At 41.5% G+C, this 144,179-nt stretch overlaps 1 protein-coding gene across 2 annotated transcripts; it reads right to left on the reverse strand.

Annotated features, from left to right (window-relative positions):
• Positions 1-8,321: 8,321 nt before the first annotated feature.
• Positions 8,322-64,061, reverse strand: LOC147431556 (cytochrome P450 724B1-like). Of its 2 annotated transcripts, none has more exons than XM_086494114.1 (9): positions 63,713-64,061; positions 63,314-63,638; positions 63,049-63,201; positions 25,853-26,104; positions 24,401-24,487; positions 24,226-24,304; positions 14,336-14,442; positions 14,015-14,139; positions 8,322-8,552 (listed from the first exon to the last, which is right to left on the reverse strand). In XM_086494114.1, exons 1-9 carry the CDS (start codon positions 64,000-64,002, stop codon positions 8,417-8,419), a joined length of 1,554 nt encoding a protein of 517 aa, XP_086350240.1. In that variant the 5' UTR covers positions 64,003-64,061; the 3' UTR covers positions 8,322-8,416. The 2 variants fall into 2 exon arrangements, with proteins under 2 accessions (XP_086350240.1, XP_086350239.1); XM_086494113.1 differs by having other exon boundaries at positions 14,015-14,145; positions 63,713-64,058.
• Between the last annotated feature and the right edge of the window lie 80,118 nt (positions 64,062-144,179).

Here is a 144,179-nt window from a genome sequence, read left to right on the forward strand (position 1 = left end):
CTTAGGTCCTTGTGTCCCCGGCAGCGGCGCCAATGTTGGATGGGAGCGACTCACACACCCATGAAGTGCATGCAAACACTACCTAGATCAACATAATGTCAATCGAGGATACATATGACACGATAGGCACACGGAGGAAATCTCTTTAGCTTGTCAGGCTGAGACCATCCTACACATACAACACTCTGGAAGGCCATCTAAACCACAATCAAGAACCTCACTGTCCTCAACTACACCACCTAGCCACATACACACATACGGAAGGTAACTCACCTAATCATGCCATATTCATACGAAACTTAAGGAACACCATCCCCTCACTAGGATACACCTGTCCTTAAGCTTCTACACTCAAAACCCTCACTCTAAACCCATCTGCAAAAAACGCGTAGGATGACAGAGCAGAATTTTGAAAGTGCCTGAAACTGAAATTTATGAGTACCTATGCGTAGCTTATGTCGCCACGATTCTATAGACTACTAGCACGCAGAAAACAGACATCGTTTGATACACTTACGGCCACAAATAGCTCGTAGATGCGTCGGCGTGTGCGCGTCGTCTCGCGTGGAATGCTTGGCGTTGTCGCGTAGCTCTCCTCGAGCCTACAGCAATGGTGCAGTCGGATATCCAATGTGTTAAGCGAGCCGGGCGTAGCGAGAGGATAAAGCTCACACTCACTCTCTTTCTCTCTCAAACACAGTAGACGGCAGCGCTAAAGTTTTGATTATGATTAAAATCTTCTTTTACAAAATGACCTAGGTACCTTATATACTAAGGCTACCTTAGGTTTAACAAAAAATGGGGTTGAAAGGGTCAAATGGCTTTGTATTTACAATCTGGAAGTGCCATTGCACCCCGGCTTCTGAAACTAGAATAACTACTCATTACAAATGACGTTTATAGCCATAATCCGCAGCATTTCATAACTCGCAAAAGATAAGACTTTGGTACGAAACTTGAGTTATGTTGTGTTGTTGACCCAGCGGTCAACACATAGGCGATTGCCTCAATCATTGAGATGGCATGGCTAGTAGCCATTGCCTCAACTAGCTTCTTCATCCTGCCTTTACCAAAGGCTGTCCCCCGTAGCTTACATGTTTCACTTAAGTGAATCTTTTCATCTTTAAAGAAAACAAGCTCCCTCATCAAATAATTTTTGAAACTTTCACAATCCCTCTTTGCATGGTCAATACTATCACTTCATACGAATGTGTTTACAAATCCTTCTCTATTTTGAGGTCTTTGCCATATAGATTGGGCTGATGGTTGCCCCTTTTCTTCTAGCCTTGCATGCTTTAACTTCAATTCTTGCATTCCCTTAATAGTATCATCTAAGATGGTGGCCCACCTGACCGCTTTGGATCATGCCCTCTTTACCTTTTGTGACTATAACGCTATTTAGTGCTTGCCTCCAAGCATAAACACATCTTGGGGGTATACCTCTAAAAAAGTAAGTAAATTAATTGGATTAGATTTTTAAAAAGATGTTTTTAATTGAAAATTGAGAAAAAATGTTAATTTTGTTAAGAAAATGAATCTATTTTATTACCCACAATACCATGTAAGTAAAGGGTTTTTTCTAATATCTCCTGTAAATGTATGTGATATAGATGATCTCATATAAGTGAGCCCCTAAAACACACATAGAGAATAAACATAGAAAACATTTTTCTCAAGTTGCAAAAATCATTTGATTTCGGTTGTGAAAATCAAATGTATAGTTTCAACTTTCATCACCGGGGATACTTCAAGTACTTTGTATGTTGTCATCACAAGGGATATGTTTTTTTTGGTTCAATGGATTTTTCTTGATGCTTTGTTTTATTTACATTTTGATGTTTATCAACACCATCAATAAGATATGAGCATCATGTCCTTTTTGGGTACTAGGATCACATTGGGCGTAATAAGCTATTCAATAATTGCCTCAAAGTAGACCCCTAACATAGAAGACATTTTTCTCAATGTGCAAAAATCATAGAATTTGTTGTTATGACTCACAATTTCTAAAGTGGGAATTGGGATTTTCCATTTTATCTATATGGTGTTTTCATGATCCCATTCATATCATTCGTGTCTCCAATTCTGAAATTGGAAAAATGCAATTAGAAAGAGATTCTAGAACCCATCAAGTGTTTCTTGTGGAAGAACAACTTAAAAGACATGACCCTTTGGAAATGAGGAATTGGGAATGGGTGGCAAAACCCAAGAACTAGGGAAACATAGGAATTCTAGACCCTAAAATACATGCAAAAGCCATGTGTGCAAAATTGGTTGTCTTGGTAACTAATCAAAGGCAAGAATGGGTGGTCATGGCATGGGACATGATCCACAAATCAAACCCTACCTTGCAAGGATGCACATGGTTGGAGGCTAAATACATGATAAAATCATGGAACCTATCTGACCTTTCCTTAATCTTGGAGGTTCCACATGAAAACAATAGCACGCAAGCAGAACAAAACTGCATCCTCTCTTCAATGGAGAGAGACTTTCAAATACTTCAAGTGATCCATTCTTCATTGGTCTCTGTGGCTTTCCAAACCAAAGATCATTGAGCCCTTTTTGGAGGGAAGTTGCATGATAGGTGAGTAGCAAAGGGATCTTCAAACGTTCACATCTTTGGGATGCCATAAATCTCTATAGAGTATTGGAATTTAGTAATTCTTAGCAGCTTTGTGTTAGTCTATTGATATATTTTTACTCAAGACCCCCTATGAAATCAATGCCCCTCCAAGGCCCATGTAGTGCTTGAAGTTGGATGGTATATTTTAATGTAACATTTCCACGCACAATTGTGAATATGATACCAAAAACAAATGTATCACCATAGTCCTTTTTTTCCCAAACTCACAATTGTGAGTGGATGTAATGTATTCTCCATAACTAGATGTACAAAGTGGACTCAAGATCATGTCAATCCTTGAGGGGTTTCCTAATACATCGATAAGCAATCAAGTCTCATCAAGAGGCAAGAACCTACCCGTATGTTAGCTAACCCTAATCCATCACGATGGTGTTAATGACCCTATAGCACTCGTTCGAGTTCTTCCTTTTACCATTGGATACAACCATTTTCTTGCTTTCTTGCACAATCTCTTTGAAACTTGCAGAAGAAAGATCATTCTCAAAGATTTGACGATAGCTCCTGGCCTTCTATATTTGATTAAAGTAGCAGAATCTAACAAGTTGCATGAAAACAAGTAGCACTTGTTTTCCATCCCAAGGATAGGTTCTTCTTGAATAACCCTATTTTCCAGGTCTTTTGTACCCATCTGTAAGTCTTTCTTGCTAGGCCACTTATAGTCGAGAACTCCTTGAATAGGTGTGGGACCTTTACATCTCTCTAGCAAGAACCTTTACTCCTATTGGTAGAATCCCCCATAGCACCTTCCAAAGAAAAATCATCATCATCAGTGGCCATTGCGGGTTCCAGATGTTATTTGCTACTGCCATCCATCTTGTCTCTAGACATGGCTTGCCCCAGAGCTTGTGGAGGGGGGTAAACCAATCAGTTGATATCATTAGCATGTGGTAAATACCCTTGGTCTTTGGTTTATAAAAGTGGTTGCTCATGGGCCATTGCCAAGCTTTCCACTCAAACGTAGGCTTGCACACCAACAAACAGTAGTCATCAAGCCTTTCAAAAAAAATTCTGATCAATAGTCTTTAAGTTTGCTGCTATCCCAAGAAAGGCCTAGATGACTAAGTCCTTTATTGCTTATCTTTCTAGAAATTTATCTCCAGAAAGTGTTCAAAGGGATGCTTCTTGTTTTAGAGAGCCAATGGGGAAACTTATCACCATAATCCTTGTATTGTGTTCACTTTTACATGAACAAAATTCGAATGTTTTTGTGAAAAAATGAGGTGCCTTCTTCAAAGTGCTTGAAATGAATTGCAGTAGGCATTACCCCCACCCCCTCTTTTCTCTCTCTCTCTCTCTCTCTCTCTCTCTCTCTCTCTCTCTCTCTCTCTATTCTTGCTCAAAATTACTCGCTTGCCTCATAGTAATACTCCATACTTGAGATACAAACTAAAGTATGTAGCATAGCTAGGAGAAGAAACTAACAGATCTTTTTTTTTTTTGCCAAAATCACAATTGTGAGTGGGGGAATGTATTAAAAACATGACAAAATGTACAAAGCATCCTCAAGCTCATAGCAAGCCTTGAGGTATCTATTGACCATACCAAATTACAAGGGCTGTCTTAAGCAATCTGGAATCCAATATCACCTATCTACCAAGGCAGAGGGCAAGGCCTGATTCCACTCTTTCAAAATCTTTCTTTTTCTAATGGAAAAATTCATTTCCATGATCTCCTAGAAATGTCTGTCAAGCTCGCATCGGAGCAGTCAGTTTCAAATATTCATCGACTCCTAGCCTTCTAGACATGCTAAAAGAAGCAAAACTTGATTGTTTGTGTGTGGATAAAAAACGCTTGACTTTTCATCACCATCCCTCCATAGAACAAATTATTCTTGTAGAACCCTATCTTCCACCTTCTTTGGACCCATTTGCATAACTTTCCTGCTAGGCCACAAATTATTGGGCATCGCATGAATAAGTGAGAGAGGTCCTCAATTGCCTTTTTAAAACCCGAACACCTATTAGACCCAATTCCTCTGGAAATGACCTTCACTCATGTCGGCAATGCCCCCCATAACACCTTCCATAAGAATGTCTTCATTGAATAAGGGCAATGTGGGTTCTAGATGTTATTCATAACCGTCACTCATTTTGCTTCCAACCATTGCAAGCCCAATGGTTTCTTGAACATGACAGTGTAGCATAGACTCTTGGTATGTGGGATACCAAACTACCAACATTTGGGCCATCTCCAGACTTCCCACTCAAGGTTTGACTCACAAATAGGTAGCCCTTCGACAATTTGCAATTTCTACTTCAATATTCTATCTGGACTATTGTATGACTATGCTTCAAAGGAAGAGTCCCTCAATCAAAGGCCATATATGCTTCAATTCTCGACTCAAAAGTTGGGCCAACCTTACCATCAATGGGCATTGGATTAGTCTGGATGAAATAGCCAAAAACTTTAATAGTCGTTTGGTAATGTAACAAGACATGAAAGTGTCCTTTCAAGGTTTTGAAAAAAAATAAATACTCCTCGTCTATGTGTGAAGTTTCAAGCGTCCTTAAATGAGCTTGATGCTAAGAACCCATTCTACATGGGAAAAATAAGTATCGTGCATATTTCTTGATTCCTAGATTATATCAAGCTTCCAAAGACAATGTAGTGTTGCATTTGACTAAAAATGGCATATTTTCAAGGTTGACCCCATGCTACACCACATGAAGAATTTTCACACAACCAATCTATTTTTCTAGCTAACTTCAATGGGTGGTTCCCAATGTAATTATAAGGTTGCCATAGCCCCACATTTGTTTTATATTGTGCATACAATTAAGTACTAAAAAATAGTAGTTTTTGTATTCTACATACCTATCATCATCAATGTTTGCATGACTACACCCATATTTACTCATATATATGTTTTATATCAATACACCTTGGTAATTTACCCTCATACTAACACCCACAACGCATCCAAAACATCCAAACATGCTTTCTTATCACAATTCTAGATATAAATACAAAGCCCAAAAACTGCATGAATAAAAAAGCTGGCTTCCACATCATGGCCATCTCAATATCTTTGAAAAGTATGTACTTATAGCCAAGTTGGTATTTTATGCTTAGGTTTGGATCTAAGCTACACATTGACCATGTTCATTGAAGGGCTTGAGCAATATTTGACATGATACATTCCTAACTCAAAATGAATTTGATTTTTGTAAACTGGAAAAAAAAATTCTCGACTTTATGTTGTTAGCTATTGGGATATTAGGTGCCCCAAATCTCAAGAAAGATGCAATATGTAGTGATGAGTCTATATATAAAATCAAACTTGTCTTTCTATTGCATATACATTGCCAAAAATTTGATAAAGTGTAAAGTTCGTTAATAAATCTGCATGGCAAGATTTTTATAAATATTCCATGACTTCAAATACATAGAGTATCAATGCATTGAAAGCATTTGAAAAACTATATAATGACAAAGTCTACTTATGTAAAATAGTAGAACTCACTAAGAGGCATTTTAGGGTGTTCTATGGACATTTTTACAAAAAAATGTGCAAAAATAACACACGATTTTTTTTGGCATAGTTTAGGTCAGAGAGTGCTTATGAAAAACAATTCTAGACCTAGAGAGTGCTTATGAAAAACAATTCTAGACCTGGAATCCATAGCCCCAAAAGAAATTCCAAGTTTTTTTAAACTCAAAAGCTATCTTTGTGGTTATCATACACTCTAAGACCTTATTGGTATCTCTTGTAATAATTATAGGAACTTGCTTTGTTAAGAGGACATAAAAGTATCATGTTACCAATCTAGTGTTAAATTAACATATATGCTGGCTACTTGTAGGAATTGAAAGAAAGATTGTGGTTCATGCAAGACAAGCTTGGACAAGCCTCCATGGCTCACAATCAAAAGATTACTTTATTCACTATTGCTAAGGCATTCTAGCTTTCTTTCTCCCATATAAGACCATTCAAGGAGGAGATAAAAAACAAGCTCAACCTTAGGTGGAAACTTCAGTGGAGCTGCAGACAATGAATATATAGATCTAAATGTATTGGGAGTTTTCCAATCCTTGTAAAAAATAGCTTTTTGATGTGGTTGATATTGCATCAAGGTGTATAGACTCCCGACAAAGCTGCCAAGGCAAAAATACAGGATGGGCTCTCTGTCAGATGTAGAGATTCTAAAGATATTTCTCATATTTTTTTTGAGATGTCCTTCTATCAGACCAAAGCTGAATATACTTCAAAAATGTATCTGTTCATGTCATCCTCAAGATTTGACATTCAAGGAATTGCTGCTTGGTGAATGAGGCATATGGATATCCCTTTGTGGAGTACTTGGAGGGCTAGTTTCCTGTTTCATTGTTGGATGCTAAGGAATGGGGCTATTTTCATAGGAAAAGAGGACAAACAAGGTGTCCATGTTGTTTGACCTGAAGAGAGCTACTACATGCTTTGTATGAGATTCAAAGAGAGAACAGATGGCATAAATGGAGGTCTCTAATGCTGAAATTCTACTCTAGAGAAAGACTAGCCATGTCTTTTGACTAGTTAGCCCTTCAGCTTTGTTTTTTATGGGATGCCTCTTTCCCCACATTTAGGGCCTTGTCACCTTCCTTTTTTTCCCTAAATTTTTGTTTTCTCCAAAAGAAAAAGGAAACAGTGATGTGATCTTTGTTTAGTTTAAACAAAACACTTTCAAATGTAAAGCCAATTTTCGTTATGTCCTCTTTGTAAAATTGTATCTAAGCAACAATGTGGACCCTACTCCTCCCCAACCATTGTAGTTTTGATATTCACTATATCTCAATATACAACATGTAAGTTATGGTTCTCCAGTTCATTCTCTCTCTCTATGTGTGTGTGTGTGTGCACGCACATGCACGTGTGCTTACACATATACACATGTGAGCACACATATATTGGTCGGTGTCTATACTAAAGTGTTTTTGTGAAGATACTCGGAACTCTCTACGTATATTCATATGTCCAATATATTTCATGTAGATTCTAACAAGGAAGGAGTACGGATGGCTTTTCAACCCCTCATTAAATAGCCTGCTCGAGTTTCGAACTCTTCCCTGCAAAATCTAACTCTTCTTAAATTGCTCTAGACACTTGGATGAGTGCAAATGCTTGATGCAACTAGCGCCCATACAAAATCACCCATCTTCCCTGCATTCGTGGTCTTGCGCCTAATCTAACTCTTCTTAAATTGCTCTAGACACTTGGATGAGTGCAGATGCTTGATGCAACTAGCGCCATACAAAATCACCCATCTTCCATGCATGCGTGGTCTTGTGCCAGCACCTTCGCCTCCCTCCTCACCTCCTCAATTTTCGTTCATGTTTGCTTGGCTGCTAATTCCAAGCTTGACTTTCTATGAACCAACGAGGCTGCTTTCCCTCGCCCTCTTTCCCTCCACTCATCCTCGAGGAGGCATCTTCAAAAGGTTCGATCTTATAAAACAATAAAAGCAGGTGGTTACCCCTACACAAAGTTTGATAAAAGCAAATCATTGCGTATGCATTTGTGTGAAAATGGAGAGATAAAGAGGCATATTTTGTATAGTAGTCAATATTGTGGACCTAAATTTATATACCTTTTCGATGTTTTATTTTGTGGGTCATGTGCGCACGTGCGTGCACACACACGCAATTTGTGTATATGGAGTGTTGTGTGGTAGGAGAGTGATATTTTGTATAGTAGGACTAAAATTAACATTCTCTTAATGTTTCATTCTATCAAAACGAGGCTTAGTGTGTGGATCAAAATGTAGTAAGTACATTGAATAAGCCAAGGGACTTTCAAGACGCTTGCTCTTTTTGCCACTTGTTAGAATCCAAGGGTTCGAGTCTGAGAAATAAGCCATTCCGCATGATGGGGAGACTCAAACAATCGACGTTATCATACTGCTTGCCCCCTTCATGTACTCGTTTCCACCTGAAACAACATAGCCAAGAGACACAGCCAAGATGGCTATTTTCAGGTTCCACTTTTGACGTACATTTCTCACTGCTAACTAACATGAGAAAGGTTTGCAACTAACATGCATTTTATTTGTTTATAAAACAAAATCCCTGCATTTAAATAGGTGAGAATGAGAGCGACCCTTCAAAAATAGACTATATTACCTTATAAAACTTAAAGTATATGAAATTTTAGCTCAACAAGAGCATCACTTAGACCTTGTAATATTTTGGGCTGTTCAATATAATTCACTCACAATTGTGAGTTTTGCAAATATATATATATATATATGAAATTTTGCAAAAAAAAGGGTTCTAGAACGAACACAAAGCCTTGGCCTAGCTAGAAGCAACATGCATCACAATTTTGGCTTCCCTACATTATTGCTTGATGCTATGAGAGTAGGGGGTACCTACTGAAATCAATTTTTTTTAAATGAGGAATAAATGGGAGATGCCCTCATGAGCATGCAAGGTTCAACAGCCAACAAGGCGAGGGAAGGTGGGGATGCAACGGACATGGAGGCCGCGCATTCTATTCTTAGTTTGGCATCTCTCTCTCTCTCTCTCTCTCTCTCTCTCTCCAAATCTGTGACTCGCTATATCACTCCGAGCAGCTCTCGATCTCTCTCATGCACCTAACAAATGATTGTAGGAGACACCCTGAGAAGAGCAAGTATGAGGGGAACAAAGCTAGTGTGAGATTGTGAGGGCAAGATTTCTACTTGGGTGAGATTGATGGTGGGCATTGCTATTGGCGAGCGTTGCAAGCCCTTGCAACCCGAGGCCCAAGGAGAGAGGAAAGCAAGGACAAAGACACGCATATTAGAAAGGGGAGAAGGCATAGTCTAAAGTTATATGACATTTAATTTTGTAGTGCTACAAGGAGTAGGGAGTCCTTGTAATAGTAACACAAACTCACATCCATCTTTCTTTTTTTTTTTCTTTTTTTTTTTTTTGCAATAGCACGAGCATTCCCACTTGGATGATACAATGAGCATCCATAACTCAAACTCACATCTATCTTATTATATTACTAGTAAAACGACACCGCTTTCGGCGGCGGCATGGTCCCTTTTACCCTCAAGCCCCTTCCTCTTGAAAAATTTCATAAAAGGAGATCAAATCTCTCTCTCTCTCTCTCTCTCTCTCTCTCTCTCTCTCTCTCTCTCTCTCGCCAGTGGAATCTCTCTATGTCTCGCCTAGATTTTGGATTGGTTAGAATTCGCTTTAGTTTTTACAATTTTCTCCTGGGAAATCGATAAAAAGGAAATGATTGCCAAAATATTTTTTCTTGAACACTGTAATGCTCTCTCTCTCTCTCTCTCTCTCTCTCTCTCTCTCTCTCTCTCTCTCTCTCTCTCTCTCTCTCTCAACAGATTAGAGGTAGACTCCCGCGGGCAGCTAGCAGTAGGCACCACGCAAGAGAGGCTTAGATCTGGATTGTAGTATAGACGAGGGACGGAGAGGGACCTCTCCATTGCTTAGTGGATCAAGTAGCTCCTCAAAATGGTGAGCGTCAAAAGGCAGTTGTAGAGGCCCCCTGTATTCCGTGTATCCAAACTCTTGGGTGGACATCTCCAACAACTGCACCGACAAAGGATATGCCAGTAGGGTGCCTGAATGATGTAGTAGGTGCAATAATCGGGCCCTAGCAGCACTGGCACCATCCCTTTCGGGATCTTCATGCACTCTTCACCTTCATGACTTGTGACCTTGGCCTCTTCTTCTAAGGTGTAGTGGCTGATGCTAGAGAGAGAACGTTGCCCAACTTGTAGATGCTCATCATGCTTCATGTATTTATGGATGTTGAGACACTCATAAAGGGGGTGGGTGTTTGGAGAGCTGCTCACTGTGAGACTTAGCAGAGAGTACATAGCACAACAGACTACTATCCATCGTCTCAACCACCAGGCGTTTTATTTTATGCTACTCTCTCTCTCTCTCTCTCTCTCTCTCTCTCTCTCTCTCTCTCTCCTTCCTTCAACCTATGATTCATGATGGGGAAGGTGAAGGACATGGCAAATTTTGCAAGTGACGTTTTGAAGTTGGCATATCGAGGGATACCCTCGCTTTGCATCTTTAGAAACAATTGATAGCTTCTTCACCCTACTCCTCTTGGGTGATGCTCCGGATAGGGAGTTCTCAAGCGTAGGTAATTGCATCTAGAGGGATGCCCTCTCTTCGTATACGTTGAAGATAGCCCGAAGCTTCCTCGCCCTGTCCCTCTTGTGCTTATGACAAAGTCAATGCTTATGACAACATTATGGACTTAAGGCTCCTAAGTACAACACTTTTTGCATACATGTCGACCAAGACATTCCCAAGCACCTTTTTTTTCAAGAGCCCCTGACTGACAATATCATTGGGAAGTTTCTTATGAGTATTAGCATCTTGTGTATTTCCACATGCCTACAGAGCACAGGTGACTGCATCAGCAGAGAGAGACCCTTGCTCCGGATAGCTTCCTCACCGCACCCCCTCTTCGGCGATGCTCCGTACAGGGAGTTCTCAAGCGTAGGTGATGATTGCATCTGGAGGGATGCCCTCACATTGTATATGTTGAAGACAACCCAGAGCTTCCTCGCCCCTCTCCTCTTGTGCTTATGACACAATCAATGCAATTTAGAAGACGACTTTTGGTACTTAAGACTCCTAAGTACATTTTTGCATACATGTGGACTAAGACATTCTCAAGCACGTCTTTTTTCACTAGCCCCTAACTAACAATGTCATTGGGTTTTTTTTGTGAATATCAAGGTAAGGGGGTGTAATTCCATACGCCTGCAAGTGTAGGCAGTGTTCGGGAAAAGTGTGTCTCAACTTAATATAGTGTCATTTTTTATTTCAAAAATGTCGGTTGAGGGCAAGCACACAAGGAGAAATTTCGCCCCAAAGTAGAGAAAAATACTATCAAAGAACAAAAAATAACCTTGTTTTTTAAATTTCCTCTTGGAAAATTCAAATAAAGAATTCCATAGTCTGGGGAAATGGTTTTTCCCGAACACTAAGTGTAGGTGACTACATCAGAGCACTTGGAGAGACCCTTGCTCCGGATAAACTAAAAACAGCCCACAACTTTTCTCGTTGTCTTGTCGAGCGACCAAAGGTCACAGGTTGGGTATTCTTTCCTTATCCTTGCCTACATCGGGTATGACTCAGCCCTTATTTTGAGCTTTGGGACTCACATTAGTGCACTCTCTCTCTCTCCCCCCTCCTGTCCTCCACACTCCTACAATTAAATCCTCTTTCTCTATATGTGCACGCAAAGCCAATGATTTAGCACTTACAACATTGCTCCCCCTCTTCCCCCCTACCCCCCCCCCCCCCCCCCCCCCCCCCAAACGGCCGATTCGTTGCAGAGCGCTCACGACTATTCTAGCACGACATAAGAGATGTCCAATATGACTATTTACAGAGGCGAACATTGACGATGTTCTTCAGTGATGACTGATGCAATACTTTCTTGGACAATGCACAATGCCGAGCATCCTTAAACATTGATGTCGATGACGATAATGATTTTAGTTTTTCACTTTATGTCATATATTTTTTTGTACGACACATTGCATTAGATCCACCAAGGTTGTATCAATTTGGTCTCATAAGCCATTTTGGACTTTTGAAGACGTTTAATATACACGTGAGCCCCCCCTCCCCCTCTCTCTCTCGAACTTGGGGTGGAATTTCTCCTTTTCCCCTCGCCGTCAACCGGCATTTTTGAAACTGAAAACGATAGGATATTACAATCGGTACGTATCCTCTCTCTCTCTCACACACGCGCTCGTCCTGTAGCCCTAATAGTCCGCTTAGCCTGACTTCGATGCCCTGCCCAAGGTGCAACGATGCTTTGATTTGACCTACGGTGCCCCCCTCCTCCCCTTCTCTCTCTCTCTCTCTCTCTCTCTCTCTCTCTCTCTCTCTCTCTCTCTCTCGTGTGTTGTTCCTTGGCCGAGCTTGCAGGGAACACCCTCTTTCTCTCTCTCGTTGTCTCGCTGTTCACGCAGGGCACACTTGCTTGAAGGGGCTGGACTAAGCACATTCCGCCATGTGGCCGGAGGGAGGGGCCGGAATCTCTTCCCCCATTATAAGAATATAGATATAGATAGTACTGGAGTTGCCTCCGAGTGGTTCATTAGCTCGAATCTAAGGAGATGCTCTTTAGGAAACTAAAGGAAAAGGAACCTGCATACAAAAGTAAAAGGTCGACTTGTTTTTTCTTCTGTTTGTCTGCTTTTGTTTCCAAGAAGAATGGAGCAGTGGTGGCAGAGAAATTAACGCGTTTGATTGCAAAGAATCTTGGGCGATGATGGATGAGTGTCGGAGAGGAAAAGGAAGGGTGCAAAGAAGATTGGAGATATTTTTGTTTGGACGTGTGCAGATTTCTCATGAGGAGGTCCATTTGCTTATGTCGGTTATTGCACTAAAACTTGTGTAATCCCGGTTTTCTTGAAGGAAAGTTCAAGATGTAACCGGCAATTCAGAATTTCAAAAATTCCCAAAATACCCTTGTATCTATTTTGGTTGGATTGTTCAAGATTTTCTAATTAACCAACTCAAATTCTGGATTTATCATCTTGTATTTATTCATAGACAATCAGTTTTCTTATGAAACCCTCAATTTGGAAGGACACGTAGAGAGAGAGAGAGAGAGAGAGAGAGAGAGAGAGAGAGAGAGAGAGAGAGATTTTTTTTGGGTCGACGGGATTTGTGCTGCCAGCAGGCAGAGAGAGAGAGAGAGAGAGAGAGAGAGAGAGAGAGAGAGAGATTCCTCTGGCCATTGTGGCGCAAGGTAGGATATATGTATGGCGGCAAGACAGAATCCTGCCATTCTCTGCGCGATCAAGGGGAGAGAGAGTCTTGCCATGCAAGAGAGGGAGCAAGCTTCCATGGGTGGCACACGACCGAGATGAGCCTGCTGCCATGGCGAGGGAACGAAGAGGACGGAAACATAAAGCAAAGGCAAGGGCGTCTTGCTGTGCAAAATAAATGATGGGGATGGGGATTGAGACAGCAAAGGCGGAGGAGATACAGCTACGTCTGTGTGTCACTATACTAGGAGAGAGAGAGAGAGAGAGAGAGAGAGAGAGAGAGAGAGAGAGAGAGAGAATCTATGTTTGGGGGGGAGGGGGAAGGGGCTGGCGTGCACGGGACATGCACAGAGCGAAAGCAGTAGAAGGAGTTGCACTCGTGCATGGAAACTCACGCGAATAGGGGCACGGGAACTGGGGCGAAAGTCTGTCCCTTAATTTGGGAAGACTGGTAGAAGGAATCTGCCGGTCTAATTAATTAATGAAAAGTGAAACTAGACCCAAATAGATACTAGTAGGAGGTGTTGAAACTCCCTTGCTTTTGGTCTACTATAATCAGCAAAATTTTGGCATGCTCAACAAGTATAAAATAATTATTTTCTTTCCATACTTTAACAACACTCACTTGTATAGAGTAACAAGATGATGGATGAAAATCGATGCTTCGTACATCACTAACATTGAACCTGGGCACATTCGTGGACCCCCCCCAAATGCCACCAAGAAGTCGATATTATTCCTTGTGGAGTCCTGGCACTTAAACAAATTAAACACACAGCTTATTTAGATCTTACTATTAAACAAATCTATTTTTTTTCTAAAGATGAAATAATAGAGAAGACTAAAAAAAATATGGAGGTACTGTAATGAAAAATGTATTTGCTAAGTATGATATTATGGATAAAAATAGCAAATAATTGGAAATATATATTGGAGATGTAAATACCATCCAACGCCACGGATCAAATTGAAGAGGGTTTGTGTAATAATCAGAACTAAAGTGCACCATCGAGAAATTCAAGAGAACCATCCAACCCTTGGGAATCAGTATGCCTGCACAAATTATGGTAAAAATTTAGCGAAGAATGTAGTCCTCACAGGACGCTTAGTCACAAATGAAAGAATTTGAATGTCTCTAACTACCAATTATCAAAATTACAGATGCAAATTTAATCAAAATCTTTTCGTGGCAAAAATAAGTTGTGGGCGTTGTTCTTACAATGAATTCGAGGATAAAAAATGTACTAAACACCTTACCATCCAAAACTAGTAGTATTTATATGGACAAACAAGTATGCACTTGTGCGTACGTGCACACATACATGTTTTTCAACATGTATTATAGGCTTATAGCTATGTGTGCAAGTAATTCTTAGGGAAAATTACCAGAATACCCCTCTAATTTGAGGAAATTCCCAAAATACCCCTCAAATTTCAAGAATTCCCAAAATACCCTTGTATCTATTTTGGTTGGAATATTCAAGATTTTCTAATCTTCATTCGTTTTTGACAATTGAGATCCGTTTTTGAGTGCTCAGCATGTAATTTGTCACCAGTTACCATCGTAAAAAAGGCAATTATGTCTAAAAATAATGAAGCAATTCATCTCCAAAACGTACGTAACCAACTCAAATTGTAGTTTTAGCATCTTGTACGAAAGACAATCACTCTTCTTGTGAAGACTTACAGAAAAATTTATTTTTCGAGAAATTTAGTCTCACAACCCGGGGTATTTTGGAAATTTTGGAAAATTTGAAGGGCATTTTGGGAGTTTATGACAAAATATTGGGTGCATTTTGAGAATTTTTGAAATTTGAGGAGTATTTTGGAAATTTCTTCAAATTAGAGGGGTATTTTGGTAATTTCCCCTAATTCTTATTAGTATGGCCGGCCGCCTCCGACGGCCTCTCTCGGAGGCGGCCTCTCTCTCTCTCTCTCTCTCTCCGCACATGCATTCATACCCTCTCTCTAATTATACACACACAAACACACGTTATTGCCAGTCCCTTGCATCATACTCTCGCTCTACAGTGTACTCACCATAACACTCACCGAGACGCAAGATTCTTTTTTACCCAACAGTTTTACACACATGCGCACACACATTCTCTCTCTATATCTTTCATCACTCTCCTTCTTAAATCTGCTTCCCTCCTTGTCTCTCTCTTTCTCTTGCTGTCCCGCTCTTTCTCTCTCTTATCAATTTCGTGTTGCTAGACAATAAGCGAGAGTAGCTGGTTTGTTGAACCACATGTTTCTGTATACATGCTCTCTCTCTCTCTCTCTCTCTCTCTCTCTCTCTCTCTCTCAGGGAAGCTTGCAATGCCTCTATGCAAGCACAGAGATTGCAGTACCTCTATCTTTGAGGCCTGGTTGTAGTACGTCTATGCATCAGCAACAACCTGTTTGCAATATTTTGCACCGGGGGCAAGAGTGAGCAGTCTTCTTGCATTACCGCGCCCCATCAACAACAACCGCAACCCACTGCACTCGCAGCGCCACCAAATCATAAAGGAAAGGACAGAACTCGGCTACGCAGGAGCTGGACTCGCACAATGATCACCTCAGTCCATGCCTCTTCACCTTCTTCATCTTGGCCATATGCACCCCTTCCCGTCTATCCTCCTCCCACTTGTAGTACTGCACCGCAAGGAGTAGTCGCCACCTCTCCCGGCCCTCTTCACTCACAGCCTACGGTCTTGTACAAACTATACTCTCTCTCTCCTCTCTCTCTCTCTCTCTCTCTACTTGAAGCACTGTGCATGCAAAGTAAATCTCAATGCATAAGACCTGCATACGGTGGTGAAGAGTGCCTGCAAGAGTAGTCCTAAGTTGGTATGAGTGGCATTGAGTTCTCTACCCGACTTCGTGTAGACAGACTTTCAAAATGGACGCGGGAGCAACGGTCGGCAGGTGGTTGAAACAGTGTGCAGGGCCCAAGGATGAGAAGGAAACACTTCCTGGAGTCAACTGGACATAAGAGCTATTGACATGTGTCCGAGGGGGGGCCTGAATCACTCCCCCCGTTTTCTCTCTCTCTCCGTTGCCCTCTTCCTCCCCTACCTTGCGTCCTGCTGCCGCCTCTTGCATTTCGACTACGCAGCTCCCGTCCCCTGCCTTGTTGGAGGAGCTGCAACAGGATTTGCCATTCTTTGACAGCATATTGTTGTTCTCCTTTTCCAGCTTCTGTGTAATGCCACTCCTGCAGTGGGGCGGCATGGGAAGTCGAAGGGGCAGAGAGGGGCAAACATGCGAGCAGGAGAAATGGGAGGAGAGGTGTGGGATTTTGCACCTACCACTGCATGAAGAAAAGCTGCGATAGAAGGAAACGCTGCAGAGGGGGCTCGAGGGATTTGTTGAGACAGGAGCAAGAAGTGAGAAGTGAGTCAGAGGGTTTGAATCTCTCGAGAATTACTAAGTGGAGATTAAAGCGCCCCTTCCCGCTTTTCAATGCCACCACACTGCAAGGCCCGCACCATAGCCTGCAAGTCTATGGTACCGTCGATAGCCCGCAAGCCAAGAAGGGAGCATTTGGCAGACACGCTGGCAAGCTGGGAGGCCATGTTGGTGATCCAAGGGCGGTGATCCAAGGGCGGGCTGAAAGGCAAAGGATCGCCATTCGCTATGGAAGGGTCGTGGTGGCTGCTCGGATTTGTAGCCACGTGGAGGCGAACCCTCTCGTCTTAATATAGATATAAGATTTATTTGTTCATGTATTAAAAGGTAGATATTGTGATGTAGCAGCTACCTTCATAGGTGGCATCCTTGAGCGGATCCCCTGAGCTGTTGTCCCTAAAACTAGAGTTTGATGAATTCTTCGCCCCAAATGTCCTATAACTAGGATCATCTTATCTATATCCCCTTGATTGCCAGCACCCCTTGGGGCAAGAGGCTTGTCCTAACATTACTCCCCCTTAAAAAGGATTTTTCATCTATACTACATATAAAGGGAGGGGATTCAGGCTCCCCCCTACACGTGGCGGAAGCAGGATGACCCGGCAAAGTGTTCCCTGGCTCGCGGCAGCGGACAGACACTGCACGAAGAGAGAGAGAGAGAGAGAGAGAGAGAGAAGTTCCTGGCAATGTTTAATTACTGCCCCGCACCTCTGTGTGACTAGAGAGAAGTGGCGGAATCCGCGAGCCCTGCACACTGTGAACGCTTGCACAGACGTTCTCTCTCTCTCTCTCTCTCTCTCTCTCAACCTGGGCCTGCACACTTCAAATCAGTGCTCGGAAAAAATCGTTATTCCAAACATACTAAATTCCTTTTCTTGATTTTGTCTAGAGGAAATTTTAAGGTCTATGGGTGTGGGATGTCCGGTGTCACAGTTCCGGACTCCAATGTCAGGTTTGGCTTGAAGCTTCAAAGTTTAATTTTGGCATACAAAAGAAACACACAAGCCAAGTTCATAATAATGCTAAGCTACTCTAAGACATCCGAATCTTACTCTAGGTCATTTTTTTTTGGGTTTTTACACTATTTTTCTCTATATTGGGGCGGAATTTCTCCCTTTCCCCTTGCCCTCAACCGGTATTTTTGATATTGAAAACGGCACGATATTAAGCTGAGACATATTTTTCTCGAACACTGCTTCAAATGCACGATTGCAATATGGAATTATCAAGAGTCCACAAGAGATTATGATCTCTACACGGCGGCTCGCAACACTACAATAGAGTTGAAACTTGAGCGAGCTGGGATCACCAACTCGAGCGCAGCAATATCATCGTCCTCAAAGTTTTGAGTTGAAACTTGAATCGGTTGGGAGTGCAACTTCGACGTCCTCAAAGTCTATAATGAATAAAGAGCACAGAGGCGCGCGGGCAGTGTGAACCAAATTGAGGAGTACAGAGACGCGCGTGCAGTTGTCAAAAAAAATCATTTTTCCAAACATACAAAATTTCTTTCCTAGAATTTGCCAAGAGGAAATTTTAGCAAATTAGGATATTTTTTCGAATTTTTTCATTATTTTCCAATATTTTGGGGTAGAATTTCTCCTTTTCCTCTTGCTCTTAAATGACATTTTTGAAATTGAAAATGACACGATATTAAGTTGAGACACATTTTTCCAGAACATTGCTCGCGGGTGATTAGAGAGAGAGAGAGAGAGAGAGAGAGAGAGAGAGATTTGTTATACATTAGATAGTTGAAATGGCACAATAGTTTTGAAATTGAAAACCACGTGATATTAAGTTTATACACAATTTACCCGAACACTGCGCGCGGCACTTCAACGATCCCCAACCATCCAAGTCCCGAGGGTAGACTCGGCCACAGCTTGGTGGTTGCTGTCTCTAAATCAATACGGGCTGGGATCCAAGCAAAGCATTGCGAGTGGCCATCTCCTCTTCCGATCAGAGATCAAATCAATACGACATGGCGTTTGTCTCATATTTGCAAAATAGAGCCCTCGAAGCTTCCAACTGAGAGCAGTGCATGCACACTATAGGGAAGAGGCCGGGTGGATCTCAGTGAGCCGGTGTCTTTGTGCCAGCACTCTAGCGGTCCCCAACTCTCCAAGTCCCGAGGGCGGACTCGCCCAGAGCTAGGCGATTGCTATCTCTAAATCAATACGGACATGGATCGAAGCAAAGCATTGAGAATGGTCATCTCCTCTTTCAATCAGAGATCAAATCAGTACGACATAGCGTTTGTCTCATATTTGCAAAATAGAGACTTCGAAGCTTCCAACTGAGAGCAATGCGTGCACGCTCTAGGAAAGAGGTCGGGTAGGTCGGTGTCTTTGTGCCAGTACGGGCCTGCTCCATTTCTCCCTCTTGCTTCCCACTCTTACCGCAAATGAAATGGTCTCGTAGTTACCTTAGTATACATAAGACTAAACTACAATTAAAGAATACGACACCCTTTTCATTTTTTCTCTCTCATCATTTGACTTGGGAGCATCTTTCTTGTTTAGTTTCAACTATGATAGTAATGGTGTACTGATCACTACCATCTCCCCTTGTATGTTTAAGTGATGCAAGACTTTATAGTTATAAGAGTCTTTAGAGAACTCAAGAATGCCCTTTTTCTTGTCTCTCTTGATACACATACCAAGAAACAGACTTGCTTTTCCAAATCTTTAATAGAAAAGTTTTTGCTCAACGTTTACATCAATTTGGCTCCTCAGTGCATTTTTCTGTAATGAGCATGTCATCCGCATATAAAATAAGAATGACCAAAGAATAATCCCTGAGATTTTTTTATAGAAATAGTGATCCTTTTGACTCCTTCTAAATCCCTGGGACCACATAAAAGCATATACCACAAACCCTACTTCAAGCCATAAAGTGTTTTCTTGAGTTTTCATGCAAGATCCTCCTTGCTAGACTATTCAAAACATGTAGGTTGCTTCATGTGAACATCCTCTTCAAGATCCCCATGAAGACAAGTTGTTTTCACATCCATTTGGACAAGCTTCATGTCCTCAATGGCTAATTGTTCATACAAGTGACAAGGTGGTAGCAGGTCATGCAATCAGAGAATAACTCAACTGTCAACAATGAGACATGGGACTGGCAAAGTCTTCTATCCTTATGGCAGTCAAGGGCACCTTGATTTACTAGTTGAGGTTGCTTCGCTCAACCCTAATAGCCTGGAAGGTGCTTTCATGATTTAGTGGTTGATCTGTGGTGTTTGTTGGTTACATGCTTCAACAAAAACCTTGCTTTTTTGTGCCTTGTCCTTGTGAGGCATGGTGGTTGTGGCTGGTGGTAGCAACACCTCTATGGTGGCACCTTGGGAGTTCCTTGCAAGTGATGCGGACTATGGGCCCTATCCCTTCTTTGTCTTTGTTATTCTACAATATATGTCGAGGGCGGAACCCTTTTAGCCAGTGTATGGTCAGGTGGATTTGTCTCCTTGTAACTTTTGTATTGGAGGTCTCTGTGGGATGCCATGGCTCAATCCATAGCAAGAATGTAGGGCGAGAAGCTAGGTGATGAAGAGTGTGTGTGCAAGATGAGCTTAGGACTGCAGGTTGGGGTGGTTTCCGTCCTATTGTAAGATGTGGTGGTGTGCTAGGGTTTCGAGCACTCAATGTCTTTAGGAGAAGCCAAGGACAATTTCTTATGGTTGCCACTCTGATAGTGTCTTCAACCACCTTCCAAGGGCTACCCCTTCCTACCTCTGGTTTTTTGTGCTGCTTTAATCAATGCAGTAAAGATCCTACGGCATATGACTTTAGCCTAAGGTTATTCAGCGCAATGTAGATATTGGTAACCCCTCCGGCCTATGATTTTTGGTGTTGCTATATTCAGTGTGATAAAGATCTAGCCTAAGGATATTCAACGCGATATTGGTATGGCATCCTTGGTTGAGTACCTTAGCCTATGCCTATTCAATGTTTTTTGTCACATATGTTGTGGATTTCTATATACAAAATGCCACCTCATGAGCGCGAGTATTTCCCCCTCGAGGTGTCTTCCTCGCTGACATGGAACCGGATGCAACATTGTCAAGGGATCTGGGCAACATGGGGTCACCAATTCCCAGTGGATAGACCGAAAATTTTGTATCCACTGCAGAGTGGAGAAAAAGGGCAACTGGATTGAACTCATCAAATCGGAATAAGATTTTGAAGCCCTCTGCATTTGGTACTCGCTCACTTTCAGAAGAAATCCTGCTCGAGGCGATGATGCAAAGCTAGAACAAGGTGGATGATGGCTATGTGATGCATGCTGAGTTTTAAAAAAGCTGCAATTCGGAGCATAGAGTTGTGTTGTGCCCAGTCAATAGTTTTATATTTTATGGGTCGCCAAATGTGTACATATGGCTTGTGGGAGTTGGCAACAACGGCGACTAACAATAGAAATCCAACCTTCACAATGAATCGTGCTCCGTGAGTCGGAGTCCGTGAGCCTTCACAATGGATCGCAATCAACGGCATCACAGAGAAGCCCTAGGTGTTGTAGAGCAAACCGGCACGTAACCTCCCACCAAATTGAGCAGAGCCTAAGCTAGTCGACTCACCGACCTACTGTGATTAGTGAGATTTTCTCAGTCGTCGTCGTGCACCCTTAGCTCAAGACCTTACTGCTCTCAGCCCACCGCTACTCCCAGAACTCTGCTACACCGTACTCATTCGACATAAAACTTTGCTAAGCCATCGCCCACACTACTCCTCACGAGATCTCTTGCTCAGAACCTGTTTGTTCATTTCCTCCAAAGATGCAGTCATCGCATACATGAGAGTCGTGAAGCTAGGGTCGTGCCGCCACCATGCTCTGTTACTAGTTAAAGGGCATGACATGTGCCCATGCATGCGTATGGAAAAGGGGAAGAAGAAGAGGAAGAATTTGGGGGGGGGGGGGGGGGGGGGGGACAATACACTAGGACAATAGTGTGTGTTGCTTTCATTAGGTATATCAAGAGTAATTGGTTGATGAGTTGGTTGTAGGGTGTTAGTCAAGCCTCAAGACTAAATAACACATAGCATTAAAGAGGGGTAAGGGGATCGAGGGCACAGAAGTGCGCGCACAAAAATCGGGGAGATCGCAGTCATAGATGGACACTTGAAAACTAAACCTGGTCACAGACTAAACCCGGGCAGTGCTTATGTTTTAATAATAAAACCCAATAAAAACAGGTCATGGTAATTGCATGTGCGCACGGGTGCGATGGTTACCCCATGCGTCTCAATCTGGACGACGAGGCCTTGGGTTCAAATCGCCGACTCATTTTTTCGGCTGGTGTTAAGTATCGGCTAGCTACGTTACGTGTAGGTGGAGCACACCGATAGAGCCGATCACGACGCTTTTGGGGGGACAGAATTTTTTTTTTGACTTATGAAAGGCAGGCTGCCCTACCCCTTCAACCACGCATGCGTAGCATGGAGGTATAGCAATGGGCTGTGGTGGAGGCGACCAAGGTTCAAGACGTCTGCACCGCAAACGCGTTGACCTTTTGGTCAACTACTCTCAACCGGTTTTAATTCACCGGCAACCGGCTCGGCTTACCATGCCACACAGGCAAGCTAGCCGATATATAACCAAATCCCATTTTTTCACGTTGACTTGTCTTGAATTCTCGCACGTTGGGGTTTAATCCACCTCGGGCTTCTCACATCGACTTCCGGGTTGTCGATCCTATCACCCCCCTCCTAGCATGTCCCTAAAAAACCTTTACCACGTCTAGACTTAGCCTTGGCATTTAGTTTCCTTGTGTAGGATACAGATCTAGATTTTCCCTACTCAATGGTTGATGCAATCCACCAAAACATAACGGAAAAGATGTGCATGTCAAACAAAACTTGGTTTTTTTTTAGAAAATATAGTTGGTAGTTTTTTGAAATTTTTCGAAGGCCTACCTTTTTTCTTCTTCTCAAGTCAAGCCTTAGGATTGGCGGGCAAGCTTGTTAGGAAATGCAAAGGAGTGGCAAATACTTTGGGGTGTGGAGAACTTACAAGGTATTTTCACAACTCCGCTTCTCATTGGTTCGCATGGCTGTCTAAGGTGGGGAGCATCTCTCTGAACCCATTTTGGAGGGAAGCTCCTAGAAAGACCAATAATAAAGGCATTCAACGTCTGAACCAACTGTAGGATTGGGACTGAAAGGCTACTAATCAGCAGAGCCCTGGAACGGATGGACAACTGGTGCCTACCTTAGTGATGGCCTAAGGAAAGACACTTCTCTAAGCCCCAAACCAAAGAAGTATACCACGCACTTATGGCCGCTTCAATGGATTGGTTCTCTCCATTGAAAAAAAGGGGAGAATGAAGTGGCCAGAGTCAAGATGGGAGGAATTCACCAAGAACATCCGGTGTCCACAATGGCCACTCAATATGGAGGTATTTCTCTGGAAGGTACTGTGGAGAGCCTTGCCAACTGGGGTAAAGGCTCTTGCTATGGGAATTGGCGAAAATAGATGCCCTCAATGCAGAATGGTTGGCAAAGACCTTTTCCACCTTTTCAAGGAATGCCCTGCGATCAACCTTGCGGGTAAGATATGCAAATGGATGCAAAGGACCTTGAAGATAGGCTACTATAAGAACAATGTGTTCTTGGGAGGGAAGGTTTATAAAAGCCAGGAGTTGCTTATATGCAACACAAATTGTTAGATTTTGCTACTTCAAACAAGTCTGAAAGCTAGGAACGATCGTCTATTCGACAAAACTATGGAAATAGCCAGGTTCACAAAGAAAATAGAAGAAAGGAGGGGAACGATCCTCGCCTTTGGAAAATGTGATAACTATGATGAATGAAACAAGGTAATTGGTACAGCTTTAATTGACTCTCATAAATAAGGACCATGCGTTGTTCACGGGGTGGCTCCTCGTTTACCAATGTATCAGGGACCTTCAAGAGTTTTCATGGCTCGACACGAGCATGGCAAGAATATGTGTTTTTTTGTGGTTGTCAATATAATTTACTCACCATTGTGAGTTTTGCTTTATACTTTGCCTTCCCTGATACTAAAGGGGACGGTACTATTGTTGCTATGATAGGAAACTTTATACTTGAGCTGAGTCATTTTTTGGCTTAGCAATACCATTATCTGAGAGTTTGTGGATGCAATCAATGATGCTTGAAGTGAAAAATATGCAGGACAATAAAAACAAGATTTGATTTGGTTAAATTTTGAGATTAGGAAGTAAAAGAGGTATCTAGATTTGCTTTTTTTTTTTTGTTAACAACAATCAATAAATTCAACATCCAGATCCAAAAGGAACTAGCTTGGTTGGTTGAGAACTCGACCTCCATGATCTAGATCATGGGTTCAAGTGCGGCCAAGCAACCATGTATGCTTCATAAGGACGTTTGTCTCGACTCGCACGAGATTTGTACGATTGGAATTCACAAGAAAAAATGGAACATGCAGAGGTAAAGTTTTTACCTTTAAAATAAATGTCTTCAAGTGACTCTCTAAACAAAAATTGTGTAATGCTAGCCATTCTCAATGTCTCTTTCACCACCTTACAACAAACAAAAGTAAAAAGCTTTGTTATGAAAAGTCCACTGAGCTCAAAAAGAGCCAAAAAAAAAAAAAAACTTAAATGAGGAAAATTTACATGTTTAGTAAAATACATGGTTCGATAGTCATCCCATGTCAGCTTCGCCTTGTTAGGATTGGTCTTTTGAATGGCAAAATGCTCCCTCTGAAAAAAATAGAGATTCTCACAAACGCACATGAATGTAGTACCAGTGTTAGAAAAAAACAGGGGTGTAGTGTATTTTTAACCGGCTGAAATTATAAAATACCGGTTAGTTTTTGAGCTTGCCTTTAAGAAAACCGACAAACTTACACAAGTTTTAGTGTAATTATTGGCAAAAGCTTCAAATTTTGACCTAAAAACCGGGAGAATTTCAAGTTTTTCCTTATTTTGTTCGGTTAAGAAAAATGTATTTTTCTAGCCCTGGAATGTACATGTCTTATATGCATATGAATGTATTTTAGTATATATGCTTATACATGATGATGATTATGTTTTAATTTTGTCTTTTTGTATGTTTATAAGTATATGCATGCGTGCAAGTGTGTGTGCATGTGCACACACACATAAAGAGAGAAAAAGAGTCGGTCGAGGGGCGCACCTCAAAAGATGTTAATGTACCAAGTAGAGGTGTTTTAACTCAAAGTTTATTGTACTTTAAAAACCTCTAACTCACAAAATGGGTTTTTTAATGAAGAATAAATAAACCATATGAATTTAACAAGAAAAGAGGTATTTATTTTCAAATTAAAAACCCATTAGTTTAACAAGAAAAAAGGGTGACTTTATTGCCTCACATATTTCATAATATGTGAGTATAGGATTTTTAAAAGGTATCTTGGTTGTTGGTAGATGCCATGGCTTGGTGGGAGCCACTCTTTGGGAAAAGTGTGCCTCAGCTTAGCCTTGAGCCGGTTGCAAAATCAAAGTAGCCGGTTGAGGGGAGGGCAAGAAGGAGAAAATTTCGCTTAAAATACATGAAAAATAGTGTAATTTTGCAAAATTAATGGATAGTATTACAAAATTTCCGGTTCAAAGTTTTCTTGCAGGGCTTTTTGTATGTTTGTGAAAATGATTTTTCCCGAACACTGGTGGGAGCATGCTTTCGTTTGTAACTTTTTGGTTTCTTAATTTGTATCCAAAATAAAAAGAAAAAACATTTGAATGCATGTCATATAAACAGTTTCTTTATAAGTCCACCCCTTGCGGAGAGTCTACACATGCACATACCCTTGTAAAATCTGTTTCTCTCTCTCTCTCTCTCTCTATCTCTCTCTGTGTGTGTTTGATACATGTATACACACACACACATTCTGTATACAGTACACACATATATTCACACACATATTCACACTAACACACACGTGTGTTATGTGTGTTTTATACATGTATACACACACATATACGCGCACACACACACATTCACACTAACACACACCCAACTAGAGTATGTATAGCGAGATCCGAGAGAGAGAGAGAGAGAGAGAGAGAGAGAGAGAGAGAGAGAGAGAGAGAGAGAGAGAGACTGACCCGAAGCTCGTTAACCACATGCTCATTTTCAGAGAGGAACTTCAATATGTTGGCAAATAGCAAGGCGGTGTTTTCATAAGAGCCCAAGACAAAAGCAAAGACCCAGTCTACAACATGTAACCCACTATAATGCTCCCCATCTCCATTGGTCCGCTTCAATAGAATATCGAGAAAATCCATTTCCTCTTTTCGATCTTCTTTTTTTTTTGCCCTTATTAGATTTGCTATTGTAGAACTGATTCTTCCACGAGCCTAGTACAAAGGAACAAGAGACGAATGAGTACAATATGGTTATTAATAAGCACAACTAATCATGCCCATGGGCCGTGACTTTACATTAATTGTAACAAAAATTTCAACTTACTCTAGACATATCATCAACCCTTCAAATGATAACTTCCCTTGTGCTGGCTACATTTAAGAGATACTAGTATGTGACTTGTTCTTTGCCCTCTGCTAGAAAATGAATGTTTTCTATTCTTACACCTACAAAGGTAGAAAATTATATAGATTTTATTTTTTTACATGTATGCACTCTTTTGTATTTCAAAAAGACTCATTCACAACATCTCTCTATGGATTCTCAAAATAAATTATGCATGCAAGAGGCAACAAATATTCCTTTAATACCAAAGCTTGGCAGGTTCTCACATGTTATGTAAGTTCGGTTGTAAACCTCTATCTCTCAAGGCTCGGTCCGAGCTTGAGATTGATTTTTATATCTGTTGGTGACTATATAATACAACACTACAAGAGGCTATTCATATTAGCGACGCTCACACAGCGACACTCAAAAAAAAAAATTCCGATGTCGTTATGAGCGTCGCAAATTTACAAGTAAATTTGCGACGCTCATAGCGACGCCGGCTGGGCTAAAAAAAATAATAGAGAGCGCCCAAAAACTCAGATAGATCTGAGTTTTTGGGCGCCCTCAAGCAAGGAGCAGGTAACGCTCTCCCTCTCTCTCTCCCTCTCTCTCTCTCTCTCTTTCTTCTCCACACACACACACACACACGAGGAGAGGAAGGAGAGCCAGGTATGCTCCTTCCCTCTCCTCACTCTCATGTTCCCTTCCCCTCTTTCTCTCTCCCTCTCTCTCTCTCTCTCTCTCTCACACACACACACACACACATAGTGTTTTTGAGAGAGAGAGAGAGAGAGAGAGAGAGAGTACAAACATAAACAAAAAAGCACACACACATACATAAACAAAGAATGCACACACACATTGAGAGAGGAAAAGAGAGAGAGAGCATGCATAAACAAAAAACGCACACATTGAGAGAGGAAAAGAGAGAAAGAACATGCATAAACAAAAAACGCACACATTGAGAGAGGAAAAGAGAGAGAAAACATGCATAAACAAAAAAACTCACACACATTGAGAGAGAAAGAGAGAGAAACTAATTTAACGTCGTAGGAAACTAATTAAAATTAGAAGACCTAAAGATCTAGCCAACGAGGAGTTGAACTCAAGACCTATTATTCAAGAGGGAAATGGCATAACCAATCTATCATACTTGGCATGGGTGATGGAAAGGTTATACCATTTATCTCTTTTTATTGGCACACACATCCACACACGCGCACACACACAAGAAGAAGAGAGTTATAACGTCGTAGGAAACTATCCTAAAAGACGTTAAAGATTAGGTTAGATGTAGACTTACGTTAAATTAGATTTAGGTTTATTTAAGTTAAATTAGATTAGATTTATGTTTATTTTTAGTTAGATTTACGTTTATTTACGCTAGATTTAGATTTACGTTATATTAGATTAGATTTAGGTCTCCATAGACTGCGATGCCTGCATGAAGCGGGTGAAGAAAGCCCTCAATGGAATATAGGGTATTGCTGCCTTCACTCATGGTGGGCTCCGTCGATCCAAAAGTACTGGTGAAATGTCCTCAGAAGATAGGGAAGAAGGTGGATCTTCAGGGCGGCAAGAGTCACTACATCCCTGACAATGACCATCTAGACAACCTCTAGTCATTCAACAGCAACTTCAAAGTTAGTAACAAGAGCAAGAACGGTCCAAAGGGCCAATTGCTGTCGTCAGATGTGGATGGAGATGAGGTAGCGTCACCGCCGGAAGTTAACTCTCACATCTTTAGTGATGAGAATGCCAACTCTTGCCGAGTTATGTGAAAAATTATGTGTTAAATAAGTTTTAAGATTCTTATAATCCCTGTTAGTTTAGTTATTTGTTTTTAATATAACATAATTTACGTTAGATTTAGATTTATGTTATATTAGATTAGACTTAGGTTTATTTAAGTTTACCCACACACACACACACACACACACACACACACAAGAAGAAGAGAGTTTTAACGTCGTAGGAAACTATCCCAAAAGACATTAAAGATTAGGTTAGATGTAGACTTACGTTAAATTAGATTTAAGTTTATTTTTAGTTAGATTTACGTTTATTTAGATTTACGCTTATTTACGTTAGATCGAGTCCACGCAAGAATTACTTACGGTTTAGGATTTAGAGTTAGACGAACAGTGAAAAGATCTACTGTGAAAAGATGTTAAGATGCTGTGAAGTGCTACAGCTAGAGAAGAGGCAAAGGGGTTTTTTCCACTACATGCAGTATCATGTAGACGTGGGTCTGTAGATTTCTTGTACCCACAAATATAGGTATTGACCAATAAAGATGAGATTATAACCCGGTGGTTCTGATCTTCGTGCACCTCTAGACCGAGGTGTGCGGGGATTGGACATGGATGTGGGACCGTCCAATCGAAACACCTATCTCTCAACGAGGGTCTTATGTCCTTGTAATCAATGCAAGCATGCTGTGCGACGGACAAGACGTGTTTCTTTGTAGCACGTTCGCGAATTTGGCGAGTTCGATCCATCTATTATAGATCGAGTTGTTGCCAATTATAACTCGTCGGACTCTGACGCTGGCCAACAAGCAGCAATCTTGCAACCCAATAGACGTGTTCGCAGGCGCTTTGGTCAAGCAGCATATGTGAGGCCACAAGTTGTAGCCTCTGACAGCTCTGACAGCACATTCCCAACGAGGCAATGTTTGAGCCCGAGATTGATGAAATGATCGAGACGATCATGGATTCAGAAAGGCTTATTTATGATGATATGAAAAGTGAAGCCGATACGCCATTGTATAATGGAGCACGTATGTTTAGATTGAAAGCACTCCTGGTTCTTCTCAACATGCAGGCAAAGTTTGGATGGAGTGACACTAGCGTCACAGCGCTTTTCAGGTCATCTATTACAATTAGTTTACTTTAATAAAACTCTAAATGTATAATGATCTGATAGATTTTTACACGACTGTATCGTATTTTTATGTTGTGTAGATTGCTTAAAGAGCACATACTACCAGCTGACAATGTGATGCCAGATTCCCGAGATGAAGCAAGAAAGATTCTGCGAAACTTGGGGATGGATTACAATTCTATCCACGCTTGTCCTAATGACTGCATTCTTTTCAGAGGGGAATACATAGATATGGAGAAGTGTCCGAAATGTGATTCCGAAAGATATCGAGTAGATCTCCACGGGACAAAAATTCCACAAAAGGTTTTGCGACATTTTCCTCTGCTTCCTCGCATCAAGCATTTCTTCGAATGTAAGTCCATGGCCGCCCTAGCATCATGGCATGAGGAGAATAAATCTTCGGATGGTGTGCTACGAATTCCTGTAGATTGCGCAGCCTGGAAACATATAGATGGAACATGGTCGGATTTTGCCAGGGAAGCTCGAAATTTGCGCTTAGGCCTGGCTATGGATGGCGTAAATCCATTTGGTCAAAGATCAACATCTTACAGTGTATGGACCGTTGTCATCGTCAACTATAACATTCCCCCGTGGTTGACTACGAAGAAGGGGCACCTATGGCTAAGCATTCAGGTGCATCTTCTTGTTCACATAGTTGATGAGGTGGAAATAGCTGGCACGGTTCATTCCAGATGGATGTTCTTCTTAGAACGTTTCATGAAAACGCTTAAGGGATATGTGCGTCAAAAGGCACGTACGGAGGGTAGCATGGCAGAAGGTTGGTTGGTATCAGAGTCCCTAGTGTACATTGGAGAGTGGCTAGACGGATTTGATAAAGCCCGGGACACGCTATGGCGAACCATAGATGATGAGCGCATATCTGGGATTGTCATGTGCAATCTCGGTGTTGAGAAGAAGATGACGGAAGATCTAGAGGCTAAAATCAACCGATTTTGCATGCTTCACAATCCAGTGATGCAAAAGTGGATTTCACAATATGAGGATGCAAAGCAAGAGCGACAAAGGGCACGAATCGAGTGGAGACGGGGAAGATGACCACCGATGCACTATCCGACGGGTCTGGAGAGCCTACCAACATTCATGAGCTTAAGATGGTTGCACAACCAATTGAAAAGCGCACAACAATGCGGTGACGAAGTGACTGAGGAAGAGTGGGAGTACTCTCGGGGTTGCGCGACCAAGGTAAGTTTGCAATGTACGACTAGCTAGTGACTTTATTTCTAAACGTTTGAACGGCCACTCATAATCTTTGTTCGTTGTAGTATAAGTCATACACAGCAGCATGGTGTAAAGGTCGACATTTTAGGGTGGAACGGATCGACAAAAAGCGTTTTACTCAAGATTGTGGAATCATGGCAAAATTTGAACAGTCTAGTCGACGACGTTCCTCTGATGCAGATCCTGTGGTGGCGGAACTCTCTTACTTCGGCACGCTACAAGAGATTTTGAGGATCGATTACAAAGGATTTTTTGTCGACTTGTTCGATGTGCAATGGTTCAATATAATCATGGAGGGTCGCAACGCTACTGTGCGTAGAGGAGAGTCTGGTTTTCTTGAGGTGGATTCTACTAAGAAATGGACTGACCTAAGAAATGGATGAGAGAGAGATCTCTTAAAGCCACAAATATTGTAATTGAACGATTTTTCTCCGTGTTGTAAAAGCTCTGGCTCTCTAAGTACCTTCCATGGTGTATAACGCTCTTTTCTACTCGCGCTCACATCTTTTGATTGAAAATTCTAAGTTTTCGACTTGCCTCTTCTATCACTCAATTAATTGCGTCATTGTATTTATATGCGTCATTACGTCATTGTATTTAATGGTCTTTGCGTCATTGTCTACTCTATTCATTCAATATTAAGTTCAAATATTCGTGTGTTTAATGCAGGTATGGATGATGAGGAGTTTCTTTCTTCTTTGTCACCGCAAAAGAGACAGTGGTACGTGGAGCGTCATCGCTCTAGCGCATCATCGCGCGTTCCTACTCCATCCGCATCTCCCTCTCTTTCGGAGCATTCGACGCGCTCCGAAGCTTCGGTGTCGACGAGACGATCTTCACACTCGTTTAGACACCGGCGCTCTAGTGGTGGCGGTGGCGGTTGTTGTGGGGATTCCGCTGCCGATGCCTCCACACCGCCTCGTGTTCGACGAGGCTCTTTACCCTCCCCTTCTTTGCCCGCCCCCACACCAGCCACAGCATCGCCATCTATGCCACGTTTTGCACGGCTGACTGTTCCTAGCAGCTACACACCTCTACCTACTCCGCCAGGAGCCACCCCACTCGACAGGGCCTCGCTTCAGGGCCCAGATGCCGGTGGAGACACCTGACGTCCGTACCCCCATCGACACGCCGCTAGAGACCCCTGCCGGGACACCCAGGTTCACGCGTCACCGGCCAGAGGGCTTGCCTTACTCCGTCGACTTCAGCGACGGCATCATCATGGATGATGACGGCAAGAAGGTGATCTCGCGCATGCGTGGTCTTTGCTCTCAGCTGTTTAGACACTACATACTAAACAAATGGAGTGAAGTACCAAGTGATTTAAAAGCCAGAGTCATCAGCATACTTCATGATGAGTTTCCCGTTCCAACACGGGATCAGCACTTCAATGAAGACCTGATGAAGATTCGAATGCGCGAATACTGCAAACACAAGCGTTCCGAAGTGCAAAAAGAAATCAAGCATGGGTGGAATAGGCCAGATTGGCTGGCCAAAGAAGATTGGAAGAATGCGAAGAAAGCAACGCGCGAGAATCCCGACAAGTGGAAGCAACAAAAGGATGCAGCCAGAGCGCGAGTAGAGGCAGGGAGCTCGCACCACTTGGGGAGCGGTGGATGGGCATTATTTGAGGCCGATTTTGTAAGTGTTTTCGCATTGCTCTTTATGTTCGATAGTTTAGGGTTTATGAGTTTTTTAATTCTAACATAATGAAATCTTTGTATGTTTTGACAGTGGTCGATGACAGGACGTGATCCCACACCGTACGAGCGCGAGTACGCAGGCAGGAAGGGCTTAAACGCCCTGATGGACATTCTCAGTTCTCGCGGCGGCATGGTTAGTATTAGGGTTTACTCTTTTCAATTTTTTGTATTGTTTTATAAATGTCGTTATATGTATATACTTACTGAAAGCTGTCTTATTGTCTTATTTTGCAGAATCCGACAGATACGCCGCTTGGACGCGATGAGACGTCTGACTAGATGACGTCAGTTTAGCCGTAGCTAGATAGCATTAGTTTAGGGTTTCTCATAGCTTATGTATCATGAGACGGATTATGTACGTCTTTTTGAACCATGTATATTATTACATTTGTCACCGCAGTTCATTTTGCCAATCAATTCTTTATGCCTATGATGTTGTACAATTGTCATTATTACATTTGCCAATCAATTCATTTTGCCTATGATGTGTACAATTGTCAATTTTACGCTTGTCAATTTTGCAAACAATGCGTCTTGTGGATGACTATTTTGGGTCTATTATCTACCCTTGCACTTTTTTTAAAAAGTGAATCAAGTACAATATGGTTGATGGGTGGCAGGGCATTCAATGCCCTGTCACCAAAAAAATTTCTCTCGGGCGTCGCTATAACCGTCGCTATTTATGGCTCTGTAGCGTCGCTATGAGCGTCGCTGTAGACTTTTGTGTAAACGTCGCTATAACCGTCGCTATGAGCGTCTCTATATAGCGACGCATATAGCGACGCTCTCGTAGCGTCGCTATTAGCAACGGTTTTAGCGACGTTGGGGGTTATAAAAACCCAGTGTATTTTCGTCGCTAACAGCGTCACAAGAGCACACAACCTCTTGTAGTGCAATCACTCACAATTGTGAGTTTTGCAAAAAAAAAAGAGGATTTTTCTAGCCCTTATTCAATAGATCTAGGAGTGCTTTAGAGCTATTGAAGAGAGAGAGAGAGAGAGAGAGAGAGAGAGAGAGAGAGAGAGAGATTAATATTTATGTTCTCCTTCTCCTCCTCCTCTCTGTTTAATTGGATAGTTCTCTAAGTTGCTTGTAGTTGTTTAATTTTCTCTATTCTCTCTCTCTCTCTCTCTCTCCCTCCACGTGCCCAAAAAAACTTTGAATACTAAATACCTTCATATTTTTTAGGTTTTCTTACCTTCCAATTTTTAATTTAGAGGTAGCGTTTCAAACTTTGTAGGTGACAATCCACTTTTTTCTCAAGCTTTGCTCCCAAGTCATGAAATCTCCAACGTTTATGGTGTTTGTTATACACACACACATACACATGTATACCTATGTAGTAGTTTGATTATATCTATAGAACAAAAAAACATATAGTTTTTCCTACATAGATCCCTTATACAAACATTTTCTCAAATTGAAAAGGAAATTAGTCGGTGTGGTTTTCTTAAAATGTGGGGTAACACCCCATGGGAACCCACCCCTTAGGGGAATTTTTTGAGGTAGTGGTTTTCATTACCTTAAAGCTCTCGCATGTTGGCTTTCTTTGTCTCACTTAACTACACTGCAAAGCGTATGATAACCCCTATACTGGATCTCTCTAGGCAATTGAAGATGGCTTGTAGTACATAATTGTTTGATGATCATATTGATAACTGTTGGGTGGTTTGGCTATTTTAGGGTAATTAATTTTTGGCTTTTTTAGCTTGTACATCGCTTGTAAATAATTTTTAATAAAAGGTATTTTGCTAACCCATACACAAACAATAAAGTGGTTCTTGCTGTGACAATATTCAGACATAAAAATTGGGGATCTTATACTTAATATTGTTGTTTGCCTGGCCTAGTGTTGGGGCTGTTTTACTCTGTATTAGACGCATGGTATTATTCTGTATACTACTGTGTAGTGAAAAGGGGTTTAGTTTCTTGTGAACAAAAGGTTTGTCTAAGCTTGTAAAATGCCTATAATTCATTTTGGATGAGGATGTTTTGATAACAAATGCAACCAGTATATTGGTGTTTAATGTGGCAATACTCGGACAATGAAAAATGGAGGACCTTATACTTGATTTTGTTGTTTGTCTGGCCTAGAGTCGGGGCTATCGAGACTCTGTATCAGACGCATGGATGTATACTATTGCGTAGTGTAAAGAGGTTTTGTCCTCCCTTATGCCACTTTTGGGATTTTTACATTTGCAAAGCCTCTCGCGTTTTAGCGTATATTGCATGACGCTGACAGTGCTGGTAACACATATGGTTTTCTCCTCTTTTACTAATCTTCCTAACTTGGGCTCTTTTAGTGTCTTGTCTCATTAAAACTTAAAAACTCCTAATGAATATGATAATGTTGTTTTGGCTTGCCAAAAGCCGAGTTTTCTTTTTTCTTTCAAACAAATGGGAGGTATCTATAGTTGATGTCGAGGACACTTTATGGTTGCATGGTACTTAGTAAAGCTAGTGAAATCAGTGCTTGACAAAACTGGCAAAGTTATTCTGGTATTGGTACATATCTCAAGCTGATAATTAGGCTACTTTATGCTTTATGGTACTTAAGAATTTGGGCCTAAAAAATTGACAAAACAATATCTGAAAAATTAACCTATGGGTTAAAATAGGACACTTGGATCAAAAGGGGTAATGGCCTTTTGATCAAAATGATATATATGTTAAATATCTATTTAAAGGTCTTTCAAAACATTGGGCTATAAAGAAACCATACAATTACTCATAGTAAATGAGATAAATAAACTGCTTTTCATTAAAAAGAACTAAATGACATGAACATTTAGGATAGTGGTTTAAGTTAAAAAGGGTTGTAAGTTGGACATGGATACTAACTGATATATTCCATTGAAACCTATAATACACATCCAAGGCTAACAAATATGTTGTCTTGTTTGGATGAATGCAAGTGAGGACTCTATCCTTTCTTGGAATTGTTTTTGGCTTAAAGGTATTGTCTATCAAATAGTATACCTGCTCTTCCTACTTGGGAAGTAATTCTTTATTGGATCACTATCATTATCCACTAGAATGGAGCTTCATTTTCATATGCCATGTACAAGGATAATTCTAAGACTGAGTTGTTTTTGTACTAATTTTTGCCTTTTCTCTGAAGCCAGCCGTCTTTTGAATGAAAAAGTTCATTTATGTCTTGTTATATAAGTTAAAACAGCTACACACACACACACACACACACACACACACACACACACACACACACACACACACACACACAGATAGTCTGATTGTCTGAGGAAAAAAAGAGCTACATAGGGCCTTCCAACTCCATGATGAAGGAGAATTTAACCTTAAATAGCTTCTTCAAGGAGCAAATGCACATCTTTGGCCAACATGGAAGACGATCATGCCTATGTGTACCACATCTGAGAGATGCAATTGGCCATGGACGTGCAAGTGATGTATAGTGCCATCGCCATCCAATGAGCCATCTTGTGAGGAGTACCATTGCCACTTGGTTGTACTCACATGGGAGCTCATATGCAAAAAATGGATGATTCCAAGCATTTAGAAGATGTGAAAGAAAGCATAGCTCATGTTTTCTCATTGGATGACTTATACATTAGACTCGACATTCTCGAGTCCGTGGGATTGGCCCTTAACTTGATGTAGGAAGAGATAAAGAATGGTTTACAAAAATCAAAGCATGTTGTTGGACCACTAGCCTTCAAAGGATCATATCCATACCCATCCCACATTCAAGCAAACCAATAGTTCAAGAAACCATTGATGTGTTAGCCATCATGCAAGGTCTAGATGAGGGAGAATTTGCCTCTTCACCATCATCATTAGATGCCGGATCAATGGCACCTTCAACAAATAATGTGTAAGGCACTTCGACACCTTCTCCTCCATATTGAAAATATCAAAGCTATCATCTCTTATAACATCGATTTTGTGTATTTCAATGCTAGAAAAATGGCTAGGTTTAGTGCAATCACACCTAGAAATGTATTTGAGTGTGCGGCTTACTGTAATCATATGTAGATTCTCTAAGTTATTGTGTATCTGAGTGTTAAAAGAAACCTAGGTTTAGTGTGATCTCACTTGCAAAATAAAACCTGCAAATATAATAAGTTTGCCTTTAAAATTTCTCGTATGTAGGTTCTCCAAGTTTTTGGGAGAAAGTATTGTGTATTTGAATGCTTTAAAAATAACTATGTTTATTGTAATCTGACCTACAAATTTTACCTCTAACTTCTAGATTTGAAGGTAAGAACTCCTACAAATTTTAGACAAATTTAGTGTAAAAACCATCAAATATAATAAATTTGCCTCCAACGTTTCTCGAAGGTAGGTTTTTTAATTTTTTGAAAAAAGCATTGTGTACCTGAGTGCTCAAAGAAAATCTAAGTTGAATGTAAATATAATAAATTTACCTCCTTGAAAATGACCCTAAAGAGTAAGAACCCCTAAGAATGGGGTGCTAAGGGCCACATAAGCGCATTCCAAGAGGCTACATTTAAATATGGTGTACATGTTGACCAAAACATTTTGAAACAGGATGGTTTTTTTAAAGAGCCCCTCAATAGCCATTTTAGTTTTCTTATGCCAAATAGTTGCATGATGCCACAAGCCTTTGAGATATAAGGATACATAATTGTATCCGGAAACGATCCCTCACCTTCCCTCATGTGAAAACTACTCAGAGCTTCCTTACCCTCAGGCTTCTCCTTCCAAAAATATGTAGCATCCTAAACTACAAACATTAATACCATCGAGAGCGTGGCGTGCAATTTTTCAGTACATGATCACACTTAGTGTACATGTTGAGTAAAGCATTTTCAACCATAATTGTTTTTTCGGCTTCTCCAAGAGCCCTTGATAGTAATCTCATGATGAATTTTTCATTCATGTCAACTTCTTAAATGTTGGCATTGGATAATACTAACATACCTTTAAGGTGCAAGCCAATGTTGACATCATTCAGGCCATTTGATAAGCAGAAAAAAAAGCTAGTTGTGTTGGCAAGCAAAGCGAGTGACTTGGATGCAAGTTTCTAGGAAGGGAAACTATGAGTGATGACTTCTCAAGTTCCTTAGTGAAAGCCCAAAGATTGACACCACCAAAACACACTTTAGAGAGATCCACAAGGTAGAGAGCTTGAGGAGTTGCAAGTTTTGTTGACTTTGGGACCAATTAGTAGGGTTGAATTACAAATCAGAGAGGGCAGATTCAATCATCATCATACATGCAAATTGAGAAAATCAAACTTGAAAAACTTCAAATAAAGTATTTTTCTTCTAAAATTTCTCATACAGAATAATGTTTTGTAGGATTGTCCCTTGATAGAAACCTCTAAATTTAGTAAAAATCTTCAAATTTAAGATGCAAATCTCCAAGCTTTTAGAGGAAAATTTTAGAAAAATTGTGTAAAAATCTTCAAATATAGTACATTTGCCTCTATTTTCCAAGTATTTGAAAACAAAGAACTATATATTCAAGTGCTCGAAAAAAAACCTAGGTTAAGTGTAGTCCCACCTACAAATTTTTGAGGTTTATCTCTAAATTCTAGATTTAAAGGTGAGAAAACCTTAAAAGTTCTAGAAATTAGCAAGTTGAACTATAGATTAAAGGGGAGGCATACAATCATCATCATACACGCAAACTAAGAAATTCAAATATAGAAACCTTCAATTATAGTAAATTTGTCTCTAAAAGTTTATCATATGAAGGTTTTTCATATTTCAACTTTTTTTGAGATTTTCCAACAGCCCTTGATGGCAACCTCCAAATTTTGTATAAACCTTCAAATTTTAAAGGCAGATCTCCAAATTTTAGAGGTAAATTTTAGGAAAATCACGTAAAGACCTTTAAATATACTTTTCTCATATGTAGGTTTTCCAAGTTTTTGAAAAAGAGCACTTTATATCCGAGTGTGTGCTAGTGCTAGGAAAAAGGCTAGGTTTAGTATAATCCCATCTACAAATTTTAAATTCTAAATTTGAAGGTGAGAAAATCCATGAAGTTTATAGAGAAAGAACTATGTATCCAAGTGCTCGAAAACCTTAGGCTTGGTGTAATCCCACCTACAAATTTTTAGATTTACCTCTAAAATCTAATTTGAAGGTGACGACGCCTATGAAGTCAATAGGAAAAAACCTTTTTTTTTTGTGCAAAACTCACAATTGTGAGTGGATAGTATTAAGAAAATTAGAAATATACACCAACCTCAAGCTCAGACCGAGCCTTGAGGGTCAAAGGATTACAAGTTTTCTGCTTGTGACAGAGAAACCAAAGCTACTCCTAGGCTTTACTTATTACAAGATGTTATCATGACATGTATTGTTCTAGACCAGTCCTGTGATGCTTGTTTGCCTCCGATCATGTGGATCGTCACTCTGCTCTCTTGTATAATTTCATAAATGCTCGCTACAGCCAAATCCCCTACAAACACGTGGCGATTCCTTGCTTGCCAAATCTGGTGAAAGAAGTAGTACCTGATTATTTGAGTGCAGACTAGCACACCAGGACTTCCCAACCTGTTACTACCAAAGAACAAATCAGACTTGAAGAACTTAATTTTCCATGTCCTTTGAATCCACTTGCATATTTTCCCAGCCATGCCACTGATTGCATGGCATCCCATGAAAAGGTGGGCTAGGTCTTCACTAGCTATTCTGCACCCCGAGCAACGATCGGACCCAATTCCTCTTTCTTGGATCTTTACGCCCGTCGGTAGATCACCCCACATCACTTCCCACAGAAATATCTTCATATACTGAGGCCACCTTGGCTTCCAGATGTTCTCCATGACTCCCTCCTACCGTTTTTCCGTCCAGTGCCTCTTCCATAATTTGTTGAGGGGGCTACACCAATTAGCCTCGTGCATTAATGCATGGTAGATGCCTTTAGAACGTGGTTTCCAAAAGAGGCTACTCCCGGGCCATCTTCAAGCATCCCATTCAAAGTTGGATTCACAAATTGGCATCACCACCTTATCAAGCTCTTTCATCACCCTGTAGACTAGTAAGATCTCAAAGCCATTCAATTGAAATTGGATGGCTAAAGAGTCAGCAGTTTTCCAGCACTTATTGTTGCCATCCTAGAATTTCTCTAGTCGAACGAGCCCCTTATTATTCACATTCTTGGCCATTTCTATCCAATAGGGGCTTTGCGGCCCCAATATTTTAGAGAGACAAGGGGACCAGTGCAAGATGGAGTTCTTAAAGTATCTCGTTACTTCCCCCCATTCCAAAACCTCAGTTGCTCTTTTGCACTTCCTCATCAGTTCCCCCGAGAGTCCACCAGATCTAAGATAAGACCACTTTGGGGCAAGAAGTTTGTCGTGCATCACAGCCCCCTTCCACTTTCCCCCTTTCGATCCCAATTTTACTGCATCAAGCATTTCCTTGGTCTTGATAGCCCAAGCTTGGTCCTGTTTAGCCACTGAGACCATAAATTAGGCACATAGGGCCTCACCATGGGATATAGCGTTAAGAATGCCTAGCCCTCCTTGGTCTAACGGGCGAGCAACTACCTCCCATCTAACCCACTGCCATGGCCGGGAGGTTTTCATGTTGTTCTTCCAAAGAAACCTTTTCATTGGTTTCAAGAATTCTTTCCAGTTATATTTAGCCATCTTGAGCACAGGGCTGAGGAAGCAATATATGGGATCATAAAAGCATTAATCACTCTAATCCGGCTTTGGAAGGGGAGAAGAACAAACTCCCATCTTCTCATTTTTGCCCTTATTTTTTCAAGGACCCATTGAAATCTTTGCCTGTGGGTTACGCCCACCGCTACCGAGGCTCCCAGGTGTCTGAATACACTCCCTTTTGAGATAATCTCTCTTGTCCAGACTGCAGGGTCAAAAGAGTTGTTCTCCGACAGGGAGATACGTCTTGACTTCTCTATACTGCACTTGGATCCTAAGGCCACGACAAATGTTTGCACAATCTCCAGAGCTCTTCTCACAACTTGAGGGCACGCCTTCAAGAATAGGAGCGAATCATCTGCAAACATTTTGGCCAGTAGCTGGTCGTTGCCCGGTAATGCCAGACCTTGAATCTTTCTCCACGTAGCACTGGCTTCGAGCATCGTAATGAGAGGATGCGACCCGATGGCGAAAAGCAAGGGGGACCAGGGGACATCCTTGCTTGATAGATCTTTTAACCTCAAAAGAGACCACAATTCTGTCATTAAACAGGAGCTCTAATCGGTTGCCAACGCCTAGTGTGCGTAGGAGGTGACAAAGGCGAGGCCCAAAGCCCAGAGCTCCCATGACGTCTTCTATATATGATCATTCTATTCTATCATAGGCTTTGTTGAGGTCCAGCTGCAGCAAGATGCACTCCTGCTTGGAGAAGGATGCATACTCTATTCCTACCATTGCTGCCAAGATGTTGTCATATATAGATCTCCCTTTAATGAACCCATGTTGATGGGGAGAAATGACCCGACTCAGGAGGGGGGCAAGTCTAACAGCTATTGCCTTGGCAATAATTTTTTATGCTCCTGACATCATCATAATGGGACGCCAATGTTTAAGTTGAGAGCAGCAGATCTGTCTAGGGATGGGCTTGATAAGCCCTCTCTTAACACTTGCATCCAACGACTCTTTGGAAAGAGCTTGATTGGCCATCCGTGTGACTGGACCCTTAAGATCATCCCAAAATTCCTTGAAGAATTCAACCGTCAATCCATCCCAACCAGGGGACTTTTCATTGCCAAGAGCTTTTAGTGCTGTTGAGCATTCCTCCTCAGAGAAGGCCATTTCCATGCGGTTGGCTTCCTCCTTGGTAACCTTCTTTTCAACACTCCCAAGTAAAGACACTCGGGCTTCTTCCACTTCCTGAGATTGGGTCTCTGGTTGGCCGATAATCTGGCTGAGACAATTGAGCATAAGTCCAGCCATCTCATCTTGGTTTTGAATTGTATTCCCTTTCTCATCATTGAGCACTTGCACTCGGCCTCGACTCTTTCTCACTTTCAGAGCCCTAAAAATGGTGCTTGGTTAGAAGGCTCTGGTTGGAGGAATATCTATTGTAATCCCACCCACAAATTTAGAAATTTACCTTTAAATTTGAATTTAAAGTTAAGAACACCTATAAAATTCAGAGTTAACTAAGTCAACAATTTACTCCACCTTCCGCAGTGTTGTTAACTTGCAATTGCTCGCCACCCATCCTAGATTTTCTCCACGTCCTAGATTCGTCAACTTGGGCTTACTTGCCTTTGTTCGTGATTGGCTATGGGACCAAATTCTCCTTCTCTCTCTCTCTCTCTCTCTCTCTCTTACAAACACACACACACACACACACACACACACACACACACACACACACACACACACACACACACACACACACACACACACACACACACACACACACAACCTTGGATGCGCACACGAGCTGGCTCAGCTAGATTGGACTCTCACAATCGCATCGTTGGTTGAGCGTACCAGGGGAGAAAAAAATAGAATATTGGTTAAGCTGGCAGACCGACCACAGTAGGGATCCAAAAGAGGGAAAATAGGGATCCAAAGGGAGGGGCCATCTGCAAAAGAGCAATGTGCAACAATGGGCTTCAGAGACCCTAAGGCTCAGCCCATTAAGACTTCCAAAATACTAAGTTTATATCCAATGGTCCAACCCTAGGAAAAATTGGATGCGAGTGTACACAAAAGTCATTGCAAGGTCCTACATAGGAGGGGGCGAGCCCTTTTTGTAGGGGATGAGAGATCAGAAACACACACACACACACACACACACACACACACACACACACACACACACACACACACACACACACACACACTCTCATGCAAGCCCCTTTACACAAAGGGCATAGTGGACACATGTCAGCTCCCTAGGCCAATTTCCCACAAGGTGCACTCAAATCCTATTGGATGGCCATAGAGGTGGACCAATGAGAATTAGGCTAGATCAAATCTAGTTTAATTCATTAAAAAACACTTGATAAAAACATTTATAGCTCTCTAGAAGACTATAGGCTAGTCTTCCAAGGGGTCATATGAGCATTCAACAGCCCAATGGCTTGCCTCATTCCTATTGGCCAGAAGACAAAGGGATCCAATGAGAGATTAGTTGATTTCTTTAATTACCTAAAGCTCTCACAAAAGAGAAAAGGGGGACACTTGTCACAAGGCTATCTCTTATGCTTCTCAATAATGATTGGCTAAGCTTTGCAAGGCCCAATGAGGTGTCAGCAAGAGTATTTTGCATGAGGAGTCGACCAAGAGAGAGAGGGGGCTGATTTTGGCAAGGCATTATCACACACACACTTACACAATCTCATGTGTGAAGCAAGAAGAGTCTCTCTCTCTCTCTCTCTCTCTCTCTCTCTCTCTCTCTCAAGATTTAATGGAAACCTCATCATCTATTCCAAGCTTGTGAGAAGGGAGGCCTACACCAAGAACTCTTGGCTTTGTGATGCAAATCCAACCAAGAGCCAAGCTTCAATGCATGTTCATCTCCTCTACCATGCTAATTACTAAGCTATGCTAATCTTTTATGAGTAATTATGAGGAGATATAGTACTTCTATCTCGTAAGACTACTCCATCTTCCTGTCAATCTACTCTCATACCTCGCTAGCTCTCACCATCTTCGAAGGTGTGTGAGGTCTTGGGTCTTAGACCGTGTGGGAATTGATATTGTGTTTTACAAGTGTTTGCTTAGTGCTTGAAGCTTCCATCTTCATTTCACTAGCTAGTTATTGAAGGAACACAAATAATTGTATTGTAAAATGTCTCCCTTGATGGGGAAAAACTATAGGACAAAGCCTTTTGGCGGGGGGACTGGCGCCATGTAAATCCAGTCCTCAACTATTGTCAATAGCTTAATTTCTCTCTCTTTTGAAGTATTGTTCATGCCTATCTAACTAGGTGTTATGCTTTTTGCTACTCTCTCCATCCAAGCACTCTTGCTATGCTCATTAGGAATCTATTCTAATGAAATGCTCGCTATGTCTATGTTATTTTCCACTACACACAAGCTACTAGGCCATTAAATGTTACACACACACATACATGCCTTTCCATTTTGGGGCTATTCTTGAGGGCCATTGTTTGATTAAAATCAAGGTTTAATATATTAATTGAAAAATCTTAGCTAGATTTTAAGATCTTCTTGAAGTAAATCGTTAAAATTTTGGTAGCATACATACAAACAATTTCTTAAGTTCTAAACTGTTATGGCCATTGGCTTTCAAAAGACAAGGTTGAGCCACCCTTCAATTCACTCTCAAAAGAAAAACGGAAGTATGAAAAAGTAGAGTCAATCTGTTTTTGATTACTTGAAAGGTTAAAAGTAGAAAGGTTGAAAAGGTTCACAGATTACAACATTCCAAACTTCAAAGAAATGAGAGATTTTATAAGGATTTGTAGTGAGTGACATATAGGTGAGGGCACTATGTTCAAGCACCTAGACGCTCCACTTGGGGTGGGCATTATTAATAAGAAAAATTTTGACTTGTTCTTGACCAAAATAAACAGTAAAATGAGAGGGTGCAAGTTTGTGCTCCTCCCCTTCCATAGCAGAGTCACGATGATTCATGATCTCATGATCCCGTACATTTTATTTGTATCGTCCTAAAACTCAACAAATTCAATTGGAAAGAATTATGAAGCCTATCAAACGGTTTCTATGGAAAAGCAGCACAAAACCTCAACCCCTTGCCAATTGGGGAGATGGCAATGGGTAGCGAGACCAAGGAATCAAGGCGGAATTAGAATTCTTGACCCCATGGTGCATGCAAAAGCTGTGTGCCAAATTGATTCTCTCATTGACAAACCAGAAAGAGGAATGGGCTATTTTGGTATGGGATATGATAAACAAAGAAAATCTTACCCCAAAAGGGGGCAGTTGGAAGAAGGCCACCATGTACAACAATATTTTGGCGCTTTTGTGGACACTCCTGAATCTTGGAGGGTGCATAGAGGAGCTAGTACAAAAGTGTACCTAAGCAGCTTCAACCCTGGAATGGAGGGATAATTTCAGAAACTTTAGGGATTCCTCTCTCAATTGGTCCCCCTTGCTCTCCAAACTTGGAAGGGGTTCCTTAGACCCCTTTGGGAGGGAAGTTGCACGTCTGGTAAACAACAAAAGAGTTTCTAAACTTTCTCATCTTTGGGATGATAGAAGCTTTCGCAGGAAGGATGTGGAGCTTGTAGTGATGCAACATAACTTGGGTATGAACGAAAGGCGTCTGGTCGATAGACTTTTGGAAGTGCTTGCATCCTCACCTCCACCTATCAATGGATCAGAAATTGACTGGATAGCATGCCATTGGCCGAAAGACAGAGTGTTCTCGATTTCCAAGACCTAGAGTATTTATAATGTATTGATATACAAAGATTGGTTCGACCACTCACCAAGATCTGGAAGAAAAACTAGTCAAAAGAGCACCGACAAAAGAGTGTTACCGTCATTTGGGATACTAAATGGCCTAAATACATGAAGGTATTCATATGGAAGGTGCTTTGGGAGCCTTGCCTACTGTGCTTTCTAGAAGGCCAGTCTTTGAAGACCCTCTTCATCTATTTATCAAGTGCCCTACTTCACAGGGGCTGGCCGCTAAGGTTTGCAAATGGGTATGGAGGAATTGGAATATCATCTTCTTTACTGATGACCTGATCTTGGGAGGGCGTGGATTCCAAAGCCAGACCCTTTTGGTGTGCATCCAAATTACTAGAATTTTCTACCCGAACCAGGTCTGGAAGTCTAGGAATCTTTGAGTATTTGAGACCAAACTCATTGTAGCTCGTTTTGATGATATTGTGTGGCAGACAGCAGCGGGTGAGAGATAATTGCAAAAGGGAATGGGGCTAGTGGGCATCCTTGCTTGATCGAACGCTTGACCTCAAACCCTCCCAGTACCTTGTTGTTGAAGAGACTACCTTCCCCAAGCGTACGAACTAATGCGCACAGATTATGGGACCAAAGCCTAAGGCATTCAAGACTACCTCAATGAAGGACCATGAGATTCTATCATAAGCATTATCTAGATCAAGCTAGAGGAGGATACATTCTTGCTTGGTGAAAGAAGTGTATTCAATTCCAACCATAATATGTTGTCATACAAAAATTCTTAAAAAATCCCTTGAGATTGTTCAACTGCTTGCTTCTGCTTCCGGCTCAATGTTGAGTATTGAGAAATCAAGATTGATTTCTCTCTCAAAAAGCGACTCGTTTGGCCCCACAGAATGGTCAAAAGAAGTTATAGGTGAGGGCACTGTGTTCAACCACCTAGACGCTCCACTTGGGGTGAACATTATGGATAAGCAAAATTTTGACTTGTTCTTGACCAAAATAAATAGTAAAATGAGAGGGTGCAAGTTTGTGCTCCTCCCTTCCATAGCAGAGTCATGGTCGATAGACTTTTGGAAGTGCTTGCATCCTCACTTTCACCTATCAATGGATAAGAAATTGACTGGATAGCATGCCATTGGCCGAAAGACAGAGTGTTCTCGATTTCCAAGACCTAGAGTATTTATAATGTATTGATATACAAACATTGGTTCGACCACTCACCAAGATCTCGAAGAAAAACTAGTCAATAGAGCACCGACAAAAGAGTGTTACGGTAATTTGGGATACTAAATGGCCTAAATACATGAAGGTATTCATATGGAAGGTGCTTTGGGAGCCTTGCCTACTGTGATTTCTAGAGAGCCAGTCTTTGAAGGACCCCTTCATCTATTTATCAAGTGCCCTACTTCACGGGGGCTGGCCGCTAAGGTTTGCAAATGGGTATGGAGGAATTGGAATATCATCTTCTTTACTGATGACCTGATCTTGGGAGGGTGTGGATTCCAAAGCCAGACCCTTTTGGTGTGCATCCAAATTACTAGATTTTTCTACCCGAACCAGGTCTGGAAGTCTAGGAATCTTTGAGTATTTGAGGCCAAACTCATTGTCGCTCGTTTTGATGATATTGTGTGGCAGACAGCAGCGGGTGAGAGACAATTGCAAAAGAGAATGGGGCTAGTGGGCATCCTTGCTTGATCGAACGTTTGACCTCAAACCCTCCCATCACCTTGTTGTTGAAGAGACTACCTTCCCCAAGCGTACGAACTAATGCACACATTATGGGACCAAAGCCTAAGGCATTCAAGACTACCTCAATGTAGGACCATGAGATTCTATCATAAGCATTATCTAGATCAAGCTAGAGGAGGATACATTCTTGCTTGGTGAAAGAAGCGTATTCAATTCCAACCATAATATGTTGTCATAAAAAAATTCTTAAAAAATCCCTTGAGATTGTTCAACTGCTTGCTTCTGCTTCCGGCTCAATGTGCAGTATTGAGAAATCAAGATTGATTTCTCTCTCAAAAAGCGACTCGTTTGGCCCCACAGACTGGTCAAAAGAAGTTATAGGTGAGGGCACTGTGTTCAACCACCTAGACGGTCCACTTGGGGTGGGCATTATGGATAAGCAAAATTTTGACTTGTTCTTGACCAAAATAAACAGTAAAATGAGAGGGTGCAAGTTTGTGCTCCTCCCTTCCATAGCAGAGTCACGGTGATTAATGATCTCATGATCGCATACATTTTATTTGTATCGTCCTAAAACTCAACAAATTCAATTGGAAAGAATTATGAAGCCTATCAAACGGTTTGTGTGGAAAAGCAGCACAAAACCTCAACCCCTTGCCAATTAGAGAGATGTGAATGGGTAGCGAGACCAAAGAATCAAGGTGGAATTGGGATTCTTGACCCCATGGTGCATGCAAAATCTGTGTGCCAAATTGATTCTCTCATTGACAGACCAGAAAGAGGAATGGGCTATTTTGGTATGGGATATGATAAACAAAGAAAAGCTTACCCCAAAAGGGGACACTTGGAAAAAGGCCACCATGTACAACAATATTTTGGCACTTTTGTGGACACTCCTGAATCTTGGAGGGTGCATAGAGGAGCTAGCACAAAAGTGTACCTAAGGAGCTTCAACCCTGGAATGGAGGGATAATTTCAGAAACTTTAGGGATTCCTCTCTCAATTGGTCCCCCTTGCTCTGCAAACTTGGAAGGGGTTCCTTAGACCCCTTTGGGAGGGAAGTTGCACGTCTGGTAAACAACAAAAGAGTTTCTAAACTTTCTCATCTTTGCGATGATAGAAGCGTTCGCAGGAAGGATGTGGAGCTTGTAGTGATGCAACGTAACTTGGGTATGAACGGAAGGCGTCTGGTCGATAGACTTTTGGAAGTGCTTGCATCCTCACCTCCACCTATCAATGGATCAGAAATTGACTGGATAGCATGCCATTGGCCGAAAGACAGAGTGTGCTCGATTTCCAAGACCTAGAGTATTTATAATGTATTGATATACAAAGATTGGTTCGACCACTCACCAAGATCTGGAAGAAAAACTAGTCAAAACAACACCGACAAAAGAGTGTTACGGTCATTTGGGATACTAAATGGCCTAAATACATGAAGGTATTCATATGGAAGGTGCTTTGGGAGCCTTGCCTACTGTGCTTTCTAGAGGGCCAGTCTTTGAAGACCCTCTTCATCTATTTATCAAGTGCCCTACTTCACGGGGGCTGGCCGCTACGGTTTGCAAATGGGTATGGAGGAATTGGAATATCATCTTCTTTACTGATGACTTGATCTTGGGAGGGCGTGGATTCCAAAGCCAGACCCTTTTGGTGTGCATCCAAATTACTAGATTTTTCTACCCGAACCAGGTCTCGAAGTCTAGGAATCTTTGAGTATTTGAGGCCAAACTCATTGTAGCTCGTTTTGATGATATTGTGTGGCAGACAGCAGCGGGTGAGAGATAATTGCAAAAGGGAATGGGGCTAGTGGGCATCCTTGCTTGATCGAACGCTTGACCTCAAACCCTCCCACTACCTTGTTGTTGAAGAGACTACCTTCCCCAAGCGTACAAACTAATGCACACATTATGGGACCAAAGCCTAAGGCATTCAAGACTAACTCAATGTAGGACCATGAGATTCTATCATAAGCATTATCTAGATCAATTTAGAGGAGGATACATTCTTGCTTGGTGAAAGAAGCGTATTCAATGCCAACCATGGTAGCCAATATGTTGTCATATATTGACCTTCATTTTATAAAACCGTGTTGGTGGGGGTGATGATTCTGTTCCAGGTTGGAGCAAGTCTTAGAGCAATTTCCTTAGAAATGATCTTGTACGCAAGTGTCATCATGGAGATAATCCACCAGTCCTTTAGCAAAGAGAGGCATACGAACTTGGGAATAGGTTTGACCAACCCTCATTTCAGGCTGACATCTAATTGCCCTTCTAGTAGGGCCCTGTTAGCTAAGGCCGGATTTCTTGGTAGAACCCAAGCTGATGAGCCGTTGAGGTAGAACGGGCTTTTAGCTAGGATGTTGTCAATCACCTTGGGGTTGTTGAATTTAATAGTGTAGAACCCTTTGGTGAGATATTGATATAATCAATCGTTCCGCCATGGTTGAGACTGCCGGACTAAAAATCCATTTGATGAGCTCTATTTGTGAGGGTACTCTGCCCATAAAACCAAACACAAGAGACGAGCTTGCCCTTGTGCCCCAACTCCTTTTTAAAGCATATTTGTTCACCTTTCAATTTCTCAATGGAACTTGCTAATGCTTATATTTTGCATCAGAACCTCTACAACACTTCTATATTGAAAGGAAGCTTATAGTTTTCTACAAATGCCTTCTTCGGCTACAACTAGGTGACCATAGCACCTCAAAACCACCAAAAGATGACCAAAATACTCATTGGAAGACACCATGTCAGGACAAGGGCAAGGCCAGGGAGTCACAGGTGGCCGGGCTAGGCAATGTCGATAGGGGATCCGTCTAGGGCAAGAGGCTAGGAGCCTGCCTTTATTATGGGTGGTTGGGAGGAGGATCTCAAGGTCTCTAGCTACCCTAGGTCTTATACTGGTATCAAGAGCCAATCACTTCATTGGGGAAAAAAAGGCATGGTGCTTCTCTTTTAAGCCTCTTACATATGCTGCATGCCATGAGGCTTCTCTCTTGCCAAGTGGGGAAGGACGCCAAGGTTCCAGAGCGTGTGTAGAGCCTCTTGCGACGAGGAGGGACGTGCAGTCGACCTCACCCAATCAACGTGCTACCAGGCTTGGATTGTGCGCGCAGGACGGGCCAACAAAACACGTCACAGGCACCAATCGTGTCGAGCCACAGAGCGCTCTCTCTCTCTCTCTCTCTCTCTCTCTCTCTCTCTCTCTCTCTCTCTCTCTCTCTCTCTCTCTCTCTCTCTCTCTCTCTCTCTCTCTCTCTCTCTCTCTCCCCCTCTTGCTCGCAGTCGGGGCCGTTGCTGCCCCATCGCCACTGCTTGGAAACTTTGGGCCTTGCCATATTGGGCCGCCCAAAAACATTAGGGCAAACCTAAAATAATCTTTGGGGCAAGTTCCCACGGTGGTCGCCTTCGAAGGCGCACTTGTCTACCATCAGCAAAGGGCCAGGGGCAATTAGCAATCGACGATTTCCCACTTATAGCAAGCAGCAGTCGACAATTCCCTGCGTAGTTTGACAATTTCAATATTTGGCCCATTGGCGACAGTGTCCATAGAGCCGATTGCACTAAAGAAATCACCATTTGCAATCGAATTGACTATGACGTGTCCAAGCAGGGTACGTGCACGGATGGATTTATGGGTTGATTAAAGCTTTGATGACCAACGTAATTAGCATGGCTAATTATCATTTGCGGTGCATACTATCGCTACGGGATTGTTTTTTTAATCAAGGTATTCTTCTTTCTCTTTCTTACACTGCACGGTGTTGCCATGGATTCAGATATCAATATGACCTTTGATTTCGAGCATCGTACGCCTGATCCTCCCAATGATGGCTCGCGGCCGGATACTCTCACGGAGGGTGCCCAGGACTCTACGGGAGGTGATGACGCTTATGAATTGTTCGATATTCAGGAATTTCGTGCACTTCAGACGCGCATCTCAATAATGGAAGGAAATTTTGCATCTTTAAATGAAAATGTCACTAAATTATCCACGTTAGTGATACCATTTATGCAGCAGCAGGCCAAGGGCCCTGTTGACATGCACATGCATGAGCACGCTGCCAATCAGGGCAAGGCCCTTCTGATCATGGACAAGGTCCATCTTTGGATTCTTTGCACTCTCTCACTACAAAGGAGGTGGACGAGTTGTTGAAAAACACCAAACCACCGAATTTTAAGGGAGAGGACCGAGATCGCAATAAGGATGCAGTGAATATCTTTCTCAGCAAATGGGATGGAATTCATGCCTTACGGCATACTCCAAATGCATTCAGAGCACTGCAAACAAGTCTGACTCTAGAAGGTAAGGCCTACAAATGGTGGACATCTCTCAAGGAGAAGAATATCATACCACAGAGTTGGGCAGCCTTTGAGGCTATTTTTCGAAAAGAATTTTTGCCTACAAATGAGGCAGGTCGAAATTGGACGGCTTGGGTCATGTGTTCCATGCACCAAAACCCATCATTACTTGAATATATCTCTCACTATCGCGATGTTATCCTTAAGTTGGAAGGACTAGACATCTTTCAGCAAGTACGTGGGTTTATCCTCGGTCTGATGCCCAAGCTTAAGAAGCATGTCAAGACTCAGGACCCTAAAACACTTGAGGAGGACACCGTAGTGAAAGCACACATTCATGATGATCCAGAGGAAAAGAAATCACATAATAATCACGTGCCTGCTAATACACATGGTAATATACACCACAATATGGGCACAATAAAAGGAAATTTATAGTAGCCAATTTTGAAGCAGCTAAAAAAACCAAGGGGTCCCATGGTCCTCTCTCTCCCGAGGACTTTGATAAGGCTAAAAAAGAGAAGTTATGCTTTCAATGCTTGGGAAGCTTCCATGGCAAAAAGGATTATCCCAAGGGAAAATCTGTTGCTCACGGCAAGGAGAAAGCAGTGCACACAGTGCAACTGCTGCCTCTTGAGTCTCCCTCATGATTCTCTACGGTGGAAGTAACACATACGGTGGTGGTGCATGAATGCTGTATCACAGCTTCCATGTGGCAACAGACCTTCGATCCACATGAGTTAGTGCGTATGCACGGATCTCTTCAAGGGCACAAGGTGCGCATCTTGGTAGATGACGGTGCCACTCACAATTTCATTAATTATGCATTAGTGAAAAAACTCAAATTGCCCCAAACTCCAATTTCCACCACTACAAGGTAGCAATGATGAATGGTTATGATGCCGAAATATGGGATACTCAAGTCCGAGTTGTATCGTTGGAGATACAAGGCTATTCCACATACTTGGATTTTCAGGTTATGAATATGGAGAGGGCAAATGTGGTACTTGGTAGGGAATGGTTGCATAGCCTAGGACCATCACTGAAGCGTAGCTATGAGCACAACAACTTGATGCTTGAATCCCATGGCGCACATGTGTTGTTGTTAGAAGAGAAGGATGTGCCTTTCTCACCCACTGATATGTACAGCCGAGCTTATGCAGCTTGTTTCTGATAATGAAATAGATAAAGTTTTCTTGTGTTACTCATTGTGTCACTTTCTTTCCAATATTGAATCCGTTGAATATTCCTCAACGCCGCATGCTTCTCTCTCACCTCTTCCACCAATGGCTATTTCTCAACAAGCAAAGGTTGCTAGTGACTTACAAAATTTACTTAAGGAATTTCACGATGTTTTTCCTAATGATTTACCATCAGGATTACCTCCGATACAATCGGTGCAACATAGCATTGACGTGGTTGCAGTCAGTAAACCAATCAGTAAATCACCCTACATAATGATTTATTCTTAAGCTGCTGAGGTGGAACGTCAGCTTGCTGCTATCTTGGTAGAGGGTTTATCCAACCCAGTTCTTCACCATGGGCTTCTCCTATCCTATTAGTGAAGAAAAAGGATGGTAGTATGCACATGTGCGTAGACTACCGTGGATTAAATGCGGTTACTGTTAAAAAAAAGTACCCATTGCCATGCGTGGATGAGTTGTTTGAAAAACTCACTCATGCTCGTATTTTTACGAAAATAGACTTGTGGTCGGGTTATCACCAAGTACGTATTCGACTTGCTGATATCTGATCCAAAACTGCATTTCGAATAGGTTTAGACACTACGAGTTTTTGGTTATGCCTTTTGGGTTAACCAATGCGCCCGCAACATTCATGACACTTATGGATAGTGTCTTGAAACCGTACTTGGGCAAATTTGTTATCATTTTTCTCGATGACATTCTAGTATACAATGCTTCTGAGGAAGAACATTTACAACATCTGAGGCAGGCGTTCGAATTGTTATGAACAAATCAATTGTATGCCAAAGAATCCAAGTGTAATTCTGAAGAAGGAAATTCACTATCTTGGGCATGTTATGTCAGCTACTGGGCTACACATGGATCAATCCAAAGTGGATACCATTCGGCGGTGGCCTTCTCCTTAAAATCTGGAAGAATTATAGATTTTCTTGGGATTTGCAAGTTTTTATTGTAGGTTTGTTAAAAACTATGCTAATATTGTTGTTCCCATGACACCAACTGAAAGGCAAAGGCAAGACCTTTCAATGGGGAACCGCTCAACAGCATAGTTTCGATACGCTCAAGGATGCATTAGCTTCAACTCCTATTCTAGTTATTGTAGATCCTTTGAAACCATTCTTTTTGGAAACAAATGCTAGTGACTGTGCTATTGGAGCAGTCCTACTACAAGAAGGGCGGCCAATTGCATTTGAAAGTAAGAAGCTTGATTCAGCACAACAGAATTATTCTGCTTATGAACGCGAGCTCTATGCAATAGTGTCTGCCTTGAAGACATGGAGACATTCTTTGTATGGCGCTCAATTTGAGATTGTGTTTGACCATGAAAGCATTAAATGGTTTACACAACAAACTGACTTGAAGGGTCGAAAAGCCAGGTGGGCTAAGATCCTTCAAGAGTATGATGCGAAGCTCCGGTATCGTAAAGGACGATACAATGTGGTAGCTGATGCTCTTAGTCGTATGCCTGAGATCAATTCTCTTTTGTTCACGGAACTTTGTAGTGAATTTTGGATTCTCTAAAGGGCAAATATGAGTGTGATGACGCATATTCCAAAGTGTGGAGCCATATGCAAATGAGTGATCCTTCTCACTCCAATGCTGGTAGAGTATTGTTAACCTCCACACACAGTTCTTCTCTGTCGAGTGATGTCGAACAACAGTGATGGAAGAATTTTACCATCGACAATGGGTACCTACTCCACAAGGGGAGAGTTTGTGTACCGATGGACATCGACATTCGGTGCCAAATTCTTTATGAATGTCATGATAGTCCAAGTGCAGGGCACCCGGGTATTAAAAAGACTTATGCTCTCATACAACGACGTTTTACTGGCCAGGTTTACATGTCTTTGTTCAAGATTATGTATTGCATTGCCAAAAGTGTCAAGTTAACAAAGCAAAGCGCGTGAAGGCTGGAGGACTCTTACATCCCGTGGAGATTCCCAATGGGAAATGGAAAAGTATCTCTATGGATTTTATTGTGGGTTTACCAACCACTGTACAAGGTCATGACTCAGTATGGGTGGTTGTAGACCGGCTGACTATACTATGTAAGTTTATTCCAAGAAAATCAATGATTAACACTCCAAACTTAGCCAAGTTATTTGTGGACAATCTATACAGGTTGTATGGCTTGCAAAGTAACATTGTGGGTGATCATGATCCCAAGTTTAACAATCATTTTGGAGGGCTGTGTTTAAAAAATTGGGTACACAACTCAACCTCAGTACAACTGATAATCCAGAAACGGATGGTCAGAGTGAACGAGTTAACCAAGTGCTAGAGGATATGCTACATGCATACGTTAGCAAGAAATAAATAGATTGGGAAGAATATCTACCTCTTCTTGAGTTTGCAATAGTTCTAAGCATGTCACGACTGGATTTAATCCTTTTATGCTCATGTATGGTTTTCTACCTAGGTCATTCCCCATTATGGTGGAGTTGGCAACTGAAAAACTGCAGTAGTTTAGGGATTTTCTCCAAGACCATATAGGTATGCTGAAACTCGCTCGTCAGAATGTCCGAAAAGCGTAGGATCGGTATAAGAAGTGAGATGATGAGAAACGTCGACAAGTTACCTTTGAGGAAGGGGAGGAAGTATTTTTACGTGTGCCAGAGCATTCAAAAAGTCTTTAAATTGGGCCAACACCTAAATTATCTCTAAGATATTGTGGGCCTTTCAAAATACTCAAGCGAGTTGGTGATCGTGCCTACAAACTATCGTTACCCACACACTCTCGTGTCCATCCGATGTTTCATGTAAGCCGTTTACGTAAGCAATTACAAGGGGACGACAATGTCATTGACTAACACATTATGGTCGATTTTGTTGAACCTCCTACCCTACCGCATGAACCTGAACAAATTCTTGACTATCATGATTTACGTACGCGTCATCATGTACGTCGACAAGCTTTAATGAAGTGAAAAGATCAACCTGAAGAAAGTGCCACTTGGGAAAACATTAGTTCTCTTAAGAAGAAGTTTCCCACTTTTGTTTTCAAGGATGAAAACTCTTCCTTAAGGGGGGAGTACTGTCAGGACAAGGGCAAGGACAGGGAGTCACGGACCACGGCCAGGGATCCGTCTAGGGCAAGAGGCTAGAAGCCTGCCTTTATAATGGGTGGTTGGGAGGAGGATCTCAAGGTCTACTTACCCTAGGTCTTATACGCCAGGATTGAGAGCCTCTCGAACCATATAAGTGCAACATGGATCCATGCTAAGGATGCCCCATTCTAGTACTCATACATGTATTGTCACGTGCACATTTCACTTGCACCACGTGGACACACTTCTGCCATTGTCTAGCATCAGTCTTAGCTTAGGGCTCAGCCTGGCACCTTTGTGAGCCTCTAGCAGGACGTGCATGTCCAGGCTAGTCACACTTGCATACCCTCTCTTGCACAAGAACATTCATTTCATCATGCAGGCCTTTTACCGCATGAACCACCTATTATAAGTCATTTTATTAAAAGTGACTTTTGAAATTCTTTTGGTGAGTTTGTTGGAAAATTAGGTAGGGAAAATTGCTAAAGATCTATAAAAGAAACCCATTGGGCACTCAGTAGAAGCAGAAGAAGCAAGACACAGAAGGGCAGGCACCCACAGGTCCCAACATTTTCTCAAGGATCAACGATTTCACCCTTCAACAATCAGTTTTTTCAGCCATCAGCCACTAGCGTTTTCAGTGTCAGCCCTTAGCCTTGCAAGACTCCGCTCCTACCCGATTGTAGATCCTCGCCAGATTCCCCATCTACAATTAGATCAGCCTAGCGTTTTCGGAATTCAGCCAGATCAGCCAACATTTTTTCATTTTAGCATTAGTGCGACTTGGCGGTTGCAGATCCAAGCCACAGTGCCGTCATAGTAGCAAATCCATACAGAACATCTAGCGTTTTCAGTTTTCAGCATTGACGCCATCATCACCGACACCATCTTCGACATCGTCATCCTCATCATCATCACAGTCCCTATCTTGACGATGACACCTTCATCATCGTCATCGCAAATCCCTATCTTGACGACACCACCTTCTTCATCGTCATCACAATCCCGGACTTGACGACGACACCATCGTCGTCATCGTCACAGTCACCATCATCATCGTCGACATCATCGTCGGTCGACATAGACCAACAGTACCCGTCGTCGACTTCACCATCTTCGACACAGTACCATCGTTGACTTCATCGTCTTCGACATAGATCTCGTTATTGACATCACCGTCTTTGACACAGAACCGTCGTCGACTTCACCGTCTTTGACATACTACCGTCATCGACTTCATCGTCGTCGACGAAGACCCTTAGTGCCTCGTCGTTGACTTCATCGTCTTTGACATAGACTTCGTCGTCGACCTCTCTGTCTTCGACATAGAACCCACAGAACCCCTCATCGACATCATCGTCTTTGACATAGACCCCTTCAGTACCTCAGTAGAATCAATACCCTTCAGCATCACCATCATTGTAGTCGCATTTGTAGAAGAATAAAGAAAGTACTTGCTCTAGTAGCAGAGCAAGGGGGGTCTTAAATTGGGACTCGACATCCCTGTGTCGTCTCTTTTTTCTCTCTTCCTTTCAGTTCAGTTCAATTCTTTCTAGTGAAGTAAAGTGTCCCTTGTGTTTGTGTGTGGAGTACTAGATCTGAGCAAATCCTTATTCTCTTCTGTTGCACCTGACATGTATCACCTACCCACTCGGTCTATTCTACTAAAATCCCATTAATTAGTGAGCAAGATTCCCAAGAATCTGTCCATTCAAAGGTAAAAGTGTTGACCCCCACAATCATCGCCTCTGCGTAGACCCCCGACTCCATGAGCTTGCTCTACCTATGTCAAGCATGTGTTCCTCCGGCTACGATCTCTCCCTCTCTCTTCACGTTCATTGTTGCAAATGGGAACCCTGCTCCCCTGCACGTTTGTCACAAAAGCTGCAACGCGCTCCATTCCAACACAATTTGCCTATGAGACAAGAAGGAGGGGTACTACCATGCACCTGCATACAGGTTGTTCAACTTGTCCATAGGTACGCCAACACATGGGAAGCTTCAAAATGAGGAGGCGACAACTCGCATCAGAGGTGGCAATTGAGCTCATGGCCCTCTCATTTAGAGACAACCTTTGCTCCATGCCTCTGCATCGTGTGAGGCCGTCAGCCCAACTTCTGCACCTTTTCATGTAAAAACAAAACCCGCGAGCAGGTCGCCTTCATCCCTTGCTAGTGCCGCTGTCATTTGCCCACATGTGTGAAGGCTCATAACACACACATGTGATTGAACATGTTGAGCATGGATCCACATATAGTGCCACCTACGTTCCTTGCCACGAATGCTCCGAGGTCCCTTGCTTGCTCCTGCTCCCAAACAATTGTGCCAGCTGTCGGCTCCCACAATCCACTCTTCCTTTTCAATCTCCATTAACATTTCCCCTCCCCAAAACCAAGGGAATCTTCCCATATTCTCCCTAATAACCCTTTTCAAAAGGTTGTAGTGACCTACTCTACCTACTACTCGCTCTCCAAAAAACTCAAAATAATTGGGGATACCTCCAAAGATTCCCTCCCCTCCCCTTGCAGTCATGCACCCCGTCGTTGCATGGGTCAATACAAGAGTCCTCACTACACGCCACATGCACCCCTCAGCCCGTCATCTCCCCCACCCTCAACACCTCACGAGAGCTAGAGACAGTTGAAGCACGTGCGCGCGCACGAGCTCGCGCGCACACACACACACATAGGTGCTTGCTTCTTCTCTCCTACCAAGCCATTGTTTTGTGAGCTTACCTTGACCAGAAGTCAACGTAGGCAAGTTGAGAGAGAGAGAGAGAGAGAGAGAGAGAGAGAGAGAGAGAGAGAGAGAGAGAGAGAGAGAGAGAGAGGTGCTTGCCTCTTCTCTCCTACCAAGCCATTATAGCCAAAGCGTCAGCTCGCTAACCCACTCTGACCAATATGCGTGTAGAAGTTGACGCAGGCAAACTGAGAGAGAGAGAGAGAGAGAGAGAGAGAGAGAGAGAGAGAGAGAGAGAGAGAGAGAGAGAGAGAGAGAGAGAGAGAGAGAGAGAGAGAGAGAGAGAGAGCCTGTGGCTTAAAAGCGTGCCAAGCCGCCGCTCGCCGCTCACCGCCTCTGAAAGCAACTTCAACTGCCAAAGAGAAGGGCGGTTTCAACTTCGAAGACAATTAGGCATACGCCACTTGCCCCAAAATCCTCCCCCCCACTTGCCACTGTGACCAGCTTTTGGCTTTCGTTCGAATCGCATCTACTTCAGATCCACATTTTTTAACATTGTGCACACATACTACATTCTACTTAGGCCCTATCAGACTGGGTCGCCTGTCCTTCGTGAGTTTGATGGCCTTGACCATGCTACCATGCCTTGTGTGAGAGCAGTCTCGCTTTCAACGGCCGGTGGAAATGGTGTCACACTGAGCTTGGTGATGAAGTTGGAAAAGCTGCTCCACAGCCAATCAGACGGCGCGATCAGAGCACACTTCCGAGGAAAGTGTGCCAGTGAGATGGACATCCAGCTAAGCTCTGAAAACAAGGGTAGTGACCTGATGTGACAAGGCGATGTGTCGACGACAGAGCAGCTGACTGGTGCATGCGAAGAAAAGCGACGTTTGCTTGCAACCTTACTAGCTCCTTTGCACTTCATTAAACGAAATCTCCACCATATTTAAAAAAAATTAAATCCCCTTCGCCTCTTGTTCCGTGCCTCAACTGCAACGACGCTTCTTGCCCGTGCTCCCCTGTATTCGCACGCCATCGTCGCCCCTCCACACTATCTCGCACAGGCAGCTTCAAATGGGATCTACGGTTGAGGTGATTTAGACCATCATGCACATTTGTAAATTCGGGACGTTTGGTAAATTCAGGTAGCCTTGTAAATTCGGGGCTGTTCACACCCCATGTCCTGAACCTACGACCTTCCCACTGCGAGCCATGTGCACTAACCTCCACTACGCCTGCATGCGTTCATTGAAATATAGGGGATTCGAGTATGCCATAATGTAAATGTGGGCCGATTAGTGAATTCGGGGCAAATTTGTAAATTCGGGTAGACTAGTAAATTCAGGGAAATTGACGAATCTGACAGTGCACGATGACACGCCCTGCATTTTCCTCCACCATTGATCTCATTTGAGCATGCTCGTGTGATATAGTGATGAGGTCCCTCCCCCCCCCGGGGGGCCCTGGCTCCAGATCTGCAGGCCCCGTAGGAGGCCACAACCTCAACCTCCTTTTTTGTCCCCTCCCCCCCCGCCCCATAATGTTGTGCTCCTCATCTCCAACATGGCCATCGCACATGCAAATGCTGGCCATGGGTAGCCTTGGATTGGGGCCAACTCAATCTTGGCCTACAGAAACCCTATCACACACAGAGAGAAAAGGAGATCGAGCTTCTCACAACAGAGACAAAACACACACACACACACACACACACACACACACACACACACACACACACACACACACACACACTAGGACAGAACATCGTGGATGAATGGAGAGAGAGAGAGAGAGAGAGAGAGAGGGGAGAGACTTCTACAACCTTGTGCCACCCGTCTCCGATGCTGCCCATGCCTGGGTTGTGCACACTAATGCTCCGCCGTCTCCATTTTTAGTGACGCTCTCAGTTCTGCTTGTGTGGATTCGCTAGAGAGAGAGAAAGAGAGAAAGAGAGAGAGAGAGAGAGAGAGAGAGAGAGAGAGAGAGAGAGAGAGAGAGAGAGAGAGAGAGAGTGTCCACGGCTACCCATTTGTCACATCAGCAGCTTCTCAAATCCAATTTACCTTTCCTTCTCTTTTTCTTTTTTTCAAAACTCACAATTGTGAGTGATTGTATTAAAATGTCATAGACAAAATTACAAATCAACCTCAAACCCATGTTGAGCTTACCCATGTTGAGCTTTGAGGTTCTGAAATGACATCAAGCTGACAAACCAGTATCAAGAGCACTGTTAGCAAAAGGCCCGGGTCACCCTCATCCAGTCATCCGAGTTGTGACTTTTACTTATCACATATATCAGCTTCTCACTTTCCTATACAATCATTGAGAAGCTAGCCAAAGATAGGTTGTTATCAAAGACGCGGCAATTCCTAACCTTCTAGATATTATAAAAGAAGCAAAATCTAACAATTTGGGTACAAACAAGAAGGGCATGTCTTTGAAAGTGTTTCCCCCCTACACACAGATCATTCTTGAAGAAGCATATACCTTTCCTTCTCTTAACACAACAAGAGGATCTCCCTTGATTCCAACTAATGAATTAACCCAAAATCGTAGACATGCAGTCCTGTGTATATTCTTGTTAACTCTTAAGTCATCTTGGGCATCATTATTGTCATATTTCACTTAATTCAATAAGAGAGTTTGAGTTTGGGTCTATGATTATTTTCTGAGGACCATCGAATCACTAAACATTGGGTAACTAGTTCTTGTTTGACAGACTTAAGTAAGTCTGGGTCCATTCCACGTTTATTAATCAGAATCTTAATGAGATTCCACAAGAAGGCTCCAAAACTCAAATGGATTTCCCTCGTCCGCTCCGTGCTCCTCTCCCTGCGCTACTCATCTGCATCGCTACTATCACCTGAGGCCGCAACGAGGCATCCCAATATTGTGCAAGCCTATGGGCTGCAGAACACGCAGAGAGAGAGAGAGAGATGCCGCTGCAAATCCACCACAGAGAGATGCCTTCACCCTGCCGATGGTGGCCACTCGAAGCCGCCCACAAGCTCCATGCGACCTCCGGCCCCTGCTCACGCCAGAGACACTGGTTGTGCTCGGCTACCTCTGGAGCTCTTGACTCGCAACCTCAGCAGCGAGCATATCTCTTCGCGCGCAGAAGCACAAAAAATAATCTAAGGCCTATCTTGTGTCCGAGCAAGAAATCTCGTGCCTTGCTTGCCCCTCGTACATAGAACCTCTCTCTCTCTCTCTCTCTCTCCACGTGCTACCTTTTTGCCTTGGGGCCCCATGTGAATCCACCTAGATTCTTATCAAAGAAATGAAGACAAAATTGTACCTCAACTCTTTCTCTCTCCCCTTTCAATTCTTTATATGGAATTACACAAGATACTCCACGCACTCTCCATTTCAAAGGCTACACTAAACCACTCGTACTTTCAAATTTCATTATTTGAACTCATCACATTGACATTATAAGGGTAAAGCTAAACCACTATGCTACGAACCTATGGTGGCCTTAAGCAATAAAAAGAAATGGCTAACAATTGCCGAAAACGTTGAGGCATGCATGGGTTGGCTACTTTTCCCTCCCGATTTTTATGTCAAAATTTGAATCTAATGCCGACAATTACACTAAAACTTGAGTAAATTTTTAGGCTCTCTAAAAGGCAAGCTCAAACTATAACCGAGATTTTACAATTTCAATCAGTTAAAATACACTCCATCACCAGAAGTGCCAACTGAAGGTGCCATGGCATGATGGTGATGGTGCCTTTGCCACCAGAAAGAGTCGAGTCCAATACGTAAAAGAGACCACATGCGCCTGAAGCCACCGATCCAAGACCAATAGAAGTCACCACAGCTGACAAGATCAACCCCTCCATACATGCTATGGGCCATCCATGCACTTTCATAGAGAGGGGAGGAATGCCACATGTTTCCACAAGTCGGAATGGCGTTGCCACCAGTGTGTCAACTCCCATATGGCAACCAAACCCCAACCAGAGAGAGGATCTAGCGAGCAAGAGTGCTTCAAAATGAAGGAGGGATGCTGCCAAATCCCCAACAAGAAAAATATGCCAATGCCACACCACCAAACGCAAATGAAAGAAGGGGTGGGTAGTCGAGTACTCCCCTCTCGAGGCAGCTCCTATCCAAAAATCCTCCCCATCTGAAGAACCACCGGCAACAAGAGGTTCTCTTCACGTAGTCCTATAGGCAAGTCTCTAGACATCCCTCCAATGGAGTCCCCACCCGACGAGGAAGCATTGGGGCTATCCATCTCGCAAAACTATGTGAAGGCTTAGTGACACTAGTACTCAGCGTAGGCGAGGCACAAGGCTCTTGGCTTTAAACCTATGCAACCCTACGAATTAAATGCATTTAAGCCTCTTTTAAGAGCTTTTGAACCACTATCAGTTCTTGGGAGATTTTGTACGTAGTAGTATAAGCTCGGGAGATGTCACTTGCATGCACCAAAATTGCCTTTCTAGCCTCTATATACGATACTCTCCTCTCTAAAATCTATCGTTTTTGCCTTATAAAGCCCCTATTGTACACTAAAATAATACTATACGATAACACTTAGTTAATACCTAGGTATTAGTTGTGTAACTTAATATAGCTTGGGCATTCTTATCATTTAGCCCAAAGATCTAGATTTGGCCTTTGGGTGGGGCCAATGCATCAATTTTTGTGAAGGCCCTAGTTGTGTACATGTATATACATGTCTCTCAACCATATCAATGTGAACTTTTCAGTATTGTTGGGAAAGAGTCCTCTACAGGTGCATGTACATTGTACTTGTTTTAGCCATATCTTGTGCTCCTTGCATATATCCTTTGTATATCATCTTGCCATACGTGCTAAAAAAAGACATTGTATAATTGCTATTTCAAATTAGGTCTAGCCACACGGTGAGGTGCTTCTTGACCTATGGTCTGTTCATCAGATCCTTTTGAATGCCATTCTCATATCTAGTGTTCACAACAAACCAGCTTTTAGTGTATTTTTAAAGAAAAAAAAGTAAAAATTCTCGGTTTATTTTGAAGGCCTCTTTGAAGGAAACTGGTTAAATTTTGAAGATTTTAGTGTAAAAACCAATAAAAATTGGCTAAATTTTTCTAAAAGCCAATAGATTTTCAAAGCTCTCCTTTTCTCCATTGGTTCCTAAAAACGTTTTTGGTGAACATTGCTCATAGCAACACTATTGGACAAATTCAGTAGTTGGGAGCGTGCTTCTTACTGTTCTGATTCTATTTGAGTTGAAAAGCATGTAAAGGATTAGTTATGGTACTTTCTTTCATTCCTTTTGAAGCTTGCTTTTCTCGGTTCTCAATACATTTGAGTTAAAAAGCATGCAAAGGGCCTAGCAACAAACACAAGGGGCTTTAAACGCGTCTGCTATGGTTCAACCGCTATGACATGCGGGTGTGGGTGTGTGGGTGCAATCCTCTAAAACTAGCTGGATTGAACCCAAAAAAAAAAAAGCATGCAAAGGGCATTTCAAGCAATATTGATTCCTATACCTTGTTTTTGAGAAGCTAACAATATCTTCAAAGTTGCACTATCATTAGAAAACAAGGCAATATGTGTCAATTATCTTGACGACCAATCCATCATATGGACTAGGGGAACAAACCCTACAGGCTACATGTCACTCGAGCGACCAAGGGGGTTTAAACTCAAGACCTTAGACACGAGGCTCTTGCTTTATCAATTGAGCTAGAGCTAAGATGCTCCACTTCACAGAGTCAGGTGTGTGATCAGTTGTAATTTCAAGTTCTTACTTTCTCAAAAAAATAAAAATTACCTTGACGATATTGTTGTATGTGGTTCCTGGGAGATTAATGGGGATTGAAGCATAGCCATTTAGAAGAACGAAGTAATCGCGCATTAATGCCGCGGTGATTGGGTTGTTAGCCTCCAAACCGAGAAAGTATTTTGCAGAGTAGGTGAAGGCCCACTTCAAAGGAGAGGCACCATAAGTAAAACAAAATTAGATATACAAATGGATAAAAAGCAAGGCAAGCTAGAAATATAACACACAATATATATGAAATAATGAATGCAGCTACCTCTCTGCAATGTTTTTGGGCATCAAGTACAGCAGAGGACCTCTGATGCCAGGACTTGAGGCATGCCAAGAAATGCTCTTGGATTGTATCCACATGCAGCTTCTGCACCGCATTCGAGCTTACGCTCAAATTTGCAAGCTCGCGAAAGGCGCGGTGGCTGACACCGTGCAGGTAGACTGTGGGCCCCAAGATTTTGTTGAAGGACTTTGGAACGTAGGCCCTTATTGACCTTCCCTCATTGGCTAGCAGAAACTTGGAGAGCTCAGGATCCATGGAAACCGCAGTTGGGCGGCCCATCAGATGGGTCTTGAAGACTGGCCCATACCTGATACAAGGAGAAGCCCCATATGTCAAAGCACAGCGAAAGAGAGAGAGAGAGAGAGAAAGAGAGGGAGGAACCTTCGCAAACGTGTGGAGAAGAAAGGCAGAGGGCTGCCTATGGGGCCACTGCTGAAGAAGGCGAACTGCAAAGTCTCGCCCAGCAGAGGTATTCCCAAGCTGCCGGGAGGGAGCTGGCCTCCCAGCTTGTGCTTGCCCACGTCCAAATGCAGAGAGTGCAGCAAGTAGCATATTGATAGAGCTCCTACAACGCACAGGAAGGTGGCAAGCAGCACTGCAGGCGGCCATGGAGGAGAGGAGATATTTGGCAGACGCCACCACAGATTGATTAGAGACTCCATAGTCTCCATTCTCAACAAGCAGTTCCTGGAGCAACAAGGTACATAGTTTCCTTTGAAGCAATAATCTGGGGTGCACTATTTGCTTTTACTGAATTGTGTCGGATGCTTTGAATGCTTCTTCTGATGCATTATGTGAGACTTTTGTCGGACATAACAGTTTCTTTTTCATGTACATGCAGCAGCTATATTTATAGCAGCAGATCGTAGACGCCACAATAAGGGAAAATTGATTCAAAGTTGGGGAATCGGGATTCACTTTTATATGATGTCCTTGTGTGCAATTATATAGTCTGTCTCTCTCTCTCTCGTCGTCAGAGCAATGCAGAGGCAGTCGCTGCTGTCTCTCTCTTATGCGCTGCTCGGGACTTCTCTCTCTCTCTCTCTCTCTCTCTCGTCGTCAGAGCAATGCAGAGGCAGTCGCTGCTCTCTTTCTCTCATGCGCTGCTCGGGACTTCTCTCTCTCTCTCTCTCTCTCTCTCTCTCTCTCTCTCTGTGCCTGTCTCGCATCAGAGGCACTCCTTTCAGCTCTAGGTCTGCATGCACCCACGTCGATCTCTCTCTTTAATCTCTCATGCGTTGCTCAGGACTGCAGGTGCAAACCCGCGGCGCTCGCGCTCTCTCTCTCTCTCTCTCTCTCGGCCCACGACTGCAGCTTGGACGCTGCTCTCTCTCTCTCTCTCTCTCTCTCTCTCTCTCCGCCCGAGTTCCCCCCATTTTTTAAAGCCATAAAGGGCGAGAGAAATTTTATACTAGGTAGAGAACAAGATTACATTGCACCGACGTATCTTCTGATGGTAACTCACTCCGAGCTAAATTCTAATAGAGATTTTTACAAGATCTTTCCTAAAATTACATTGGCTATTGTCGAGGACAGGGCTACATACAACTCCAAGTGCTTCCACCCACACTTCTGCTCATTGGGAACAACGTGATGACTTCTTCATTTTTACCTTCAAGGACTGCCACCCAAACTGCTCCCGAGTCCTCCCTTTCGTCTGCAACTGACGTGGTTTTTCTAAATGTAACATATGGGAGAAATATTTTCAAGCTGGTAAAAGATCCCGAATTGACTAATTGAAAGCTTGGGAGGGGAAAGCTTCACAGAAAGAAAAAAGAAAAGAATGAAGCTAATGATAGATTATTGCTTTCTCCTTCAACACGGTAAAAAAGGATATATTTGTGCGTTTTGATGGCTATGAGTGGCATTGAGGCATAGTTCACACTTTCACTTAGAGCTGCGTCCCACTATAGACTTGCAGGGGTTATGGGACATGCAGGCCATGCTCTGTAAAAGAGGCGGGGAAGTTGGGAGACGCTCAAATATAGCCATTTTTGTAGCGTCTTTTGCGAAGCACTATGGAGCGCTCAAAGTTTTGCCTATTTTTAACATAGGACTCTAAAATAGACCTCCTCTTCATGGGTGTACACTTCCAAAAGGGCACAAGAAGACAAAGCTAGAGTCAACAATTGGAAGTGAGTAGATATTATTGGAAACTTCTTATTTACAGCAATGAAAATTTTGATAGATATAAGCAATACAAACATTTGATTCTTACCTTTTTTATCTCTTGAACAAGGTGAACAACAAAAATAGACAAGTGATTTAAATCACTAGGCCTACCAAGCTACTAGAGAAGCAACTTTCTAACACCCATCGGGTCAAAGTATAGTTATGTGTTTGCGGACTAGATTTCTAGTTTTATTCTCATCCTTAAAGATAATTATTTTTTGTGGATAGATAGAGATGGCATTGAAATAATTACACACAATCTACCAAACTTATCCACTTTCTATGTCAGGCTTAGGGTAAGACGAGCCAGGGCCAAGGGCCAAGACTCACATGCGGTACAAGGGAGCCTACTTTTAGTAGGCCATGGGCCTACATTATGGATGCTTGGGTGGAGAGTTGCATGTGATAGTCCCCAATCTCTCATATTAGTATTAGAGACATCCATGGAGTAGCTAAAAGAGGCATGCTCTCTCTCTCTCTCTCTCTCTCTCTCTCTCTCTCTCTCTCACACACACACACACACACAAAGTTTTTCTCTCTTGTTTTCTTGCCAAGTTTTCATGGCAGCATAGGACGTGGGAAATGATGCTTGCATGGGGGGTTTCAACACATGGGATCAACCGCTTACAAGGGTGGGTGTATGATGCGCGCTGGCCAAAGGGCAATTTCTCGTTTGTGTTGATAGCACTAGAAAGGTCCAACGAGGGCGTCTAGTGGATTCTCTCTCTCTTTCTCTCTTTCTCTCTCTCTCTCTCTCTCTCTCTCTCGTGTAAATTGCCATCACTACACATTGCAAAAATAGAGTAAAGTTTTCACTTCTTTTTTTAGCACAAAAGGGGCACCCTAATTGGGGGCAACCTCTCCACATAAGGGAAGTAGCCCACAACAAGGAGTGGTAGACTTGGGCAGGTTTTGCAAGCTGGAGCAAAGCCATTGAAGCTTCAAAACTATGACATGGACACACATATTTGCCTTGGACATTTTTTTAGATTCTGAGTGGAAGCAAAGAAAAATTTTAAAGCCTTGAGGAATGTGTGGCTTATTGTCGATAGTCGCTAACTAGAGTTTGAGCAAATTTTTGAGGTTGAGAGTTTCTAGCTACGATCACCCGTTTAAAAATTAGGCACCACTTTAAGCATGGCTAAATCAAGGCCATGCAAGGAGGGTGAAGGCCCTTGGAGCCACATGCAATGGTCAAGCAAAGGCACAACAAGATTGAGAAGGCCCTCGATGTTTCAGAGTTTTGACATACATTAGAGTTCATGGGCACCCTACCCCTTACAAGGGTGCAAGCAAGGCTTGTCCGTATTCATTGAGGTGAGCAACACAATCCGCTAATCACACAAGGTTATACGTAGTCAAGGCGTTGGAGGTGACAAATAAAAGGGCAGATTGCAGATCAACCTCAAGTACGGGTTATGTTAGGTCAACAAAGAAACTTGCGTAGCATTTCTTATCTAAGCAAGGCTTCTCCATGAAAGGCTAGCAAGTTTGTGATTGTCAATATTTCAAGCAATAGTTGCAAGGATTCAAGCATGTGGATACCAGTTGCAAGGATTCAAGCATGTGGATACCACTGAGTATTCTTTGAAGATAAGACTATCTTAGGCAAGGCACGGTGCAAGGGCTATGAGCCATCTGATGGACTACAAGCCACCACAAAGAAATAAAGTAGCCAGGTGGAGGTTTCCATAAGGGAACCAAGATGACGATGATATACAAAGCTTCTTGCTGAGTATTCCAATTACAACATGGTTATCAGGTATATCATTTCATTTACATGGGTTTCTTAATTGTATATGAGTTTAGGTTAAAGGATTTCATGAATGGACTTTGGAAAGTTAAATTTTGATGCAAAGAGGAAAGGCCTGCTTCTATGGATGCCAAGGAGGTTTTCTTTGAAGGTAAACCTAACTTAAGCAAGACATCATGCAAGGGCTATGAGCCATGTGATGGGCTACAAGATGCTACAAATACATAAGGTATACGTCAGTCAGGAGGAGGTGTTGGCAAGGGAATCAAGATGATGATGATATGCAAAGCATTTTATTGAGTACTCCAATAGAAACCAAATAACAATATGGTTATCAAGTATACCATTTCATTGACATGGGTTTCTTAATCCGTATATGAGTTTATTTTATAGGATTTTAAGGATGGACTTTTGAAAGTTGCATTTGATGCAAAGGCAAGGCATGTTGCTAGTTTGAATCATGAGTGCAATATGTTCGGTGTGACCAACTCTTTGTTGGGCATGGATTTTCTGCTTGAGTTGATCAATTACAAACCAAGGGCAGTGATTCTAGCAAGTTGATAAGCAAGTTCAGTTTAAGGTTTACTATTCTGAACTTAGTCCTGCAAAATTTTCTACAATGTGAACTTGAAAAGTAAATGTTGCTTTAATCGATGGTCGTTAGATGAAATCTAACAGCTAAGCTTAATGAGCTGTCTCCTTCAATATCGTGCAATCTAAGGATGCTCCCCATGACCCATGATTCAACAAGGTCAATTCTCTACAAAAGCTCAATAAGCTTGATTTAATTTTGACATGACATTTGTTGTCAGTAGGAGCATCCATTAGCTATGAGCATAGGCTCCATCCTATCTTATGTTTTTGATGCATTTATGCGAAGCAAGGCTTCAATTTTTGGCATATTTCATAGAATCTTCCAAAGTTTAAATATGCTATCAGCATACGAGCTTGGGAGAACTTTGCAACATTTATGAATGGTTTTTTCACTAGAATGCAGTATGAACCAAGCCAAGAGGGCATGCATGGTTTGTGTAACGCGTGGCTATATATGAGCCGAATTCAAGCCCAGATGACAAAATCAAACTACAATCCATTCTTAATCAAGAGTTTACTTCTGTATTTCAAAACAATTGGCCATATATAGAGGGGCAACAAGGTTAGAAAATTTCAATTTATGCTTGTTTTTTTGTTTTTTAACCTTTCATTTGGAGAATATTTCCCTATTGTGCAAAGCGCTTTGATAGACTTAACGAGTAGCAAGGCTTCTAATCCATGCCAAAGTACTACCCATTGACTTAGGACCAAGGGTAATGGCATACATGTTTAACAAATTGGCAAGAAGAGGATATATGCTCACATTTTACATTTGGCAATATCGAACTCTGAACGCCAATACAAATTGTGCAAGGCACATATGATATCGGCTCAAATTGTTGAGACCGTCATTGAAGCCAAGGGATTATCACTCTATTTTTTTGATATGCATGCATGGTGTACCAGTACAATGGGATTTGTTCCACTGAATCATTGTTTACACTTCCTCTCTAACATCAACTACTCTGTTTAGGAAGAGTTGAGGCTGATATAATTGCTTGTGATTTCTATTTACGTCTACAACAATAGGCATTCTTTATCATTGGCTCTATGCACGAGGTGCATCCAATATAGATGATGTTTTTTGTATGTAGCAAGTAGTCATGGCCTTTCTATCAAAGGAGCTAATACATGGAATAGCATGAATAGAATAAGAGAGCCTCCAAGTAGGTAATCTCTTGTTCAAAACACTAAAGAAAAATTAGTATGACTAAATTGTTTTGAGTGTTTGAAATCTTTCTCTCCTTTTCATGAGGAGATATGATTTTTTCAAGATTGAGTTGTGAATAAGACTCCAACTTGAGAAGATTTATTGCTCATTTATAGTACTGATTGTGTCTATAACAATTGTATTTCCAAGGGTATGACCCAACTACTGCCAAAGCACTCCATAAGTGTGGATGGTCATTGATTTATCTCTTCATACTTGCACTTTGAATTAGAGAAGCCCTCAATCTGCCAAGGGGTAGTGGATAAGCTCAACATCACAAGTTGGTTACAATTATCATTGGATATGGTAGACGGTGTTGGTCACCGTGTTAACTGCTAGTTTAAGCAATTTTGATGTAGAATCTAGCCAAGGGGTTTGAAATTGCATAATCTCACGAAAGGGTTTCAACTGCCAGGGCAACACCTAGGATGTCCAATTACAAATTTGTTTATTTTCACTAATCTTTTATTTAGTGTTTCACATGTCAAAGGCATACTAGGTCTTTTGAGACTCGATTTTTTGGTAATGTACCTTCCAAGATGTACCTTTCAGGTTTGGGTATGCACTTGACTCCAAGTAAGTGGACACTATTTTCAACATCCCGATATGCATATGATTTGGTTTCATTGCACTTTTTAATATGCTTTGCTTGAGTTTTCCAAGTAGGATGTATAAGATAGAATGCTTTCATCCATCTTTCTCTTCAACCACATGACAAGGTCATAGTTAGAGCAAAGAATTTTGGGACAATAGTGTACTAGATGTATTTCTGCACCCTGCAGTTTATTTGACACATGTTGCTAGTCACAAGGGTGCATGGAGTTTGGTTTAGCCAGTGTGGAGAAAGTTTTATGAGGGTCCTTCTCCCTCATGTTGTTGAGTGTTTACAACTACCTCAACACACAAAAACATCTCATACTTGAAGGATGCCATTTTTTTGGACATCCTTATATTAGACAAATTCTAAATGTGGAGAATATGAGTATCTGGGAGTAGCACTGGTGCTAGTTATTTCAATTATGTGTTGTGATAAAGTCCCTTGGTGCTGGTCAGATCCGTTTATTCAACTATCTTGAGCACGTTGTATCATGAACAATTTTAGTGGCCAAGAATTGTTGAATACCTAGTAAGACTTGTCAAACAACTTCAACGGATGGTTGTTTACCCACGTAGCAAAGCTATGTTCTATTAATGAGCATGTTCCATTTGGTACCTAGATGTAATTAATTTTCACATTTTATTATGGTCCAAATATGTTAGCGCGACCTGCATGTGATTGCAGGGGGGAGGATTTAGCTCTTTCCCTATGTGCTATGATCATAACATTCGCCATAAGCATTGGCAATTATGGTATGAAATGCAGGTTTGGATTTTTTTTGCTAAATTCATGCACACTAAGAGTTATGGGCTCTATGTGTAGCAAAGTATGATTTGGAGAGGCATGCAAATTCATGAAATTGATAGATTTAAAGCATTTTGCACTATATGTGCAATATTTCTATGAGATTAATTGTGAGTCTATCAATCACCATTAGAGTTCACAGATCAGTGTGGGTGCTTGTAGATAAGTTGGCTAAACCTTGTACATTTTATTCAATCCACTTTTCCAATCTCTAAAGTTGACCAAGCTAAATGGTTTATAACATTGTTGATTACTCAACAATGCTGTAAAAATTGTGATCCCAGTTTACTAGTCATTTTGGAGGACCCTCTATAAATGGTTGGGAAACACATCTTTGTACTACTAGTCATCTAGAGACGGATACACAAATTACAAGTGTTTATCTTGTGCTAAAGGATATGCTAAGTGTATACGCTAGCAAAAAGAAATCTAGTTGGAAAGGTTATCTCTCTGGTTGGAGTTTTCTTACAATGAGACAAAACATGCTGTGCCTATGTTTAGTCCCTTCATGTTTAGGCTGGGTTCTCAACCTCGGTCACCAGTTATGGTTGGTTTGTTAACAAATGTGAAATGATAACAAGTCAAGGACTCAATCTTTGCTGATGAGTTATATTAGTAGGTAACTTTCATAGAAGGTTGAGAAGAGGTATTCTTTTAGACACCTCTGAGTTGTGGTTACTCATTTCAAATACTCTAGTGAGTTCTAAATAAGGTCTACACACTACGTCGGGGTTATACAAGACGATTGCAAAGGGATAACAATGTGGAAAATCAAGATGTTCTTCTTGATTTCATTGAACCTCCTACTGAATTGTGTTCCGATCAAATAGAGAGTTGGATCCATGAAGGATACCACAGTGGAAAACATTTAGTGTTGTTATAAAGATACTCATAAAGATATCACCACTTTTGTTTTGAAGGACAAAAATACTGCTCCAAGAGGGGAATAATGTCAAGTGTAAAGTAAGATGGGCCAGGGGCAGGGCCAGGGGCCAAGACACACATGCGATACAAGGGAGCCTATATTTAGCAAGCTAAAGGCCTATATAAGACATGGTTGGGTGCAGAGTTGCATGTTCTAGTCCATAGTCTCTCATATTCTAGTTGATTGATGTTGAGATTGGTAGAAATCAAGATTAGCAAAATGTATCATTACTGGTTTGCAATAACAATTATTTATTAAAGAAAATAAATTATAATTTTATTTTGTCATCCTTAAAGGTTATGCTTTTGGAAGATAAATAAAGATGGCATTGATATGATTATACACCCCTTATACACAAGCTACCATAATTAGTGGTTTCCAATAGCGATCATTTTTTATATTCGTAAATAAAGAAAATTATAAGTTTCTTTTCTCATCCTTAAAGTTTATGCTTTTGGTAGATAAATAGAGATGGCATTGATACGAGTAGACCCAGCCAATTTTGCAAAGTGGTGTATTAGACATAATTTAAGGAGATCCCTTTTGTGGCTTTGAGGGGAAAAGTGGAGGGGAGAGAGCAAGAGAGTGATTTTAGGCTTTTGCAGGAAAAAGGAGATTTGTCACAATTGAGATCCATTTTTGAAGAAAAGTTGAGGGCAAGGATTTCAGCACGTGGAGAGAGAGAGAGAGAGAGAGAGAGAGAGAGAGAGAGAGATGACAAATGGGAGGCCAAAGAGAGAGAGAGAAAAATTCGTGGAAATTCGCAAAAAACCCTTGTATCTATTTTGGTTGATTGTTCAAGGTTTTGTAATCTTTATTCCTTTTTGACCATGTAATTTGTCACAAATCACGGGGGAAAAAAGGCAATTATGCCTACATAACTGACTCAAATTCTAGTTTTAGCATCTAGTATTGATAAACAAATTAGTCTTCTTATCTCTCTCTCATCTTCGTCTGCAGATGGGAGCCTAGGACCTCTGGCTAGAAATGCTCTCTCCATCTCTCTCTCTCTCTCTCTCTCTCTCTCTCTCTCTCTCTCTCTCTCTCTCTCTCTCTCTCGTTTGTCTAACAGATGCTTGGATGGCGAAAATGGAAGTTTAGTGCCAGATGGCGAGTGGAGGAAGATTGGAGGCACCTGGCTAGTGACAAGCCGAGCAGGAGAGAGAGCATATGTTTTGTTGTGCGTATCTGCTGGCAGAGGGTACATAATGTGTGACTTACCCATGGGTATATATACTACATAAGAAAACACTACAAAGGTTTTTTGAGAATCACCATTTAACTTAAAACAACTGAAAGGGTCACGAGAGCTTTCTAAATCAATAAGAAAGTGATAAAATCATTAAGTTGAGTTTAACTAGAAGGTGAAGTACTGTTTTGGAATGTCTCTTTTATTGAGCGATCGAGTGTCCTCCTTGCAAAGAAGCAAACCGAAAATATTATAATTTTTTTAAAAATTTGTTAGATGTTTGAACTAAGTTTTGACATCATTGCACCGGTTTTTCCTCTCTTTACCATGGTTTGCTCATTAATATAATATATATATATATATATATATATATAAAGATAAAGAACTCATTAATATATATGTGTGTGTGTGTATAAATAGATAAATAAATAAAGAATATAAATTTACATATATAATAAAATGAACTCATTAACATATATTATATATTTATTTATTTATGTTATGTGTGTGTGTATATATATATGTGTGTGTGTGTGTATATATGTATAGAACTTACTAGAATTATGCAATAATAGAATGCAAGAGAAGTCAAGCCATGTGAGGAAGTGAAATGAAAGGTGAAATAAAAATATCCATTTAATACTTTAAAACCAAAATAACATATAAGGCAAGTCTCAATCATCACTGAAAACATTGAAAGTATGCCAGAAAGGTCTTTTAATACGATGTATACAAAAGTGTGTGTGGATTCTAGTATGTGGTGCATAAATCATTAAAAAATAAATTCCGCTGGCTCTAAATTACATAAATATATGGTGTTTGTAAGCTATAAGCATAGTTTCCCTCTACAATTTCCCAAGTCATTGAAAGTCACTAAAACTGACTGAAAGGCCTGAGCATAATAGGCCAAGAGCTTGGGCATATATGCATATAGCACCTACATTACTATTTATGCATACGAGATATGGGTCCATGCATCATGGGCCTCATACACTTAGTGCTGCCACGAAGAGCTCAGAGACCCAAACTTCCACATCTTTATCCACAGGTACTCTCACTCTTAAGAGGCTGCAACCTCTTCCTCAGAATGCTCTCTCAACCAAAGTCCGTCGCCGGTTTACGTGCTTTTATCTCTATCCACAGGTACTCTTAACTCTTACAAGCCGTGAGCTCTAAGACTTTGAGAACTAGAGTTGATCTTGTTTCCATCCTCATTCATCGTCAATGTTCCTGAGCATGGGAAACCTTCCTGAGGATGCTCTCTTGACCAAAGTTCGTCGCTGCGCTTTTATCTTCATGATGACTGCTGGTAACCTCTCTCTCAACTTAATTATCATAAAGAATATGATGCAGTAGGCAAACACCATGCAAATCAGCATCAAGACAGCCCACCATTTCAAGTATTCCACACATATATCAAACATGGTCTTCATTATCTCCTCCTCTCAAGGGTGGGCCTCCTACCACCACAAGAAGTTTTGGATAAATTCTCACAATAATTCCAACATTGTGACTTACCTCAACATCATGAGCTTTTGCGAGGGAGGCACCATATACCTAGCTAGGAATGCGGTGCCTCTCGAGCAGAAGCTCATGATGTTATGCATTGTATGAAAAACACTGAAAAAGACTCTGTTTTCCTACATGAGAAAATTTCTAAATCCTCTTGTGCACATTGTTCTCAAAGACCAAACCTCGAAAATCAGTGTTCTCAAAGACCCAATTGAAGTCAGCCTCTTCCACACACACAAACACCCTATTTTCTCTATCCAAGAAGACACTGCAAAAGCTATAGAGCTACATTACCCTGGTTGCGCATGTATGAAATGACATATACAAAAGAGGGTATCGCCAAACTGGCTTGGGTAAATTCTTTAGTAGCTGAAAGAAACCTCCATTCAAGAGGTACATACCGTACCACAAAATTTAGAGCTCCACATTAGTAACCTTGGCCTAAACTATGCTTATAGCTTTCCTTTAGATCAAACGTGATTGAGCTCTCAAAGTTAAACAACGTGTCAAAGTTTTCATTTTTGGAGATTTTCATTACAATGTTTGGCATGTGCAAAGGGCAAGGCCATTGAAAACGAAATCTTTTTCTTTCTTTATGGACATGATAAATGGTCTCTATTGAAAACCAGTAATGATATAGATTGCATAATCTCACTTTCTACCAATTAGCATCAGTAACTTAGAAAATAGACTCTAGTTATGTGAGGCCCCCAGACAGCCCGGCCTTCTCTCGTTCCGACCGCAGAGTGGGAGGAGTGAATCTATCGCGGATAGATCGCTTCTACACTAGTGACCATTTCAGTGACTTGGGTGGGACAATTGGCATTTTGGCAGGGACCTCCTTCTTAGACCATGCACCAGTGATCCTCACAGTGGCAGACACGCAGAGGAGGGGGAGCACGATGCTTCGCATCCCAGAGAGGGTCTTGCTAGACTCTGCACTCAGAGTACGAGTAGAGGCTCTCTGGACAGAGAGCTTGGACATGCAGGATTCTCCCGCTGACAGAGTGGCCTCATGATTATCTCAGATTGGTCGTTTCTTTCTCCAAGAGTCTTTGGCTCGCCTGGCTGCAGCGAGAGAGGAGGAGCAACGTCTCAGATTGGGCGTTGCTTCATTGCACAGGATGTAGGAGCAACATCCAGATAGTCCTTGGCTGGAGGAGCAGCTACAGTAGGCTCGCCAGGAGCTTGTTAGCACAGAGGAGCGGCGACATGAGTTTGCTTTCCATCGACAAGCATCTCAATGGACATAGGTGGGTGACAGAGTGACTGGTGCTTTCTTCGAGGTAGTGGGATCTTGGCATACGCATGCCAAAGTTAGATAGTTGAGGAGGCCCGACGGGTCAGTTGCTTCTAAGCTAGAGGAAATGCATGCAGTTACTACTGACTTTTACCGTAAGTTACTGTCTACAGAGCCTCAGTCAAAGCGTCAGGATGCATGCAGGGAGCAGGTGTGGGCACAGATGCCTTGCCTTGTGACTGAGGAGATGCGTCAGAGGCTTGAGCTGCCACTTCACCTTGAGGAGCTGCACACGGCTCCCCGCGGTAGCTGTCCAGGTAAGGATGGATTGACTCCCAGTTTTTTCTTGGAGTAGTGGGACTTGCTTGGCCCAGATCTCTGTAGTGCTTTTTAGTACATCTTGCACACAGGATTGATGCCTAATAGCATGAGTGAGGGTCTGATCTACCTCCTTCCCAAGGAGGGTGGCTCCTTGGATGAGATTCAATAGTGGTGCCCCATCACCATCCGCAACTCAGCCTACAAAATTCTTGCCAAGACTTTGAGTTTGAAGATCCAGACACTTCTAGAGAGCCTTATACATAGGACTCAGACAGGTTTCATCAAGGAGCACAGTATCCTTGACAACATCTTTACTTTTTGGGAGGCTTCTACCCTAGTGCGGCTTTGTGTGAGGATCTGGTGATTCTTCTTCTCAATTTTGAGAAGGCATACGACAGAGTTGACTGAGACTTTCTAGAGGGCACTCTACGCACGATGGGCTTCTCAGATGCTTGGATCAGAGGGGTGTCAGCTTTGTACAAACAGGCACACAGTCAGGTACTTTTGGCAGGAGGTAGAAGTGATCGTTTCATGCTCACACGTTCGGTCAGACAAGGCTATCCTCTTGTCCCCTTCCTCTTTCTGTTGTATGCTGAGGCGATGAGAAGGTTTTTGGTGTCGCAACACGTTGGTCTACGGGGCTTAGCACTCCCTATTCGGGGAGATGAGCTACTGGACGTTGAGTTTGTTGACGACTCAACCTTGTACTTGGACGGCCAGGAGGCCAACCTTCACAGGTGTGATAGTCTCTTGAGACCTTCTGTTGTGCATCTGGCACACTGATCAATTGGAGAAAGACATAGGCTTTCTCGGTTGGTAGTGCTCCTGTGCCCGACTGGACGCCAGGTGAGGGTTTCAGGTGGATTCCCCCAGGGACTGCAGTTCGGTACTTGGGCTGTCAGGTTGGTTTGAACTTGTCTCCCGAGTAGCAAATTGCTCCCCTCCTCCTGTCCATCAGGAGGAAGCTCTTACATTGGAGCTCTGCACGACTTTCTTTGGCTGGCAGGGTGCTGTTGGCTACTATGTGGTTCATCACTTCTTGCTTGATCTTCTCAAGTTCTTGTATCATCCAGGTAGAGTGGCTGATCAAGAATTTCCTTTGGTCAGGGCGAGACACTCTGACTGCCCGAGCCAAAGTGGCTTGGTAGGTCATCATTCTTCCTTGTTCACAGGGAGGGCTTGGGATCATTGTCCCAACACAACAGAGCAGATCCCTTCTTGGGAAGTTCATCATCCGAGGTCTTCTTTTAGGTGAAGAGCCATGGAAGGAGTTCTTGTTACAGTGGCTTCGTGCTAGGGTGCCTCAGGCAAGGAGGCCCCTGGCAACCTTCGACCAGATGGATCTTCATAGAGATGCGTAGAGTTGGTTTGAGCAGGGGACTGGAGCATCGCTTCGCTGTGGGGTTGCTTCGATCTTGGAAGCACTTGCGGCGAGGCCTGGAGTAGTGCCAGCCTACTTGCATGAAGGAGTGCCTGCATGACAACCACTTGTTTGGAACCCCATGGTTAGCACTCAAAGAGGGCACTTGGTTGGTAGTCGGCCTCATGTTTCCTGGGGTCCCATGTCAGCGGGTCCAACACGCTCTTTAGGTGACTGGTTACAGTTTTCAGGCTTTTCAGAGGAGCTACAGGGCTTTCAGCTCTACAGGCATGAGAGCGGTGCATAGCATGTGTGATCAGGACATCTCAGAGGTAGTACTAGCTGAGTGGCTCATGCCTCTTGAGTCAGCATCACCCAGATGGATGGGAGCCTTCATGTGACTGAAGGTTCTCATCTCTATTTGGGCTTGCTCAGAGACTGTTCCCTCCCTGTTTTTTGAGCTACAAGGTGAGGGACACTTACATCGAGTTGCAGTAGAGGCCCCGCAGGTGGAAGAGTGCTGTGTTCAGAGGATCCGAGTGGGGGGCATCTGTGGGAGGACTTGTGTCATCGATCCTGACCCAGCAGCTCTTGAGACTGGACATTGGAGGCTGTGGGCTTGGGAGTGTTGTCCACTAGCACGAGTATAGTGGGACTCTAAAGAGTGGCTCTGAAGGGACCCTTTCTTTTCAGCAGACCACCCAAGTGTCCCCTTCTTTTTGAGTACACTGTTCGACTGGGACGTCACATAATGGTAGCACAGAGAGAGGCTCGCCCTGCTGCAGCACCTCATTGGCAGGAGGAGGGTCTCACAGCTGAGTTCTTGGCAGATTTTTGGGAGAGGTTGTGCGACTCTAGACAACCGAGGCGAGTCACTTTGTTTCAGTGGGCTGGTCGCACACAGAGCTACAATATCTGGGAGTTGGCTGGTGCATAGTGGTCTCTCGGCCGCATGTGTAGCTTGTGGCCACCTTGTGGAGAGTCAGCGTCATTATCTTTGGGACTGTCCTTTGGCACAGCATGTGTGGCTTTGTGTTCTTTGGCTGATGCGTACTCTTTCCACGGCTCGGCAGTACACTTGGGGGGTAGTGGCTTGGTCCACTCTCACGGGGCCGGCACTTCAGTTGAGCTATCTTCCACCAGCAGGATGATAGTGATGCAGGGGGGACGACCTACACTCCAGCCTGCCACAGAGTTTACTCCACAGGAGTGGTGCAGTGAGAGAGAGGAGTGCTGGAAGCTCATTAGTGGCCTGACACTCTGGTTCATCTGGCGGGCCCACTGTTTCCCCATGTTTGAGACTCGCCCTGTACCACCAGCAGAGACTGTTTGCGATCTTTGGCTAGAGCTGATCCACACTCTCAGAGGACAGCTCGAGAGTCTCCAGGGCAGCTCTGACCGCATGCGGGAGTGTAGAGAGGCCTTCCTTCGACTCTGGCGTCTTGGGCCTTTTTTGACCATGGTCCAGGGTGTGCTCAGATGGCACTACCGTCCACCTGTGTGGCTTTTCCCTCCTCCCATCTCTTGATTTAGCCTCATTGTACATATGTTGTTTTTTCACTGGGAGAGTCTCCCCTTCATGATTTTTGTAGCCCTCTCTTGTAGAGGAGGTTGTAGCCGTATGAGCAGTTTCATTAACTAATAAAAGGATATTTTTCTCGGAAAAAAAACTTGGAAAATAGACAAGCTTGTATCCAATGTGGTCTCATACTTTGTCTCATATTACTGGGTCGATTGCCAAATCTCAATTAATTTCTTACTTAGATTCTTAGGAATCTCAAAATTTGAAAGCTAAAGACACTCAAACTTGTCACCATCAAACGCTAGGATGGTTCCCATGCATGACACAATCATTGGTGTGCACACCAGGCAGCAAGTTGGGCTGTCTTCCTTGGTGCCTAAGCTCTTTGCATTCGGGCTCACACATACAGTGTCCTCAAAGACAACGTCTCTCTCTCTATCTCTCTCTCTCTCTCTTAATCTCAACATCCACTTCTCGCAGTGCAACGTAGACCTCATACTCCTCCTCTCTCCCTCTGCATTTGGTGCTCGCCTCCATCTGTTGTTTGCAGCAGCACGCGCGATCCCCCTCTTTTTCTCTCAGCTTTCGCTTGCTACGCCCTTGGAGCCCCCTGCTCTCTATGGCCTGCCCTGCTCCTTCATCATCTTCACTTTCTTTTTCTTCTGCTTCAGTTGGCTCCCATTTAAAGCTCTTGAGCGTCCTTCTCACACACGGACACAGATAGGTGTCAGTGGATGATCTTTTCCGATAGCTGCACCTGTCCGCCTCCATGGCAAACACACGCGCGCGCACACACACACACACACACACACACACACACACACACACATCTCTGCGTGCTAGAAATTCATTATGATTTTTAGCCTTGATTTTTTTAACAAATTGATCCAAAAAGGAAACTGCAATGTCCGGTTGTGGTACTTGACTGTTACAAATCCAAGTAGCTCTTTGAGTGTTGTTTCTCCACCCCCTCCATCTACACGAGAGCAATGTAGATGGTATGAAAATTATGTCCAAAAACATGCTTTGATTGCTCTTTCTATAAAGTGGCATAATGTTGTGTATATTTGGTAGCTCATTACTCCAAAACAAGCATCAAAACTCTTGATAGTGGTGCGATTTAAGAGAGGAGCACATTTCATATCCCTTTGTGAGGTTCCTGTCCTTCATCCTCATCTTGTGATTGTGATTAAAGGTGTTATAGAGGCCATCCCCTAATGCCTTCACAATGTACATTTTGGTTGCAGAAGTTTGAAGGTTCTTAGGTGCATGTGTCTTTTATCTGACATGGTTATCTCATTTTCCCCATGTTGCAAAGGTTTTGTTCTATTGTTGTAGAATGATTTTTTATTTTTTGGAGGGAAGAGCATACAAAGTCTATTTAGAAGTTGAGAAAGATGCTACATAGGGCCCTTGCATTGAGGAAAGAAGACAACAAGTGTGGGAGGCCAATCATCGTGATGGTTGACATTAGTCCTACCGGTATTGGCTGGGCTATTGGATAGGATGATGACTATGGATAGAGGTATGCAATTAGGTTTGGTGCAAAGACATTGAGTACTTGACAAAGAGCATATCCATAAGATTTCTCTATCTGTGAAGGTTTTTGCATTGGTTTGAAGGAGATTTATCATCAAATTTTGGGGGGTTCTGCAAGCTGAGGGAGCATCAATGTGGTGTTCGTTCTTTTATCAGTCCTTTGCAATTGCATTCAAAAGGTATTGAGCCTATCAATCAATTGGGCTCAATATTTTTGTTTTTATCTCTCTCAAATCAGTTTGAAATTCTTAGTACCTTCAGCTATTAACACTAGATTAGTTTATCTCTCTCAAATCAATTTGAAATCCTTAGTACCTCCGTCTATTAACACTAGATTGGCTCTATCTGCATCGTATTCTCTTTGTTTCTAGCCTTAATCTATTCTCTACTCACAGCCAGAAGTGCGGTGTCTACCTGGTCTCCCCTAGAGGACACCACACCCAACACTTGTATGATTGATATAGCATAGCTATAGTATATCAAATGACTTTCTAGAAGTATAATATCATACCCTCATAATGGAGGCAATACAGTTAGTTGAAGGTACTAGCTACCTCAAGAGCCTAGACTAGCAAACAATTTAGCTTTGGATCAGATTTTATGTACGACCCTAGTTTTAAAATACCTAGCTTTTTGAGCTCTAACTTAGCAAATATCCTCAATGATCTTGGTTGTTAGTACCTCCTCTTCATCCCCCAAGTTTTTCTCTTTTGAGCAAGCTGGGTATAGTAGCCTTAGTTAACACAGCTAAAGTTTTTGTGACCCTAACATATACCACCTTCTACCTCTATCAACACTCCCTTTGCTAGTATAGCCTCCTGTTACAAATGAGGTAGGTGAAGTTTCTCGATCCTTTAAGTGCTTGAAATAAACATAGGTTTATTGTTAACCCACCTTCAAACTTTGAAACTCACCTCTACATTTTGGCTATAGGGGCAAGAAAACGTTCAAAATTTGAAAGGACCTAGTTGGAAACCTTAAATTGTAGTTGGTTTACAAAGGTTTGAGACCTAGTACTAACCGTGTTCCCCTCCATGGCGAATTCCCTCCAGAAAAATGCTCCGTCCTCCCCTAAGCCCTCTGAGTACGCTCAGAACCGTGAAAGGGAGTTGAAAGAAGAGAATAAGGAGAACACCCCCCAAGAACATAACTTTGAATAGGGCTCTAAAGAAGACCTTGCTGAAGAGGTAGTGGTCCCTCTAGATGAGCTCAAAGACTAGTTTAACCAGCTTCAAGACAGAGTCATTATAGGACTATGTCATGGGGGCATGCCCTCTATGGAAACTCTGAAAACCTGGATTTGGCAGAACTGGACAAGTAAAAGGATCAAGATTTCTCAAATCCAATATTTACCCAACAATTATTATCTATTTTTCTGCTCTGACCTGGAATTAGCATTACAGATTGTTGGGGCTGGCCAATGGCTCTTTAAAAACACTCCCCTTTCAGTCTTTAACTGGCATGCAAAATTCAACCCTAGAGGTCCTAAGCCCACCAAAGCTCCTGTCTAGATTGACTTCCCTGATCTTCCTCTGGAGTTATATACTTGGCCCAAAACTATAGGAGGTTTCTTGGGTAGAGTCCTGGGACAGAGAGGCATTGCCAATGGCATTAATCCTAAGTGGGATTGTCAACTCCTAGTAGAAATTGATCTCAATAAATAATTAAAGCAGAATGTCCCCATCAAAGACAACCGGGGTAGGTATCGACACCTACAAAAGGTTGTATACAAAACCCTTCCCCATGCTTGTTTTAACTGTAATAAACAAGGCCATTTTATTAAGGATTGCCCTGACATGAAACCCTCTCCTGAAAAGGAGGATAAAGGGAAAGATGGAATAAAAAAACTGACAAGGGTAAAGAAAAGAAGGATCAAAATGACTCCAAAAAGGATGACTTTCAGCTTGTTGGTAGAAGGTGTTGAGATGTCGAGCTCTACACCTTGAGCTGGCATCCACTACGGGTCTTGGCGCTTATGACATTTACTCACTGGCGCGTTAGGTGACCGACACGGAGGATCTCTGCCAGTGATTCTACAGCTGGACTACACTTATAGTGCCAGCCTAGTACGCTTCTAGCGAGTTCACACTTAGTGACCGCATGTACATATGTGCTACTTTTCAGCTTTAGCACTTAGTCATTTTGTACTCTCTTTTCTGTGAAGAAGAAGAAGAAGCTTTCCATCTCTGTGTGCTTTGTGCTTGTCTTGTGTATCTCTCTTGCATCCTCATTCTTTACATGGTATCAGAGGCTGGTGCAGGCAAGAGAGGCTAAGAGAGCAAGAGCATCACAATCCCTTCGTTCAGGTCTCCAAAGTGCAGTATACAGAGATTTACTGTACAAGTACAGTGGTTGTATGTACGCTTGATTGTGGACACTCGTTGAGTGTAGAAAGAGTTACAGGTACCACTATAGTAGGTTCAACAGATTTGCAGGTTTTTGCAGATTGCAGCTATTTTGTCTTAGTGCTTCAAGATGTTTGACGGTTTCAGTCAGATTGTTACTGAGAAGCTTGAGAAAAATAACTACCCTGCATGGAAGTTCAGAATAACAAATTTCCTAAAAGGAAAAGGTTATTGGGACTATGTAGAAGGAGACAATGCAAGGAACCAGAGATTCCCGAGGCAAATGCTACAGCAGAACAAAGGAAAGCTTTGAGGGAGTGGCAACAAGGCCAAAGCAAAGTGATGTATTGGCTTTCTATGAGCATCACAGATGGCATGATCTACAGGATGCTTAAACCCCCGCCATTGCATGGAGAAACTTAGGCAGAGTGTTCGAGGTGAACACCAAGGCCAGGAAGCTTCAACTAAAGTCGGAGCTAAATCAGGTTAAGAGGAACAACCTCTCAATCAATGATTATGCCTTGAAAATGAAGAGTATCATTGAGGCTCTTGGATCTATTAAAGTCTCAGTGGAAGACGATGACATTGTCCGTGCATGCTTGGATGGTCTAGGAGATGAGTATGTACATTTTAGGTGTTCCATGAATACAAGAGACGACATCCCCGTGTTCCAAGATTTGATTTCTATGCTTATTCTTGAGGAGAAGAACCTTGACACATCTTCTTCTCATGGCAAAAATAATTCTGAACAGGCCTTCTATTCTAACTCCAACAGAGGTAGAGGTAGAGGTCGTGGTTGAGGCCCAAGGGGTTGCAGGGGCCAATTTCTGGAAGGTCAATCAAATCAAAACAATACAGGTGGCAGGGGAAACCAATCTCAAGGCAGGGGTAGTCAAAGAGGTCGTGGTGCAGGATCAAGCAGGCAGCAACATACTCCAGATAGCAGAGAATGTTGGACTTGTGGTGAAAGAGGTCACATGTCACGTGACTGTCCAAAGGGAAAAGCAAGTGGAAAGAGAGAACAGGGCAACTATGCATCTACTAGCAGAGATGCAGATGACAGCAAAAACGAGCGCATGTTTGTTATGCAGCAGGTAATGAATACAATGACTGCAGAGAATTCCACCCAAGATGATGTTTGGTATGTGGATTCAGGTGCCTCTAATCACATGACGTCTCGTGGAGAGTGGTTTAGAGATATGCGCAAACTAGATGTGTCAGGCTATGTGCAGACAGGAGATGACACAGCTCACCCCATTGCTCATGTAGGGGACATACCTCTAAATACGAAGAGTGGGAAATCAAAGTACTTAGCAGATGTACTTCATGTCCCAAACATTACAAAGAATCTTGTTTCTGTTGGACAAATGGTTGAGCAGGGTTTGCAGGTTCGCTTCAATCCAAATGGTTGTTATGTAGAAGATTTCCAGAATGGCTGTAAGCTGATCATAGAGGGCAAATGTGTGGGCAGAATGTTTACGCTGAATGTAGACATGCCTGAGGTAAAAGCTGCATTATTTGCACAGGGCACAGGTGTTGTGGCTGATGTTGACATTTGGCACAAACGCATTGGCCATGTCAATGAGCAGACAGCATGCAATCAAAACAAATTGTAAAAGGTTTGCCCAAATTCAAGGTGGATGGTATGCATAAAGTGTGTGCAGCATGCCAGTTTGGAAAACAGTCAAAGGGCTCATTTCCACATGAGCGCAATGTATGTAAAAAGCCAGTTGAGGTGGTGCACACAGATGTTTGGGGTCCAACTGATACTGCAAGTATACATGGTTGCAGGTATTATGTCTCTTTCATTGATGATCATACAAGGAAAGTATGGGTCTACTTCATGCGTAACAAAAGTGAAGTGTTTGGTCACTTTCAAGACTTCAAAGTCATGATTGAGAAGGAGACAGATATGCAAATCAAGACATTGAGGTAAGATGGAGGGGGAGAGTACTTCTCCAATGATTTTTCAAATTTTCTGCGAATGCATGGTATACGCAAGCAATTTACATGCAGATATACTCCACAACAGAATGGGGTTGCAGAAAGGAAAAATAGGCACATTGCAGAGGTTGCACGTGCATTGATGAATGAGAAGAACATGCCTCATCATTTCTGGGTTGAAGCTATAAATACAGTTGTGTACATTATGAACAGGACACCTACAGGTGCGGTGCATGATGTAACACCTGAGGAAAAGTTTACAGGTACAAAGCCTGATTTGGCACACTTGAAAGTGTTTGGCTGCATAGCTTACGTGCATGTACCAGATGAGTTGCGTAGGAAATTGGATCCTAAAGCAGAGAAATGTATTCTTGTGGGATATTCCCTTGAACAAAAGGGGTACATGTGCTACAATCCTACTACACGAGAATTACGAGTGAGCAGAGATGTAGTCTTTGATGAGATGAGCAGCTGGTATAGTAATGCACATGGCACTATTGGGGATGATGTAAAAGATGATGTGGTTGTACAAAATGTGAGGCCACAGTCACAGGTTTTGAGTGAACCACAAGCGTCCTCTTCTCGTGGCTCTGTTGAGAAACCATGGAATGGTAGACTACGTACGCAAGTTACTCCACCAACAGGTACAAGGAATGTATCACGAAAAGGAAAGGAAAAGGTTGATGAACCTCCCTTTATGGCTGATGCATCATCAGGTTTTTCACATGTAGACATGGATTCAGATGGTTCTGAACAAAGTCTTGATGAGGAATTTGGAATTCCGGCTGTCACGACACCTGGTGTAAGGAAAGTACAAGAAGATGCTAGAGGGCAAAGGAGTGACCCAGGACCGCGCAGATCTAATAGAGTCAGAAATCCAGTTCAGAAATTGACTTATGATGGGTATCTAGCGCATCACCAAGCCTACATAGCTAAGGTGATACAGGATGTGGAGCCCACATGTTTTGAGGATGCAGTTAGAAATGTGCATTGGGATGATGCAATGAATGAAGAGATGGCTGCATTGGAAGCAAACGACACATGGGAGTTGGTGCCATTGCCAAGTGGCAAGAAAGCTATTGGCAGTAAATGGGTGTATAAAACCAAGCATAAGGCTGATGGTAACATTGAGCGTCACAAGGCAAGGCTGGTCGCAAAGGGTTATGCACAGACATATGGCATAGACTATGAGGAGACCTTTGCTCCAGTGGCAAAGATGACGATTGTGAGAGCTGTCATAGCAGTGGCTGCATCTAGAGGATGGATTATGCATCAAATGGATGTAAAGAATGCCTTCTTGAATGGTGAGTTGCAAGAGGAAGTGTATATGGATCAGCCACCTGGTTATGTCGATCCAGGTTACCCAGATTATGTATGCAGACTTCTCAAAGCTTTGTATGGTTTGAAGCAGGGCTCTAGAGCATGGTATGACAGGATTGCCAAGTATCTTGTCAGTATTGGTTTTAGGAGAGCTCATGCTGATCATTCACTCTATGTACGTGAGAGTGATGTGGGGATTGTGGTCATTACCATATATGTAGATGACCTTATTATTGTTGGTGACAATGCTATGGAGATTGACCATCTGAAGGGTCTTCTCAAACAGGACTTTGAAATTAAAGATTTAGGCGAGTTGCGCTACTTTCTTGGCATTGAGGTGATGAGGACTCCAGAGGGTGTATGGCTATCACAGAGACAGTATGCTTTGGACATGTTGTCAAAGTATGGTATGGCTGATTGTAAGCCAATTTCTATTCCCTTGGATGTGAATGCAAAGCTGAGTGCAGAGAAGGGTGATGTTGTTGAGGATGTCAACATGTACAGGAAGATTGTGGGTAGTCTAATCTACTTGACTATCACGAGGCCAGACTTGAGCTACACAGTAGGCTTGGAGAGTCAGTTCATGCAGCTTTCGAGGAAGCCACATTTGGATGGAGTACGATGCACACTTAGGTATGTGCAAGGTACTCTTGACTACGCATTGTTCTATGCAGCAGATGCACCATTAGCATTGTATGGGTATACATATGCAGATTGGGCAGGTAGCATTGTTGATAGGAGATCTACGAGTGGATTCATGTTCTCTTTTGGGAGTGCTGCTATTACTTGGAGCAGCAAAAAGCAGCCTACGGTTGCTTTATCTAGCACAGAGGCCGAGTACAGAGGTGTAGCAGTTGCGGCGTGCGAGGTAGCTTGGCTACGCACATTACTTGAGGACTTGGGAGTGCAGGTGGACCAGTAGATTTTCATCCATTGTGACAACCTCAGCAGCATGCAGTTGGCTAGGAACCCAGTGTTCCATGCCAGGACCAAACACATAGAGGTCCATTACAACTATGTTCAAGAGCGAGTGTTGGCGGGCGACATCGACTTGGCCTACATCAGCACAGAGGAGCAGATAGCGGATATCTTTACCAAGGCCCTTGGAGCTGAGAAGCTTCGACGTTTCTAGACTATGCTTGGACTCTGCGACATGCAGATCTCGAGGGGGAGTGTTGAGATGTCGAGCTCTACACCTTGAGTTGGCATCCACTAAGGGTCTTGGCCGCTTACGGCATTTACTCACTGGCGCGTTAGGTGACCGACATGGAGGATCTCTGCCAGTGATTCTACAGATGGACTACACTTATAGTGCCAGCCTAGTACGCTTCTAGCAAGTTCACACTTAGTGACCGCATGTACATATGTGCTACTTTTCAGCTTTAGCACTTAGTCATTTTGTACTCTCTTTTCTGTGAAGAAGAAGAAGAAGCTTTCCATCTCTGTGTGCTTTGTGCTTGTCTTGTGTATCTCTCTTGCATTCTCATTCTTTACAGAAGGAACTCAGTCAAGAATTATAGGAACTTTAAAGCTTCCTCTGTTAGGAATAAAAACTCTTTCAGTCCCTTACTCACTGACGTGTTTGATCCCTTTGTGGTTGACATACCTGACACTTCCGACATGGAAGTTGAAGATGAACAACAAAAGGAACAAAACCAAGAAGAGGACTTAGAGCAAGGAACATGACAACAATCAAGAGAAGTCCCTAATTCATAATTATGAACTTCAACCCCTCATGGCACCCTCAGATGGTTATAGAGATGGACCTCTCAAAGACGCTTCCTGATTCAATGGTAATAGCCACTGACGAGGGAGATTGCATGGAATAGCCTGTAGTCTACAAATACTTGCCTAATGCCTGCTTCAATTGTGGGGGACCTAGCCACTTTGTAAGAAATTTCCCTTCTAAAGTTCCACCACCTACAACCCCCAGCAACCCAACTCCCTCCATTAACAATGAAGAACCCCCAAAAAATCCCAAATAGAAATCAGAATCTACCCCTGCACCTCCCATTGCCCCCCCCAACAAGAATGAAAGAGACACTAGAAGAGAGACCAATAGGCCCAAGTAGAGGAATCAGAACAGATTTTCTCTACTGGCTGAAATCCGTGACTGGATAGAATCCGATGTCCCTGAATCCGAGTCAGAAGTCAAGACTGAGGACATAGGAGCCACTCCATAGGAAAGCTAGAGGGTACAAGAGAGAAAGAATGCCACATGAAAATGTCAAGAATAAAATTATGGACCTCAACCAAGCGTCACAAGCACTCTTGCAAGAAGTAAATGCCAACATCCCCACAGTGCCTATGGAAATTCAGAAGGCAAACAAAAGAGCTCATGAATCAGTCACCAGGACTCCAACCAGGGTCCTGCAAAGTAAAGGAAAAAAAAACCAATAGATGAAAATTGCCACTTGGAACATAAAGGGGATTACTGACCCCACCAAAACAAAAAAGATCAACAACTAGCTCAATGATCAAGCTGTGGATATCTGTGCACTGCAAGAGATCAAAGTAGAAGGAGAAGACCTCCTTAGAAGATTGAAGGAAGTCCACCCTGACTGGAGATGGTTCACCTCTTCCCACTCGAGAGGGACTGGGTGTATAGCTATAGGAATCAAGAAGAAGATAGCAGACGGTGTTTCCTCCCATAGAAGTCAACAATTTTGGTGTTCTGTTTCCCCCCCTTCCCCTTTCAATTGCGAACTAATATCTGTTTATGCTGGAGGGACTACCTCTAACAGGGCCCAGATATGGGAGGAAATATCTACCATTCAAGGACCAATTATTCTACTTGGGGACTTTAACATGCTCAACTCTTCACTCTCCCTAATGTCCATGCAAGAATAGCAGAAATCCGGTCCATAGCCTTTTCCAATAATTCCACCTCTGCCAACAGTTGGAGCAAGGCAGTTAAAGATTCTCAATAGTTCTTGATTACCACAAGAAAAGAAGTCACCCAAGCTAGGACGAAAAGGAAAGAAAAAATGTGTGAAGAACTAGGGTAGTAAGAGAAATCCCAGCCCCTAAATGTGCTCATTCAGAGTCAAATCTCTACCCTCATAAGCCAAATAAGAGCAGAGGAGGACAGGGCGATACAACATACCAATTTTTTTTTCAAGGAATGGTGGGCAGGGAAGGCTGATAGACCCTCTAAAGAGATGTTCAGAAGTCACAGGAAGAAGAATGCCAGAGACGTTGTTCCTCTTCTCAATACTGACTAAGGGAAGGCCACAAATGAATCCCAAAATTTGGAGCTAGTTAAACTTCACTTTGAAAAAATTTTCAGCCCCAAGGAAGTACTGATTGAAGAGATGATCAAGAGCAATGACCATCTGGAAATTTAGAAGAAAGGTGATCCCACAGGAAGATCTTTCTCTAATTGACTTCCCATTGAGCATACCAGATCTCAATGAGGCCATTGAAGCGTTAAAACCAAACAAAATCCCTGGGCTAGATGGTCTCCCTTTAGAGTTTTTTCAGTGCTTCAAACAATTGCTCACCCCATTCTTGCTCAGTGTTTGGGAGGAATCAGTGAGATACAAAGCCCTGCCCAATCTTATCAATACTGGAGTGATCAAGCTCCTTCATAAAAGAGGACCAAAGGAGGAGCTGAGTAACTGGAGACCTCTGACCATGCTTACAACACGATATAAATTTTTTTCCAAAGCCATTGCTAACAGGTTAACCATTCACCTCTCCAAGTGGATTAATGAAGATCAAAAAGGGTTTATAAAAGGGAGTAGAATTTTGGAGGCAGTTATCTCCCTGTTGGCAGGAATAGAGCATGCTGAAGAAACCAATCAAGATTTTGTATTTGTCAAAGCTGATTATGGCAAGGCCTATGATAGGCTAGAGTGGTCCATCCTAGACATCCTGATCCACATGGGGTTTGGAGTCAATCTTGTCAGTTTTGTCAAGAATCTATTTGAAAATGCTTACACCAAGGTTGCCATCAATGGAATGCTATCAGAAGCATTTACTCTCAACAGATATGTCAGACAAGGGTGCCCCCTTGCCCCTCTACTCTTTGCAATTGGAGGAGATGGACTAAATTGCCTAGTCAAAGGCTGGATGGCTAACAAGCTGATAGAGGGGATCACTCTCCCTAACTCTGAAAAACAACAATGCCTATCACAATTTGCAGATGACACTAATGGGTTGGTAAGAAATGAAGACATGTCACTCAAAAAATTCTAGAGAGCAATCACTATCTTTTGCTCTTCATCTGGCTCCAAAGTGAACCATTCCAAAACAGGAGTTAGGGCCTTCATCTCTCCCATCCCTAACTGGATGGCTAAACAAGGATGTAAAGTCATCCAGAGGAGCAAGTGTTCAGGCTCCTAGGCATCCCTTTTGGGTTTGGGGTCACAATGAAACAAAGATGGGACCGGGTGCTTGAACAATCCAGAGGGAAACTAAATAGTGGCTAGGATTTCAAAGCAACATTGTTGGCATCCCTTTTGGGTTTGGGGTCACAATGAAACAAAGATGGGACTGGGTGCTTGAACAATCCAGAGGGAAACTAAATAGTGGCTAGGATTTCAAAGCAACATTGTTGGAAGAGTTATGGTGATCAATCACTATATGACAGCCTACCTCCTGTACTACCTCAGCTATTGGAGGCCCCCAGATTGCCATCTAAAGAAAATCATCAAAATGTGCAGGAACTCTTTGTGGGTAGGGGACCCCTTAAAAAAGGGGGCTACATTATCTGCGTTCTGCCCAGGAACTTGGGAGGTCTTGGAGTTAGAAATGTCAGTGCTTGGGCTGACAAACTAGCCATCAAGACTGTCATCAGAGCTCTGGAACAAGCAGAAGCTGAATGGGCATGCCTTTTGTTCAGACACACATCAAAGGTCAAAGACTTTGGAGGTAGCTCCCTTGGATCACAGTATTCTTTGGAACCCAAGAGATAACCCCCATAGGGTCTGCCCTTCTCAAATCGGTATGGCAAGCATGGGAAAGAGGGAGGCCCATGCTGGGGTTTATCCAAGAACACATACAAGACCAAGGAATCAGAAGAGAGGAATCCATATGGTGGTCCAGGGACCCAATTTCACAAATCACTAATAAGCATGCCATAACAGCCAGGAGAATTCATCACAAAGGGTTCAAAGTTTGGGAGGACTTATGGAGCAAAGCCAACAGCTCTTGGCTCACTTCAAAGCAACTTATCATGATAGTCTAGCTACAACCTTGGGAAGTTTGATTACTGGAATCAAGGGTATGTCAGTTTCCCCAAGGATATCAATGGATATTCGAAGTTGATGTCACTCCATCTGGAAAATGCATACGATGGAACGAGGGGATAGCTCTTAAGAACCCCCCTGACTTCACAACTGAACAGGTCCCTCCCCTCCATGTCACCCTCAATAAAAGATGGAATGTGCAGCTTGACAGCGAGCAGTGGAACTTCAAGTTCCAATCTATTTGGAATAGAAGTATTCAGCCCAAGCAGTCTGTACTGCTGTGGCTCATCCTTCATAAAGCTCTAGAAGTAGAAAAGCCAATCAGAGTGATGGGAGATGCGTTAGGTACAGAAGAGCAGTAGAAGACATTCCCCACTTGTTCCGCAATTTCCAGACCAACATCCTTATCCTCTCCCCATTACTAAACACACTAGACGTACCACCATATGGGTTGGAAATAGCTGCTCTTACGGGATTCAATTGGCCTTCTTTCAGATTTTTGGAATAGATTTAGAGCAGAGTTTTTGTGGATTATTTGGAAGCTCAAAAATTCTTTCTTATTTGTTCCTAACTTTCAAGCTCCTAGTTTGAAAATGTTGTTTGTTGGATGCTCTGTGCAGGATGCCAACCTCAAGCTTGAACAAATAAGGATCTACAGGCATAGAGTCTCAATCCTGAAAGACTCTCTAGAGCTTTATGCAAGAAGGGCTCAAGACCTGCAGGGCTTGCTGGATGACAATGGCACTTTGGATGTGATATATAATTCGGTGCAGGAGATGAAGGATGAAGTGCTAGAGCTGGCCAGTAAATATGAAGAGGCCCTGAACTTTGCCAGCAGGCTTCATGAGAAAATAGATTGGCTGTGAAGATTAGTGCTAACCACTTTTACTATCAAGTAAATTGTTTTGGAGACAGGACCCTTTGTATCCCCAGGATTATGGCAGGCCCCTTTTGTAAAGATTTTGTCATCCCCTGTAAAATGTATAATTCAGCCACCCCTTCCTTGGGTGCACGGATGTAAGCTTCTTTTGGCTCTCTAATTAATTCAAATGCTTACCTGGTTTTAAAAAAAAAACACAAACAAAAAAAAGAAATGAAAAGACACATGAGGAAAAGCTAAAAAACTTTTTAAAAGCAAGAAAGTAAATTGTTTTTGGTGTACGTGAGGGCCTCGTCCCGTAGGCCATTGAAGAGGAGAAATGGAACTTTTCCTTTTCAAGGTTGCAGGCAGGAGGTGTGGGCCATGTCCTATCATCTTCATCTACCTCGTACGAAGGCTTGCCTCTGTCGTGTTGTAACACGTACATAGTGGGAACGCATGTTACAAGATCTATCTTGCAACTTTTTAGATACATAATTATATTTCCTATAATGTACATATGCATATCTAAGTATAATAATAAGATTTCTATCTCATCCTATTATTTATCTCAAGGGTAACATATTCTTACTTTACTGTCAAAAAGTACTATGGGAAAAGCGTCAATAGCTCTGCCTCTTTAACTTGGGGCAGAAAGCATTGATTCTTTATTTCTACTATCTCATTATCATCTCACACCCTAAATAGATCGTATATCTAGGGTAACTTCCAATATATATATATTCTATGTATTTTTCATATATTTCTTATATTTCTTTTTAATAGCTACTAGGAAGGAATCAAATCCTAGTGGGACACTAGGTGGCATGATTTTCAAATATATACTTATTTTAATGCATTATTGAAAGCATGATTACAAAACTTTGTCAAGGAGCAATGCCATGCTTTCATATGGCATGAGGTGTCCATTGGAATCAAATAAAGTCTACGCTAAGGGGACCACAAGAAGACTTTTGCTGCCAAAACTTCACCCTACTTTGATGATTTTTTAACACAAGGTTCCAATCCGAATTGGAGAAAGTATAAAAATGGGAGTTGTAGCTAATGAACTGAAATTTTTGCCCATATTTTTACTTTTTATTTGGAGCAACGGTTGAGGAGATATGATCAAAATACTAGACCCCAATCTGTCCACATCATGCAGGGACAACTCATTTCAAACTTTGCCAGTTCCTATTCACACTGGCTCTTCTCGTCTTGTGTAAACCCTTGGGGGTTCCCTTCACCTATAAAAGGGGACCTCTTCTTCCATGAAAATCATTCAAGCCATTAATGAGATGAATTCATGAGGGAGTGAGAGTAGTAATGCCTAATTGTACTTAGCCAGAAACATAAGCTTAAGCCTACACTTACTCCTAAGCCTACACGAGGGAGTGAGAGTAGTAATGCCTAATTATACTTAGCCAGAAACATAAGCCTAAGCCTACACTTACTCCTAGAGCAAGACTAGCCAATCTTGTAAGCTATCTTTGGAATATAAGATCTAATCAAAGAAGGACTTGAACTTGGTGCATCAATGAAGGCTTGAAGTCTTCCCTCTTCTTCTCTCTCCATAAAAACGGTGAATAACTCCCGAAGGGTTTGTCAAGTTATATGTGTTCTACTTTGATATTTTTTGTTGATTTCTTGTTGTTTTCTTTTTCACCTCTAGTCCAACGTATATCTCTAATATCATCTCCCTCTATAACCAAACCTATATCTCTCACTCTTACAAATTCATTCTCTCTACAAATTCTAGATTCTCCTTGCTACATGTAGTGCACATACTAGAGTTGTCCTAGATGAATAATCCACATGATGAGAATTTCTATCGCTTCCACTCTGTGCTATCTATTAGAATTAATGTATGGATTAGCCGTAAAATACACTTTCAACAACGTATAGTGTTTCTCTTTGGCCCAGAAAGGCTCAATGAAATACTTCTTTCACCAGATCCCATCATACTACCTCTTATAGACTATAGCTTTTCTTTTGACGTAGGTGTAGTTATCTTGCTATTAACCAAGAGGATTTGTACGCACAATTAATCCCAATCACTAGACAAAACATATATATTATGGTAAGCATACAATTACAATTCCATAGGATAATTTGTAGCCTGTTTGGTCGGCAAATATTGGACGCCATTAACGCATCTTTTAACCTTTTCATATTACTCATGGTACGATATGACCATAGCCTTGATGTTTTCATCTTTGTGTTGTTTTAATATTCTCTTTTGTGTTCTTTCTTTGTGTGTGTGAGTGCAAGAGAGAAAGAGAGGGGCTTCTTTAATTGCACTTCCTTCCAGACCTTAGACTTCTTGGCATCTATGGTTTAACTCCTTCATATAGTTTTTTTTTAGTTCTCTCACAAAGTCTCACAACCAAAATCCCGGTGCTTTCCTGGCAAGGTCGCAAATTTCTCGACACCGCGTAGCCCTTTTCTTCAGTAGTAGCGAGTCACATCTGCCTTGAAGGCGTACACTCAGTACTCGCCAATACCCTCTCCCAAAGGGGAGAGGAGGCAATGGTGCTAGAGGAAGCTCTGAGAGATGGCTTTCATGCTGAAACAGTCACTGCAGGTCAAACCCTAAACATGGCCTCCATTGGTAATGCCTCTTTCACCCCAAAGCACCCCTCTTTGATCAGGATCTTACGGAACCCTTTATTTCACAATAACCCTAAATACTTAGCCTATTCCCACCTCCCCTCCAACAACAGAGAGGTACACCAGATGGGCCTCTTCCTCAATGTACAGACAGTGCGGGAGTGTAGAGTGCGCAGGTGATGGAGAAGGTAGGAAAGAAGACTACACACACACACCAACACACATCGAGACACACACACACAATCGTTACCCTGCAGCAGCCATTCAACGAGCTGCTCTTCTCTTCTTCTTCTTTTGAACTATTATCCAAAGTATATTTACAACATAGTATAGTCAGTGTCCAGCCGCCCATAGCACAATGGGCATATTCTTTAACATCATATTCTTTAACACTCCCCCTCAAGCTCAGAGTGAGCTTGCATATGATGGATTCCCAATGCTTCACGAAAGTAGCAAAACTTCTCCTTTCCAAGAGCTTTTGTGAATATATCCACAACTTGATCATTTGTCTTCACATACACCAAATCAATCTCATTTGCCAAAACGTTTTCTCTAATGAAGTGATAATGTACCTCAATGCGTTTAGTGCGAGCATGGTAGACTGGATTCTTTGCCAACATGATGCTGCTAATATTGTCACAATATATAATGACACTATCAAGATAGTCAAAACCAAAGTCTACCATAAGTACTCTCAACCATGACTCTTCACATGCTGCCAAAGATGCTCCACGATATTCAGCTTCTGTACTTGATAATGCTACAGTTGATTGCTTCTTGCTACTCCAACTTATCATACCATTTCCAATGGAAAATGCATAACCACTTGTAGATCTTCTATCCATAAAATCTCCTGCCCAATCTGCATCTATGTAACCATAAAGACAAAGCTTCCCATTCTTTTCATAAAACATTCCATAACTGACAGTGGCTTTCACATATCTCATAATCCGTCTCACTGCATCAAGATGACTTTTACATGGATTTTGCATGAATTGACTCACAACACCCACTGCATAACTCAAATCTGGCCTTGTTATTGTCAAGTAAATAAGGCTTCCAACCATCTTGCGATACATAGTGACATCCTCAATGTAATGTCCATCATCAAACAACTTCACATTTTGATCAAGAGGTGTATCAACCGGTTTGCACGCTGTCATTCCATACTTCTCAAGCATATCCAACGCGTATTGTCTTTGTATCATCCAAATTCCTGATAAAGTATTGAAAATTTCAATTCCCAAGAAATATCTCAACTCACCAAGGTCCTTCATGTTGAATTCTCTCAACAAACTCTTCTTGACATGCAAAATTTGCTCAGCATGACTTCCAATGAGAATCAAGTCATCAACATAGATAACAATAACGACGATCTCTCCATCAACATGCTTCAAAAATAATGCGTGATCAGCAGTAGATTGTTTAAATCCAATCTTCTTCAAGAATCTGGTTATCGTTTCACACCAAGCTCTAGATGCTTGCTTCAAACCATACAATGCTTTCTTCAACTTACACACATAATATGGAAACTCTGGATGTTGATAACCCTCTGGCTGTATCATATAAACACATCCATTTGCCGTAACTTCCAACCGAACATACTTGCCATTGCTATCACCAATCTGGCTGTTGTCATCTTTGCAACTGGACTAAATGTCTCATCATAATCAAGACCTTTTGTTTGTGCATAACCTTTAGCAACAAGCCTCGCTTTGTATCTTTCCACACTACCATCTGACTTGCACTTGACCTTGTATACCCATTTTGAACCAATTGCTTTCTTTCCACTTGGCAAGTGAACCAAATCCCAAGTGTCATTCTTTACAAGAGCATCCATCTCATCATCCATAGCTGACTCCCATTCTGATTTTCCAATTGCCTCTTGAAAACATGTAGGCTCTTTATGTTGCACACGTGAAACCATGTATGCATAATGTGTACGCATGTAACCATTGTATGTCAATCTATCAACTGGATAACGCACCCTCTCTGATCTTCTCAATTGTGGTGCACTCTTCTCTTCAACTCTTGCATATGGGGGTACATATTTCTCAATATGCTTACTGCCAGGTGTCCTCAAATGTGGTAAATCATGATCTTCATTGAGGCTTTCATCTCCAGAACTCTCTTCAACCATTTTCTTCTTGCCTTTCTCGTCTTGCTTCTTATCTCGCAAACGACCGCTCCATGGGTTGACACTTCCTGTACTCTCCTCTGCCATATGTGGTCCTGAAATAGTTCTTGTTGATGGTCGTGGCTTATCAACAACATGATGCACATTCTCTTGCTCTTCATACTCATCTTCTATCATCACTGGCTTTGGTTTATACCATGGTTCATGCTCACAAAATCTGACATCTCTACTGACATAAACTTTTCTTGTCGTAGGATCATAGCACTTGTAACCTTTCTTTTCAACTGGGTAGCCCAAGAATATACACTTCACTGCCTTTGGCTCCATCTTCTTTCTTGCTTCATTTGGCACATGAACATAGCAAACACATCCAAAAATTAACTTTCATGTAGGAAACTGTTGGCTTGATCCCATAAAGTCTCTCATAAGGTGAAATTTCATGAATGGCAGCTGTTGGTGTTCGATTCATAATGTGTACTGCTGTATGAACTGCTTCAGCCCAATATGTTAATGGCATATTCATCTCATTCATCATGGCTCTTGAAATCTCTACTATGACTCTATTCTTTCTCTCAGCAACTCCATTTTGTTGTGGTGTGTATCTGCAAGTAATCTGTCTTCTTATGCCTTGTTCACGTAAGTAATCATCAAAACTGTGTGACATGTACTCTCCCCTTCCATCTGTATGTAGGCATTTAATTTGACAACCATTCTCTTTCTCAACCATAACTTTGAACTCCAAAAATACCTCAAATGCCTCTGACTTTGCCTTTAGAAAGTAAACCCATGTCATTCTGCTGTAATCATTCGTAAATGTGATAAAATATCGACAACCATTTGGTGTAGCATGATCACAAGGTCCCCAAATATCTGAATGAACAATTTCCAAAGGACTTTGGCTAATTCTCCCCCTCTTTGGAAATGGTAAACGAGATTGCTTTCCAAATTGACAAGCTTCACAAACATGATCAAAATTCAATCTGCCAAACTTTGGTAATCCACGTACAATTTGATTTGATTGCATATGCTTTAATCTTCTAAAATTGACATGACCAATCCTCTTATGCCATAAATTTGCCCAATCATCTTGAGTGCCTGATTTGTTTGCATACATACCACTGTGTAAACATGGATCTCCAACTTTCAATGAGAACAAGAGACCTTTCTTTCTTCCACGTGCCAATATCTTGCCTGGTCTGCCTTTGTGAAACTCCTCTATGAAGCAGCCATCACAATTAAAACGGACTTGCAACCCTTGATCTGTCATTTGTCCAACTGATGCTAAATTCTTTGTGATCGAAGGTACATATAGAACATCTCCCAATGTGTTGTATGTCCCGTATTTTTCTAGCAATGGAACTGAACCAACATGTGTAATCCGATGCATAGTATCATCACCTGTAGCGACAAACTCATCCTCTTCTAACTTCTCTTTTCTGTCAAACCATTCACCATGATATGTCATATGATTTGTGGCACCACTATCTAAATACCAATCATCTGTATGATGTGGTTCCACCATGCTTCCAACAACATGCTCCATAGGAAATAAATGTCCACTCGATCTATTGTCATATATATTTTGATCATGAGGATTGTATCCAACAAAGTTTCCTCCATGTCTGCCATAACCTCGGCCTCTTCCACCACGATCACGATTTTGATTTAGCCTTGTGTAACATTCTCTTTCAAAGTGACCATAAATGCCACATCTGTTATAATATCCATCTCTTTGAGGATATACAAATCATCCACCTCCATGTCCACGAGTTCGGGCTCTCCCCCTGCCTCTTTGTCTATAATCGTTGTAACTTTGACTTTGTTGGTTTTGCCATTGACCTCTTCCAACATTGTTTCCACGACCATAGTTTCCTCTTCCACCTCTATTGTTTCCACGACCTTTAGAGTAAAAAACCTGATCTCTGGAATTGTTATTTGATGTAGAAGGACCTGACTTGCCTAACTTCACCTCTTCTTGCAAACAAAGGTTTACTAACTCTTCAAAATCAGGCATGTGTCCTCGAACAGATATAGATGTATCCAATGACTTGTATTCCGGTCCCAAACCATTCAATGTCACTGAAACTAAGTCATCATCTGGAACTTCAACATTAATGCTCGCAAGATCTTCCTGTATTTGCTTTATCTCTGTCACATAATCTGATATGGATCTATTTCCTCGCCATACACAATGTAACCTTTGCTTCAAGTGAACTTTTCATGGTTCTGTATTGGAGCTGTTCATTCTTGCTAGTATCTCCCATGCTTCCTTTGGAGATTGAGCCTTCTTCACATGTGGTATAAAGAAGTCACTAATGCATAGTGAAATCCAATGCATCACTTTCCTTGAATTCTCGATCCACTTCTTGTAAGCTTCTACTCCTGCTTGCCATGTTTTATGTGCTTCAACATTCTCTCTATTTGGTTCCAAACCAACCTCGGGACACTCTTGTTCACCTGTAATATAATCCCATAAACCTTTGCCCATGATAAAGTTCTCCATCCTGTAAGACCATATGCTGTAGTTCTCTCTGGTCAGCTTCTCTCCAACAATCTGTGTGACTTGAGTTGAACTTTCTGCCATCTTCACTCTCTCAATTTCTTCCAAAGGATTTTGACAAAATTTTGGCAGAGTTTCGTTTGTATTTGGACAATATCTCAAGTGAAAATCTTAACCAAAGTGCTCATAAACACTGACAGAAAATCTCTCACTGCCAAGAGAAAATCCACTGACTCACTTTGCCATAGACTGACTCAGTACTATGCATAAATACTCTAAAACAATGTCCACATGGACCTGTATGCAAATGCAATCCATACGCTATCCTGTACCACATATCCATACATCCACCTTCTTCCCATAGTCGTAAACGACATATGAGATCTTTCACGGGGCTAGTCGGGGGTTTGCTCCAGTACCTAATCCACCTTGCCAAGGTACCAAAGCTCCCAAGGCAAGGCTTCAAAAAACCTCACTCGACCCTCACAAAGGTTGCAGTTTTCCAAAATACATTGACCGCATATCCATACATAACCACAAAGTACTCAATCTGACAATATAACCGCCTCAACTTCTTCCCACAACCTTTCTTACATAGGTGGCTGTCCATAACGGACCCACAACAACCAAACATAATCTTCGATAACACAATATCATGATGCAAAAGCTCTATGTCGCTCTCCAAAACCTGTGTAAATGCTGAATTCTTCACCTGTAACCTGTAAATCTACTGCCGAGTGCAAAACTAGACATCTCCTATGCTTGTGTAAGCTGGCTGTTTGCTGCAGAAAATTGCAGATTTTGGCAAATTTGGGTATGCCAATGCGTCCGGAACGCCCAAAAACATAAAGATAGACTCCTGGATCACTGTATTCCGAGTTCGGGTGAGGGAGTTATGACCAAAAAACCTCTCTTTTTTGTTGTTTTCCAGAGCTGCGGAAACCTGTGTATTGACTGTAGCTCCTTAAATTGAGCTCTGATACCACTTTGTAGAGTGCGCAGGTGATGGAGAAGGTAGGAAAGAAGACTACACACACACACCAACACACATCGAGACACACACACACAATCGTTACCCTGCAGCAGCCATTCAACGAGCTGCTCTTCTCTTCTTCTTCTTTTGAACTATTATCCAAAGTATATTTACAACATAGTATAGTCAGTGTCCAGCCGCCCATAGCACAATGGGCATATTCTTTAACAGGGAGAACGTCAACAATCAGCCTGTTTCTTATGCTTCTATGGTTTCCATGGGCCCAAACTAAGGGAATTCAATGATAATGGTAGGACATGAGGCCAGACACTTCTTCCTGAACTCAAATTCTAACATGCAAGGTAACATTTCTAATAGCCTACCTGTTCAACAATTTGTTCACAAAATGGGGGGGCAAGATCAGGCGGTTAAAGTAGGAAATTCTAACCCACCAAGTACTAACCAGGTTCCCCTCCTTGGTGAGTTCCCTCATGAGAAAAATGTTCCATCCTCCTCTAATCCCTCTCAGTACGCTCAAAACCGTGAAAGGGAGTTGGAAGAAGAGAATAAGGAGAACCCCCCAAGAACAGAACTCTGAACAGTGCTCTGAAGAAGACCTTGCTGAAGAGGTAGTGGTCCCTCTAGATGAGATCAAAGGCTGGTTTAACCAGCTTCAAGACAGAGTCATTATAGGACTATGTCATGGGGACAGGCCCTCTATGGAAACTCCAAAAACCTGGATTTCATAGAACTTGACAAAGTAAAAGGATCAATATTTCTCAAATCCAATATTTACCCAACAGTTATTATCTATTTTTTTTCCCTGACCCGAAATCAGCATTAGAAATTGTTGGGGCTGGACAATGGCTCATTAAAAACACTCCCCTTTCAGTCTTTAACTGGCATGCTATATTCAACCCTAGAGGTCCTAAGCCCACCAAAGCCCCTGTTTGGATTGACTTCCCTGATCTTCCTCTGTAGTTATATCCTTGGCCCAAAACTATAGGAGGGTTCTTGGGTAGAGTCTTGGGACAGAGAGCCACCACCAATGGCATTAATCCTAAGTAGGATCCTCAACTCTTGGTAGAAATTGATCTAAGTAAAGAATTAAAGCAGAATGTCCCCATCAAAGACAAGTGGGGTAGGTCTCTACACCTACAAATAGTTGTATACAAAACCCTTCCCAATGCTTGTTTTAACTGTAATAAACAAGGCCATTTTATTAAGGATTTCCCTGACATGAAACCCTCTCCTGAAAAGGAGGATAAAGGGAAAGATGGAATAAACAAACTAACAAGGGTAAAGGAAAGAAGGATCAAACTGACTCAAAAAAGGATGACTTTCAGCCTGTTGGTAGAGGGAACTCAGTCACGAATTATAGGAATTTTAAAGCTTCCTCTGCTAGGAACAAAAACTTTTTCAGTGCCTTACTTGCTGATGTGTTTGACCCCTTTGTGGTCGACATACCTGACACCTCTGACATGGAAGCTGAAGATGAACAACAAAAGGAACAAAACCAAGAAGAGGACTTAAAGCAAGGAACATGACAGCAATCAAGAGAAGGCCCTAATTCAGAATTATTAACTCCTCCAGACAGTCCTAGAGATAGAACCAGGGTACTATCCCCTTCATCCTCTGAAGATGAGGGAGAAGCTATTCCCAACACTCAGCCTTTGGGGCAAACCTCACCTATCTAGTAGAGCAAGAGGAGAAGTCCTTTGAACAACATTTGAATGCCCAAGATGAACAGGCCAAGTGCCAATTGGATTCAAACTCACAACCAAGCCAAGACACTAATATGTCCCAAGCTAAAGAAGAAAGGTTGCCTGGAGAGATCAAGTCTAAAGCAAAGAGGAAGAAGGAACACTCTAAGGACCCTACCAAAGCATCACTGGCAATGGCCAAACCACCCAAAAACTCTAAGAAATGAAGTGCCCCAACATTAAAGGCTTTACCCTTAATTGCAAAGGGATCACTGACCCTGCTAGAGCTCAGATCATCAAAAATTGGATAAGAGGGGCTAATCAGATTTACGACATTATCTGTCTACATGAATTGAAACTTGCAGGTACTCAACTACTAAGCAACCTGCAATGAGCACCCTGCAAAGAATTGGAAGTAACTATGTTTGGTTTTTTACAGAGCACTCTCCAGGAAGGGAGGGGCAGCCATTGCTTTAATTTGCAAATATGCCCACTTGGTTACTCAAACCCAAAGGGCCTCAAATGGAAGCTGGGTGGCTATCACTCTGGATAGCCCCTTCATGTATACTTTTGTTTCTATTTATGCCTCTAACTCCTATGTTGAAAGAGCATCTACTTGGCAAGAGCTTGAGCAGATTCCTAGTACATGTGTTTTACTTGGTGACTTTAACATGGTTGAGTTGCTCTTTGACAGGTGGAATAGTCTTGGTCAAGTAGTAAGTGGAAGAGAAAAGGAAGCTCGGCAAAGAATGCAGGAAACTCTAAACATGTTGGAAGTTTCAGGTGATACTAGCTTCACTTGGTCCAATAAGCAAACTGGGTCTTGCTATAGGTCTGCAAGGCTGAACAGAATCTACATGTCTACTAATCTTGCTCAGGATCACTGGTAGGTAAGTAGATTCAAAGACTATGTTCTTCAAATGTTAGATCATGCTCCTGTATGTTTTGATTTTCAAAGAGAAGATTGTAAGCTCAAAGCTAGGTGGACTCACATGGATCAAACCCTGTTTGGCATAAAGGATGTTGGTAATAAGATTAAACAGACCTTTGTCGAAGCTTTCAATCGCCACTCCTCTCCCTTTAAGGCCTGAGACTAGGCTATTAGAGAGACTCAAAAAGCAATGGTCAGCTAGAAGAGACAGGCCAGATAGAGGACTTAGAATCCTCTACCTCCTCCCACTGCCCTCCTCCTCCCTCCCTTTTAGAGCTTAAAGATAAACTTCACCAAGAAGAAATTCTTGATGCTAAGGCTTCCATCCATTGGACCATGGATTTCTGGGCCAGCAAAGTCAACAGACCAGACAAAGAGATGTTTGCTCTATTTTTTTAAAAAAAGAGTAAGGATTTTGTGCCTTTTCTCAAGAATAAAGAGGGAAATGTGGTTAATTCTCACTCAGAGAATCTCAAAACTGTCCATGATTATTATGCTGAAATCTTCCCTACTCCTCTTGTGAGGGGGGCTGGTCAGGTGACTGTAAGGGAAAACATTGCTAAGGTAAGGAAAAAGACTCTCTTTGGTAATTTGGCCAAGTCCTTTGACCAACCCCTATCTACAGAGGAGATGAAAGACTCTATCTTTGCCTTAAAGGCATGAAAGTCCCCTGGTATTGATGGAATCCCAAGTGAGTTCTTTCAACAGTATTATGACTTCCTTTGCCCCCACATCATGGCCATATGGATGGAAGCCTTTAAAATAGGATCCCTTTCCACCGGTATAAACACACGAGTAGTAAAGCTCATACATAAAAGGGGGGACAAGGAGGAGTTGGGTAACTGGAGGCCCATCACATGTCTGACTTGTTTGTATAAAATCATTGCTTTGTCTCTAGCCATAAGAATTAGTCCTATCATGCAACAAATTATTTTGCACGAGCAAAAAGGTTTTATAAAAAACAGATTTATGCTTGATTTTATTATCACTCTATGGGAAGCTATTGAGCATGTTGAGGAAACTGGTCAGGAGTTTGTCTCTTTCGAAATTGACTTTGATAAGGCATATGATAGAATGTAGTGGGACTTTATCTGGCAATCTTTGTTTGACATTGGTTTTGGCAGGAAGTTTATCAGATGCATACAAACACTATTTGGTAATGCTTGTGCCAAAGTTGCAATTAATGGAGAATTGTCAGATGTATTTTCTTTGACCAATTCCATTAGACAAGGTTGCCCCATATCCCCCCTTTTCTATGCTATTTGTTCAGATTCTCTTGGTTTCTTATTGCAGGATGCAATGGAAAAAGATAAGATAAAGGGTATCAAAATCCCTCATTCAGTTAAGGATCTTTGTCTGCAGCAGTTTGCTGATGACACTAATGGTGTTATGTCAAATGAGTAGGAAACTGTTAACTCTTTTTGGCAATGTCTAGAGATTTTTTGTGCAGCCAGTGGATCTATAATCAACCATGCAAAGACTGGGTATAAGAGTTCTAATGACTTAATCCCTCATGTAATAATAGATGTAGGATGTAAGCCAATCAGGGATGGGCAGGTGTTGAGACTGTTGGGCATACCCATGGGGTTCAAGGTAGCTATGAAGCAGAGGTAGGATTGGGTCATGATCAAGTTTAGACAAAATGTTTTCAGATGGAAACACCATAGCCCCTCCATTGCATCAAGAGCCTTTGTTTTTAATCATTTTCTTCTACCTAGTCTAATATTTTTTATGTCTTTGTTGTTGGACCCCAGCAAAGTATCAATTGGCTCAAGTTTACTCACTCTCTAGGAATTTTCTCTGGGGGGTAACATGGATACTCATAAAATCCCAAAGGTTGCTTGGGAGGTCTGTCAACAACCTAAAATTAAACAAGGTCTTGGTCTGCTCAAACTGGACCACTTGGCCATAAAAATGGGATCAAAATGGATATAGAGGGCAGCCAACTCCAATGATTATTGGGCAGTTCTACTCAAAAGAAAGATTGGCCAATTCAGTCATGGAATTGGGCCAAGAACCATTGGAAACCTTCTAAAGAGTTTTTTTTTAACATGCATTGTTTTATGAATGACCCTTGCTGGCTAGGATTTTTTGCCTGTAGATTTAAGGCTGACCTGGGAAGAAGAGCCCACAAATGTCACAAGTATGGAATTAAATACTGGAAGGACTACTTTCATAACCAAAGACTACAGGCGCCAAAAGAACTTCAAGAGGAATATGGTATTCTTGGCATTACAGCTCAATGGTGCCCAGCTAGGGTTAACAAAGTGCTGGAAAAGATGTACCTTCCTCACAGAAGAGAAGAACATCTAAGTTCAACAGCTTCCATATTTGTTGAAATCTACACGCAGCTGGATAACAGGGGAGGGCTGGAGGAAATCATGAAGAAGAGACTCAATCAAAAGTGGAAAGTCCAATGGAGTTGTAAGGAGTGGGAGTACAGATTCTAATGTATCTGGGCTTTTCCTCTAGCTAGCAAACATAGCCACATGCTATGGTTAACAATTCAATAGGGAATTTGGTTTGGCAAGAGAGCCCTTCAAGCGAGAGCGAGCAATGGAAGGTGCCCAAGGTGTAAGGGTACTGTAGAGTATTGTACCCATATTTTTTATAGCTGTAGTTACAATAAACTTACCATCAACTTGCTTCAACAAGCATGGAGGCAGAAGGTCACAATAGTCCCCCCTCACTATGCAGAGTCTTTTAGTAGGCCCATCTAAAGGTATAGATATTCTATTGTGGAATATCTGGAGAGGTATAGTTATCTGGAACTTCTGGCTACAAAGAAATGATGCCATTTTTGGCTCTTCTCACTCCATGAACCTTGAAGGATTAAACAAGGAGTTGCACAAAGCAGCTACTCTAGCATGTAATCTAGTCAAGGACTGTTCACAAGAATTGTCTCTACCCCAAATTCAAAGGGATCATATATGGCAAAAATGAAAGAGATTACTTCTTAGGGTATACTCAGCCCCTAGATTTAGATTCATAGATTCAATGGTATAACGTTCTTGTCTTGGGACTGACCCACCCCCTACCTGTGGGATTCTTGTACTCTATTTTTTTTCCGGTAATTTAATCTTCTACCTTCCTTAAAAAAAAAGCTAAAAGACTTTTTGAGTCCATATAAAGAGGTGGTGGAGCTTACATTGGTGGATTTGTGTTTCTCTTCTATACTCTTTATAATGCCGCTTAAAATTTTCAAGGCCAAAGAATGCATCCACGTGTCAAACCCTACATAAACTGCAGGTCCTCTAATGTTTTCCTTGATGCTGGATTGTCCCGCCTGCCAAAATGTTGCATGTACCTTCATGTTGCCTTGAAGGCATCATTTTTTAATATCATAACAACCATTTTTTTTCATAATAGACTACAATGAACACATTGTGTGTGTGTGTGTGTGTGAGAGAGAGAGAGAGAGAGAGAGAGAGAGAGAGAGAGTATAGTTTGAGTGCAGTATGCAAGTGCGCAGTAGCACATTGACTCCTAGGTTGAGCAGTGAGTCCTAGCAGTCTATGTGTGTGTGTTATTGTGTGTGTGTGTGTGTGTGTGTGTGTGTGTGTGAGGGAGACATACGAGTACATCATATGACTGGTTTTGACTCCTGGCAGGCTCGTGAGAGAGAGATGTTTGACTCGGGACTCGGGAGAGAAAGACGACTCACCTCATGACATTAGCCATGTGCACAGCCTATGTGTGTGCGTATGTGTCTACATAGAGAGAGAGAGAGAGAGAGAGAGAGAGAGAGAGAGAGAGAGAGAGAGAGAGAGAGAGAGACTCTTAGCGAGACTAGAGCGCAGGTGATTCTGAGCTGCGAGAAGCTCTTTGCACAATCCACGAGGCTCGCAAAAACCTAGGCTTAGTGCATCCCACGGACAAAGTTAGATCTACATTTTAAATATCTTTAGTGAGTAAAACTAAGAATTTAGACTATGGTCATACGTGTCAAGTATGGAGCATGATTTGCCCCTTGTAATTTTTTGTATTAAAAACGCACATTTGTAAGGCCCCCATTATGAGGAGAAGCCATTGTGCGTGATGAAGAATCACTCGTCGGAAAACAAAATCACTTGCTGGAAACCAAAACTTTCACGGCCAATCTCAAGCGCAAATATTCCTTTTTTGCCGGAATATTCCTTTTTCTTCAGAATATAGTGGCCGGTCGGTAGCCGAAAAGTGGTCGAAAAACGGATGGCCGTTTGGCCGATGGCCGGTGATGGAAAGTCAATGGATGGTGGCCGATTTCAAAGGAGGATTTGTCTTCTCAATGGCGGCCACACATGGGCGGATTGGAGGGTCCGATTTGGACTTATCTACACAAGGGTGGCTACACATGGCTGCCTCTCATGAGAGAGGGCAGCCCTTTTGGCCTATAAAAGGAGGCCATTTCTACACACATTTCATAGTGTGAAGTTGAAGTAACAAGGTGGGTGTGAGGGGGTGAGAGTGAAGCAAGGCGGGATCTCTATTAAGGGTATAATCCTTTTGTAACCTACTTCTTGTTTGAAGTACTAAAGCCTAAGTGGCTGCTTTCCCGTGGATGTAGCCGACATTGGGTGAACCACATATATCATGTGTACTCTCTCTCTCTCTCTACTATATAATCTCTTGTGTGTGCAAAATTATCTCTCTCCATTAAGTAATCTACTCAATTATCTACTTAGCTACGTCATATTCCCTAACAACACGAGGCATAGTTATCCGTTGGGAAAACTATGCACACAACGGATAACTATGCATTACTAAGCCTTCCCTAAATAATGGCGGTCAATGAAAGTCCTCATCATGGTCATGTGGGGCACAGACAGTGGCAAGGACCTGCAGTAGGAGGTTCACAATGAGGCAGCTGCAGGTTGTCGAGCTTGGCCAAAGGGAGCAGTGCTGACAATGAGGGCCCATATTCAGGCATTGGGAGGCATGATTGGCTTTGCCTTTTTGGTAGGCAGCTTTTTTTAGTTTTGGATTTTTTAAATTTCATTCATTGAATGCTCCTAAGGGATTGCTTTTACAACTATGCCAAAATCAACATAGTTGCAAAACATTAGGCATAGTTCTATTCTGTCACCTCCATTTTCTCATGTGATCATGATTAAGGATTAGTTATGCATCACACGTACTAAAAATTAAGCCTCATGTGACCACATCTTATTTAATTTACCCTGAAAAATTCTCACAAATAGATTTGCCAAATTTTTGGAAAAAAGTTTTTTTTGAGCGCTGCTGTTAGTGCACCGGGGAGAGAGAGAGAGAGAGAGAGAGAGAGAGAGAGCGCGAGAGCGCTAGCCAATGTTTTGGAAAAGTGTCTCACCTTGCAATTGTGCCACTTGATAACAAGAGGAGAAGGAAAAACCCCACCTACATTTTGAGGAGATTAGTTTAAAAACGTCAAAAATGAGCTCATTTCCTTAAAATCCCTTTTGGATCACTCACCAGAAGGAATTGGATATAATGGTGGCCAAAAAAATTCCTCAGCCCCGGGGGGTTCACCTTACATAGTATGTAACCTATCACGTGAGTTCAACAGAAGGGTATTTAAATCCCTTAAAACTTACAGAAATAAATTTACATAAGTATATATTTTTTACAAATCTCAAAAATTTTTATAGAATTTAAAAGAAAAGGGTTCATTATATTTCCTTGGAAATTCACAGAATAGGGATTTTAGAAAAAGAGACTGAACGCACGTGATATAGTGGTCTTCAATATAGTGAACCCCCCGGGTCCTCAGCATGGTCACACATGGCACCATTAGTGGAGAGGCCCTGCAGTTGGTGGAGGTTCACAATGAGGGGGATTGATGTTGATGACAGGCAGTTGTAGATGGTGTTGAGCCTGGACAGAGGGAGTAGAGTGCTTACAACGAGGGCCCATCCTCAGGCATTGACATGCATGATTGGCTCCGCCTTTCTGGTAGGTTGCTTTTTTTTATTTTGGACTTTTATAATTAAATTTATTAAAAGCTCCTAAGAGGTTGCTTTTGCACACACACACACACGCGCACGCACACACACACACACACACACACACACACACACACACACACACACACACACACACACACACACACACACACACATAGAGAGAGAGAGAGAGAGAGAGAGAGAGAGAGAGAGAGAGAGAGAAGATCCCGTGTCGACTGTTGGCTACCTGGAGGTTGTCAGGCTATGGGTGTGTGTTTGTGCAAGAGATAGAGAGAAAGAAGCCGCACATCAGCTGCTCGTAGCCTGGAGGCTAGCAGGCTGTTTGTGTGTGACATGTGTGTGTGTGTGTGTGTGAAAGAGAGAGAGAGAGAGAGAGAGAGAGAGAGAGAGAGAGAGAGAGAGAGAGAGAGAGAGAGAGAGAGAGAGAGAGAGAGAGAGAGAGAGAGAGAGAGAGAGAGAGAGAGGATGACACACTTAGAGCACACATCTATTTGGATGTTAGTACTGTGCAAGAGAGAGAGAGAGAGAGAGAGAGAGAGAGAGAGAGAGAGAGAGAGAGAGAGAGAGAGAGAGAGAGAGAGAGAGAGAGAGGATGACACACTTAGAGCACACATCTATTTGGATGTTAGCAGTGTGCAAAAGACAGAGAGGGAGAGAGAGCGATTTGAGATTCAATGCTTGAAAAAGCTTTATTCCAAAAACTTGAAAAACCTAAAGATTAGAGATTTTAGAGGTAAATTGATTATATTGAAAGATTTTTACGCTAAATTTCTCTAAATTTTGAAGATTTTCTCTCCTTCTAGTATAAAATTTAGTAGTATTTGAAGTACTCAAGAGAGACACAGGGGGCATGAGCCATGCACATGGAGCAAACCAAAGGCATGATTGGGTTGTGCCACTACAGAGGAATATGTAGGTAGCAGTTGGACTATGTTGATAGCAAAATCGAGTAATTCAGACAAGATCGGCAACAAACTTGAGAATTTCTATCGTGTCTCCAAATGCCTTGAGAGGAATCAACTCTTATAATGGAGAAAGCCATCTATTATGAAGTGGTATGTGTTGAACTGCGTAAAGATAGTGCTACATTACATTGTCAAAATTTGCTATTAAGCTTGGCCATTTATTTGCACTGCACTTCTTGGAATCATTCCCAAAAAGAGAAGCATTGATCATATTAGACGTCGACAAAGATGGCACACATGGATTGAGGGAAGCATAGAAGATTGGCTCCAACTTGAAGAGAAGTCCATTCACATAGGTAGGGTGACATGGATGGATATTGTACCCATCAAGAGATAGTAAGGGTGGCAAAGATGGAAGCGAAGCCATTGCTATGCCAAGTTATATAGAGGAGGATAGCAGGCAAACCAACATGAATGCATTACTTCGGGCCATAGGAGAGAGAGAGAGAGAGAGAGAGAGAGAGAGAGAGAGAGAGAGAGAGAGAGAGAGAGAGAGAGAGAGAGAGAGAGTCATTTGATCACTTTTTTACCCACAAGGGCTTGGTTACCAATGCTTTTTGTGTTTTGTTATGAGTGATGTTGTCAGTACTAAGAGGGAGACAATCATTACATAAGGTAAAACCAAGAGGGAGACAACCATATAAGGTATTTTTGTTGTATAAGCATTATAGGGGCACCGTTGACAATAATGTTTGCCTCTTGGATTGTTTTGTGTGAGTATCCAATTGTATAGTCAAGAGGATTAGCCACGTAGGGATAGGGCAAGAATTTAAGATATCTTAAGAAAAAGCATAGCGACTTGCGAGAGCCTATGCTTACATTTTGAACGCATGTGAGATTGCATAAAAATGGAGATGGGAAAACCAAATCTTCATGAGATTAGGGACCAAGAAAAGAATGATTTTACTACCATTTTTGCTTTCAAGATTGTGCGGAAGTATTGGAAAAACTTCTTGGAGCTCCACAACTGGCATGGTGACTTTCACGAGATAGAGCTTCTTTTTGTCCATTTTTGTCATGTCAATGCTAAACTTTTTGCCCAAAGGAGATGGTTGAGTCGGTTTGTGTTTTAAAAAGTTACTTAGATCAATGTCATTTCCCTATGCCACCATGTGTAATACAACTTCATTGATACTGCTAGAGGCACCATCTCTTAGAATATAGTTATAGCTTTGTTGGCCATTATGTATGCTAGATGTGGGACAACAATTTGTTGACAAGATTCTGGTGGGGATTTATCTCTTGAGTTGGAATTTTGCATGGTATGGCCAAGCGTAGCATTGTTTTCACTGAATGCAAAGTGAGGGTTTCTTCCCCATGATAATGTGAAGTTCCCATGTGTAAAAGTATGGTTTATATCCAAAATGCCATCTCTTGGAATGCATTGATTGAGAAATATGTTGAACACGTGGAGTGCAATGCTTGTGGAATTGTAGCTACAGTAGGAAGCACCTGGTTGTTGTTGTTGAAGATGGAGTGGGTTCCTCTTTAATGCTGTAGCCTATCCTTGCATATTGGAAAGGTGTGCAGAAGTATGTGAGAAGTTGACATGGGCAAACAAAGGCACGATGGGATTGTTAACCAGGAGTTTCTAGCAACCACAAAGCTCAACCATAAGGGAGATCCTTTAGCCCTTTCATGAGCCTACTAAGGGGACTCTATTTTATCACATGAAAATAATTCAAATTAGCCTCTATCTTTCATTATCAACATATATTTGGACTAATTCCAAACCACATCAGCCTCTCAATTAAGGATATTAAATGCAATCACCTAGTTTTGCAAGTTAAAGGCATGTTACATTGTGCAAAAAGTTGACATGGGCAAATAAATTCATCATGAGGTTGTTAATCTAGGGCTCTTGGAAGAAAACATAGTGTTTGGCATTGCTTTGTTTATACAAAGGTAGTAGATACATGCTGATATTTGTGAAATTGAAGTGCAAAGTGTCTTGGACTGTTTTACTCGCATCAACTTACAATTGCATGTTTCTTGGACTACACTTATTGGAGGGTATGTCGAGGGTAATCAAGCTATAGATTGATGAAAAGTGAGAGCTCCTATGCGTACATCCTAGGTGAACATGTGCATGGTGAGATTATTACCAAGGGTAATTCTTTAATCCAGATGTATGTGAGTGTGGTCCACTATTAAAAGCAAAAAAATCCTTGATGTGCTTCCCATTCACAATGTCATCTCTTGGAATGAAATGTCTAAAAAGTATGTCCAACAAGAGTAGGGATAAAGAAGCAAGAATCAGAGATGGGCAAAAAAATTCTAAATCATTGTTAGTGATTGTGCTTTGCATTGATTTTTCTAACATGTATGCCAAATCTGAGGCACATTTGAAAGCAATTTTGACAATCTTGATGTCCAAGTTCTTCTCCTATCACAATCACCTTTGCTTGTGCATGTAGCAACATGCAAGAAGTTGATTTCTAGCATAAAAATTCATATGAATGTGTTTATGTAGCTTTTGGAGAAAAAAGGTAGTGTTTTACTTGCTATACCAAGAGAGTGGGTCGCTTCAAAAGGAGTCATGCTTTGAGAAGTAAGCTACAAATTGATGCAAATTGAGGAACATCCAAATGCGTGGATCACATAATAGCCTAGGTTTTCATACGGCAGTTGGTATATGCTTTTAAAAGCTAAGTTTTTATGCTTTTAATGTAGAATGCTATCTCTTGAACTACATGGATAGCAAGATATGGCCAACAAGGGCAAGACCGAGAAGCTCAAAACTATTTTTCTCGTGAGCTTCTCTTAAAAGGTGATCACATATGCTTCCGTTCTGAAGGGTGTGACAACATGCAAGGCCTTGATGTGGGCAAACATTTCCATAATGAGATTTTTATATAGGGCCTATTGAAAAAAGGTATCATGTCCAACATGCATGCCAAGTGTAGTGCACTTTTGAAAGCACAATGAGTTTTTGACAGACTTCAAATGTGGCATGCCACTTTTAGGCTACATTGATTATAGGATATGTTGGAAAAAGGCAATGCACATCGCATCATGCAAGACAATGAGGGGGGCAAACAAATCCATGATGGGATGGTTAGTTAGGGCCTGTTGAAAATAGCATTCTTGGAAATTCTTTGGGCCAATCTTATGCCGAGTCTGGTTTGTTTAGCATGAAGATATTAGTTAATGCTTCTCTTCTTCATCCAGAGGATTCGATTGATATGATTGTCTTTTGAGAGTTTCTAGATGTTATCTCTTCCATTCTTCTACTTAAGATGTGACTAGAAGGCCAAATGGAAAACCTTATTAGAGCTTAGAAGAAGGATCATTTTATTTCATTATGAAGCATGGTTATAATTGTGACTACCTCAAGGATGCATATGTAATGTTCTTTAAAATTGTCACCTTAGAGGGGAGGCAATCAGAGTTGGGCCTTTCTTCCTCTTAGCCGCAACAACGCATGGGTCACATACTACTCTCCTTTATTTTTCTTCAGCCTTTTCTTCTTTTTAGAGTGTACTTGCACTATGTAAATAGTGAATATATTTTTACACCATTATCCTCAAAATGCAAATGGGGTTTTCCCTTTTCCTCTTGCTCTCAATTGGCATTTTTTAATTTCAAAATGGCATGATTGGAAGCTGAGACATATTTTTTCCCAACTTTGCTTTCAATAGAGAGGTGTTTGGAACCAGAACCCTTTACTACAGAAAGGCATATTTTCATCTTTCACTTTAATGACTAAAAATCATTATGCTAAGTGCATGTTCCATTCTTTGGCATTAATAACTACCCCTTTCTTTGATCCTATAACATACATGAGCTCATTGCTCTCAATCACAACATCATTGAATTGAGCAACAACATGTTTTCCCTCAAAGATACGAAGGCTCTTAGCTATCCATATCTGTTTTAGATAACAATATCTCATGATTTGGGTCTAAACCAAAATGGCTTGGTTTTGCGATCTACACCCTCCTAGGATCAGGTCAATTGTATAGAAGATAATCTTCCAAGTCTTCCACACCCATTTGCATATTTTTGCGGCCAGATCCTACCGAGCAAGGCAATTGTTGAAGGCAGTTGTTGAACAGATGTAGGGGATCCTCTAAAGCTATTATGCAACCAAAGACAGTGTCAGTGCCAATCCCTCTAGCACAAATCTTATTCCCACTTGGGATGACTCTGATCCATAGCACCTTCCATGTAAAAATCTTCATGGAGTTTGACCATTTGATCTCCTAGATAACATTAACACTCTTCCACCAATGCTCTTTAGACCAATTTTTCTTCCATATCTTGACAAGTGGAGCAAATGACTCTACTTTGTCTATTAGCTTGTTATAACTATCTTGGGTCTTGGGGAGTGAAAACACAGTCTTGGTCTTTTGGGAAATGCTACTCCTTCCAATCGAGCTTTGACTTGGTCAAAGGCGTAGGTTTGTAGGACAGATGTTCCAAGACTCTACTCATGATTAGAAGCCTTATGTAGATACCCAAATTATGTTGAATTTCCACTTGCATTAGGGAAAATTTGGAATCTCAAAGGGGACCTATAAGGAGGTTTGACTTGGCCTCTCTTGTCCAAAGTGGGCAACCCAGTGAAGTACATAAATGCTTTGTCAAAACCCTATCAATCAGCATATCATTGGAATCTCTGACAAATTCGGAGTTGATTTGTAGAAGTTGTGGCCTTCCCACTGAAGCTGAAATGTGGGGAGAGATTCCATTTATACTTGATGGAGTTGTCACATCAAAAATTAGAATTTTCTAGAATATAAGGAATCTGATGGCATGCTATATATCAATGGATAGATCTTGATGAGTACATTCTAATCCAAAAGGTCCAACAAGTTTTGATTTCATTTGTAAAAATTTTACCATGCGTCCATTTTGGACAAGAGAGTGAAAATCAAAGTCCTTATAGGGCCCCTTTGAGAGTCCAAATTTTCTCTAATGCCCCACTTCCTTCCAATATAGTTTTTTGTCATCTCAAAGATGTGAAAGTTTGGAGATCCAAATCCTTTGTTACTTACCTTTTATGCAGCTTCCCTCTAAAAAGGGATCAAGGGTTCCCTTCCAATTTTGGAAAGCTAGGGGGACCAATGCAAGATGGATCACCTGAAGTATCTGAAAGTCTCTCTCCATTCTAGAGCTAATGCTACCTTATTGCACTTTCATGCTATTTCCCTTGTGTAACCCCTAAGCTTAAGGAAATTGCAGATAGGTGCTAGAATTTTATCATGATCTTTAGCCTCCTTCCATGTGCCTCCTTGAAAGACAAGCTCTACTTTGTCGATCATGTCCCATGCCATGACCATCCATTCTTGCCTTTGATTCGTTTACAAGACAACTAGTTTTGCACACATAGCTTATGCATGCAGCACAGGTCCAAAATCCCAATTTTGCCTTGGTTCTTAGGTCTCACCACCCATTCCCATTTCCCCCATTGCCAAGGAGTCATGTCTTTTGGGTTTCTTTTCCACAATAACCATTTGATAGGTTTCATAAATTCTTTCCAATTACACTTGCCCATTTTTAGAATTGGAAATGGGTTCATGAAGGCATCACAATGACTCTGCTATGCAAAGGGAGAAGTGTGTACTCCACATTTCATTTTACAGTTGACCTTGCTCACGACCTAATCAAATCTTCAAAATGTTCCACCTCAAGTGGAGCGTTGAGTCTAGGGGAAGTTATTAGAGAGGACATTGTGTTCAGCCTTGGTTGGGCTTAGTTATCCATGTGGATAACGACACCATTGATTCATGATTCTTACCATATTCGCTTCAGCATATTAAAAATTGTTCTTCAAATATGTGTCTCTTCATAGCATGAACAAGTGTTTACAAAGCCATAACATGAAAATATTTGTTGCATAATATTCATAGCAATGACAAATCTTTATCACTAATAACAATTCTAAAGATTAGCATAGTTTAATTGAAGCTGATTAGTCTAGATCTTTTCAAGGGAAAGTCGGTCCTTGGCTATAATCTAAACGGTGAATTCGTAATGCAAATAATGTTATTATTATAATTTTGTGTTTAACACAAGAGATAAGGTCAACACATCATGTGGACCAATGCGTGCGAACACAGGCTTTATAATGTATTTGCGCTAACAAATCTGTTTTTTGGCTTTCTAAAAGAAGAGGCATACTTTCAATGTTTTCAACGATGATTGAGACTTACCTTGAATGGTATTTTGGTTTTGAAATATTGAATTGATATTTTTATTTCACCTCTCATTTCACATCCTTGACGTGTCTTAACTTTTCTTGCATTGTTTTAGAATGCCAAAGTGTAGCTTCATCTTGATATATTCTATACCGTCATACATATACACACACACACACACACATATATATATATATATATATAAAACGATTGATAGTGTTCAAGAAAGTCTTTTTTCCTAAGCGACCGAGTCTCATGCATGTAAAGATGCAAATCAAAATTACTAGTAAAAAAAAATCAAACTTTTAAGATTTTGAATTATTTTCTCGTATACTTTATCAAATTTTTTTTCCTTACCATTGCTTGTAATTGACTAATCTCAATTTTTAATCGGCTCAAGGCTAAGTTGAGGCACACTTGTCTGGAACATAGACAGCCAAAATTCCTCCTCGTAAAGAAGCAAACTTGAAATACTAGTAGAAATTTTGAAATTTGGAGGAATTTTAAACTATTTTGTCTCATATTTCATCGATTTTTCTTTCCTTTACCATGGTTTGTAACCAGCTAGTCTCAATTTTCAACCAACTCAAGACTAAGTTGAGGCAATCCTTTCACGAACACTAATTCCAATTAAACACTTTATTGTTTTAGAAAGCCACCGTGACCCTTTCACTTGTTTATTTTGAATTTTGTTCCTAATAACTAAGCCTTTATCTTTATGCACTTTAATTAACACTCACACCACAAGACTATGAGTTCTCTGCATTGTGCATGCTATGACAAGCTCATTTTTTAATTTGAAGAATGTTTTTAATTGTAAGAAACTTTATTTACAAAATTCACTTTTTTTTCTTTGAAAAATGAGTAAACCAAGAAATTCCTTTGTTGTTGTCATAAACGGGTTGAAAAAAGCTTAAATTCACCATCTCCAAGAGAAACAATTGTAGAAAACGGTATTTTATTGGCAGTGATGGGGAGCATGCGAGTACCTTAAAACCCCTTCTTTTGGGTAAATTAGGTTTCTATCTTATAGAGCAAAAAGTCCTATTGTTTTATTGTATTCCCAACGTACATGCAGTGTCTTTTAAATGCAACAAAGGAGAGCTCTGGAAACTCAACAAGGCACTAGTGAATGGCTCCCATCACTCTCCACAAGGCTTGGTCACTTATGCCCCCATGCTCATTGACTTTTGCTCGCACTATTTTATTCTTGACCCTCACTCACTGAAAATTAAGCCTTTACTAGCGGATTAAGTAGTTATGATCCCGTTGCCTCCGGCGACGATGCGGCCTATAAGAACATGAAAAACGACTTCAAGAGGAGGCTATTATTTGACCATATAACATCCCTCTACACTAGAGAGAGAGAGAGAGAAGAAGAGAGGGAAGGGGGGGGTGGCGGGGGGCGGAACTCAAAGAAATAGAAAAGAGGTCCAAAAATTAACCTGTTAGAGCCTTCTAGTTTTGTCCTTTTGAGCATATCGTGTGATCAATCAAGTGAAAGAGATGACATTGACCTTAAGAAGCCACTTGATTATAACTTCCTAGGTTTTTAAGGATCAAAATTACACCACACTTTCGATACAATTCAACAAAGAAGTCCCAAGCAAGACTAACTATGTCCTCATGAATTTGTTTTTTGGTGTTAACTTCTTGGATCTTGTTGTGCATGTGTTTGATATGCAAGCATAGATGATTGTATCTAGAGAGAAGTGGTTGCTTTTTCGCCTTTGGAAACAACCCAAATCTTCTTACCCTTCCATTTGCTAAGAATATACTATAATAATTAAATTCCAAGAACTAACCTCTTAAACACAAAGATTTTATAGAACTATCATGCTTGTTATGAAGGGGATATCAATTGTTGGGTTCTCAAGAAGTACCTTTTTTATGAGTTGGTGACACCGGTTTTTCTTTATGGAGTTGAGGTGTGGGGCGGGAGAAGACTTTGACATAATTACACCACACTTGGTGTACATGTTGACTAAAGCATTGCCAATCAAAATTCTACTTTTCAATTATGAATCGATTTTGCCACATGTTGGCTTCTTACATAGTGGCATATGCCTCAAAATGCAAGCATAGATGATTCCATTTGCAAAGATGTCCTCGCTTTAGAACCTTTGTAAACAATCCTAATGTTTCTTTGCCCTACGCGTGTTGGTTGATATACCCTAAAATTAATGCATTATTATCTACGTATGTATGGAAAGGAATCTCTCTCTCTCTCTCTCTCTCTCTCTCTCTCTCTCTCTCTCTCTCTCTCGCACAATATTGCTTCTCGGCACTATCTTGAGTGATACACATTGACTTCAAGATATCTTAGAGAAATACACGTTTCAATTGAGGTCTTTGGGATCTTTCTTAAGGAAAAATTCCCCTTTGAGGTCCTCTCTCTCTCTCTCTCTCTCTCTCTCTCTCTCTCCCCCCCCCCCCCCCCCAAAAATGGATGATGGGTCACTCATTGAAAAATTGGCAATTACTTAGAAGAAGTTTTGAAACAAAAGGCAAGAGTTTAAACATGGTTTGACACGTTAGAGGAAGATCTTAGTCTCCAATAGCCCATTGTCTTTAAAAAAGATTCCTGCTACACTTATTGGCTTGTGCAATTGGACCCTTTGAACACAACAATTAGAGTCACTAGTGCAGCCAGCATCCTTCGGCCACCTCTCTCTCAATTTTCACGCCACACTCCCCCCCCCCCGCCCCCCCCCCCCCCCCCTCTCTCTCTCTCTCTCTCTCTCTCTCTCTCTAGAGTAAAACCCCCAAGTTAAGGACAATTAAAAAGTAGGGGCCAATAGAGGGAAATTCAAACTGTGGTAATTCTGTCTTCCACTTGAAGTAATGAATTTGAGTAAACCTTATGTGAAAAGAAAGACCTTGTCAAAATCTCCTCATACCCCATGCTAATCACATCATGACTTGAATAATTTAATAATAGAGTAGAGACAAGCAAAATGTGTCCCTATAATGGAACTGTCCTTTTATTGGGGGTTTTACCCGATGTTCTCTGTGTGGCTAGGGCTACACAGAGCACTGCCGGATGAAGCTAGGCTCGCCATGTGTCAGGGGGGGGGGGGGGAGTCCCTCCTCCTTTTATAACAGTATAGATGGGTCTCTCTCTCTCTCTCTCTCTCTCTCTCTCTCTCTCTCTCTCTTTTTTAGGATTAATTGCGTATTATTTTTTTAACTGCAATTGCTTGATAATGGTATATAGTTTTTTGAGGCTACACAACAATGACAATCTCCAATATTGTAAAACATCATTTACCCATTCAAGAACATCCCACCCTATTGTGAATAATTAGTCTCAGTTGCAATCCATGCTTCAAGAAGACATTTCCAGCACTTTGTTGAGGATTAGTACTTACAACATCATTTGTGATTATTGCACTTGTCTATGGTGGCACCTTGAATTCTTTGGCTGCAAATTTCAACACTGCTATAAATGGTGCTTCCTTTGGCCCACACTAAATAATTTCAAAGGAAACTTAGGATGTGACATGAGCGTCACTTTGAATGAGACCTTACCTCTAGATGGCTTCGTTGGCTGCACAGCAGGACCCATATTCTTGGGTACCTTGGCATTTTTCACTGTGATTTCTCCTTCTTCTTCTTGCTCTCTCTCTCTCTCTCTCTCTCTCTCTGGCAAGTCTGTAGGAAGCTGCAAGCATTCACAACTGCGCCATGGCTATTGCACTATCTCTTTGCAGGATGAGAGTTTACTTATACATAAAGACCTTGCAACTTTATACTCCTTATGAGTGCGCACTGCATAAATGCAGTCTGTGGAAATAGGGCCGATGGACCATTTGGCTAGAAACCATGCAAAAAATAGAAAGAGAGCAAGTAGTTCCATCTAATGAGTCGACTATGGTAGAGATGGCTTTCTTACCTCTTCAGCTACCCCAATGGGAGTGGCTATAGTGGTTGAGCTTCCCAGCTTTGCCCTACTTGTAAGATGTAGGATTACCCAACTTTGCCCTATAAGCTATAGGCTTTCCTAGCTTTGCCAGGTAAGCTGTAGGATCTCTCTCTCTCTCTCTCTCTCTCTCTCTCTCTCTCTCTCTCTCTCTCTCTCTCTCTCTCTCTCTCTCTCTCTCTCTCTCTCTGTGGCGCTTGAGCTTCCCAAGTTTTCTCTGTAAGCCAGAGGCTTTCTTGCCTCTTTAGCTACTCTTCTTAGCTACTTTTGGAAATGGAAATTGAGAGGCGGATCAGAGTAGCTAGTTGCATACCAAAAGCGATCCACCCCAAAAGGATATCAAAGATCATGGTTGCCTTAGAGTCGTCACCTAGAGTGAGAAAGAGAAAGAGAGAGTGAGAGTCTTGTCTTTCCCCCCGATAAGAAAACACAAATAGCAGCATGCATGCACGCAGAGCCTACTACATCGTATTAATACATCCTCTCTCTCTCTCTCTCTCTCTCTCTCTCTCTCTCTCTCTCTCTCTCTCTCTCTCTCTCTCTCTCTTCTCTCTTTTGCGCTTCCACAATACTTGAGTTGCAGGTAGTATCTTGCATTCCATATGACAAGATCTCACAATCTATTATCGCATGCGCCGGGCAGCGCTTTCACTTACTCCCGAGCTATGCCCATTTTTTCAAGGCAAGTTCTGGAATCAGATGCTCGTGTATTGGCAGCTATGTTGAATGGTGAGTGTTTTCTTTTTTGTGGAAAGTAGAAATTGATTAACAGAGATACAAGGAACCCACAGGTAGAGGTTGGTCCATCTGTTTGGCTAGCTGCATAGGAATAGATTTTTTCCTTATGCTAACTATCTTAGCCCTAGCAGTAGGATGGACAACCCCTCTTTTGGGGGGAGATGAGAAAATGTCATAGTAAAATTCTTTAGCCACTTTCAGATTCTGTGCATGTGAGTCAACAACACCTCGTCAGCATTCATCAAGAAGGGAATAAAGTCCTTGAATATCTAGTCTATCAATCTTACCTACCCACAATTCCCTTGTCCAAAGGAGCGAGGACTTGGCTGCTAGGAGCTCTTCTTCTTTAAGGTTATCTTTAAGATCATTCAAAAGAGGACTAGGAGGACCACTTGGGACCTGCCCATTCTCTAAGATATCAATTTTACTCCTTATCATCTGAAGGAGTACGAGTGGAAGTGTGACGCGAGAGAGAGTGCGAGAAGAAGAGCACGACGATATGGTGAACTCGCTCTACTGTAATGTGTAGAGCATAGTGAGTTCTTATTAGGTTTTCACAAAAGAATATGTGTACATACCTGGCGGCCCGCCCACTTACCTGGGCGACCACATTGGGATTTATACCCCAACAACCTCCCACTTAAAGTCTAATGTGATACTTTAAGTGTGAGAGAAGCTACTATACAAGCTAATATACAAGAGATGTAGAGAAGTGATGTACTACCCTACACCTAACTGCTTGCGAAAGTGCGCAAAGCTCTCTGAGGGAAGTCCTTTTGTGAGTAGATCAGCAGGATTTTTTGTGGTGTGAACTTTGACAAGCTGAATTTTCTTATCCTTGAGCATTTCCTTGATGAAATGATACTTCACATCCACATGCTTTGTCTTTGAGTGATAAACTGGATTGCGAGCCAGCTGTATAGCACTCTGACTATCACAATATAACACGGGCATCTCTTCTTTGATTCCCAAATTTTTTACTAGTCGATTAAGCCAAATTGATTCTTTGCATGCCTCTGATGCTGCAACATATTCAGCCTCTGTAGTAGACCGAGTAACACAATCTTATAATCTAGAACGCCATGATACTACTCCACCAGCCAATGTAAAGACATACCCTGACGTAGACCTTCGGTTGTCTAAGTCACCTGCATAATCTAAGTCTGTAAAACCCTTTACACTTAGCTCCTGACTCCCATAGCATATACGCATACTCTTTGTAGCTTTCAGGTATCTCAATATTCCGTTCACTGCCTCCCGGTATTTCTTGCCTGGGTTTGACATGTATCGACTTACTACTCCCATTGCAAATGCAATGTCTGGGCGAGTAGCAATCATTGCATACATCAAACTACCCACTACAGAAGCATATGGAATCTTATCCATTTCAGCCTGTTCTTCCTCAGACACAGGACAATCTTGTTTGCTAAGTTTCACATATGGTGGCAATGGAACACTCAATGCCTTTCCCTTCTCCATATTGAAACGTTGCAAAACCTTGTCAATATACTCTATTTGAGATAACAAAATCAACTTCTTTGATCTGTCTCTCTCAATGCGCATACCAAGTATATGACTTGCCTCACCCATGTCTTTCATGTCAAACGATTTTGCCATCTTTGAATTCAAAGCTGAAATTTCTTCCAAGTGCTTGCCAGCAATCAACATGTCATCCACATACAAAATAAGGATCATCCAACTACCATCCTCAGCCTTCTTTGTATATAGACAGTGATCGAACTCACTACGTTTGTAGCCTTGAGAAAGCATAAACTTGTGGAATTTATGGTACCATGCCCTCGGTGATTGTTTTAAGCCATAAAGACTCTTTAACAACTAGCATACCAAATCTTCCTTGCCTTTCTCAACAAACCCTTCTGGCTGCTGCATGTAAATTTCCACATCTAAATCACCATGCAAGAACGCTGTCTTGACATCCATTTGGTGCAACACCAAATCTAATATGGCAGCCAATGCAAGATAGCATCTCAATGTAGTCATCTTGACCACCGGAGAGAAGACTTCATCAAAGTCAATGCCTTGTTCTTGCTTAAAGCCCTTGGCAACAAGCCTTGCTTTGTACTTTGGCTGACTATCATGAGCGGTGATCTTATACCTGTAAACCCATTTACAAGGTAGAGCCTTTTTGCCATGTGGTAATTTAACTAGCTTCCATGTCTGGCTTTTATGCAGATATGTCTGACTGCATGGCCAATTGCCAATTCCCGGAGTCCTTCATTTGCACTGCTTCCTTGTAACATGAAAGCTCATTACAATCAGTCAACATGACATAGTTCATAGATGGAACAAACCGATCAGGAGGTCCCGTGATACATCCAGATCTATGTAAAATAGGTGGCTCAGGCTCAGCCACAACCTGTGGTTCCAATCTATCATGTCCTTGCTCCTCTTGATCTCTAACATTTTGTCTTGCACGTGCATGTCCATCTTCTTGGAAGACAACTCTTCTAATCTCCTCAACCCTCTCTGGTTTAGAATGATATTTGGATTCATTAAGGTGAACATCATTTCTGCGGATAACCTTTCTGGATTTGGGATCCCAAAGTCTGTACCCCATCTCACCAGAATTACCATAGCCTAGAAAGATGCACTTTCTACTCTTTGGCTCAAGTTTGTTCCTAAATTCCTTTGGAACGTGAGTATATGCCTCACAACCAAAGACTCTGAGATGCTTGTATGAGGGAATTTTGCCTGACCATACCATCTCTGGCACTGAATCCTTCTGCAAAACCTTGCTAGGAGATCTATTTATAAGATGAATAGCTGTTGATACAGCTTCAGCCCAAAACCCATTTGGCAGTTGTGCATTAGACAACATACTTCTGACCTTCTCTTGTATGGTCCTATTCATCCTCTCAGCAACACCATTTTGAGGAGGATTGTAAGGAGCAGTAAGTTCATGTTTTATACCTTTTGACTCACAAAAGTCCTGAAAGGCCTTTGAAACATACTCTCCACCATTGTCAGTGCGTAAGCATTTAAGCTTCTTGCCACTCTGATTCTCCACAAGTGTCACAAACGTTTTGAAAACACTAAACGCTTCATCCTTGAGCTTGAGAAAGTAAACCCATACTTTCCTCGAGTAATCATCTATAAATGTCATAAAGTAAGAAGCTCCCCCTAGAGATAGGTTAGGCATAGGTCCACACAAATCACTATGAACAAGTGCCAATTGTGTATCTCTTCTACTCCTTCTATGCTTATGTGGCTGCTGTGTTTGCTTACCATACAGACAATGTTCACAGAATTCAAAATGATTAAATGAAAAGCCAGGAAAATAACCAGAACGAGACAAGATTTCCATTCCCTTCTTGGACATAGGTCCTAACCGGCTATGCCACAAAGAAACGTTCGGCTGCTCAGTTACATTGATTACATTTTTAGAGACATTTGATACATAAATCATGTAAAGTCCTCCAGACTTTACTCCATGTGCTACTGTCATCGAACCCTTGGATATCTTCCACATGTTTTGTCCAAAAGTGGTGACGTAGCCAGCATCATCAAGTAAACCTGTGCTGATCAAGCTCTTTGTAATTGCGGGAACATGTCTCACATTCTTCAGCGTGAAAGAAGATCCATTCTCAAACTTCAATTGAACATCTCCAACACCTAAGATATCACATGTCTATCCATTACCTAGCCGAACATGATCTTTAGTGGTCACATAAGAGGTAAACCACTCCTTGTTTGGAGACACATGAAGTGATGCCCCTGAGTCTATAATCGAGTCACTCAGTGCATTTCCATCAGATGCTGTAAGAAGAGCTGAGTCCATTGTGTTCTTCAAGAAGTAGATGTCTCCTGACACTAGACTGTCACCCTCTGCAATAGTGTTTGTCACATTTATTTCTTGAATCTTCACTGAGGACTTGTTCTTCTCACCATGGTCTTCAGCTTTCTCTTTGCCGTTTTCTGCTTTCCATTCTCTGCAGTCTCTTTTCATGTGACCCTTCTTGCCACAATGGTAGCATTCTATGTCACTCTTGCCTTTAGCACTGCGGGACTTGCTACGAGACTGATTCCTCTTTCCACCTTTGTACTTTTCTTTGGTCCTTCTCCTGACAACTAAGGTTGTTCCTTTGCCTTTGTCCATTGTCTTTCTATTGGTTTCTTCAGTAAGCAGAATTCCTTCTACACCTGCTATGTTCAAACCATCTGGAGGTGCAAAATTACTCAAAGCTGTGCGAAAAGTGTCCCAACTTTCCGGCAATGTGATCAACAGGAAAATAGCTCTAACAGGTTCATCAAACTTGACACCTTGAGCTGACAACTGACTGTAGATGGTGTTGAATTCATTCAGATGATTGGACATAGGTGTCCCTTCTTTCATCTTCAAGTCAACAAGATTCTTAAGCCAGTATACCTGTGAAGCTGCACTCTGCTTCTCATAAAGATCACTCAGCTTTGTCCATGCTTCATAAGCCGACATCTCGTCTGCTAAATTGAAGTAAACGCTTTCTGCCAAAGTCATCATAATGGTAGAAAGTGCCAATTCATCCATTTCGCTCCATTCATCTTCGTCCATATCTTGTGGTTTTATCCCCTTGAGATTTATAGGTTTTATCTGCTTCTTTTGTACCAACACGTGCCAAATCTGCTTCTTCCACAATGGGAAATTGGTTCCATCCAGCTTCTTGATATTGTAAAGAGCAGTGTCCTGTGATCCAGCCATAGCTACGCTTCATAGTAGTTTACTTTCCTGGGAAAAATTCGGCAGAGTTTCCACTGTAAACTGACCTCTGAACCAATATCAACCTGTCAAATGAACCAAGAAAGCTTCAGATTCTGCAAAAATTTTGACAGAGTCTCCTTTGTAAAATGGCTCTGGTGTACTAAAAAAACAGACCAAAAAACAGCTCAAAAACACTGTCTCTCTGACACTGTAAGCTGCGGGTAAACCTGTCCTGCACCTGTACTGTCTCTCACTGTCCTGTAAGCATAGATTGTGACAATGCCTCAACGGTAGTAAAGCAAAGATGTAATCCCAACTGTCTAAATCACAGTCAATACATCCTAGCTGCCTATCTAAGGGTGCTTGAGGGATCGCTGCAAGACCTGTATCACCGAAAGGATATCAACATTTGAGAATCCCCCAGCTCAATAAAACCTCACTCGACCCTCAACAAAGGCTGCAGTGAATCTGAGAATACATAGACTTCCCACAAAATCATACATCCACAAATTTCCCATTATATGTTGTAACCGCTGCGGCGGTTGTTTGCTGCGTGACTCACAGCCAGCAAACCCTCAACAGACATACATCATCTCTGACAATACATCCCATGTGGAAGTACCTGCAATGTCAGGATGAAATTTGGAATATCAAGCAACAAACACAAGCTACCCGATGAACTAGTGGATGTCGCCTACAGTCTGTGTGTAGATGCGCCCGTGTCGTATGTGACACCCCTCCAAGAACTGTGAGCCGTCCTTTGATGTGTAGACAACCACAAATCAACACACTGGGAGTGCCGATATCTTCAGCACCTGCAGTTGTAGGCCGAAACTCCAAATTTGCAGAGTCAGATGTGCACCCGCTGAGACCACGTAGTCGAAAATGGCCTGTGCAGAACTTTGTCGAAGCTGAACGGTGGCCGAGATGACCTCACAAGATTTGGGGCCATGTCTTCGCCTATCGAATCTCACTCCAATCTAAGCAGGTGACTCTGGCTACCTGCAAATGCTGCCCCGAGCCTTGATCTGAGCTCTGATGCCAGCTGAAGGAGTATGAGCGGAAGTGTGACGTGAGAGAGAGAGTGCGAGAAGAAGAGCACGACGATATGGTGAACTCGCTCTATTGTAATGTGTAGAGCATAGTGAGTTCTTATTAGGTTTTTACAAAAGAATATGTGTACATACCTGGCGGCCCGCCCACTTACCTGGGCGACCACATTGGGCTTTATACCCCAACATCATCATCCTTCTTCTACTCCTAAGATCCTTGCCTTTTTGTTTCTGCTTGGTCCCATGCTTTAAAAGCAAATGAATTAACAGCAAAGGCATGAGAAAACGTACCTGTGATCCTTTCTCTAATAGCATCTATGGACAACAAGGTCTAATCCAGATAAGGCCAGCCAGCTTTAAACATGCAAGATTCCTTATGAATATCTAACACAATGGAGGCATGATCAGACAACATAAGAGAATTGTCCTTTTTAGAGTTTACCCACCAGATGTCATCAAGAAGCCCAGAGCTCATGTAGAATTTGTCTAGTCTGGCTGCTATATAACACGTGCCATGCTGTCTATTTGTCCATGTCATCTCAGTCTCCTCTGATATATCAACCAGGTGAAGTTTGCTGGCTACATTATCCATGAATGGTGTGTGTTGTGCTGCTATCCCATGGTGGAAGAGAGGCCTATATGGTTGCAAGGATTTGCAACCATGTGGAGCCTCACTCTTTCTTTGTTAATAGATAATAATAATATAGATGAATATCTTACAATACATGTGCGCGCGTGGAGAGAGAGAGAGAGAGAGAGAGAGAGAGAGAGAGAGAGAGAGAGAGAGAGAGAGAGAGAGAGAGAGAGAGAGAGAGAGAGAGAGAGAGAGAGAGAGAGAGAGAGAGAGAGAGAGAGAGAGAGAGAGAGAGAGAGAGAGAGAGAGAGAGAGAGAGAGAGAATTGATTGGAAATGCAATGGTGACTTTGCTCTTACAAGGGGTAAACTTTAAATGTTGTTCTTTAAGGCTTTAGCCATCACTGACCTTTGTGCATAGTACCATCAGTCGATGTAACGAAATATGTCTATAACATTGATTGTAGTGGAATTAAAGCAACAATAGTGAGCGCGCATTTATTGAAGAGAATTCCTAAAGAGCATAACAATAGCACTTGATTAAAGGTAGAAAAATGAATATTATACCTAGTTAGCTTGGCATGAATAATACTTGTAAAAGAGAGAGAGAGAATTAGAGAAATTGACAATATTTGAGGATCGGATTCACTTGGATCCGGTCCCCCCTCAAAATGGATTTTGTATTATAGATTCTCCCACGAAGAGAGACTTGGTACAATAGATGCTTTGTGCTCCTTGAGACCTCGTTGATGCAATGAAGATGGTAAGCTTCATGCACCAAAATTATTCCCTTAACTACCTTGCAAAAACATTAACTTCCCCAACCTTAATCCCAAGACCTCAAACACCTTCAAAGGTGGAGAGAGCTAGCAGGGAGTGAGGGAAGGGAAGAGGAAGAAGAAATAGCATACGAGAAAGAAGTATTTTCCTCTCATATCATTACTCATACAGCATAGCATATCATAGTACACATGACAACAATTTCTTTGAAGCATGGCTCTTGGTTGGATTTACACTCCATAGCCAAGAGCTGTTGGTGTAGGCTCTCTACTTCTCAAGCTTGGAGAAGGAGCTAGAGTTCCTACTCAACATCATGAGAGAGTGTGTGAGTGTAGGAGAATGAGCCAAAATGAGTTCCCTCCTTGCCTAGGTCGACCTCTCTCTCTCGCTCTTTACTCATGCTTGATCACTATTGGCCCTTGCCAAGCCTGGCCAATCACATGCTATGGTCATTTCAAGAAATAGTGGTAGCATCTGGATAAGTGTCTTGCTTTTTCCTTTGAGAGAGAGGGTTTGAATAATGCTTAGATAATTATTTAACTAATCTAAATTTTCATTGAGCCTCTCTTAAGGTCATCCAATAGGCTTTAGGCACAATATGAGGGAACCCTTGCTTGTGTCTTATATGCCTCTTGTGTCTTATATGCCTCTTGTGGAAGGGGTGACCCTTGAGGGGTGCATGTGTTTTCTCTATCCTCCCCTACTTCTTGGGCCCGCCCCCTCCTTTGTAGGCACCTTTTTGACTTCAAGCACCTCAAGCTACTCAAGAATCTTAGTCATCAAGAACCTCAAGCACCTTGGTCATCAAGCATGACAAGCACCTCAAGCACCTTAGTTAGCTCAAGCACGACAAACACCTCAAGCACCCTAGTCAGCTCAAGCACGACAAGCACCTCAAGCACCTTAGTGAACTCAAGCACGACAAGCACCTCAAGCACATGCCTAGATTGTCTAAGGTATAAAGTACCTAAAGGTCCTAGGTCTAAGGACTTTTAACACTAACCTTTGGAGGTATTTAATGAAGCTAACCCTAAGGTATTTTAAGATTCATTACCTGCTCATTTCTCTTTGGTAGAACATCTCCCTTGTGGACCCTTAATGAGAGGTATCCTTCTCTCCCTTTTGGTCCCATGCTAAGATAGATCTACAAGAACATATCTATATTTCAACTCTTATTCCCATTCATTTTACCACATTAATGATCAACTCAATATGAGAAAATCATTTGGGATTGTTAGATATTATACTTTATGACATTACCTCTCTCTTGAAACCATAGTCGTCCTCCATGAGGTAGAGAAGATAAAGCCTTAGTCATTATTCTATGTTTCTTAGTGGATAGAGTATCCCTTTTTACCATATGACATCATTCCAACATGGGTGAGTAATCCATGTGGTGCTTGGGAGACTTAGCTACCGCAAGCATGTCCGCTCTTTAGTTCATATCATACTCCCAAAGTAGAGTGTCAAATTATACTTGGTGTTTGGGAGACTTCGCCATCACAACAAGATTCTAAGCATGCATACTACTTAAATTTGTACACAATAAAAACAGAACTAGTCTTATAAGACAAAATAATTGTCCATTCAAAAAGAATTTACATTTGCTTACTCTAATTTAGAATTGTAAGCATTGACAATGTTCATACTATCCGTAAGCTTTGCTCCTTGCATCCATCTAGCATCATAGTATCAGATTTGAAAAGGATCATAGTATCTTTTTGCTAGCTTAGCATAATACTTTTGGTGGTACATAGGATTTTTGTCTGTCGTTTGTCTCAATCGAGCCTTGGGAAACTTGAGTAGAACCCAATCATTTTCCCTGAAAGTTAAGGCACTTTTGTGCTTGTTAGCAGTATCTTTTTGCCTTTGGACATAGCCTCCTTAATCTTTCGAAAAGATTCTTGTAGGTCTCGGCTATACTCATCAACACAACGAAGATCTTCCCATGTACCTTAAGTAGCAAGGAAGTTTTTGGTCCCCTCAATGATTTCAAATGGTGCCTTCCCTGTAGTAGTATGGATAGTGTTATTGTACGCATATTCCACAAGAGGTAGGTACTTCTCCCATTGTGAGTGTTGATCTACTTCCATAACATAGGTCTTGAGTAGATCTAGAATCGTAAGGTTAGCTATCTCACTTTGGCCATCGGTTTGTGGGTGATAGGCTGAAGAGAAATTTAGCCTTGTACCTAGATTCTCAAAGAGACCCTTCCAAAAATTACTGGTCATTTGAGATGTCTATCTCACATTATGGATATTGGTAAGTGTCCGGCCAATGGTAGGACCAGGCAGCAGGCCAAAGGCCAGGGACTAAATGGCTTAGTGCGGCTAGGAGCCGAGGGCCAGTCATAAGTTAAGGGGTCCTACTTGCAAGGGCCAAGGGTTATAAGTAGGGAGGTTGGGAGGATAATGATATGCCAGTCCACCCTTTGGCCTCTCAGCAAGCCACGGTGTTTGGAAATATGTGATATGAAGAGGGTTTCCATTTGATGTGCCTTAATAGTCTTTTTGAGAGGTATGAAATGTGCTTGTTTATTAAACGTGTTGAATATTAGCATATTCATGTATTTCCATGGATAGACTTGGGTAATCCAAAGATAGAATCCATGGATATACTCTCCCATGGTGAATTAGAAATTGGCAATGGCTAGAAATCCAGGTTGCTTCCCTCTATTATATTTGGTCTTTTGGCATACCATACATTTTGAAACATACTCTTGTATGTCTACTTTCATGGTAGGAGAATAGAAATACGTCTCTACTGTAAGAGTAGGTTGGATCCCTCTTTGCACTACATAGGGAGGAGCATAGGATTCATACATTAGTTTTTCACAAAGGGAGTTAGTAATACATATCCTATTGGCATGGAGAAGATAACCATTCTGCAAGGTGAATGGTTCTTCTTTCTTCCTTAAGGCAAGGACTAACATTATATCCTTGAAATCAGGGTTAGTAACATACTCATCTATCATAGAAGATAGATCATCGTGAGTTACTATAGACACTACATTTACCTTTGGTCCTCATGATAGTGCATTGGCCACTTGATTGTGCTTGCCAGAAAAATGAGGAATATAAAAATTAAATTGTGAAAGAAAATTTTTCCACCTCATTTGTTTGTTGGAAAGCTTGGCTTGCATCATGAAGTACTTTAAACTTTGGTGATCCGTTCGTAGGATGAATGGAATCCCCAAACGATAATGCTTCCATGTGTCAATGGCTTGTAGGACAATTAGTAGCTCCTTTTTGTATATGCCCAACACTCGCTCATCAGAATTGAGTCTTCAAATCTTGTATGCTATGGCATGCCCTTCTTGAAGCAAAACTGCTCCAAGAAAATCTCCACAAGCATCCCATTGGACCTCAAATGGTTTTGAGAGATCTAGAAGTGTAAGCTCATGTTGAGAGGTAAGCTTCTCTTTGAGCTTGTCAAAAGCATTTTTCCCTTTTGCAATTCACGTATACTTAATGTTCTTCTTTGTTAAGTTATTTAAATGGTCCTTCTATTTGCAAGAATTGTTCTATGAAGCATCTATAGTATGCACACATACTGATAAAGCTTCATAGCTCATGTAGATTCCTTGGGTTAGACCATCCTTTTATTACCTCTAACTTTGTTGGATCCATATGGATACCATCTTGAGAGATATTGACCTAAGTATTCAATATCTTGAAGGAAAAATTCACTCTTCTTTTGATTAATGGAAAGCTTAACTTCCCTCAAAGCTTGAAAGATTACTCGGAGATTTTGCTTATGTTCCTCGAGAGAATTCGAATAGATGATGATATTTCCAAAAAGCACTCCAGTAAACTTGCGGTGGGGTCTCAATTTTTTCTCCATTAAGCGGTTGAATGTGGCCGGAGCATTTGTCAAGCGAAAAGGCAAGACAACATATTTATAAAGACGAAATGTTATGTGGAAAGCGATCTTTACAATATCTTCATTCACTATCCTTATTTGATGATAGCACTTTTAAGGTCAATCCTACTAAATTAGGTAGAACCTCGTAGCTTATCAAACAGATCTTCTACCCACGGTACGGGGAAATCTGTTCTTGATAGTAATGCAATTTAATGCTCTGTAGTCAACACACATATGGTATGTGCCATCTTTCTTTTGCACTAATAGACGGGTGAACAAAATGGAGAGGAACTAGGCCTCACCATCCCCTTGTCTACCAGTTCATGCACTTGCCTCATAATCTCCTCTTGTTGAGCTTGAGAAACTCTATAAGGAGTCTTATTAGGTGGTGAGCTCCCAAGTAGAAGCTCTATCTTATCATCATCATGGCCTAGTTTTGGAGGTAACTCTCCAGAGATGTCATCGATAAAAACATCTTTATATCTATTTAGAAAATTAGACAACTCTTATTCCTCTTGATTCCTACCACTTTGAATTGCTAAAACATTAGGTTCATTTATGGACTCTTTAACAAAAACCGTGTACGTAGAAACTGAGCTTTTCGTTGACTTATCAAAAGCAAGTGACTTTACAAGAGGTATAGTACCTCTTGACTCATTAGCATCTTCGTACACATTATTTTCCATGTAGGCAAAATAAATTCTCCTTTTAGGGGGATTCATATTGGCAGCCATGTGGTTGAACCATGGTGCCTCTAGGATAACATCCTCATGTTGGAGAGGGGAGATGAAAAAGTCCTCTTTGTCAACGTAGCTTTGGACATGAAGCCTTGATTACCCAAACAAGGGAGTAATAAAGGGTTGTTGTCCCTTGAAAGCTCCATCGCTAGTCACAATATCTCCCATCTGGAAAGCTTGTATGCCCAGCTTAATGGCGAACTCCGTTGATATGAAGTTGTGAATAGACCAGTGGCAAAAAGGATAAAGGCATCATGCTCCCTCACCTTTCCCCAAGCATAGTAAAGGGATGATCCTTTGCAATGAGTATCCTCTTTTGGAGCTTCAACCATGGAAGCTCTAGGAATCTCATTGTGTGAATTCCTTTTCTTGGGGCAAGAACGATAGCCATGTCCCTCCTCCCCACACTTGAAGGATTTATGCTCTTTGCAGAAAGCTTCTAACTTTTCAGGAGAGAGTTTGTTTTTAACTTTGTAAACGCCTTTCTCCTTGCTCTTATTGTTGCTGTTGTTGTTGTTGCTGTTGCTAGAATTGCCTTGGGAAGAATTTTGAGCATTGTTCTTCCCTTTAGGTTCATTTTGATCTTTGGTTTTATGGGCTTAAAATTCCTTTTATCCCCTTGTTGGAAACTGATTTGTGAAGTGACCATATTATGGTGAATCACTTCGGTGATGGTCCCAGGCCTGTAAGAGTTAACATACTCGGCCATATCTTCAACTAATCTTGCACAAAATTGTTGATTTTGTTTTGCAAAGTCTATCTTTTGGTAGATGGTAGCTTTGGGATGTAAATCCCAAATCTTTTCCACATACTTAGGGATAGAATCATTAGGAGTTAGCTTTAAACTTGCCCATTTGGTAAGCACTTTGTCTTTGGCGTCGCTTGTAAGAAATTGCTTCATTATGGAAACTCGTAGAGTTTTCCATGTCTTGGGAGCTTTGCCATTACCTCATAGACTAGCCCACCATTGTCAGGCAGGCTTTTGAAAATGCATGGCTACATGACATAGCTTGGAGGACTCAGTGAAGCCCTCATCTCCAAAGGCCACATCAAATTGTTGGATGAAGGACAAAACTTTGTCCGTAGCACCAAAGGTGCCATCATAGGTGAGAAAATACATGCTGTTTCCTCCCTCCTTAAACTTCTTAAGCTTGTAAGACCTTTTCCAAGCAACATAGGATTTGTGATGTCCTCCCCTCTTGTGTTCTCTAGGAGAAAAACCACTGCTCTCATCAGAAGAGGAGAAAGATGATGAAGACGGAGAAGAGGATGACCTCTTTCTCGCCTTTTTCTTCTTTTGATTACTCTCTTCCCTCTCAGAATGACCACGAGAAGGACTATATGATGATCTTTTCCTCTTGGAAGGAGTTGGGATCATTGAGACCGCCGTCTTCGTGGAGCCACATCCTTGGAATAATTTGGAGATTCACTTCTTTCTCTTTAATAGGGTTCCTCCTCTTCTCTCACCGGAGAAAGTCTTCTTTTGGAAGTCTCTACAAGAGGCTTCCTAAGATCTCTCTTTGCTTCGGGAGTTTGGAGAATCCCATGAGTGCAAAGTTGTTGGTAAACTTTGGCTTGCAAGGCAGGGTTTCCCATTGCTTGTTACGACCTAGTAAGAAGATAGCTCACAAACATGGGGGAATCATTAGTAGCACCTTCATGTGAAAAATCAAAGTCATCAACATTCATTCTACTCTCTTTATTATTGTCAGCCATGCTAGCTAAATCTGTATTTATGCTACTTTGTGCTTTGGCAACTTAAAACTTTAGTCGCTACTCTTCTTTACTTTTGAAAATTAGCTCTCAAGCAGCCACACCCATCGTTTAGAGACCGTTGATTACTAAGAGTAGTTGAGAGGATCTAACGTTGCTCGATTGATTATGGTTCTTGTTGAGCTTTCTAGTGGCTCAATAATGGTTAAGCAAAAAATACTCCATTATAAAGTCTAAAGTTCCCAACGGTGTACCTCAAACTAAGTTCTTTTCAATCAGGATAATAAATCCTTGTCCCACCTACCCAAGCAATGAACAGGTCCAACATTTCATGGACAACTTAAGGACCTCTCTTCTTAAGAAGGGAAAGAGAAACCAATAGCTCTGATACTAATGTAATGGATATGGCTGTAACATTGATTGTAGCAGAATTAAAATAACAATAGTGAGCATTTCCTTAAGAAAATTTGTAAAGAGCATAATAAGAGCCTTGATTAAAGGTAGAAAAATGAACATTATACCTAGTTAGCTTGGCATGAATAATAATTGTAAAAGAGAGAGATAATTAGAGAAATTGACAACAGTTGAGGATATATCCAATTTACTTGGAGCCAATCCCCCCTCCAAAAGGCTTTTGTATTTTAGATTCTCCCATGAAGAGAGACTTGGTACAATACATGCTTTGTCTTCCTTGAGACCTCGATGCAATGAAGATGGTCATGCACCAAAATTATGCCCTTTAACTACCTTGCAAAAACATTAACTTGTCCTCAACCTCAATCCAAAGACCTCAAACACCTTCAAAGGTGGAGGGAGCTAGCAGGAAGGAGTGAGGGAAGGGAAGAGGAGGAAGAAGTAGCATACGAGAAAGAAGTAGTTTCCTGTCATATCATTACTCATATAGCATAGCATAGCATAGTAATGAAAATGAAGAACATGGAAAGCATTGCTTTGAAGCATGAATCTTGGTTGGATTTGCACTCCATAGCCAAGAGGTGTTGGTGTAGGCTCTCTACTTCTTAAGCTTGGATAAGGAGATGGAGACGTTCTTGCTTAACAGCATGAGAGAGAGTGTGAGTGTAGGAGAATGAGCAAAAATGAGGCCCCTCCTTGCCTAGGTCGACCTCTCTCTCTCTTCACTCATGCTTGATCACTATTGGCCCTTGCCAAGCCAAGCGAATCATAGGCTATGGTCATTTCAAGCAATAGGGGTAGCATTTGATCAAGTGTCCTCCTTTCCCCTTTAAAGAGAGGGTTTGAATAGTGCTTAGATAATTATTTAATTAATCTGATTTTTTATTGGACCTCTCTAAAGGTCATCCAATAGGCTTTAGGCATAGTATAAAAACCTTGCTAGGGGATTGACATGTGTCTTATATGCCTCTTGTGGAAGGGGCGACCCTTGAGAGGGTGCATGTGTGTTTCTCCTCCCCTACTTCTTGGGCTTGCCCCCTCCTTTGTAGGAACCTTTTCTACTTCAAGCACCTAAAGCTACTCAAGAATCTAGTCATCAAGAACCTCAAGCACCTTGTTCATCAAGTATGACAAGAACCACAAGCACCTAGGTCATCAAGCATGAGAAGAACCTCAAGCACCTTCCTCAGCTGAAGCACCTTAGTCAAATCAAGCACGACAAGCACCTCAAACACATGCCTAGCTTGCCTAAATTCTAAAGTACCTAAAGGTCCTAGGTGTAAGGATTCTAACACTAACCTTTGGAGGTCTTTAATGAAGATAACTCTAAGGTCTTTTAAGATTCATTACCTGCTCGTTGCTCTTTGGTAGACCATCTCCTTTTGGACCCTTAATGAGAGGTAGCCTTCTCTCCCTTTTGGTCCCGTATTGAGATAGACCTAGAATCACATATCTATATTCTAACTCTTATTCCCATTCATTTTTCCACATTAAATGATCAATTCAATATGAGGGAATCATTTGGGATAGTTAGATATTATATTTTATGACATTCGATGTCTTTACTTACACGTTCGTTATTTTGTTGTGTGGCAAATGGCACTAGAAGGGATTATCACACTATAAAATGCAAAGCTCCATTCAAAATTTTGATGACTTCTTATTTCTTATTTATTCTATGTTGTGTGTGTGTGTGTACATGTACTTGCATGCGAGAGAGAGAGAGAGAGAGAGAGAGAGAGAGAGAGAGAGAGAGAGAGAGAGAGAGAGAGAGAGAGAGAGAGAGAGAGAGAGAGTCATGTGATCCTATGTTTTTTTCTATGAAAAAATATTGAATTAAAGGAAGAAAGAAAAACTATGCTACAAAGGGCCTCAAAGGAGGGGAAAGTGGCCATCCCCAAATAGGTTTAGGAGTTACGGCAATCCTCAGATATGGTACATGTGTCTCTCTCTAGGTCAAAACCTAAGCATCTTGGCTCTCTAGCTTTTCCATCTGCTTTTGTTTTTCAATACATATAAAGGGCCATCTTGGGAATCCACATTCTTAGATAGGCAGAGGTTGGAGATCCTTCTCAATTCAAACAAAAGAAGATGATAAGAGAACTAGTTGGAGCTTTTGTTTTATATATTTGCTTACATATAAAGGGGCATCTTGGAATGAACATTCTTAGACAAGGAGAGGTTGGAGATCCTTCTCAATTCAAACAAAAGAAGATGATAAGAGAACTAGTTGGAGCTTTTGTTTTTTATATTTTCTTTTGTTTTTGTTATTTTTGACATTCTTTTTCCTTTTTAGTTTTCAATAGGAGTTGGGTAAGTAAAAAAATATCAAGATTGTATTTGTGCTATCAAATTTTTACGTGGACCAAAATTTGACCAAGTAGAAAATAGGGACACCTATTTTCTAGCAGATTGATTTGGGACTCATTTTGCATAAGTAAGTTCATCACTACACTGCCAATAGCACTAGAAACATGTACATATAATAAAATTGGAAATTTGATATTCACAAAGACCTCCTTAAAAAAGGTATGCCTTCTTTCTAGAGCACTCATTTGGGACCCATCGTTCAATTTTGACCTGACATCTTGTATGCATTGTGTAGATCAATAATACAAATGTTAGTGTCATTTGGATTATTGGATATCCAGATAGAGTAAGAATCAGAAACAACTACTGAATCAAGGAAAAAAGGGGACCAACTGGGATTTTGGCATCCAAAAGTCAAACCATTTCATTAGTGGGACCCTTAATGTGTGTACGAACCTTTTGGGCAACCTCAAAAAAGCTAAAAAGTTGAAATTTGGTGAAATCTAAAATAGGTGCGCCTTTTTGTGAGCACCATCATAGAAGCACACTTTTGGTTATTTGTGGTTACTTAGGTCTCTCACTTGGCATTTGAAAGTTCCTCACCAATTTTGGAAGAATTTAGAGCTACAAGTTAAAAAAATCACCAAAATAGTAAGAGACCTTTTGAAATCTGCAAACCTTGTGATAAAACCCAAACTTGAGATCAAAGCCATTGAAACTCCACAAGGGCAACCTCAAAAAAGCTAAAAAGTTGAAATTTGGTGAAATCTAAAATAGGTGCGCCTTTTTTTGAGCACCATCATAGAAGCACACTTTTGGTTATTTGTGGTTACTTAGATCTCTCACTTGGCATTTGAAAGTTCCTCACCAATTTTGGAAGAATGTAGAGCTACAAGTAAAAAGAAATCACCAAAATAGAAAGAGACCTTTTGAAATTTGCAAACCTTGTGATAAAATTCAAACTTGAGATCAAAACCATTGAAACTCCACAAGGGGTATGTTTCCACAGTACAACCCAAAAAAGTCTAAAATTTGAAAAACAATCATTGATTTGATCCTTTCTAAAATAGGTAGAAATATTTTTGGAAGTGCCAAAAGATATAAATTTTCTCAAACCTTGGGTATAAGATGTTTGTACATGTTTCTTAGACTGCGCTTACAATGTTTGAACTCATTTGGAATATTAGGTTGCAAGATAAGCTAGGAATTATCTCCATAACTGCATCAATTCTAAGAATTGTGTCAAAAACTACATCAACATATGTCTGGTAGTAAAACTGACAAAAAACATATCCAAATTCAATTTTGAAACCATAAATGTGATGATTAAGACAAGGGCTACATGTGACATAAATTTTGACAAATTTTGGGCCAGTTTCTCTTCTAGAATTAGCATTTTGACTATTTTTGGTTAACGATAGTTTTCACTTGATAGTTTGTTAAATTTTACCAGACGTGGATCACAAATCCTATCTGAACACTAGCACTAGGATTTTAGAGCCTAAACTGGTTTCAGTCCTCTTTCAAGTGCAATTCACCAAAATTGCTCTAGCTTTTGATACATAACTTCAAATTGAATCATGTTTTACTACCTAATAAAATCTTGTGAGCAGTAGGTCACATGTTTTTTTACTAGGACTACCAATTTCAAACTTTTAGGGTGTCCAAAACAGGTGTCCAAAGAACTAAGGGCCACCAATACTTGCCTTTCTAAAGTCTTAACAAGGAGCAAAAAAGGGATTGTTTACACTAAGCTAGGGTGAGTTAGTGAAGGGATATCTTGAGAAGATTTGAGTGGGATTTAAAAATGATAAATCACCCACCACATGGGTTTCCAACCCAACCCCAAGATATGATACACATATAGAAAACAAGAAATCTTGTAGCACCTATGAGAGTGGGGTTGAGATAAAATCAAGAGATGCATCCTACACATCAAGACCTACCCCAAATTTTGTCTTATGGATCTTTAATGAGTGGTCATTCAACTATTGTGGAGTCATTTGAGCCACTACACACATCCACTCAATGCACAATAGTGAGGATTCTATTCTACAAGATTGGATCAAGGGAGGAAATAATGGTACAAAATTGGATAGACATGTTGTCCAACAAAACAACCACATACCAAACAAGACAAAAATAGACCCACTTGATTTGAAGTTCCAGGATTGGGGATGCCAACCATGAAGAGAGGTAAGACCGGTTGATTTTTGGAAATGGGTAAAAAGGTACAATGGCTTAGGAGATCCTTATGATGACCTAACAAGATCCCATCAAGTACTTAAAACAAAAAGAGTCTAAGATTTTCAGACACTATATGAGGGTTTTGGAATGACAATGGAAGGAAAATCCTTTTCTTTTAATAGCAAAACTCACAATTGTGAGTGAATTATATTAAACAACCCAAAAAATTACAAGGTCTTGACATGCTCTTGTTAAGCCATGACATCATCCAGGGACCATACTTACATCGGCTATCAAGGCAGCCACCCCTAGCAACCCACCCCCTCCTCCTTGATACACAAGGTCCCTAATCTTGTCATTATGAGATCTTTTATTTACCAAGGACCATGTTTTGCCCCCATCCTAGGGATTCCATCCGCTGACAACAAGGCACAAGTAGTCCTAGACGCCTTAACATGGTTCTGAATTTTAGAATTTGGGAGTATTCATGACCTTTAGACTTTAGACAAAGTTTTGTTCCTTGGGGAATGATAATAAGAGAGCTTGATAAAGTGAGCTTTGGAACAATCTTCCCCCCCCCCCCCCCCCCCCCCCCCCTCCACCCCTACCGTTCACCTCCACCAAATGCTACCTCTAACATCGGTGGCCAGTGGCACTTTTTTTGAGCCATCGCAACCCCTCTTGCTCCTCCACATTGCAGCACCAGCTTCCAACCCCCCTCCTCTCTCAACCTCCCCCCCCCCCCCCCCCTTCCTCTCTCTCTCTCTCTCTCTCTCTCTCTCTCTCTCTCTCTCTCTCTCTCTCTCTCTCTCCCTCCCTCCTCTTCCTCTCCATCTCTCACACAATCTCTCTTGATTTTGTTTTCCTCTTTCTCCATTCTTTCTCAATATGCCTCTCTCTCTCTCTCTCTCTCTCTCTCTCTCTCTCTCTTTCTCTCTCTCTCTCTCTCTCTCTCCATATCTATGTGTACCTATCATAGGTAAAACCATATCTATCTATTTATCTATCTCTATCTCTCTCCCTATTTTCCTTAGTAGGTACTCTCTCTCTCTCTCTCTCTCTCTCTTTTTATTTCCTCCCTCTCCTTTATCTTTTTCTCCTCTCTCACCCCCTTTGTATATGCCCCACCCCCCTCTCTCTTGACACACACACACACACACACACACACACACACACACACACACAATCTCTCTATTCCCCTCTTATGTGTGTGCATGTGTGTATCTTTGTATGTATTGTGGAATGTGTGCTCCATCAAAGATCAAAGACTGATGCTGGATATCATAAGATAGGATCTTGATTCCACCATCTTAGCCTTTCATTTCATTTCATTTCATTTCATTTCATTTCATTTCATCCCATTTCTTTTTTCTTTTCGTTCCATTTTGCTTTAGCTTAGTTCAGTCAGTTTTTTAGTTTGTTAGCAGCTCTAATCTTCCTCGACACAAAGATAATTGTAAGTGATTCATATGGTGACTATTATTTTTAGTTTTCTTTAGGTTGTTTTTAGTACTTTGATCTTATGATTTTTATATTTTGCTTGTTTGTGCTACTATGCTTCTTAACATTTGTATTCCTAAAGAATATAAATAGAGGAATGGCAATTGGTGGAGTGTGCCATGGACATTTTGGATGTCTAGTCTTGGCTCCATTGGGGAGAAGATTTTCAAAGGGAAAACTCATGGGTCTTTAGCAGAGAAGGGAATATTCTTCCATGTTCTAAGACATTGATATGTGGATGAATAGTGAACACATGGCCACCTTGAAGATAAGGTCCATGTGCACATTTTACTAAATGAGGCAAGATCTATACAATTCATAGATAGATTTTTCTCTAGCTTTTACTTTGGAGATAGATGGAAAGGTGTGTAGATAATGAAGTCTTTATTTCTACCATTATTTGCTTCTATGAGGCATATTCCTACTTTCCCTTTTTTATAATATGGTTTGCAAGTCTTGATAAGAATTGAAAGAAATTTCTATGCCAAGAAGAGCCATTAGGGATTTTCCATATACTGCCAAGCTAAACTACTCCTTATATTACTACACTATAGCTATTGCTGTTGAAAGTTTGTATCAATTGTTCCCTAGAATTGGCATTTTGTACAATATATCAAGATATGATGCAAATGAAAACCAATAATACTATTGGTTTTCATATTGTAAGGCAAAATATTTGCAAATGTCTCATATTATTGGTTTTCATTTTGTAAGGCTTTTTTGTGGTTAGATGGAAAAGGTTGTGTCAATGTCACTCCCTCAATATTGTATGGTTTTTGTATGTTAAAAAAAGAAAGTTCTATCATACCACAATCTTATCATGCCCTTGCTTTATAACACTATAAGTAGCTCAAGCCAATTTTCAAAAATCACCCATACACACATATAGTGGGAAATACAGATACAAATATGGATAAGGATACATGCTTCTCTTCCTCATTTCCTATGAGCAAGAGCAAGGAGAACAAGAAAAAGAGAAATGAGGATAAGTAGAAGACCATAGAGGAGCAGGAGAAAGTAGAATAGAAGGTAGAGGCATACTTTGAGCCAATTTTCATCATCTCAACTCTTAGGCCCTCAAGGTGTAGATCTAGAAGATGACATGAATTATGCTTTGGGGCTTGACATGCTAATTTCAACAAAATTAGATGGGACTAAACATGTAGAGACATATCCAAGGACTATCACAATTGCAATAAAAATTGAAAGACTATATTGGAAGTCACACTTGACTTGGAGACAATAAAATTAGAAAAATGGAAGCCTTTGGTTAAATTTACTTATACTTACTTAATTTATAATCAAAATTTTTGATTTTACAAGAGGTTTATAGCTATACAAAATGTTGATTTTCACAAAGAGATATTGTAAATTCTTTACAAAATGTTGTGTGCTCTTTACAAAATGTTCCACCTTATATTTTTTTGAGTTTTTCTACAACATGCCTACACAGTTTCTAGAAAGGAAGCCTAAGAATTGCCACAATGAGTGCCTTCTATGCTCTCCTACTCTCTCTAAAGCATATCACTCTTTGGCAAAATCTTCCCTTTTGTGAAAGAGAATGAAGTGGAATCTTGGTATCAATCCCTTCCTTAAGAAATTGGTTTTTAGGTGCAAGCTTTTCTTCTTGCTTTGAGCTCTGTACTTGGTTTTCTTTTGAGTCATCATGTAGCTCCTACTTCTTCCTCTCCTCTTTAGGAACCTTCCTAGTAGTAATTTGGTCCTTGCCATTAATGACTTTCTCTCTATGTATCATCAACCATAGTATAAGTAAAAAGAAACATATAATTTAAAAGAATACTTGTCTTTCATATACATATATAGAAGATGGTGAATATCATCCAAGTTTATTATGAGGGTAAAGATGCAAAGGGTGTCCCTTATGTACAAAATTAGAGTACCCTTAAAATTCTTTAAACAAGATACTTAAAAAAAAAAAACTAAGAATGTGACTCAAAATATGGCGTATTTGACCATGCCAGTGCATTTGAAAGGCCCAAAAACCCTAGGATCGACTCCTAAGTTGCCTCTTTGGGACACCCCGGAGAGGGAAAAATGGCAAAAAAAGCCTTCCAAAATGTTGTGAATTTAGTGTATGTGGAGGCCCCACTGCATGCACTAAATTTGCACAGAGAGGACACAACATATTTTGAGGTTTTTTTTGTGGTTTTTTGGGTGTCCAAAAGAGAGAGATGGTGAGTATCATCCAAGTTTATTATGAGGGTAAAGATTGTTTTTAGCAAAGGGTGTCCCTTATGCACAAAATTAGAGTACCCTTGAATTTCTTTAGACAAGGTACTAAAATTAACAAGAACTTAAAAAAAAACTAACAAGAATTTAAAAAATAACAATGTGACTCAAAATATGGTGATTTTGACACCACCAGTGCGTTTCGAGACCCAAAAACCTTAGGATCGACTCCTAAGTCACCTCTTTTGGACGCCCGAAGAGTAAAAAAAGGCAAAAAAAGCCTCCAAAAATGTTGTGTCATCCCTGTGCAAATTTAATGTATGCGTCCCCTCCGATTACATTAAATTCGCAGAGGGAGGACACAACATTTTTGGAGGCTTTTTACCGTTTTTTCCTCTTTGAGTGTCCAAAAGAGGCGACTTAGGAGTCAATCCTAGGGTTTTTGGGCCTTGCGGATGCACTAGAGTCAAAATCACCATATTTTGAGTTTAAAATCAAATTTTTGTTGATGGTGTACTCCTTGTACTAAAACTATGTATATGGGTGGCTCTCCATTTTCACTTAAGGAGGATGCCATTAAAAAAAAAATTATACAAAAGTGTTTGTGTCATCCCCATACAAAAATAGACATGCATTTGACTACACTATTTTTGCATAAGGAGGACACCATTGAAAAAATTTATACAAAAGCCTTTGTGTCATCCCTATGCAAAAATAGTGTAGTTGGACATGCATCCAGTACACTATTTTTGCTTAAGGAGGACACCATCCAATAAAATTATACAAAGCCTTTGTGTCATTCCTATGCAAAACAGTGTAGTAGGACGTGCATTCAATGACACTATTTTTGTGTAGCAACAACATGGTTTGAGAAAGAGTTGTGTTGTAAAATTTACCAAGAAAGTGTTAAGATTACAAAATTTCACCTTACAATCAGCATCCAAAGATTTTAATATAGAAAATGAGTAGAAGGTCCAATTGAAATTGACTTTGTGAAGCAATGTGGAGCAATAGAAGAATGGAGTTGACAGAAAATTTTGTGAAAAATATTATTTGGGTGCAAATACCTCTATATATAGTAGTGCACAATTACCTAGGTAAAATTTGAATTGACATAATTTACGATGCATGGACTTGACTGTTGTGCATGGATGTGACTGTTGTGCACGTGTTTTGAGGTGCATGATTGAAATACTATTTATAGCTCTCAAAGCGCTTATATATGTCATTTTTTATCCATCCTTTGTATTTTGTTAAGATTTTTTTTAAAAAAATTGAAAGCTCAAAATGTTGTCGAGAAAGCACAAAGGTACATTTTTTCATTGGAATTTTTTTGTAGAACATTTTTTTCAATGCAAATCTAAAGTGTGTCATTGTTAGCAGAAGACTTGCGGCTACACTCAACTAAAGACTGGTGGAATGCGAAAAGAAAGAAATCCTATGTAGTCATTCTCTGATTAAGAAAAACTGTAATTTCATCATAAATACTTGGGGCTTGCAGAAGTTTCCAATTTTGTATATTATTCTTGCCATTAGACTGAGTAGGATTTTACTTTGGAACATGAGATATTGTATTTGGAAGGTATTTATACCAATTTTGACCTTAATCAAAAAACCCCTTTTGTTCATTTTATCAAGTGTCTGTGAGAAGCGTATTCTGTGTACGAGAGAGGGTGAGAGTTTATCTTGATACTACGCGCACACTGGTGGTCGGAATTGAGTGCGGAGAAGTGCAGCGTGTTGCCCCCCGGAGAGAGCTACGTGCCAGCACCTACATTGCGGGTGTACGGCTCGGCTTCGGAAGATTGAACCGCGACCTATTTCTATTGATTTGGTAAGCAAACGATATCTGGTTTTGCATTTCAGCATATCCATGCGTTCCTATTGAGT

The sequence above is a fragment of the Adiantum capillus-veneris genome, chromosome 21 (genome assembly GCF_014529385.1).
Source record: "Adiantum capillus-veneris isolate H3 chromosome 21, ASM1452938v2, whole genome shotgun sequence".
Lineage (NCBI taxonomy): Eukaryota > Viridiplantae > Streptophyta > Polypodiopsida > Polypodiales > Pteridaceae > Adiantum > Adiantum capillus-veneris.

Coding starts and splice junctions, on each gene's coding strand:
- LOC147431556 (XM_086494113.1), bottom strand. CDS start 64,002: ATGGAGACTATGGAGTCTCTAATCAATCTGTGGTGGCGTCTGCCAAAT. Junction 26,105..63,048: donor CATACAACAATATCGTCAAG/GTAATTTTTATT, acceptor CCTTTGTACTAG/GCTCGTGGAAGAATCAGTTC. Junction 24,488..25,852: donor ATGTGGTTAACGAGCTTCGG/GTCAGTCTCTCT, acceptor TATTTTTTTCAG/AGGGAGCATTTTGCCATTCA.